The sequence below is a fragment of the Danio rerio genome, chromosome 12, assembly GCF_052040795.2.
Source record: "Danio rerio strain M-AB ecotype USA chromosome 12, GRCz13ab, whole genome shotgun sequence".
Taxonomy (NCBI): Eukaryota; Metazoa; Chordata; class Actinopteri; order Cypriniformes; family Danionidae; genus Danio; species Danio rerio.
The window spans coordinates 37,574,333-37,718,511 of NC_141032.1; the positions used below are offsets into that span (position 1 = coordinate 37,574,333).

Consider the following 144,179-nt stretch of genomic DNA (forward strand, 5'->3'; position numbering starts at 1 on the left):
ACTTTGGATAGCTGTAACAGGCTCGTTTACGAAAGGAGTGTGCATTATGGATCTGCATGCCAATCAACATGAAAAGAAAAATCAAAACCTCAAAAAACTTGTTGTACTCCTGTGACATGATTGTAAACAAGTGTGCGAATTTTTGTAGAGATCGCACAATAGGTGGTGCTATAACCGTAGAGAAGGTCTCAAAACAGTAGTTTCAGTGTGCCTTTATGCATATTTTAGTGGTTCAATTACCATTTTAGCTGCTAGATGGCAGCACAAGAACATTTATAGCTGCTGTCTGCTTTTCACAGTAAAATAAAAAAAAAACTGCAAAAAAAAAAACATGCTGATTTTTACACAACTTTTCACAAATACACTTGATCTACATAACATTTGGTAGATTTGACCTTTCTGGGCAGCTTTTTCAAAAGATATCTGCTGTCAATCAAACAGTATATTAAATAATTTATATTACACTACTAATATACATTCTTACAATCTCTTGATATAATAGTTTAATTATTACATTTTTTGTCTGTGTGTTAACCAGAGGTGTATAAAGTTCTAGAGACGCAGACATAAGTAAAAGTACAAGTGCTCTATCAAAAAGTGACTTGAGTAGAAGTTGAAATGCTCTTAAAGCACCATTCTTAAGTGGACGTACTAAGGTATTCAACATTTTTTGTACTTAAGTATTGCAAGTAGTTTATTTTAAAATTTATTACTCAAGTACTGAAAGTAAAAGTAAAAGTATTGTGTTCTATATTTATTAAAGAAAGCAGTCAAAAAACATCATATTGTTTTGTTTATTTTTAGTATCTTTTTTGGGGCACATGATAAAGCAGAATGAAAAGAAACATGGCTTACGATACTGTTTTTCTCTCGCACTTAAACCACAGATCTGACAGAGTATAACAGCTTTAACACACGCCTTCAGAGTTGTGTCACAAAAACACTCCATAATCCATTCAAAACGCTATTGGAACCCATTTTCGGATCGGAAATTACCGGTTGTTATTGCTGTAAATGGAAGTTCTAAACATTCTACCGGAAGACGCTGGTCACTATGGCGTCCTCCATGCAGTAGCCAAGAAAATGCTTGCAGCTTTAATCATTTCTATGTATTTATAAATTTTACGAAATAAATGAGGAAATTACCCATGGCAACTTTAATGTAATACAGCTTGCTATATTTACTTTATTCACCACAGCTCTCAATCAAACTTGGATTTTGGCCCTTCATAAGAAAAAGTTTGAGCACCACTGCTTTAAAACATCATTGATGAATAAAACCATTCAATTGAATTGTACTGTTATAGTGCATAACACTCAAAACTATCTAGTTGCTTGTGTACAAGTGAGTAGTCTTGCTAATCGTTCCTGTCACTCAGTGCCTCTCATAGAGACAAATGCGGATTAGAGCGTCTCTGTATTCAAATTCACAGGCGTTGCGTATGCTTCAAATAGTCATCCTTGTTGAAGTATTAATTATGGTTTGTCACTTGTGCCCAGACCATTTGTGAAATGTAAGGGATAATGCAGCGTAAGCTGGTCATTATCACAAAATAAACCTGACAAGGTCGTGAATCATCTCGGTGCATAATCAAGATGTACATTATCCTGGTTTTTAGCATTGATTAAGGTTTAAATGATATGAAAATATGGGCAGAAAGTGAATGTAGAGTGGTAGGAGAGACACGAAAAGAGCATCGCTTTTAACAAAACAGTTATTATGCAAAAACATTTGCCTGTTAAGTGTTGCAACTGACCAATCACAGTTGAGCAGTTCATAGAGATGCATAATAACTTACGATAGTAGCCTGAGTGATGACTAAAGCCAAAGTGTAATTGCAATATGCACTAAGTAGCTTTCAGAACTCACACACCGTGCTGCCACATTCTGCATCTAACTAGTTCAAACAAGCTCATGGTAACCCAACTACTATCTTTTAAAGAAACCATTGCATAACATTATCAAATGTCACAAAATGGCCTAGTTTTTCATAAACAAGTAATGGCATGGACTCACTTCTTAAGCATTTTAGATTTATACCAATACCTCACATTCAGTCACAAATATTTGACACCCCATCTAAATCTAAAAAAAAAACTTTATATAAACAAATATTTGATATAAAACTATACTGATACTCACTTCTTTCTATGGCAACATTCAACACTGCATCCAAATATGGCTTCAGCTCGTCCTCGACAAGTTCTGTGCTCACACTTATGGCCTCAATTGCAGCACTTAACGAATCTGAGAAAAAAAACAACAATGTACATTATTTTAAATTTAGTCTCTCGTCTTTCTTCATGCTTTAGTCTAGGTTAGCTGTTACTGTACTTACCTTTAGGCGCACTGGGCAATGGACGACTGGCCCCCATTTTGTCCATATGTTTGTGTAAGTTTGCAGTGACCTGTTTAGCACGGCTCGTGTCCCAGATTACCACGGCAGTCTAGACGTCGTTTTTCTTCTAATATCTCACACAACTCCATCTCTTGATTTGTACTCGTATGCGTTTCTGCAATCTTATCCGTTTTTGTGTCCTCCACTTCTTCCCACTCTTGTCTTATCTGTACATACATGTATGTTTGCAACACAAACTCCTCCCTCCCTCCCTCACTCTTTTATTTTCTTCTTCTCAATCCCTGACTCTCCACCACCTGCTCCGATTCAGACCTGCACTAATGCAGTCTAAATCCTCAGTCCAACGAAAGCCACAGTGGACAGGCCGCCTTTAGGTGACACCGTGAACTGCAGCAAGCCAACATTATACATCTCCTAGAGGGAGAGTGCAACAAACAAACAGACAAACAATATCATTGGCTCAGCTACAGATCTGACTCCATAGTGAGGATTTTCCCTGCACGCCCGCCAGGGATTCAGAAAAGCTGCTTTGTGGGGGAAATCTTTTGTGAAAATACAAAGGATTGCAAAGCAATTGAACTGAGTGTAACTAAAACCAAAACAATTAGCTATTATTTATATTTGCCATGGTGTGTAAATTAGATCCATAACAACTAAAACTACTTCTGTCTTATGTTCTGCTGAAGTCTTCAGAATACATAGCGTGTTGTTATGTGGTTACTTTTGTGATCATGTCAAAAATATCCATATTGGACATAAACTCACCGACCAACTCATTAGGTACTGCTTGTTATTACAAATTTCTAAACCAGCTATTTACATGGCAGAAACTCAATGCATTTAGGCATGTAGATATGGTCAAGACGATCTGCTGCAGTTCAAACCCAGCATCAGAATGGGCAAGAAATGTGATTTAAGTGACTTTGAACATGGCATGGTTGTTGGTGCCAGATGGGCTGGTCTGAGTATTTCAGAAACTGCTGATAGACAGGGATTTTCAAGCACAACCATCTGTAGGGTTTACAGAAAATGGTCCAAAAAAAAAGAAAATATCCAGTGAGTGGCAGGTCTGTGGGTACAAATGGTGTTGATGCTTGATGTCAGAGGAGAATGGCCAGACTCCAGCTGATAGAAAGAAACCACTCTTTACAACCGAAGTATGCAGAAGAGCATCTCTGAACACACAACATGTCCAACCTTGAGGCGGATGGGCTACAGCAGCAGAAGATCACATTAGGTGCCACTCTTGCCATCTAAGAACAAGAAACTAAATCTACAATTCACACAGGCTCACCAAAACTGAACAAAAGAAGATTGGAAAAATGTTGCCAGGTTGAGTCTCAATTTTTGCTGTGACATTCGGATGGTAGGGTCAGAATTTGGCATCAACAACATAAGCATCGATACATCCTGCCTTGTATCAATGGTTCAGGCTGGTGGTGCTGGTGTAATGGTGTGGGGGATATTTTCTTGGCACACTTTTGGCCCATTAGGACTAATTGAGCATTGTGTTTACACCACAGCCTACCTGAGTATTGTTGCTGACCATGTCCATCCACTTATGACCACAGTGTACCCATCTTCTGATGGCTACTTCCGTCAGGATAACGTGCCATGTTATAAAGTACGAATCATCTCAAACTGGTTTATTGAACATGACAATGATTTCACTGTGCTCAAATGGCTTCCACAGTCATCAGAACTCAATTCAATAAAGCACCTTTGGAATGTGGTGGAACGAGAGATTCACACCATGGCTGTGCAGCTGACAAATCTGCAGCAACTGCATGATGCTATCATGTCAATATGGACCAAAATCTCTTAGGATTATTTCCAGCATCTTGTTAAATCTATGACACGAAGCATTAAAGGTGCACCTAGTTAGATGTACCTAATAAAGTAGCAGGTGTATGTATATGAATAGATGCTCACTAAACCACTCCAGAAAAACACTAGATATGCTTCCATCCACCTATATTTATGCACGTTTCGCAATATCTGAAATGCTGTTTTGGCTTAAATCCTACAGCCAATGTTTGTCATCTAAGTGGTTCGGTACTATTACCTCACAGAATAGTCTTGAGCGACTGCGCTCCCAAAAAGTGGTCTCATGGCTCTAACAGTCATCTCATCAAGGGCGTAAAATTGTTATGGACGGAGGGGACGTGTCTCCACCAATATCCACCACTTACTGAAATGTTCCTACTGTACCAATAATTTAACAGACTTCAAAATTAAAAAATGCTCCACTAACCCTTAGTAAACTACATGTGCACAAAGTCAATTCACTACAAGTTCAGTCATACGATTAACCAAAATTGTGCAATAAATCAAAATTTGGTTTTGATTTTGGCCTCCATGATTATGAAAAACAATAGGGATATAAGTTCAATTGTGTCCCACATCTCTAAATTTCTCTACATTGATACCTCCTCAAAGCCCAACTGCATTAAAATCATGTAAACTGACTTTTTCCAGCATGGGACGTGGTTGTTATTTGTATTATTAAGTGTTTATTTTATATTATTGAGTACTTTATTCATGTTTTTAAAAAGCGCAAAAAAGAATTTGTGCTGTTCAATGCATGTGCTCCAGGGATGAAGGCCTATGTTCCCACTTAAGGCAAGAGCTAATCTACGCCCTTGCATCTCATTCATTGTATTTGGTCTTCATCTTCTGAGGTGCAAGTAATTATATAAGAAAAAGGCCCACAATAGCTTCTCCTAACAGAGCAAAATCCATTTTTCCTTTTTGTATTTGGTGCCAGTTTATCAGAAAGATGAAATTGTGTTCTCTTTGAGTCATTGAATGGAAAACTGCTTGATTTGCGCCTGCTGTCTTGCAATGGTCAATGTGACATTGCACACATTAAAAATAATAGTTTTCCAAGATGACACCGCAATGGGGGCTAGCTATTTAGTAAACATCATTCCCCTGAACCCAAGAAGCACATTAGCAAATAATGCTAGACGTTGGAGCCAGAACAACCAGACAGGTCAAACTCAGCTCTATTACCTTACTCCCATATGAGTTACAGCACCTGTAGTCAAATCTAGAGTCAGCTTGTTTCAAGTGATGATAAACCACATTTGACCATGCCAATATGGCAGACGGCTTATATATAGTGGCCCATAGTAACAACCCCTAATGAGGCATCTATCTATTGACCTTATTCTTCAATGCGGACTTGCACTCGTCATTTGTTTTTCAACTTCCGATTCAGCCGCCTATGGGAGAAATGACTATGAATAAGAAAATGCAGAAGACAGTCAAACTACTGTACTTGTTCATGGCTATAAGGACAAAGCAGAATAACATAATAAGAAAATATCAGTTTGCAACATCAAGCAGAAGAACAAGCTGTTTTAATGTCTAAAAAGAAATGAAACCGGAAGTCTCGACCCAAAAAGATTCAAATGCTGCGCCCGCTCGTACGCAAAGAATAAGGTCGATATATTTCTAATGTTTTGGATTTTGTTGCTTCTGTCATATGGAAAAATTCTACCAGTGATTGCTTCTTTAAAAAATTTAAGAAGCACTTTCTGGATTCATAGCTTTAACATTGCGAAATAAGTAACGGTACAAATTTTCATAATTACAAATATATTTGGTATGTTTACAGCAGTTTATATTAGAGTGAATAGTTTATGCAGCCAATAAAAAGGAAAAGAAATGTACAAATCTCTTTAAAAAAGTAATGCTTTTAATACAAGCATTTGACGAGCAATCTGCAAAACTTGCCGTGTACGTTACAGCTGTTTGCACAACACTACATATCAGACACAAACAGAAAAACCCAAATAAATAGTGTGAAATAATGTCCAAGAGAAGATATGTTCTTACTCAACCTAAATTACTCGGAGATTGTATGACTAAGTAAGATTAGGTAAGAATCAAAGAACATATCAGAGATAAAACTCTTAAATGAGACTAACAAAGTTCATGAGAGTACAACATAGTGCTTGAAATGAAAATAAAAATCTGCTTGCATGCTACTTTAATAGCATACATTGTATGTGTACATTTGTTCTTTACCACAAATGATAAAACAAAAAAGAAAAAACGAAAAGGACATGCGATGGAAGGTTTAAATAAAAATAAAAAAACCTCTGCCAAACACTGTCTCAAACCCACAGTAATCTGGGGTTTTAGTAGTCTCGATTACCCAGAAAATAACTAGATATATTCAGTCTTGAGAGAAGGTGAGAAGTCTAATGTTTATAAAACTAAAATCTTCTATGAAAACTCAGGATTCACAGTGTCTCATCAGGCATGCGATGTTACGCAAGACCTGTATTGGTTGTGTTAAGTCCACTGGATATAGTTTCATATCCTACGGAGACGAGTGTTAAAACGCTGCTTTCCATCTCTGTGGACTGCTGAACTTCAGGAACAACTGAATCCATCCTCATTTGTTTTCCTTTCTTCCGTCCCCGTTTGCCCTTTTCTTTAGGTTTGCCATCTTCTGTGGCGGCTTTGGGCTTACGGTTGCGTTTTCGGATCCTTCTCGCTGGAGGTTCCGGTTTGGGGTCCGTGTTCCCCGAGAGGATTCGTATTTGTCGGTCGATGACGCTATCTATGATATCAAGAGCTACATCCATCATCCCATTACCAAGGCCATGCGTAACATTGGAGAACAAGCGCGTATTCAGAGGGTCGTTAAAAATCTTGCGCATCTCCTCAAGATAGTTCCTGTTTAAAAACATTAAGAAAATAAAAATCCGTTTTAGAATCAAAGCAGAAGCATTTAGGCTGCATTTACACAGCAGGTCACGATGGTCAATTCTGATTTTGTGGCTGTATCTGATTTTTTTTGATGACCTGCTAACATCATTTTAAAAGTGACTCGTATCCGATTGTCTGTATTTACATGGCACAGGGCAAAAGGTGCAAAAAAAAAAAAAAAAAGAGCGAGCCGGATTGACAGCTGATAATAACAGAGCGCTCCTTTCTCCGTTCCTGTATTTAATCTCTTTGCAGTGTTTTATTTTTTTTATTCTTTTTGACAAGTTGTTTTACTATAGTTTATCACAGAAAAGTTCTCATTTGGCCCTCTTCTTTTAATCTAGGCCTTTTTAAACCCTTAGGCATCTTAATGTAATGTCCATGGTGTGATTTATGCTAGTTTTAGTCTAGCCTATATTGGTTGAGCATGGTGGACGGTCTCTCTCTTTCTCGGTAACATGCTTGAATACTTGTGCTATATGACAATATAAAAGCTGTTTAAGTCCTAATATTTAAGACTCAAGGTTTGGGACTCTGCTGAAGTCTGTTCTGAAATAAAAGCGTCAGAGTTTATGTCATTCGCTATCTTTTTTAATGACGCACAACTCGCATTGATGTGAAAATCCGATCTACCTGCTTACACTGCAAACATGAAGACAGATCCGATTCATATTGAATAAATTTCCACATATAAACAAGGCCTGAATCTGATTTGAGTAAATCAAAATCTGTGTGATTTTTTTCCTGCTTACATATACACGGGCCATATCCAATCTGTGCCACGTTGGAGAAGGAAAAAAAATTGGAATTGGGTCACTTGAAGTGAACCATGCAGTGTAAATGCAGCCTTAGTGGTCTTTCTGTGGGCCATCAAATACTTTACCTTGTTTCAATGATTTTTGACCAGTGCTGCACCTGATTCGTTTCAGGTAGCAACTGTTTTGCCATATTCTCGTAGTCGACATACTGCAGTGCAAAATCCTTCATGTCCTTGCAAAGAGCCGCTGTGTCACCTGAACAGAATAAAAATAGATTTTTATACAACCTTATGTCCAAAATTCATTCATGATATTAAATGGAGAGTTTGCTTAAAATGGAAAATCATAAATTACGAACCCTCATGTCTTTCCAAACCCGTATGACTTAAGGCTCTGATTTACTTCAAGCTAAATCAAAAGGAAAAAAAGGTGTGACATAGGCCCAATTCCACCCCTTGGCCCTTACCCTTAACCCTCGTTTTGCATTCATGTGAAGGGGTAGGGGTGTCCCAATTCTCTTTAGCTTGAAGGCGTAGGGCTAAGGGGAAGGGCTAGATACCCCTTCAAACGAACATTTTTCAGGACCACTCGAAACCAAGGAGTTTGAAAATTTCCCATAATACACCATCTACAACAGCAGAATGGCTGCACACGGAAGTAAGGAGATGCACAAATTAGTATTTCTTTGTCATTATTACAAATTTTTACAACAAACAAGCACATGTTTTAATAACTTCAAAACTGCTTTCCTGTTTTACTTAAAAATATGCCAAAATAAAAAATGCAAAATTTTGCGAACTATAATCCATAATAATAACTCCTGTATAGCAGTCCTAAAACATTCTGTCACTCAATGACTCTTGAATACCCTGTCAGAAAAGTCTCGTGGCTGGGAATGACCTTTTTGCAGTGTCTGCTAAAATGTTAATGTTGTTTTTGTGCGTTTACATAGATGATTATGGCCACAGTGTAAATGCACAGTACAGTTATGATCTTCTTGCCACATTATATCATCATGATAACATGATATCGTTGCCTTCAGTGATTTCCTAAAGATAAATACAAAAAATTAACGCAAATAGAATAACTACAGCAGTTGCGATCTTCTGATCTCATATAAAGCAAGAGATTGTGATGACATCTGATGATGTGGGCAGGTGTTGTAGTGGTGTCCCATTTCTTAGAGGTATATTTTGAAGCCCTTCCCCTTCACACTCTGTTTCAAGGGCCAAGGGGAAGGGGTACAAAATACTTTTTTTTTTAATAATTATTTTTTAGTGGTTTTCACCTTTATTTTTAGGACAGTGGAGATATAGAGACTGGAAAGTGTGGGGAGCAGAGATAGGGGAAGGATCAGCAAAGGACCTCAAGACGGGAATCGAACTCGAGTCGCTGCGAGCACCTCGCTGCTATGTGTCGACGCACTAACCACTAGGCTGTTGGCACCGACAGGGTACAAAAATTTAATTGGAATTGGGCCATACACAAGACCAAATGCTAAGGATTTTTTTCTAAATAGTTAAAATAACCATTAAAAACAATTATTTTTGTAAGGAAGGTAATTAACACATATTGGTAAATAGAGTTAATAAACAAACTTTTGTTAAAGCATTTACTGAGATGAAATGTTAGTGATTGGATGGGTGTCAGCCCGATTGGGTATCTTTACATGGACAGAGAAAAATTAAAACCTGTTTAAAATAATTTAATTAAAATAATTAAGACCTACAACACAATATTTCAGCGAATTTAAGCGTTTTTAAGTCCTAAAATTAATATTATTTTTTTAAATTAAGACATAGGCGGCACAGTGGCTCAGTTGTTAGCACTGTCACCTCACAGCAAGAAGGTCGCTGGTTCAAGTCCCGGCCTTGCCAGTTGCCATTTCTGTGTGGAGTTTGCATGGTCTCCATGTGTTTGCGTGGGTTTCCCCCGGGTTCTCCGGTTTCCCCTACAGTCCAAAGAAATGCTCTATACGGGAACTGAATAAACTAAACTGGCTGTAGTGTATGATTGTGTGTGAATGAGAGTGTGTTTGGGTGTTTCCCAGCACTGGGTTGCAGCTGCAATGGCATTCGCTGCGTAAAACATATGCTGGAATAGTTGGTGGTTCATTCTGCTGTAGGCTGAAGTAAAATGAATGAAAACTTAAGACTTTTTAAAACCCTGCGGATACCCTGATATCATTGTGCAAAACTAATTCAAGTTATTCTAAAGAATCCTAAGAATTCTGAAGCACCCACACTTTTACTTTTAAGTCATACGGGTTTGCAACAACATGAATTCTTAACGAGTACATTTAGTACATTTCCCAGACTTACCTTCAGTTAGTTTGGAAAAAGAACTGGACACTGCTGTATTTGTGCTTGGTGAAAGTCCAAAAACATTTAGAGACTCCAAGAGAGTTTTCTTACTAGCTGGGCCTCGACTCACTCTGGTGTAGGCAGCCAGAGATCGAAGAGACATCTTCTCAGGAGGCTCTAGTCTCCTCTTCACCTCCTCGTAATGGATCTGGTACTTGCGAGCCTTTGAGCTCTTCATGTTCGGGTCCAGCAGGGAAGCCACCTCTGCAAACGGGACCTGCAGCGAGTTCACAGCACCACCTTGAGACGGTGCAGCGCTTTGGCCTTCTGATGGACCTTGTGTTAACATGTGGCCTTGAGGTGGAATATGAGTCTGCGCTTCCACATGGACTTGCGGAGGAGTCTGCAGATGCGGAGCAGGCTGGATGTGCGACTGAGTCTGGATGTGAGTTGGCATGTGGACGTGAGACTGCATCGTGTGCGGTACAGCCTGACAGGAGACTTCTTGGGGCAGCACATGCTGTGTGATGATTTGGGCGATGTTTTGAGGTTGTGGTTGGGGCTGGTACATGGTTATAATAGGGTTTGCGACTGAGACATGGACAACTTCGGTGTTCTGGGGAACAGCAGACATGTGCATTCCTGCAGACGGATCCATCTTTTCCTTCTCACCAGCACAATTGTTTTAATGAAATCTGTATCTGTAACAAGGAAGAAAATAGATATTAAAATATAAATTATACATATATTAAATATTTTGTATGTAGTTTTATATTTTATAAGTAGTGGTTAATAAGGGGATAAAATAATTCAAGAAATGTTATTGTACTGCAATTTATTGACATGTTTTTTTAAAAATTACCCAAATAAACTCAATAATCGACCAACTGAATGTTCAAATTCATTCATTCATTCATTTTTTTTTACTTAGTCCCTTTATTAACCCCGGGTCGCCACAGCGGAATGAACCGCCAACTTATCCAGCACATGTTTTTACGCAGCAGATACCCTTCCAGCCGCAACCCAGCACTGGCAAACACCTATACACTTGCATTCACACTCATACACTATGGAAAATTTAGCTTACCCAATTTACCTAGAGCACATCTTTGGACTGTGGGGAAAACCAGAGCACTCTTACGAAACCCACGCAAACACGGGGAGAACATGCAAACTCCACACAGAAATGCCAACTGATCCAGCAGGGGCTCGAACCAGCGACCTTCTTGCTGTGAGGTGATCGTGCTGCCCACTGCACTATGGTGCATGATACTGCACCTTTAGTAAAGCTTCAGGCAAGAAAAAATAAATATATATTTATATTGTTTAGGTCTGATAATTGGTTGTTATGTGTTCTTTTAACAATCAGTATTTATGGCCAATTTAACACATTTAACTAATTTATATTTACCATAGTCTGTTTACAAAAAATAAAGGTTTTAATTTAATGATGTTTTAGTTTTAATAATTTGTAATTATTATTACATTCTACTGAATGTTGTCCCTGTGGGTTGTTGCAACCGTCCTCCGCTTTCAGTTGCAACGTTTGACTTTGTATATATTGTCATATCTATATAGCAATGTGGATGGGTGTCTGATAGATGTGGGTTTATAATATAAAAAATTGAGTTTCTTTCACATAAAAAATGTCTCTGAGAAACTAAAGGAAATTCAAAAAGTGTTGCAATTGTCCCCACTCTCCCCTATATAACACGATATTGGAGGAGGTATAGTTATTGGGGGAAATAAATAATGTTTGATTACGTATGGTTTTCTTATGTTTACACCACTTTCATGTGGTATGTATTGAATTTTAGTTGCTAAATTCATAACATATTTATAGTATTAATTCATTACATTTAAGCCACAAGAAAAGTAGGTATTGCTTTTATTGTCACTTTATAATTGACTTTCAGACAAAAAAGACATTTGTTTTTGTTATTGTATTTATTTCGCCAAAGTTCATACCAATTATCGCCAAAGTTCATACCATAAAGATGTTTTGATATTTTATTTGCACAAAAAAAATCATTAATACCGATACAAAAATAACAAAGTAAAGAGCATGCATTTCGATCTTATTGTTGCACTGATGATCAAAACTTAAACATTCATTAATATTTGGTCGACAGGAGCGCACATGACGTTTTTGACAGCGTCCCATCAGCGCGAGACGGCTGAAGTTTGGAGCGCGTGCACGTGAGCGCGCGACGGTATGTTTCTTCTACACACTGCGTTAAACAACACAGTTCATAAAAAATGGGGTGCAGAATATGCTTTTGGCAAAGTACAAGTATGTGATATAATGTTATGTTTACTTCGCATTTTGAGAATGCATATGTGCATAAAGTGCACAAGTCAGTGCTGATTTGAAGAGGACAGATAATCTACTTGTTTTGATGAATTGTAGGACAGGCCAAAGCCACCATTATGTTTGAAACGTGATATTCCACCGTATTCATGTGCTCAAAAGAGTCCAAAGCTCGGTTATATTTGGACTGTTCTGGTTACGAATGCCAACCTTCAATCGGACACAAGTTACTGACAGTATTCTTACTTACCGCTCAATGGTTAGAGTCGTATTTAAACCTTACTGATCCTAGAACAGTCCATGGCGAGCCGATCGAAGGTCCCCTTCTTCACCGATCCTATTTCGGCGGATTGCAAATCAGCAGATGAGGCACAGACGCCATAGCTGGCGGAGCTCGAACGCTCATTGGCCAAAGTCACTGTCGATCATATTCATCTTTAGTGCTTATTCGACGAGGCATGTGTCAGTCATGTTACGTCAGAGTAAAGAGGTGGAATATCCGGAGCTTAAAATGGATGGACGCGAACAAAGCTTTATGTCTCGCTGTTTGTTACACAATGTTATTGACAAATGTATACAGTGAAATTGGATGTATTTGCATATCTTACGTCGAAGTGGTGTATATAATTCCTGGATATTAATCACTTGCATTTGTGTCAAGTTTGACATGAAAGTAACGTTAAATGTTCATGTTTAAAACAATTGTTTTTGCCCCTAGAAATATATTGACGACGGCCTGTTTTTCTTAATGGTTACAGAAAATACAAAATAACAATATAATAATTATTTTTAAAGACACTATTAATTGTTAGCACTAGATGGCGGTATGTATTTTCAAATGGCTTCGTTTCACCACCTCTAATGATCTCATTAGATGCTGCCCATCACAAAGCTGGCCTGTACCCTAATGTTTATTTGCGTTTTCAGCTAGTTGGACAATTAGTCTTAAGTGCTAATTATTAAAGCCAAACCCATTATCTTGATAATTTAGCCAGTGGAAGAGAGCTAGGAGAGCTGGGAGCTATTGATGAGAGTAATTGTTTAGAGAGGTCTCTGTGCTACAAGAGGTTGTGTTTTTCCATTTTTCTGTTGTTTCTTCCTGACGCAGAGAAGTCATGTATCTTCCACATTATCTGTTGGTCACAAATGAAGTGTCAGCACAAGAGACACTAGGGGACCAGAGATGAAGAGACGGATGTAATATGTGCTGGAAAAGCAGAAATATCTCCTTCTTCAGCAACCTCTGCATCAGATGTGCCAGGTCAGATTGACAGATGAATAAAAGGTCTGCCAAAACTCATTATTTTGGTTGTATATACCCAAGATATGAATGTTACATGTTTTACATGCCTATTACCTGCATTAAATACTTGCATTTAGGTGTGCATTTTCAAAATGATTATTATTTATTGGTTTGGATAAAGCATTTGTAATTTTTGTTTGATAATTTTGAAGACTCTGGTGCTCTTGTAAGAGATTAGCTGCACTATCTATCTATCTATCTATCTATCTATCTATCTATCTATCTATCTATCTGTCTGTCTGTCTGTCTGTCTGTCTGTCTGTCTGTCTGTCTGTCTGTCTGTCTGTCTGTCTGTCTGTCTGTCTGTCTGTCTGTCTGCACATTGACAATCATCTGTAAAAGCCAATATAATTGCACAGAAGAGTAAAAAAAAAGGATCAACACAAGTAACCCCAGCAAACAATCATGACGAAAAATATCTGGTCCTTGGCAGGTCTTAAAATCTGAAAAATAAAGCCTTACATGAACAACAACACATGACATATTGCACATTGTGTCGTTCACAAAAATAAAGCCCATAGGTGTGAAGCTTAGAACACCCACATCGTAATTAAGAGCACTGCTATGTGAAATGATTTTAATTAGATGATCATCATCAAGTGTGAGCATCTCTAGAAATGCAGATGTTTTGGCAGTTTGTTGCTCTGGAGTCTTCAGTATTAAACAATGGCAAGGAGGAAAGGCAGTGATCTTGGAGAATAACTGCTCCTGCCATCAATCTTTGAGGGGTAATGTGGCCATTTCCAGGCAGTTTGAAGTCCATAATTTAACACTGAGGAAGTTTGTTTATTCAAAACAGGCACCAGTATTCCCCTGAGCAGACCACCAAGCAAATTCAACCCAAAGATCAGACTGTGTAATGCTCAGAAAAAGGGTCAACAAACCTAGAATTTCACAGCAGACCACAGACCACGGTGGAGATGTTTGATGAAAGCCATGGCGCAAGGTAACAAATACTTAAATTGCTGTAATTGAGTAGTTTTTCCTCAGGAATTGTTATTTACTGAGTAGTTTATGAACTTTTACTTATCCTTGAATAGATTTTTAGTGCTGTATCAGTACTTTTGCTCCACTATTTTCCCTCAGCCTGCAGTCAATACTTTATTTTTTCCTCTCTAAGATGATACGCTGAGTGGAAAAATCAGTCCTGTGATTCACGTCCAACGAAGAACGTAAATCGCATCATACTGAACAACCTCAAGACATGGCTGCTTTAAAAATGCAGCAAATCATCTGGAAACATTAGTAGGCATCAGTAGACATAAGTGTTCAAGAAGATGTCCAAAATACTTGCACCCAATTACCCAGAGACTGTTTAGACTGCATGCCACTGATGAAAAGAGAAAGGGTGTTTACTGTATGATCACTGAATTCACCAAATGGCCTTAAACAATAACTAACCTGAGCATGTCAGTCATTGGGTCTACCATGAACGTCCCTGTATACCAATGTGTTTTAGAGTCAAATGAGACCCTCTGTCTGATAGCTAAATCATGGGTCATGCAACAGGACCCAAACACACTAGCAAAACCAAAAACAAAATTACTGAAAATAAGGGTCCAGAGCTCATCCAGACTGAAATGCTGTGCAGAAACAAATGTCTACAAACCTCAAATTACTGGAGCAACATCATAAAGGGGAACCAAAATTCCTTCAGAATGATGTGAGATGTAATGTTGCAGAAAATGATTACTTCAAGTAACTTCTTAAAGTGGATTGAATCTAGGCTGTCACCCATGGCTTTTCAAGTCTTTATTTTTGTTAAATAAATACGGTGCAAAATGTTGTGATGTTGTTCATATGAGTTTTTATTTTCCACGTTTTAAGACCTGCCAAGAACCAGATCAATTTTATTATGCTGAACTATGGATATCTTAGTATTGAATCTTCCCTTTTCTCCCGGAAGCTTTGTGTGAATTATACAAGTAACTTTCTTTAAACTGTAAAAAAAAAAAAAAAAAAATCATTGCAGTCTTTGAAAGCACAATGAAGTGTTATCATTTACTTCACAGTTCCTTCATAAAATATGAAAAGGGAATTGTTAAAACTAATAAATTATTTTTAACAGACTTTGCAGAACTAGAAAAACATGAGACAAATTTTCTGCAGCAATAAAATGGACATATTTAATATTACTATAATGCACTGACCTTAGGGCAGCATTTTGAAGCAAATTTTCTCATTCATTTTTATTTGAATTTTTGCCAAAATAAAATAGTTTTTATGCATTGTAAAATTGCTTTGGTCAGATATGATTGTGACAATAGTTTCATGTTAAAATACTAATTGCAACATTATTTTCTTGACAATAAAAACATAAAACACGAAGCCAAACATATTTCTGGCTCAGTTTTTATTGTGTATCATTTAATTAAACTATAATCAATCAATCAATCAATCAATCAATCAATCAATCAATCAATCAATCAATCAATCAATCAATCAATCAATCAATCAATCAATCAATCAATCAATCAATCAATCAATCACAGCGATTTAACTACCTTTATTACAAACAGGCTCTGTTTTATAAACATTTTAAATTTATAGAAATCACAGAGAGTTGTAACAAATATTTTAATCCCAGTTTATTTACAAAAAAATGTTGTGTGGACATGTTCATACATGTTGTTATTGAGACATGGCACCTGTCGATCAATTCAGTAGGCATGGAAAATCGCACTTCTATGTCACGTTGCGGCCGGCCTCATAATCACTGGGATTTGAATCCTATTTTAATGTCTGGGACTTGAGACTTGTTGTGTTTATATCACTCATATATGACTGTGGACACACTACACACATTTCTTCCAAACAGCTTATAAAAGTTGACTTTCATCATAGGTGCCTTTTAATACTGTAATTAATAATAATAATAATTTCTTACATTTATATAGTGCTTTTCCCTTCTCTTTTTCGAAATATATCTTGGGATTTTTAACATCCAAAGGGAGTCAGGACCTCGGTTTAATGTTTCATCCGAAAGACGGCACTCACTAAGCAGTATAGAGTCCCGTTCACTATACTGGGGCATAAGGACCCATTCAGACCGCAGGTTAAGCACCTCCTGCTGGTCTCACTAACACCACTTCCGGCAGCAACCTAGTTTTCTCATGTGATCTCCCATCCAGGTACTGACCAGACGCTGCCCTGCTTAGCTTCAGTGGGTGACCATGTGAAAGTTGCAGAAAGCTAGCTGTAGGCCAATGTAATGTATTGTTATTGTCATTTGTTAGTAAATACATTAACTTACATTAACTAATACAATCTGATGGAAAGCAGTATAGTTTATGTATCAATTCACACTAACCACTACTGGCGTATTTCCTGCCTATTATTAAGATATTAACAGTTTTTTTTATAAAGTAAGATCTAAATCTACATCCCTAAACCTAACCAATGTCAAACCTAACTACCACCTTACTAACTACACTGCTAACAATTTCCTGTAGAATCTACAGTAACTTACTGCCAGCAGTTTGCCAGTAACTTTCTGTAAATCAATCACAGCAAAAACACTGTATTTACATTTACACCATTATTTAACATGCTGTATATGTATTTACAGAATTATATGTATATCTTTACTATAATATATACAGGAACTTTCACAATGCGACTTTAAAGTACAGTAACAAGCTGCATAACTGTCCTACAGTAAGGGTGCTTTCACACCTGGACTTTTGTTTTGGAACCGATCTTGTTTGCTCAGTTAGCACAGTTCGTTTGGCATATGTGAATCCAGCAATCGCGCTCGGATCCGCACTAAAACAAACGGGCCGAGATAGCCTGAATGAGGTGGTCTCGGCTCAATTGAAACGAACTCTGGAGCGGAACGATTGTAGTAAGAAAGCAATACGATCAGAGCCCGGCTATATCACAGTGTTTTATGGATATGTAATAGGCATACGGCTAAATGAAGAGAGAATTATAAGTTGGGCGAGAGGTCATTCCAGAAATCCAAAGTCTCCCAGAAGTTCCAGGAGTCTCCCGCAAATGCACAGAGACTCCTGGATGCCCACAAACCAGTGATAATCTCCCGGAAATCGCACGTCTCCCTCAAATACGTCGTGTACACTTGTCACCCTTCCCCACCCCATCCCTCCTCGATCTTCTCTTCAGATACGTCGCACCCATCCTGTCAAACACCACCACCCCCCCCGGTCTTCACATCGCTTATTGTCTAATTGCTTATCGTCATAACTTTAATAAGGACGCATAACAGCTGAACGGGACTTTGCAAAATAAACCGTGAAACTCCATGAGGAGAGTTTTCTCACACATGACTTGTTTTAGCTATTTTGGTCCATTTAGAAACTTTTCCGTGTGAAAGTGAACTGCACCAAGAAGAGAAAGGAGCAATGTAACAATGTTAATCCATGTTTCAGAACAAATAAATCGATTCACAGGGGTGAAAGCCCCTAAAATACAGTTTATACTACAGTTCAATACTGCGTTATTTACAAACATGGTTTACAGTGTATTAATAAAAAGTGATTTAGTAGTTTATTGAGCTATAGTCAAAGTCAATGTGTTGTTAATACAGACAATTGTACTTTTAATAAAGTGTGATCAAATGTATTGCAAAGTGTTACTTTCAAAGCTGAGATACATCACAGGTTTTTGATACATCAGTACAGTTGTTGAACTGCTCCATTAATAGAGGAAAAATCCTCGATGAAGTTGCTGGCATCTTCGACAGCATGTGCCACTTCAAACAGTATCTCCTAACAGCATCCAAAGTGCCTGCGGCAGCCAACGCTAAACGCTCTGCTGTTGTCCCGCTGCCAGACTCCGGGGAAGGGATACGGGTAGAGGAAGTCTGAGTATTTTAGAATTCATCTCTAAATATTTAACTGAATAAGGAAGTCTATATCATGTTGGAAATGTGTGTGTTTATGACACTTGAATTTATATGCTAAATGTGACAACAAACATAACAGAGTTTATTCACATAAAAAACCCAGCTTCAAAACATGATGCTTACAAATGAGTTCAGAGCTGTATGAATGTAGAAGATCGTTGTTACCAACATCTAGCACTAATATTTCACATTCATGCACTGAGGTGTGATTTGTTACACCTCTGTGTGTTTGTCTAGTTCATTGAAAATTAAAATTGTCATCATGTACTCAATCTGTAGCAGTTTACTAGAAGGGAGCAACATGTTTCTTGCAGTTATTAAGGTTGGTATATGTTTTTAAATACAAAGACAACTTTTTGTAGATTTATGTTAGCTCAGATCTATTTAATGACATTTTCCCTAAAAATTCATTATGATTTATTATTGTTCATATTGCATATTGTTCATACATGCTTAATTATTTGCTGAAAAATTAAAAGAGCATCATGGTGCAGCCACCAAAAAACGCATAATATTTTAATAATTCTTTGGCACTATGCTTCATACTCGTATAGGTTTTATCCATATGTCAAGAAAAAAAAACAATACACACAATAATAATAATAACAATAATAATAATAATTATTCTGTGGGCGACGCGGTGACACAGTATCTAGTACTGTCGCCTCACAGCAAGAAGGTCACTGGTTTGAGCCTCAGCTGGGTCAGTTGACGTTTCTGTGTGGAGTTTGCATGTTCTCCCTGCGTTCGCATGGGTTTCCTACGGGTGCTTCGCTTTCCCCCACAGTCCAAAGACATGCAGTACAGGTGAATTTGGTGGGCTAAATTGTCTGTAGTGTATGTGTGTGAATGAGTGTGTATGGATGTTTCTCAGGGATGGGTTGCGGCTGGAAGGGCATCCACTGCGAAAATCATATGCTGGATGAGTTGGCGGTTCGTTCGTTCCGCTGTGGCGACCCCAGATTGATAAAGGGCCTAACCCGAAAAGAAAGAAGAATACTGTAGAGTTATGGAATCAACATTGGTTGGATTTACACAGAAAAATTATATTGGACATTTATAGAATAAACAAAAAATATTATTTTAATTAAACTCATACCTAACAAATTCAGTAAATCCAGAGAGGTGGTCTTAAAAGGGACCTATCATGCCTTTTTTTTTTACAAGATGTAAAACAAGTCTCTGATGTCCTCTGAGTTTGTATGTAAAGTTTCAGCTCAAAATATCCCACAAAATGTTTTTGTAACTTTTGAAACTGCCCCGTTTAAACTTTGATCCAAAGTGAGCCAGTTTGGTGACTGTTGCTTTAAATTCAAATAAGATTGTGCTCCCAGCACTCTTTTCAAAAAAGGGCGAAGCTACCAACATCTTTGCTTTAGCATAGCAGCAGATTAAAACACGATTAACGTTCGCACATTAAAAAAAATAATTCAACCTTTTTTTTTTTTGTATTGCATTTGTATTGACAAACTGCCACCGAAACATTCGTCATCATAAAAAAATTCAAACCGGTTTAGTTTTTTTTTTTTTGCTTTTCGAATCCGAAAAAGTGCTTCAAGACTTGTTAAAAATAAAGACAGAATGTGAAGCAGCTGCTTCTCACTCAGCGCTGTTTATGCTAATCAGGGAGAAATCATCACTAAGGGGTGGGGCTTTCCCCCTCTGATAACATGTACAAAGTGCGAATGTCAATCTAAGTGTTTCTGCAGACTGTTTTTAAAAAGTGTCATTACAAAAAATAGAATATTCATTAAAGACTGGATATATTCACACACGCTTGCCACACAATCCCTCATAAAAATTATTTTTGCATAATAGGTTCCATTTAAATTTGACACTTGAGTCATACTTTATGGACTTCTTTTATGCAGTCAAACAAACTTTGAATATAATTTTACAAACAAACAATGACTAACATTTCCCTGGAAAAGTAATACACATTATTTTAATAAGGTCTATTATTTGACCTCTTATTATAAGGTATTTTAAAAGGATTAGTACTTTAAATCCTGTTAACCTAAAGTCTGATTTAAAAAAGACATCGCCACTTCACCAGTCAAATTGACCCCTTAAAAAAGTATTCATTCATTCAGTTTCTTTTCGGCTTAGTCCCTTTATTAATCTGGGGTCACCACAGTGGAATGAACCGCCAACTTATTCAGCATATGTTTTACGCGGTGGATGCCCTTCCAGCTGCAACCCATCTCTGTGAAACATCCATACACACTTATTCACACTTATAAACTACAGACAATTTAGCCAACCGATTCACCTGTACCACATGTCTTTGGACTGTGGGGAAACAGGAGCACCCGTAGGAAACCCATGCAAACTCCACACAGAAACGCCACCCGACCCAGCCGAGGTTCGAACCAGCGACCTTCTTGCTGTGAGGCGACAGCACTACATACTGCACCACTGCGTCGCCCTTGGAAAGTATTAAAATCTGTTAATATGTGCAGAACAGCAATGACTTAAACAAATCTTCCTTTCTTCTCTCTTCTCAGTCTCCATACCAGCAGGGTGAGGATTGGCTGCTGTTGAGAGGGTTAATGCAACTAAGAGCTGTTGCCTCCAGGTAAAAGCACTTACAAAACAGAACGCCTAAATCTGTGTGCGTTTGTGTGCGTGACTGTAAGTTATTATTTGTGGCTATATAAGACTTTGCAAAGCATCATGACTCACTGATATGTTTGTTGCCAAGAAGAAACATACTTTCAATGCTACCTCTTTTAAATCGTCCTTTAGTACAGTGCCACTTTCAGGTTATTGCTCCATATTTCTCTACCCCCCACTTCATGACCCAATTTCACAAAGAGCACAAAGACAATTGTCTCTTAAAAATCCCTAAATGTGCTGTGAGAGTTGGAGGTACTGCTGGCAGTTTAACCATTGTGTTGCCATGACAACAGTGCATCCATCAATGCGCAACACCAGTAAAAATCCTTGTTTCCCCCATTACAACCACTGATCATAATGGAGCAGGTGTCTGTGCAGCACCCAGATATAACAGGACTGTAAAACACACCAGCGCCAATGATCAGGTCATGAGTTTACTAGAAAAAAGGGAGGACTGAGAGGGTAATGTATGCATGCTTGTGTGGGTGCGAAGACTCCGTGGGTGACTTTGCATGCCACCAGTAGAAGGTCACTCATGCTGGGCTTCACAGCTGAAGCTTTATTATTATGAGCAAACATGAAGCAGCTAAATCCATTATGCTCTGCTCTATTTGTTTTTATTGAAAGTACTCATGACATCCAATAAACGTTTTGGGATTTATAGCATGTTTACCTAAAGTACTGTGCTAATGCAATTCAGAACTTTCATGATTTGTACTTGTAAATGAAACGATGGTTATTGGAAGTTTCATAAGAACTTCTTAAAAATGTTATCTTTAAATTTGAAGTGTTCGAATGCAAAAGCTTTATAGTATCACCTGAGCATTTCTTCTTAAACTGGAATTTTTCACAGGCTCCTATAGGTTCAGTAATTTCTCTTTTATGGCAAAGAATAGGTTGTTTGCATTGCCTTTAAAGTGAAATAGCTGAACAAATAACATAGGAGCTTGAGAAAAAGGCTCATTTTAAAAGAATGTTTCAGACAGCTTTTAGAGGTTTTTGCATCTGAACTTTTTATATTACTTCTTTTGAAAAGTACTATGAAGGTAATGTATTATATATTTCTGTTTTGTTTACATTAAGGTCATTCATTTATACCTAAACCCTACACTCACCGGACAGTTTATTAGGTACACCTTACTAGTACCAGGTTGGACCCCCTTTTGCCTTCAGAACTGCTTTAATCCTTCGTGGCATAGATTCCACAAGGGACTGGAAATATTCCTCAGAGATTTTGGTCCATATTGACATGACAGCATCAAGCAGTTGCTGCAGGTTTGTCGGCTGCACATCCATGATGTGAATCTTCCGTTGCACCACATACCAAATGTGCTGTAATGGATTGAGTTCTGGTGAGGCCATTTGGGTACAGTGAACTAATTCTCATGTTCAAGAAACCAGTCTGAGATGATTTGTGCTTTATGACATGGCGCGTTTTCCTGCTGGAAGTAGCCATCAGAAGATGGGTACACTGTGGTCATTAGGGCATGGACATGGTCAGCAACTATACTCAGGTTGTCTCGGGCGCTGACAAGATGCTCAATTGGTACTAATGGGCCCAAAGTGTGCCAAGAAAATATCCCCCACACCATTACACCACTACCACCAGCCTGAATCATTGATACTAGGCAAGATGGATCCATGCTTTCATGTTGTTGAGGCCAAATTCTAACCCTACCATTCAAAAGTTGCAGCTGATATCGCAACTCATCAGATCAGGCAACATATTTCCAATCTTCTGTTGTCCAATTTTGGTGAGCCTGTGCTAATTGTAGCCTCAGTTCTCTTCCTATCTGACAGGTGTGGCACCCGGTGTGGTCTTTTGCTGCTGTAGCTCATTCGCCTAAAGATTGGATGTGTTTTGCGTTCAGAGATGCTCTTCTGCATACCTCGGTTGTAACGAGTGCTTATTTGATTTACTGTTGCCTTAATCAGCTGTAACCAGTCTGTCCATTCTCCTCTGACCTCTGGCATCAACAAGCCATTTGTTCCCACGGAACTGCCACTCACTGGATATTTTCTCTTTTTCTGACCATTCTCTGTACACCCTAGAGATGGTTGTGCGTGAAAATCCCAGTAGATCAGCAGTTTCTGAAAATACTCAAACCAGCCCATCTGGCACCAAAAACCATTTTATTATTATTATTATTATTATTATTATTATTATTATTATTATTGTTATAATTTTTTTATCCATTCATTCATTTTCATTTTCGACTTATTTCCTTTATTAATCAGGGGTTCGCCACAGCAGGATGAACCGCCAACTTATCCAGCTTATGTTTGACTTTGCGGATGCCCTTCCAGCCACAACACTGGGAAACACCCATACACTCTTGTATTCACACACATACACTATGGTCAATTTAGATGACCCAATTCACCTATAGTGCATGTTTTTGTTCTGTGGGGTAAACCAGAGCGCCCAAAAAGTAAACCACACAAACATGGGGAGAACATGCCAACTCCACACAGAAATGGCAACTGACCCAGCTGGGGCTCAAACCAGCGACCTTCTTGTTGTGAGGCGATCGAGCTACCCACTGCGCCACCGTGCCACACTATTATTATTATTATTATTATTATTATTATTATTATTATTATTATTATTATTATTATTATGTCATGCTATTAATCATTATTATTTTTTTTAATTCTTTATTTTATTATTTTTAGTATTTTGTCTTGTTAAGTTTAAAATAGAAAAAGTGGGAAGTCTTTCACAATGTCTGTCTTATCAAACATTTATACTATTCACTCAATAAATAATAATAATAATAAAAAAATTGTTTACAGAATAAAATATTCCCTATATTCTAGTAACAAGTCATAAAACTGGCAGCTAGCTCTCTGCAACTCTCACATGGTCGCCCACTAAAGCTAAGCAGGGCAAGGCTGGGAGACCACATGGGAAAGCTATAGGTCACTGCCGGAAGTGGTGTTAGTGAGATCAGTAGGGGCGCTCACCTAACGCCCCAGTATAGTGAAGGTGACTCTATAATGCTCAGGGAGCGTTAAACCGAGGTCCTGATTCTCTGTGGTTGTTAAAAATCCTAGGAAAAGGAATCCTTCAAAAAAAAAAAGTAGGGCCATATTTGTCCCTCCCCATATCATAGTTGACTTCATCACTCTATCTACTCTCCACTGTCCTCTATGTGTTGTGTGGGCTAGTGCAATATGGCTGCTGTCTCATCATCCAGGCGGATGCTGCACACTGGAGGTGGATGAGGAGATTCCACCAAATGTGTAAAGTGCTTGGAGTGTCCAAAAAAACGCTATATAAATATATTGAATTATTACTTACAATAAAACACAGCTCAATTGTAATTTTTGAAAATATTTTTTCTGAAAATATACATGCATTTAAAAACAAATTCTTTTTAGGTTCATTCTGAACACTCTGTTCTTCCCATCTAACACCCACTCAAAGTATTAATTTTCCTCTTTTTCTCCCCTCTGGATCTCTGCTGCAGTTTGTGATGTTTCCTCTGCTGGATTTATTCAAAATCCCTCCGGGTCTTTTTTTCTTTTGTGATGATTCAGACCTCACTTTCACCTCTCTACTGTTGCATGTAAAGCAAACATTTGTTGAGAGAAATAACTTTTTTCTTTGTTTATGCACATTTTGAGGGTAAGAGGATTCAACAGCCGCTGCTAATAACTTTTTTAATAAAACAAACTGACTAGAGGTTATTAATTGAAGTAGAATTTTATCCAGTTTAACTTCGTTTATAGAACATTTAACAATAGAGCTAATCACTCTTGTGATTTACCTTAATCCCGAGAGGAGTTTGTCTGGTTAGCATACCTTATCTGAAGAAATAATTATTTAAATATTCTGTAAGCACTATTTAATTTCAGTTCATGTATATATATTGAATGATGTATAGCTAAATATGTATTTTAAGAAATCACACTTATTGCTGTCACTCTGAATGACAAAAGTGCTATATTGTATACTGTATACTGTCCCGGCTCTTGTTTCCCCTACAGTCCAAAGACATGCATTTTAGGTGAATTGAATAAGCTAAATTGGCCAAGTATGTGTGTGGATGGATTAGTATGGGTGTTTCCCAGTACTGGGTTGCAGCTGGAAGGGCATCCGCTGTGTAAAACATATTTTGGATATGTTGGCGGTTCATCTCGCTGTGGCGACCCCTGATGAACAAAGGGAATAAGCCGAAGAAAAATAAGTGAATGAATGTTTTGTTAATTTTCTGTTGTCACTTTTTTTGAAGAAGTAACAGAAGAGTATGCAAGCTTTGGGGTGTACGAGGGCGACACGGTGGCTCAGTGGTTAGCACTGTTAGCTCACAGCAAGAAGGTCGCTGGTTCAAGTCCCGACTGGGTCAGTTGGCGTTTCTGTGTGTGGAGTTTGCATGTTCTTCCCGTGTTTGCGGGGGTTTCCTCCGGGTGCTGCGGTTTCCCCCACAAGTCTGAAAACATGTATAGGTGAATTGGGTAAGCTAAATTATCTGTATTGCGTATGTGTGTGAATGAGTGTGTATGGATGTTTCCCAGAGATAGGTTGCAGCTATGGGAATCCGATGCTTAAAACAAATGCTTGATAAGTTGGCGTCAACATATTTGGAAACAAATGAGTTAGCCGGGCATGTTTATGCAATATTTTAAAGTGGATTTTCTTTTGCTTTATTAGGAAGAAAGTATTTATGAGGCAACAACCAAACTGTTCTCCAGTCTATATTATTACTTAATGCAACCCAATAAAACCTGCCTCGCAGAACAAAACGATTTCTTTGATAAGGAATTAGATGAATATGCGTATTATTACTTTTTTTTTATCATAAATGTCAATGCCGTCCAGCAATAATGATGATTCCTTCATATTTTTTTGGATCGTATTGTATATGACTTTTGACAAGATACATTAAACCTGTGGGGATAGCGTGTCATCTCATAATTACCACATAGCATCAATGCAAATGACGTACATTACTGGAACAAAAAAATCTACTACAGATGCGTTTGAAGCAGTTTAGAAACCCTAGAGGACAGATGTCAAACTCAGTTCCTGGAGGGCCGCAGCTCTGCACTGTTTAGCTTTAACCCTCATTAAACACAGCTGATCAAACTTGTTGAGTCCTTCAGGCTTGTTTTAAACCTGTAGGTAAGTGTGTTGAAGCAGGGTTGGAACTAAAATGTGCAGAGCTGCGGCCCTCCCGGAACTGAGTTTGACACCTGTGCCCTAGAGGGAAAAAAAACACTAGAAATACACTTTCTTTTTGCAATTTTGCAGCTCTGTAATGGTCAAACAGCAACATTAGGCTATTCACTGAGCTGAACATGCGAAAAGCATAATAACTTTCCGTATTATACATTTATTTAGGTCTTTTTTTGTGGATTATTTTGAGGATTGTTTTGTCAGACTCTGTATTGTTAGAGCTTAAATTATCCACATCATCACATAAATGACTAGTTACTTTTACTTGTTATTAGTTGAAATAAATCATTTGTATTGTGTTGCTTTCAGGACTGCACCGAGGCAGCAGTGACGCCCAGTTTGTTGGCTGCTGGTTGATCGGTGCGGCGCGCGCTTGGAGACGTAGCGCTGCGCGTGGGTCGCTACGAGGGGTGTGTGTGTGTGCGCGCGTCCATGACACTACTCCACAACACCGATTAGACATCATCACACATCAACCTACGGAGGGTCACGGAGCATCGCATCACTCATCCTGGAAGGCAGCGCTCTTAAACGGCGTCCGCGCAAATTTGTGCCATTCAACCCATTTGAACAGCGCTCGCTCGCGGATACACCCTGCTCAGGAGGTGGCTTAACACCGGACAATGACACTGAGCTATAGCCGGAGATAGGGATGGATACAAGAGTGTGGAGGATGCTCGCCCTGCTCGGTGTGTTTGCAGTTTTCCTGGAGGTAAGAATTGCGCCTTTAATAGCGTAAAGCAAAAACGCCTAAACTGGCCGTTTTGCTAACACCATGTGTGGTTTTGCGTGTTGTATCTGTAGACCATTGCTTTGTGCAGGTAATATTAATGCTGCATGATTTTAAAGTGCGCCCTTTGGTCAAATCTACTTCAGCATCTCAGTCTGTCATTGTGCAATAAAACACTCACATGCTGTTTAATGGATTCAGGCAAAGCCACCTCCCTCTAATAGAGGATCTGACATGCTGTAGGGAGGAAATGTCGCTTAAATGAAACACGTTAGACACGGGGAATTATTAGATGTTTGAGTTCAGTTTATCATTATTATAATTTGTTTGATACATTTTGTATGCATAAATGTCTAGAGCTTTCAAACCACAGGGATTGAGAGGCTAAAATACAACACATTGACCCATATTTGGCTCAAAGATTAATGAGTTTGATGAGTGTGCTAGAATAAAATGATCGACCACACACTTAATGGTATTTCAGGGGATTTGCAGAAGAATTCAGCATTAGGACTGTTTGAAAGCAATGCCTGTTTTCTTGGGTACTGGAGTATATTTACACACAAGAGTCCTTAAACTCAGACCAGCAAAGAAGACAAAGAAACATGCAGTTGTGGAAAAAAAAAAATCCAGCATATGTATGTCTATACATAGTGCTCAGCATAATTGAGTACACCCCATTTTGAAAATGAATATTTTTATCCATTTCTCAGTATTTACAGGCAATGTATTTTAATGCATTTAAACAAAACAGATTGATTAAACAGATATATTTATTAATATCATATTTTAGTCACCAAACATATTTAGAAATTGAAAGATAATACAATCAAATTCAACCATAATGTTGCAGAAAAAATTACAACCTACAAAATTTCAACTAAACTTTTCAATTTTTTGCTTCTTTGATTTTTTATAGTTTTTATTTTATTTTAATTAAATATTTTTCTGTAACAAATATGGGTGTACTAGTTTTTGGACCGTTATCATAAGTTTTTTGTTAGATAAGCTCCAAATATTGTAAAGCTTCCTATTAAGAATATGAATTTAAAAGACAGATTTGTTATGGGTGTGAATTTTTTTTATTTATTTTTTTATACAGATATTGTGATTGCGATTTGATTTACGATTAAATTCAAGCTTCAAATAGATTTTAATTCAATTCAAGCTCAATAATCTGTAAGCCATGGCCACAATTCTGTGGCAGCTCTTAAAAATTACCTCTTTTTGTTCGGTGTCTGTGACTTTAAAACCAAAATATTCCCATATTACAAATGCTGTTTTTCTTTGAGATTAATTAAAATATTAATGCTTCTGAAGCAGCAGAAGCCATTATCCCACTTGTCAGCGCTTTCCTGTTTATTTTCTTTTTTTAATGGTGGGCGTAGTTAAGTTGGGCAATTCTGAAATTGAAAGTGTGTCCACTCAAATGGCTAGTTATACAGCCTTAGTCAGATCACATGATTTTGGCATGATTTCCTTGATGTCGGCTGTCGTGGGGAGTCGTAAACGACAAATGGACGTCGTGGTACAAGCTTTAATCATTTCTTTTCATGTAATGTGGCATGGTTCACCATGACCAATACCATCCCTGTGACTGCGATGCCTCACAGAAAGCCTAGCATATTTAATTTTCTGAATCATAGCGGACTGGTTTTGAAGCTCTTCACCTCAGATGTTATTCATTATTCTTGTTTACATATATACGTATATATTTTATATTGCATCCTCTTGCAATTTAACTAATCACAACATTTCAAATTGCGACTCGATTTTGATTAATCACACAACCCTAGGGTGTACTTATATATGCTGAGTACTGTATGTATGTGTGTATATATATATATATATATATATATATATATATATATATATATATATATATATATATATATATATATATATATATATATACATACATATATATATATATATATATATATATATATATATATATATATATATATATATATATATATATATATATATATATATATATATATATATATATATATATACACATACAGTTGAAGTCAGAATTATTAAGCTCCTGTTTATTTTTCCCCCAATTTCCCCCAATTGAAAAAAATAGCTTAAAGGGGTTAATAATTTTGACATTAAAATGTTTTCTAAAAAATTTACAACTGTTTCTATTGTAGCCAAAATAAAACAAATGAAACTTTTTTTCAGGAATAAAATATTATCATACATACTGTGAAATTTTCCTTGCTTTGTTAAACATCATTTAAATGGCGGGCTAATAATTATGTGTATTATATATTTTATATACATATATATATATATATATATATATATATATATATATATATATATATATATATATATATATATATATATATATATATATATATGTGTATGTATGTGTATGTGTGTGTGTTTGTGTATATGTATGTGTGTGTGTGTATAACAAAATCTATAAATTAAATTAACAAAGAATTAAATGATTAAATCATAAATCACAATAATAAATGTATCACTTTTTAGTTCAATATTTATCTATTTATTTGGTTATTTATTTATTTTTTTTTTTTATGTATTAATATCTGCATGCTTCTAAAAATGAAGATTTTTTTTATTGTAATTTTTTACAAAAGCGTTCCTTAAATGTAATGAAAGTTCTTTAAGTGATCAAAAAAAACTAATTCCGAACTTTGTGTATGAACAATATTTTGCACCCTATACATTTAAAAGTAGTCACCCGTGTTACTCACCAGCTAGATAACAGTACCTTCATCACAGTTCACATCCACTACAGAGCTGAAGTATCTTAACATCTGTTTGGGCGGTGAAACAGCAGCACTATGGGAAGGAATTAATGAGTAATATGCCTGCCGTGCTTCATTAGAGACTTTATGCTCCTCTTGATTATGAAGATTTTACAGCACCGACAAATCTGTGCAAGGGCTTTGCTCTAGAGATGGTGTAATACAGCGGACCGATTTTAAATATCTGAATGCATTTTAAGATGTGCATCCGCAATTAGACTCCCGAGCAGCAGCATAATGCCAGTTATGTGCTATATAGGCTAGACATCAAGATAGTTGAGTGCCTTCCTTTATTTGCAGCTGTCAGACAAACACACCTGGTCATATGCTCATTCATCTGTGTTATACTCCATTACAACAATCTGTTCCTTATATAAGCGTCATTTGAAACAGAAAGCAATCAGAAGCTGCTGTTTGAATCAAGGATGTTTTGATGTGTATTTTACTATTTCAGTGGAAGGAACAAAATCAAGGACAGCGTCAGTCTGTCTTCAGTTGCTGCTTGGGAACGAGAATGACAGATGCAATTATGGCCGTAACTGACCGGAGTGTGTTGATATGAGCACAAATATCAGGGCGCTTAACTGGGGCTTGTTATCTGTAATGCAATTAGCCTTGCCGGTGGTGCTAAATCCCAGGATCAGCTTATTGGTCGTAAATTAATGAAGTAAATCGATAACATGTTTTCATCTACATATGCATGACTGTGCAGTGCAGGATAAACAGAGGATTTTGGTTTATACAGAAATGTTGTTATTTACTCATGGCGTTACAAACCTGCATTAATTTTTATCTTGCGTGCACAAAAAAAAAAAATGGCTGATCGGCTCTCTTTCATGCAATAAAGGGGCTGTCAAACTCTAAAAAGCATCATAAAAGTGATCCATTTAAATCATGCGGCGTATTCTCACAACCTTAGAATTATACGTTTTTGTTTTTTTTTGCATTCCGAGTGGTGTTGAGCTTTAAAGTTTAAAGCAAAAATGATAGGGAACAAGTCTCTTTCGTACATTAAAATGAGCCTAAATGGATTTTTAATGTACAATATTATAATCCATTTAAACTTAGAAGTCTGGAGTTATGGAATAGACAAAATGCAGATTCTGTCTTGTAAAACAATATGTGAAGCAATAATTGATCTTGCATTTGAATACATATTTGTGTTAATTACAGACGTATTTAATATTACAGGACTCATTTTTCTTTCTTTCTCAGGTTAATCATAAAAGGCCATGCTAAATACTTCATCCAGTGCAGATGTTAAATTTAGTTTGGAATATAACGGGTTGTAAAGCATAATTGCAGGATCAGAAAGCAGCTCCTGTATTACTGTAATTTTTCTCTAGAGATCAGTAAGGCTGAAATAACATGCTAATGTTTATAGTTGTAATTGAGACTCCATTAATTACATCAATTTAGTCATTTTAAGACTTTAAAAAGTGCAGAAAATAGACAATACTTCAGCAAAGTTCAGTGTAATAAATGCAGGGCTACCCACACAATTAATTTATGTTGTCCCAACACAAATCCATTAAGTTAATGTTGACCACTTAAAGTGCATCGCATATAAAATAATTAAGTTTTCCCCAAAAAATAAAAAATTGTGTTGTTTCAACTCATTTAAAATAGGTAGTTTGAACAAGCAGTAAAAAAAAAAAAATAATAAATTTGTGTTGTTTCTCCAAAACAATCTCATGGCAATTCATACATTTTGATTTAGAGGCTACATCAATTTGTACAATCTCATTCACACAATTAGTATGATTTTCTCATCACCCAATGATGGTTGAGTTTAGGGGTGGGGTTGGGTGTCGTACACTTTTGTACAACTGAACTCAAACAAATTTGTATGAGTTAGCCACTTAACTGACAAGGCATAAAATACTTACGTTTTCTTGTGAAGGTATCAGGCTGGTTTTACAGGTTCATAAACTTAGAATTTTTATTCAATGTAAAATATTTTGACTCATTTTGTTAAAAAGGGTGAGATGATTTTAAGCTCTGCATTAAAGGTTTCTATTGATTTGACTTACTCCCAGGGCCATTTATATCAAAGTTGATTTAGCCGCACCATGTTGGTGTTTCGTAACATCTAATTTTTACAAGGTGGGCTGTTAGCCCAGCGATCAACCCCCAACTTTGAGGACCAGGACATACACACACACACACATACACTACGGACAATTTAGCTTACCCAATTCATCAATAGCACATATCTTTGGACTTGTGGGGGAAACCAGAGCACCTGTAGAAAACCCATGCCAACATGCAAACTCCACACAGAACTGCCAACTGACCTAGCTGGGGCTCAAACCACCGACCTTCTTGCTGTTAAGCAACAGCGCTACCCACTGTGCCACCATGCCGTCGATTGATTTACGCTGATGCATTAAATATCATTTGATTTACCTTTTTTTATAAAAATGGCTTCTTTTAAAATTTGTAGCTTTATTATAGGCTACTTTATCACTGTATTACTGTAAAATTAAACTCGGGTTAATATTACTTATCTTGACCCCTGAGATGATTAGTCTTTTTGTATGCATTCAAAGTGCTGATTGGCTTAAAAAGTAGAATCTTACAGATTTAAATTAGAGAGTTTAAAGGTGTAAATAAATTGTCACAGAATAACAATTTACACTCGACGATGCTGATATGTCTAGTGAAGTCATGTCACTGTGTTGTGTGAGAAACATTGAGTCACTGCACACTCATGAATAAAGGTACAAAATCTGTCACTGTGGTGTTATCTTTTCAAAAGATATACTTTTGTACCATATAGGTGATCATTACACTGTAAAAAAAATTATATGATCAATTAGTCATCACAACATATGTTTTAGTTCATTGTAACTTATTAAACTAATTTGTTTATGCTGTTAACTAATCACCCACACAGCAACATTTCTCTGGCCCAAACAATCAGCTTTTGCTTGGCCCACATGCCGCAGTGAATTACGGTACAAGATTGGACCCTTTCTGGCTTCTGTACAAGGGCCAAACCTGGACCATATCTGGACTAAATTTCAGCCAAGTTATTAACCCATAACTGGGCCTGAACTGGGCCAGATATGTTTTTGTGATATGACTGCAGTGAGTTTGATAAACCCATGAAGCATTTCGCTCTATGGACATGCGTGTGACCTGATTGGTACAGTTTTTTTCCTTTACTCAAAAATAATTTAAATGTATTTTAAAAGTGCCAAATGCTACATACTACTAGTTACACAACCTCTTATACTGTTAAGTCAGTTTAATATAATATAAGTTCAAAGGACTGAAATTGTTAATTTGATTCAGCTTAAAAAATGTAAGGCACCCAGTGTTTTTTCAGTGTACTACCTTTAGGGAACACTTTTGCACCTTTTAAGGTTCACTTTTGTACCTTTATGTTACAATGAAGAACACATTTGTGCTTTTTAGGTATTAATATGCACCTGTAAGGACTTGTTAGGAACAAAAATGTACCTTTTGCAAAGTAACCCTAGTAACAGATTTTGTACCTTTGTTTCTAAGAGTGTGTCTGTAGAACACCTATACATTATACTATATATTATACCTATACATTCACTGTGATTACATAGAAAAAAAAGTGTTTATGCTATAAATGACTATAAATGTTTTTACAGAAGAGTCATAGTAGTTTTGAAAGGCACGAGGATGAGTAAATGATGACAGAATTCATTTACATGGTTTTTATACAGTATATTTCTTGAAAAACCGGTAAACATACAAGAAATGTTTAAAGATTCCTCTGGGTCAGTGATGAATGGTCAAATTTAGGATTACAAGCTGCATGCTTTCCAATGCCCAGCGAGAAATCAGTTGGGGGAACAGAGTCCAATTGGATCTGGAAGGCTCAAGCCTTTATAGCCGTTTTCCTGCCTCACTGAAATCTCTCATTGCATTTCAAGTCACAGAAGCAGCTTTAGTTCCTTCTTGTGGCCGCACTGATGCTCTATCAGCAATCCTCAGATTTCTAGGGTGTACTCAACCTTGACAGCTACCCAAATTTCAGCTGAATGCTTTGGAAGATTTGTGCCAGGTTTACTCAGTGTATTAGCTTTATTTTCAGCTAAATATTTGAATCAGAACTGAGAGCCGGGTTGTTGTTGCTGCATTGTTTGCAGAGCCATGGTGGAACTGTTGTGCAGTGATATGCAATTGAGTATTTAACATATTTGGAAGCAATAATGGGTGCTAAATGTGTGACGATACACTGTAAAAATGTTGGGTGCCACAGAATCGATTTGAGTTGGAACAACATAAAGCAATTAAAATTACCTTATTAGTTTTTACAAATTTAAGTTGATTAAACATAAAAAATTAAGTTATCCCAAAAAACTAAAGAATTGTGTCGATTCAGCTCATTTTAAATAAGTACTTTGAACAAACAACAAATGTAATTTTTAGATATTGTGGAGATTTTAAACTGCATTTCATTTGACTAAGTGATTAGAATTCATTTATGATTTATTTCTCTTAATTTTCATCTTTAATTTTAAATTCACTTTAAAAAACTAGGTTGGAATTATTTTCGTCATCAAAATTCAGCAAACCCCCCACAACAAGGAGACTTTTTGCAGTATTTCTTTGGATTCTTTAGTTTGACTGGAATAAATGTTATACGCTTTTTTTAATATGTGTTTTTAAGGTAAATTTTCTTTCTTTCTTTCTTTCTTTCTTTCTTTCTTTCTTTCTTTCTTTCTTTCTTTCTTTCTTTCTTTCTTTCTTTCTTTCTTTCTTTCTTTCTTTCTAAGAAACAAACCACTGTTGTTTGAATTGCACTTTAAGCTGAATAGTATCTTGCAAAATAACTTGTGAAATATCATACTGTCATCATGGCAAACACAAAATAAATTAATTATTAGAAATTAGTTATTTAAACAGTTTTTTTAATTGTGTTGACAAAATATTATCTATATGCATATCTATATGAAATTAAATTGGTGTGATTTTATAAACAGCATCAGAATTCACATTGATTGCAAGTGAAATGCTGATACTCTAATAAATCAAACACATTTTGTAAAAAATAAAATGAGTAATCCTCATTCAGCAACATTTATGTAAGAATTAAGCAGCGGTACATGGCCATATTAATGTTTTATTTTTTAATTTATTATATTATATTTATTTTAATATCATTTTAAGTTTGCTGAAAAATTAGGTAAAACACGGCACACTAGAATCTTTATTATTTTATCAAATGATTTTTTGGTATAAAGATTTTTTGGTATAAAATATTGTCTTACTGAATGACATTTTAATGGTGATAAATGTATGATTGTGAGTTGTTGTCAGAATTTTTAGCCCTCCTTTGAATTTCTTTTTATTTTTTAAATACTTCCCAAATTATGTTTAACAGAGCAAGGAAATTGTCACAGTATATCTGATAATATTTTTCCGTATGGAGAAAGCTTTATATGTTTTATTTCGGCTAGAATAAAAGCAGTTTTTAATATTTAAAAAAACATTTTAACATAAAAATTATTAGCCTCTTTAAGCTATATTTATTTCGATAGTCTACAGAACAAACCATCACTACACAATAACTTGCCTAATTGCCCTAACCTGACTAGTTAACCTAATTAACCTAGTTAAGCCTTTAAATGTCACTTTAAGCTGAAAAGAAGTGTCTTGAAAAAGATCTAGTAAAATATTATTTAGTCATGGTTATTTATGGCAAAGATAAAATAAATCAGTTATTAGAGATGAGTTATTAAATAATATGTTTAGAAATGTGTTGAAAAAAAAGAAACATAAATCGGAAAAAAAAAATAAACAAGGAGGCTAATAGTTCAGGGGAGCTAATAATTCTGACTTCAACTGTATATATAGTGGAAATGCATGATTACTCCGTTGTAATTATTACCCTATAACTTGCATCCTCGACGACTCTTCCAATTTAAGACAGCAGTTGCAGTTAAATATTAAGATACTAACTCATCTGCTAATTGCACTTCAGTCACTGTGTGAGAAAATGCAGAAAGAAAACCGCAGTTAAATATTAACAGATATTATCTTCGTTCTCTGTCAGAAACATCTCTCGCAGTTTCCTCTCAGCCAGACAGAAGTGTCGGCAGAAACCGAATGTACCGCTCTTCAAATGTGTGTCACATCTGAGAAGATAAAACTTCGCTTTTCCAGAAAAACAGACGCTTTAGTGTTCAGAACAAATCAATTCATATTTCTGTCAGCTTTCTGCAATTGAACTGGCTTTCCTTTTTCTCCTCCCTGCAGGTGAATGGGGATGACAGCTACCTGAATGCAGTGCAGAATACAGGTGAGTCAATATGTTTTTTTTCTTTGTTTTTACAGCAATTGAATCAAACCACTTCAGAGGTTGTTAAAAATGCAGTGTTACTGATATTTACTCATCAACCACTGTGCTGAAATAAGGCTTTAAACTTTGCTATATACAGTGGGGCAAATAAGTATTGAACACGTAACCAAACATATTTCTAAAGGTGCCATTGACTTGAAGATTTTCCTGAAAGTTGGGAACAACCAAAGAAATCCATATATGCAAAGAAAACAAAACTAATTAGTTTACAAATTAAGTGACGCATAATAAAATAAAATAACGAAGGGTAAATGTTTTGAACACATAAATAAAAGGTGGTGTAGAAAGACAGTGAAAGCCGAGACAGGAGTTGTAGTAGTTCTTCAGCAACCCTCTGCCCTTCCTCAGTGTAAATTAACATCGGCTGCTTGAGGCCAATATCTACCTTATCAGGATGATGAAGATGAAACCAGGGTAGACGTTTCAGCAAGACAATGATCCAAAACACATCCAAGGAAACTCAAATGCTTTTAGAGAAAAAAAATCAAGCTGTACAATGGCCCAACCAATCACCTGACTTGAATCCAATATAAAATACAAATTAAAATGTATTAGTAATTTACGATTAAATTAATATCATTGATCATGTTTTAAAAATGCATATATAAAAGGAAGAGTATGGGATTTTCACCACTAGTGGGCATGTATTCATAACAAACAGAAGGTGTATTTGATGATGCTGTGACTGAGTGTGGAATCATGGAAGTTGTCTTCTTTATTATATGATACGGGACTCCTGCAGAAACCATGTTTATGGATGAGCTAAAAACTCACGGTAGTATGAAGCAGATGCACTTTTAGTCCCATAGACTTCCATTCATACTCATGCTCCATTCATGAATGCAGCAGACCAGGGGCCTCATGTATCAACGCTCATGTTTCACGCTCAGAATCGCTCACGTTTGGATTTACTAACGATGAACTGAACGTGGGAATGTGCGCAGCTCCACGGCAGCTTCTTGGCTGGCGTACGCACATTTTTTGTGCGTGTCTGTTTTATTTCCATTGGTGACTCCTAGAGGCAGTTGTGTTAAATTGCACTCTACAAAGTGTCTTTAAACCTTGCAATGGCAGCTGTATAAGACGGGTTCGTCAAGCAGGTATATAAGGTTTCCATACCATACAGTTGACCAGCCAAACATTAAAGCACAATTTGCAGCGGTCGCCTGTTTTCCCAATGTAATCCGAGCGATCTACTGCACGCACATTGCTATAAAGACACTATCTGAAGATGAATTTTCATGCGTGAATCAGAAACATTTCCATTCAATAAATGTGCAAATAAAATATGATGCACAAAACTTATTAATGATTCCTACTTGTCTTTCTCGTGATAAATAGTTGGCAAAATCTGATATGTAGCGGGGGAAAAAAGAAGAAAGAGTTCATCAGACGCTGGATTCAAACAGAGTTCATGCTCGAACGTGTCAAAACATGTTGACATGCGTCTTACGAGCTGCGCCACTGAGACTGTTAAGGGTACTGCAACATTTTACACCTATAAACACACTATTTCTTTTCTAATTCACTCAGTGCGATGTTCAAACCCAATTGTGTTAACCGCATCAGCTAAACTCTCCCACTCAATTTTTTTCTTTTGTTGTTAACTCAGGAGAACAAACTTGCAAATAACACCGCTTTTATCCGGTCTACCTCCGAAAGCAGCACCTACAATTCACATTCTGTTCAAAGTTTCTATTTTTGCTTGCTTTTGCCATTGCTTTTTCGTTGGGTTTTGTCAAAGTAGAGTCATTAGCATATTCATACGGGGGAGGAGGCAGGGAGGGGTTTTGTGCTCGTGCATGTTGCGCTCAGTTTCACGTTCATTCAGATGTACAAAAGAATATGCGTGAGACTCGGCGTACGCAGTGTTTCATACATCTGAATTTTTTTCTGCGTACGCACATTTACAGCTTTGTGCGTACGCAATGTTTTAGTATGATTTCCACGCAAGTCTTCGTACACGAGGCCCCAGAAACGCAAACTCATGTGACGTTCGCATGCTGTTGCATTCCAAAGTTCAAGCTTCCTAAACTCTGACCTGCAAAATTGTGTCACTTGATTGCATTAGACCAATTAGGATTGCACGATACTGAAATTCGGTACCTATCGATGAACTTACACAAACTATTCAGTGTGTTGCTACATGTCTGTACAGTAGTTACACCAGTATTAAACAAGTAAATACTATGTACCAGTGTGTACATACACTGTAGTTACATACTACTTACACATAGTTACCATGTGTTTACATGTATAAACGACACTTAATATAAAAGTGGGATTAATATTAAAAACGCAAATTAGGTGTGTTTCCGTCAAATTGTTAGTGTCTGACTGTAGTATTGGTAACATAGTAACCAACAGTAATCAAGGCAAGCATAATGGAGTCAACTGATTAGTCACGTGGGAGTAATGTTCAAGTCATCAGAATTTATTTGGCAAATGCATTTCCATCTGCCATTATTCACATGAACCCTTTTGTGCATACAGTAACTCTACAACCACCTCAAGTGTGTGTGAAACAGTGTTGCCAGATTGAAAATGTCAAAGTATCGTACCAGAAATTTATCGTACACGAATCAAATGGAGAGTATACAGCTATTATCTAAATCAGGGGTGTCCAAACTTGGCCCTGGAGGGCCGGCATCCTGCAGATTTTAGCTCCAACTTGCTTCAACATACCTGCAAGGATGTTTCTAGAATGGCTAGTAAGAGCTTGATTAGCTAGCCCAGTTGTGTCTGATTGGGGTTGGAACTAAACTTTGCAGGACACCGGCCCTCCAGGACCAAGTCTATGCATGATCTAGATAAATAGCAACTTTACCACAATTACCACAATACGCAAATAAGAAAAATAAACTAGGCATACTTTAGTGGTAACGTTCAAACTCCACCTCTGAGTTGCTGTCATCAGATACCTGTGTGTTGCCAGATGTTTCATTTTGCAGTATAAATAGGATGTCATCATGGTTAACATAGTGCTGGTTGGCTTGAAAAGAGTGCACCCTGCTGAACTTTCAACACACTCTGAGGTGAGCACATTCAGAGTGTCTGTAATGAGCCGAATTTCTGTGTTTGCTTTGATGAGATTATCTTTGGAAAAACACTTTCACATGACTCATTTGAATGGGGAAAAATGAGAACATCAAGGGCAAACTCCCCTGTCCTTCTCACTTTACTTTTCAGCACAATTTTTAAAAACTTTATTCCTTAAACAATCAACCTCAACCTGAAAACTACTGGCTTAAGAACAGCGCGCACGACAGAAATGTTAACTCGTGAGAGAGAGAGAGCCATTCTCCACGTTGATTGGCTGAGAAAAAGTAACGTAAGATGAGAAAGAAAATGTGCCTAACTCCACGTTCTCTTCACAGACAGCAGGTATAGAAGCCCTAAGATTACAATGAAATTCATTTTAAATGCCATAGAATTCTCTAATTATAGTACATGATGGGATTTTTCTTATTATTGATTGTACAAAGGTCGAAATTATCGTACAAATATAATATTTATTGTACGGCTGGCAATGTTAGTGTAAAACATTTTTTTGGCTTATCAAGAGATTCAAAAAAAATAAATTGGCATTTCAGTGACTTGTTTCTCATGCAATACTTCAAAATGTGCAATAACACAAGGTGATGGAAACCCAGCTAGTGAATAAGAGTCAGAATATCTTCCAAGGTTTTCAGTCATTCATAGCATTCTAAAGTGTAAATGTTTGCACTTTGACAGTTGTTGTTTTTTTCAGATCAGAAAAAACTGAATGATCTGTTTAGTTTAGTAAAATGATTTTCAAAAATAGCTTCATTAACAGCTACAGTATATTTGTCCAGTATTGCGCAGGTTTTTCTTTGTCTGCAGTGGTGAAAATTTACTAAAACCACAAACCAATGACAGGGTGTCGAGGACCCAATGCTCATTAATGCACAAGGGCAATGAAGGCTGTCCCATCTGGTCCAAGCAAACAGAAGGTCTACTGTGGCACAAGTCACACAAAATTTTAATGATGGTCGTAGGAGGAATGTGTCACAACACAATGCACAGTGCATAGCCTCAGACCAATCAGAGTGCCCACGATGACCCCTGTTCTCTGTCAAAACCATCTTCAATAAGCACATACATGTTTGAACTGGACCTTGGAGCAGTGGTAAAAAGTTGCTTGCTCAGACGAGTCCCTTTATTTCAACAGTCAACAATCCCAATTGAGCTATCTATTCAATCTATGGCATATGCACAGCCAATGATGAACTTACGGTGAAAGCTTCATGTGACTGTCAAATTCATAAGATTCTTTTTATATCATTGATGTTGTAATGTCATTCAAATATAATCAGTTAAATAGACTTAAGTATCCATTTGGTTGTTAAAGAGGCGAAAGACAGTTTAAAGGCATGCATGCAGAAATTCCATTAAAAATACTGAGGTAAAATTAATTTCCATAATTTAAAGACATGGCGCGGAAAAATTTAATTTATTGCAGTGCTTCTTGTTTTGTCTGATACCAACCTTATCTCATATCTCAACCAGGCAGTGAAGATCGCTGTTTTTTTTTTTTTCTAAAGAAAACATCTTAAACGCTACGATTTTGTGTAGGATGACAATTAACCTTAATTAGCTTTGGGGCTGACTGACTGAAATTCAAAGTCAGTGTTCATATCAAGTGTGCCGCAAGCCTACGTTTGAGTGAAGGTTTCGGCCGTTAGATCGCCCCTGGGGGCTGGCTGCAGTACAAGTCATAAAGCCCGCCTCCTCCGTGTTAATGAAGGAGACTTGAGCCCAAATAAAAAAAAATATTACACTTGCAATAAAATGTCCCGAAAGATAGTTCTGGTGGATTAAGGCACTGGTTATTGTGCTGAAATAGGTGCAGATCTTCATTTTTGTAAACAGTTTGTTTTTAGCAGTAATTTAATGCTGGGCGTGTCATCGTGATTGACAGCTGTGATTGACAGTTTCTCAAAGCGCGGCGTCTGAGCTTCGGCAGGAGACTGAAGTAGACTGAAATGTTATTATTCGATTTCTGTGTTATTTTACCATGACAAAATAAGTTCAGCAGTAAACTATAGTTTCTGACATACATGATCCTGGTGAAACACTGTTTATTGGCTAAGTTCAGGGCTTTTTTCGGGCTTTATTAGTTTGCTGATACACGCCTAGCCACCCAGATACCAAAACACAGTTCTGTCTAGATTCTCGCCTGCCGGAGACTTATCTCTTAGAGCTCAGACTGACTAATGTTACCTCTGCTGGACCTACTCCGGATGCCTGGACTCACTGCCCGATTCCAGTCCGAGTCAATCGAGCCAGATGCGGCGGCCGAGCGAGCAGGCGCTGCCGCATGCGAGCCGGAATCAGCCCGCGACGCCGCGAGTAAGTTGTGCGCTGCGGCCTGGAGCTGGCGCGATTGAATATATAAAACCCTCATATTTGTTAACGTTATTACATCCATTTGTGTTGATATGACAGCAAACGCATGCTGAGAAGTTCAGGGGGCGTAGTTGATTTTACATAAAGCGTTTGATTGGAAGCTCGACTCTGCTCATTTTCGCGGCTCCTCATCTGGCTCCATCAGACAGTCCTTCTGCGCATGTCTGGCTCCAATTTCAGCAGTCTTTTGCGACAGTTTGTGCCCGTCAAGCAGGCGTTTTGCCCTCAAGGCGTTCAATGGGAAAAAGGGCTGTCGCGTCGTCCATATTTTTTACAGTCATTGGTTCATATGCCCCATTTCATATCACAAGCTAGCTATATGACTCAAAGTATCTTCCGTGAATGTATTGGTGCCAGGAACCACAAGACATCTTCAGAAGGTCACACACTAAAGTTGCGTGTAATGTCTATCGTCTGTCAACTCACGATCAGATTAACAAACATATCATCACCTTAGAATTATAAGGTTCTATCTGATATTTTAGTCAAAATTGAGTTATTCACATATTCTTATTAAATGACAACTTATTTACATTATGTGATTTTTTTTTTATAAATATATTTTAAAACTTTTTATTAAAAAACAAAAAAAAGGTTTTATCCTCAAAATTGAACTCTAGCTTGACTCTTTAAGGTTCTTTCCGTGAGCCAATCAGCATTTTGAATGCACGCACAAGTACCAGTCAGTATCAGCTTTCTTGGTCGTTTTTACCCCAATTTGCAAATTTAAGAGAGCTTTGATCGTTTATGTTTAGAGTACATTTAGGGTCTCTCTCATGTTAATGTATGAAAGAGAACTGTAACAAGCATATTGTTTACTATATGGAATGTAAAGCCTTGAAGCTCAATATCTCAAAATGATGTATAACGCAGATAAAACCATATAATTACAAGGTGACGAAATGTGAAAACTAAATGAAAACAGTGCATGAAATTGATTGACAAGCTATTTAGTAAAATAATTAATCAATAAAAATCTATTTGCTTGAAGAGCCTTAAAGAGCTGATATACAGTTGAAGTCAGAATTATTAGCCCCCCTTTGAATTTCCTTTTTTTTTTTTAAATATTTCCCATATGATGTTTAACAGAGCAAGGAAATTTTCACAGTATGTCTGATAATATTTTTTTTTCTGGAGAAATCTTGTTTGTTTTATTTTGGCTAGAATAAAAGCAGTTAAATTTTTTTTAAACCATTTTAAGTTCAAAATTATTAGCCCCTTTAAGCTATATATTTTTTCGATAGACTACAGAACAAACCATTGTTATACAATAACTTGCCTAATTACCCTCAACCTGCCTATTTAAGCCTTTAAATTTCACTTTAAGCTGTATAAAAGTGTCTTAAAAAATATTCAGTAAAATATTATGTCAATTATAATTTAGTCATTATGGCAAAGATAAAATAAAAGAGTTATTAGAAATGAGTTTTTAAAACTATTATGATTAGAAGTGTGTTGAAAAAATCTTCTCTCTGTTAAACAGAAATTGGGGAAAAAATAAACAGGGAGGCTAATAATTCAATGGGGCTAATAATTCTGGCTTCAACTGTATACTTTTAAAAAATGACAATTGATGTATTTAAAATGAGCTGAAACAACACAAGTATTGAGGTTTCGTTTTTTTTTTTGGAATAATTTAATTGTTTTATGTTCAATCCACTTAAATTTGTGTAAAAAGTATTAAGTTAGCCATATCCTTTATGTTGACCTTACACAATTTGATTGTGTAGAACCTGGCATTTTTTTATATTGTAGCTACTGCTGTAAACATGACTTGCTCTTTGTTAGTTGCTTTGGCTGAAAAGAATCTGTTTAAGAGCAATATGAATGTTTAACATCCTGTAAATGATTTTTCTAAGAAGAGAAAGGCCGTACATTTTAAATGTGCATAAATTATCTTCTAAATCCCCTTTATGCGTCCACTAGAATGAAATAAAATGGTTTGAGAGTACTAAAGGCCACCTTTCATGATTTAAAATGAAGACACTTGTTTTTATCTCTCTCGCATTTATGGAGAACGAAATTAAAAACAAATGCTTGTTTAGAGTTACATTCCCCCTTGTCTGATTCTCTCAGCTCTGCCTGTGTTGGAAATGAGCCGATAAAGATGGATTTGCGACGGTTTGCCTTGTATAAATAATTCATCAATTCCCCTAGAGCTCCAAAATATGACATTTACACCGCATCACTGTGCGCTGGGCACTGGATATCTCCAGTGTGGCTGGTTAATAAGGGCATCTGCCCTGTGATGGTGTCCCATCTTTTCTGAGCTCTGTCAGATTTTCCTCCTCATCTCGCTCTCATATACTTCGACAGCGTGAAATTTCCCAGCACCAATCCCAGAGTGCTAATGACTGTCAGCGCTTTGATGTCACTGCATCAAGACAGATAAACAAGCCGCCCCGGACCAGCCAATCAGACAGCTTTATGGTCCCGGCAACGGAAAGGGCTTAGATTGAGCGATTTGAGGTTTTTTCCTTCTCATTGAAAACATAAACTGTGCCCGAAGCATCCCTTATACATCAAAAGAAATGGGTCAGCCTGTGATTTCATTGGTCCCTTGAAAGTTGCACGGTTAGATTGCTTCCTATAGATCCAGGTTGCACAGTGGTCATTTGAGATGCTTGTAACAATGCCCAGTGATTGCATGCAAAGTCTTTGTTGTGCATAAACAGAACATCACTGAAGCTTTTCATAAAGCAGTAGCCATAGGATAGTTCATTTCTGTAATATTTTCTTATAATATCAAGTCCCTTTGCTCTCTGATACCCATTGGTGCCCCACTATGCATCTGATCGCCTAACATGCCAAAGCACGTTATGCGAAGCGTATCAAATATTCATTGTGGTGGGGAAATGGATTTTTTGGGGAGGGAAAATGAGCTCTCCTATGGCGCAGAGCTGAGAGCGTGTGTGTCCAAGTACGCCATACGGATGCTTTGCGTAAATGACTTGATTTCTGCTGCCATTCGTTCTGCCAGTGTGCTTCCATTAGCTAGAAGTGGCACAGAGGGTGTCAGTGGCTGAAGGTGAATCAATCCCAGCCAAAGAGCTCCAATACAATGCACTGCATTATTTATTTTTCATTCTTTTTATTATTATTTTGAATAGTTTGTCTGCATATTCCCACTGCTAACTGCGTATCATCTCAAAACTGAAATGATAAATAAGCCATTTGATTGAATGTTCACTTATTTACTTGATATTTGCTTTCAAAATGGTTTTTGTTGTGCCACAAAATTGAAATTCTCCATTGGTGGAAACCCGTGGCTGACTTTAATTGACTCGCTTACGTCCTCCAGTTATAATAGTTGATTCATAAGGTCGTTTTCTTAATCATTCTTTTTGGAATACCACATCAAAACATCCCAGGAAAGACTCTCAGCTTCGTCTGTGCATCTGGGCCAGTCTTTGCTTCTCGGATAGCTTTGATGCTTCATCCCCCATCTTCAGATCTGTGTGCTTTTGGTTCAGATTTGGAAAAGAATGTCAGTATTAGATGATTTCTTGTTTTAAGGCATCCTTTTAATGAACTAGAGGTGTTAGTTTATCAGATTTGTTGTAGAGCATGTATTCTACATGCATCGCTCTCTCTCTCTTTGTGTTTTCTTTATTGCATCCCCTCCCCCATGCTTTTCCATGTCATAGGAGTCATTAGCACCTGGGGATCAGCCTTTTTTTTTTCTTCTTGCATCGTAATGAAATAGGATGGAAATGTCTGAGGCTGTGCTGAGTAAGCTTGGTCGACTCCTGGTTCTGGGCCTGATGCCCTGACGCCTTTGTTTTACACTCTTTCATTGCCTGACCTTCCTTGTCATTGCTGTTAAAAATTCCCTTTGGTTCTTTTTATCAGCCAAACGTATTATTCCATCACATAGATGTCTATCACCTCTGTTCTCCTTTGGAAAGGGATTTAAATGTCAGCTGAATTTAGCAGTTCTAAAGGGATGGTGCAGCAGGCATTTTGACGTTATTTATCCGTATGTTGTTTATAATACATATGATGGGGTGTCAAAATTTATTGTTTCTTCTGTGCACCGCGATGCAGATGTGGACAAAATGGTATCGGTTTAGTAATAGATCATAACCAGTTATTATGTAGTGACGTCATTTATCTCATATGTCGCGGTAAAATACTATACCCACCTTAGCTTTTTGAACAACACTGGAGACCTGTTTTCATAGCATAAACTCTTTATTAAAATTTGGATTATAGGATAAGAAAAATCATCTTAAATAAAGAAAAATTTCCTGAAAACAAGTCATTATCTGCCTCATAGGCAAACTGATCTATTTTAAGGATTGTTTAGATATTTTATTAAAAAACAAAACACAATGCTAATTAAGACAAAAATGAACGTAAAATGCAATTATGAGCTTTTTTTTTTATTCAACGCCACTCTCTATGGATGAAATATTCTTCAGTTTGTTCCAGACACTTTATCGACAGCATTATGGCGTTTCCTGCCCACACATCTTTATGCATCCAATTAAGCAGAAACGCAGCGAACGATTTCCCTGAGGTTGGCACAACTCTTTCTGAGAGCGCTCTCCGTCATCCTGTTTTAATATGTCTAATTCAGCTCTGCCCTGATTGCAGTGAGTCTGTCTGAGCTTGCAGATGGAGACATTAATCTACTGTCGCTCGCGCGCACACACACATACACACACACACACACTGTTCCTCTGTAATATATGTTTTTCTGATATCTCTTGAATGCAGACGGCCTGGCTCAGAAAGTGCAGTGCCATGAGTATGCAGACAAAAAAGGCTGCAAGACGTGCCAGTCGTGACTGTGATTAACAGCCTGTTCTTCCCACTGTCAGAGATGTGGTTTCAAAGGCAAACGGAAAGGTGGAGGAGCCTTCATATCTACAGCGCTTTCCAGTGACAGGTCGGAAAGGACATTTTGCTGAGTCATTGAGTGCTGGATTCTGGGATTAAAGGAATTGTTGGTTGACGCAGGATTACGGGAAGTGAAAGATCACAGCCTCTCTGTCCTTTCCTGACTGTCTTTGGGTTCCTCACAAATTGCAGACAAGCGTGGAAAATCTGCTGACATCTCTCGGAGGCTTTTTTGTGCCATGTCTGCAGCATTTCACACTCCATATGGACCGCACCATCGAAACTCTCCACGAGCACTTCCCATAGTTCTGTTCTCTTCCCCACCATGTGTTCAGTCATCCGGCGAGAGATGTGTTTGTGTCTCCATCAGCACTGCGCTATAAATTCAAACTCTAAAGCCCCCTAGCGAAGAAAAGTTGCGTTTGAAACTCTTAGAAAGTTTCGCCAAGGCACCGCTAATAATCTTTCCTACACATTATCTAGCCATTCGCAGCGTGTGTGATGTTATTATGGGCGGAATGCAATTTGATCCAGATTTTCACAGCACTACAACACCAAAATCGAGTTAGCGTAATCAAGTTTTAGTTCTGGAAGAAGACCGGCTATGATTTTTCCATCCAGCTAGCTGTGATCCAGCCCTAATCATGTAAGGATTTCTGTTTACTGCAGTCATTTTTTTCACAGTTTTTTTCTTTTGGTGTCTTATATACGCCTAGTATTAAGTTAAGATTTGGTCCATCTCATCACACAGACTGGAAAGACACATTCCTGTCTACCCCACATGTTTTAATCCATCTTTTTTGAACCACCTTTAACCACTTTCATTCTTTAAAGCGATGGATTATTGGACCGTTTCCACTAAGCTATTCGGTTAAGTATAGTACCAACACAGGCTCAGTCTGAAAATGTACCCCTAAATACATTTCTGGAGATTGTGAATTATGTAGCCAGGAGTACGTATGGCTGCATTTCGTCTTTAAAATGAGCACTACGGGGCGTTATGATATGACTTACCCCCGTGTTGACGACTTTTAACACACTATCGGTTGGGTTCAGGGAAGGAGGAGGGTGGGTCAGTCGATCGGTCAGTCATTCAGTCAACAGCAGCCTGGTTGATTTACGCAAGAAGAGCCGGCACGGAAGGCACTCGCAAGAGAAATTTGAGATCTGAAAAAGACGTAGTTCCTGGGACGTATTTGGCACATTCCCTCTAGAAATATATATAGGGGTACATTTTTAGAATGAGCCTGGGTTGCATAGTACGCATTGCCCATGCTCAAACAAACCGATGGTCTTCTTATGACAAATATCCACAAGCTAAAAAGCAAGAATGGGATCTACTGTTTGTCCTCTATTTTTGTTTACAATGAGGCCATTCACATGTACATTCACATGTCCATAGACTTTATAAAAATGATTGTATCTAAGTGTGTGGAAAGTGCTGTGCATATATTCATTCATTAATTCTCCTTCAGCTTAGTCCCGTATTTATCAGAGGTCACCAGCGCGAAATTATCCACCAACAATTCCGACATATGTTTTACGTAGATGATTCCCTTTCAGCCACAATCCAGTACTGGAAAACACCTATACACTATGGCCAATAGAGTTCATCCAATTCACCTAGAGCACATGTCTTTGTGGGGGATTGTGAGGGAAACCAGAGCACTCGGAGGAAACCCACACGAAAACGAGGAGAACATACAAACTTGAACCAGCTACCTTCTTGCAGTGAGGCAACAGTGCTAACCACTGAGCCAGTGTGCCACCCTGCTGTGCATATACATTTTAAATAACCACTTAAGTTGGAGAAAGATGAGATATGTGAATGGCCTGTACAGCTTTCTTCTTCCAGAAAAAATTACTTCAGTCTTACTAATGTACATCACACTTAATAAGTAAGGGTACTATTGCCAGTGGAAACATACTCAACTCAGTTTGGTGACCTATATTGAACCGTACTGTTCTTAAACCATACCACTCGGTGGAAACAAGGCATATGGGCTGGTGTATATGCCTTTTTTGATTTTTTTATCTAATATTGCCAAATAAAAGTAGACTTGTATTTACCAATACGAGACAATTTATTTATATTTAGCTATGACTATTCCCATGGAGCACAACAAATCATCTTACACTCTCAATACTTACATATTTGGGTATCAATATGTGGATATTTTGTAATAAACTTGAAATATGTTTTTAAAATTTTTTACAAAATTTATATATACAGTTGAAGTCAGAATTATTAGCCCCCCTGTTTGTTTTTCCCCCCAATTTGTTTAACATAGAGAAGATTTTCTCAACACATTTCTAAACATAATAGTTTTAATAACTCATTTCTAATAACTGATTTATTTTATCTTTGCCATGATGACAGTAAATAATATTTTATTAGATATTTTTAAGACACTTCAATACAGCTTAAAGTGACATTTAAAGACTTAACTAGGTTAATTAGGTCAACTGGGCAGGTTAGGGTAATTAGACAAGTCATTGTATAATGACGGTTTGTTCTGTAGACCATCGAAAAAAAATATAGCTTAAGGGGCTACTAATTTTAAACTTAAAATGGTTTTTAAAAAACTAAAAACGGCTTTTATAAAAATAATAATAAAAAAAAAAAAAAAAAAAACAAATAAGACTTTCTCCAGAAGAAAAATATGATCAGACATACTGTGAAAATTTTCTTGCTCTATTAAACATTATTTGGGAAATATAAAAAAAAAATAATAATTTAAAGGGGATCTAATAATTCTGACTTCAACTGTATATACTATATTATTTATATACCCTAAAAAATTATATCATTCAATTCACTTTTTTTTTTTAAGGTAAGCGGTTAATATGGGCTAAATTTAAACAAAACAATTTTTTTTTTTTAGTAATGTTCAAAATAATCAGTTTGTTGAAATTCAGCCCATATAAACTGTTTGTAACCATGGTACCTTACAAAACGTTTGTAAATCCAATAAATAATTTTTTATCAGTGTATTTAATTTTTGTTTTATATGTGATGGCAAACACAATACTTCATTTATTGTAATTATTGTACCTTTGTCTTTATGTCTGATTTTCATTTACTTCTTTGCCTCAAATTCAGTGTTTGTGATTTTATGATCATAGCTTGTTGGTTTGGTTTTCGGCACTTTAATGTAGACTTTTATTCTATAGGAAAAATGAATGGGAAAATACATCTGAAAAAAAAAAAACACCACTGGAAAAGGGGAGGGGGGGAAGGGGCACTAATACTCTCAATTAAACATTAGATATTCTTCATTCTTCATTCTTCATGTTCCTGTAATTGTGTCACGTTTCACAGAATTTTGTGTTTGAGTTCGGACAGACAAATTACTTGTCACTGGAAGCTTGTCAATTCATACCTGCTGGGACGCATTGTAATAATAGTGACAGTATAATTGCTAGGCATGGCAGATGTCTGTCTGTGAATAAAGCTTTGTGATAATTTCAGTCTCATAGGCGTTTGCATTGCTGAGATTTAGAATTCTTTGTCAAAATGGCTCTTGTAGCACGAATTTAATCAAGATATTCTACATACAAAGTGCGTGTGATGTGAAGAGTCACTTCGCATTGCGGAGATTGTCAAAAATGCATGTGACATTTGTAGTGTAAATGCTAATCCTTATTAATGCACCCTGGGATAATAATAAAAAAAACATCTACTTGGACGAAAGATATTCACTATAGTCGAATTGAATAAGCTAGCGTATGGCCGTAGTGTATGTGTGTGAATGCGAGAGTGTATGGGTACTTGCTGGGTTGCAGCTGGAAGGGCATCCGCTGCGTAAAACATCTGCGCAATAACACTTCCAAAGCACTTGCTGGCAGCAGGTGTTTATCTTATCTTCCCTAATTCGCCTGTACCACATGTCTTTAGACTGTAGGGGAAACCGGAGCACCTGGAGGAAACCCAGGCAAATGCAGGGAGAACATGCTAACTCCACACAGAATCGCCAACTGACCCAGCCAAGGCTCGAACCAGTGACCTTCTTGCTGTGAGGCGACAGCCATACCTACTGCACCACTGCGTCACCACATTCATTATCGTATTCATTAATTTAGTTAATTTTAGTTAAAAAAAAAAAAGGTTCAATGTTAGTTCTAATTAACTCACAGTGCATTACCTCATGTAAACAAGCATCTTAGTGGATTTTAGTGATGCAAAAAATAAATAAAATAATAATAATAATAATAATTTATTTTAATATAGCACCTTTAAAACTAAAGTGCTTTACACTTAAAAGTTACAAGGATAGAAGACAAAACCTTATCCAGAGGTAATTCAAAATTCTATAATATTAAATTTGACATAAAATTTGGATTTTGAAAAAATGGGTAGAACTCTCGCCTCAAAGCAAGAAGGTTGCTGGTTTGAGCCTCGGCTGGGTCAGTTGGAATTTCCGTGTGGAGTTTGCATGTTCTCCCCGAGAACAGAGTGCTCCGGTTTCCCCCACAGTCCAAAGACATGCGGTATAGGGGAAATGGGTAGGCTAAATTGTCCGTAGTGTTTGTGTATGAATGAGAATGTATGGGTGTTTCCCAGTGATGGGTTGCAGTTAGAAGAGCATCCGCTGCCTAAAAACATATGCTGGATAAGTTGGCGGTTCATTTCACTGTGATAACCCCAGATTAATAAAGGGACTAAGCCGAAAAGAAAATGAATGAATTGATATTTAACATTGTCAATATAAAAAACAGATAAAAAATACACACACACACACACACACACACACACACACACACACACACACACACACACACACACACACACACACACACACACACACACCTCACAAATAGTCTAAAAATGAGTCTGCTAGGACCCTTTAAAAGATAAATGTTGCTTATTAACTATATTAACTTATTAATAAATGCTGTACAAAATTGCTGTACATAGTTTTACCGTTATATTCATAGAAACCCTATGGTTCGTCTTTGTAAAGGAGATTAATGCGTGCTGTTTCGATACTGGGCCTTAGAAACCACAGCCACCTGTTTTCCTCAATACAAGGTGGACGTTTACACTAACTGTGCCTTTAAATCCAGCCCGGGTGGTTTAGTGGAGCTCTTGCTGGCGAGGCTCAAGTAGGGCAGGTCAGAGAGAGTTCTGTTCCCTGCTGCTTTCTTGGCTGCTCATCTTGGCTTCTCAGCACCTGCTTTGAGCACAGCCTTGTCTAATCCTTCGTCCTTTATGCTGGAAAGGAGGCTGGATGAAGGATCCAGATGTCTCCATCTTTTTTCCGTCTCCAGGCCTGGAGCTAAGGAATCAGTTCTCATGGCTTTTAGGAGATGTAGAGGCCAAGGTGGGTGTTCTGGAGAGATAAACAAAAGGGCTGCTGTTACAGCAGATATGAGATGCTGGCAGAAGAGTTGTCTTGATAGAGCTCTACACACTGGCAGTTTGTGATAGGGATTATTATTTTGGACTCATTTTAGGATTTAACAAAGGAGTTAGGTAGATAGTAAGCACTTTTGGAAGTATATATGAAACTGACCTTTATTTAATTCTGTTTATTTATTTTTTATTTTATTTTTTATTGAGCTCTTTCAGAACATATATTTATGTTGTAAATATACAATATACAGTTATGTTATTTTATTTAGTTTAATTTGACTGTATTAAATTAAGTTGAATTAAACTAAATTGAATTAAATTACATTTTATTTATCTTATCTTTTATGGTTACTGAGCCTTTTCAGAACATATATTTATTTATTTATTTTTTTTAAACTTATTTTTTCATTTAATTTTATTTTGCTTTGTTTTGTTTTGTTTCACTTTATTTTCATTAATTTATTTACTTTTTAACATTTATTTTACTGAGTCTTTTCAGAACACATATTATTGCCTGAAAAATATATTTATTGTTTTTTATTTTATTTTTTATTTTATGTTTTATTTTATTTTATTTAGTTTTATTTCTTTATGTTTACTGAGCCTTTTCAGAACATACATTTATTGTCAGAAACAGATTATTAATTTATTTAAATTAATAAAAATTATTAATTTATTTTATTAAATTATTTAATTTATTTATTGTTTATTTATTATTTATTTTAATTAATTAATACATTTTTTCTGAGCCTTTTCAGAACATATTTTTATTTTATTATTTTATTATTTATTTATTTATTTATTTATTTATTTATTTATTGTTTGCTTGTTTTATTTTATCTGTATTTTTATTAAAGAAAAAATTTGTTATATTTTTTTATTTTATTTTTTATGGTTTCTGAGCCTTTTCAGAACTAATATTTATGGTCTGAAACAGAAAATTTATTTATTTATGTTTTATTTTATTTTATTATAAATTTAAATTTTTGCAAAAATAAATAAATATGCAGTTGCATGCTGAGTAGAAGTCCGAATAATATAATTTTTAATATAAGTTTTTTTCTTTAGTTTGGGAACAGAGTTGTTTGTGTCAACAAAACAGTAAAATACTCTTGAAATGCACAGTAAGAGGGTATGACATATCCTAAAAAACAAATCCTAAACAAATCCTAAATCCTAGGATAACAAATCCTAAAATTTTGGAATGTATTTTTAGAAAAATATCTCTTTTGAAAAATTGTCTGGATTCATGTCCAAATCCAAATATGCTCATTTAGCTTATTTGTTTCTAAAATAAGGATAAAATTAATTAATTTTTTCCATGTTTATATTATATTTAGATGCTTAATAGGGAAAGCAGTGTTTTTCAAATCTATAAGATTACATTATTAACATTTTGTACCTGCAATTATGTCATTTCACTGTATGTAAATAATGAATGTAATGCTATCCGTGTGAGTGCATCATATTGTCACTTCTGTTCTCTTGAGCACCTCATGACTTCAGCGAGTTGTCATGATAGATATAAGCAGAGGTGAAATTTCCACTTTCTGCCCTTTCTTTCCACGCTGACAGCTTCTTTCGGTTGTTAAATGAGAAGTTCTCTTGGCATCGTGCTGACGCTCATATTATGTAGATACAGCAGAAATTGACATACTGTCTGAACAAGTGGATTCCAGTGCGAACATTCAGCCTTAAAGATAAGATTTGAAACTTAAATCGGCTTTGCCTGTGGTATAAAATCCTTCTTTCTCTCTTTCCCCCCACCCCTAGTTCCTCTGTCCTGCTCCGAGGGCTTCACCGAGCTGGGCTATTACAATGGCACTGTTTCCCAGACAGACTCAGGTTCACCTTGTCTGAAGTGGACTGAATTCCCAGATTATGTGCAGCAGTATCCGGGCAGAGGTCTAGGAGAGCACAATTTTTGTCGAAATCCTGACCGCGAATCCAACCCATGGTGCTTTTTCAGACAGAGTTCAGGTGCCATTGGCTGGGCCTACTGTGACTGTCATCAAGGTGAGTGCCATAGCGCTTATTTAAAACTCTGAAATGTTCTAAAAAAAATTAGGTAAATAAAGATGTGTGGAGCATGTTTTACAAGAAAATACTACTTCAGTTTCATTTAGTTTTTATTATTTATTTATTTTTTATTATTTTATTTATTTTTTGTTTGTATTTTTTTGTTTTATTTTTATATATAAAAATTTTTTTTTATTATATTGTTTTGTTTTTATTTATTTAATTTTTAATTTAATATAATTTTGTTATTTTTTGTATCTTATTTTGTATTTTATGGTATTTTATTTTATTTACATTTTTTATTTATTTTAATTTAATTTAATTATATTATTTGTTTATTATTTTTTATTTTTATTTTCTTTTTTCTTTTTATTTATTTTTTACTACTCCATCACTCTCCTACCAGAGCTGGGTTATGTGTCGAACCACATTAAAAATAAATAAATAAATAAATTTAAAGTGGTCATTTTGTGTTTTAAGAGTAAGCCTTATGTGGGGAATCTTCCTGAATGAAACCAAGGTTTAAATATATATTGTTTTCCAATCATATTCCTGTAGGAAAAGAAATATGTAAATTACGTGTAGATTGCAGCTTGGAGAGCCAGCATCCATACAGTACACAGCATATACCAGAAATACTCTACACTTAAAAACAAACATGGCACCAACATAATGGATACATAACAATATCGCTATCTTCATATATGAAAGGCTCTTCTGCCTACACTGAGAATGCTTTATTGATCTAGTATAGTACAGTTAATGACGCCTTGAGACAAAGAACCATAAAAGTGCATAATAAGGTTTTTTCATTTGGATTGTGAAAGTTATATATTTTTATTTAACTTGAAGATAAAAAACAAAAGCTTCTCAATTCAACGAAGATAACATTTTTCAGTGTCAGCATTAAAAATCAAAAGTTTTTGGGATTTATATTTCTCAAATGTGGAAGAATGATATATGTTCAGTTAGTGTGGAATAACAGTATAACTCCAATTCATCTTATCACTTTAACCACATCTTTTAAACCAAAGATATGATTCCTTTTAGTTTTAATGCAGTAACAAAAACTTCAGGTTAATATTAAGCACTTCTTTCAAGTATATTATTATTATTTTTATTTAAAAACAGAAAATACAGTATAAACAACACTGTTAAAATTTTTTAATTTTACAGTTTATTTCATGGGTGCAGGAAAAAAGTGTAAAATAACGGCCATTAAATTACAGACATTTACCATAAAAAAATAACTTTAAATGACAGAAATTTCCATAAATTTTAATTTCTGGTAAATTTTAATAATTAACCTTTTTCCATGAGGCAGCTAGGGTGTTTTTTTTTTTTTTTTTACAGTGATGTGTACAATACATAGACCTTCTTACAATACAGGCAATAACAGGACTATAACAAGACTGATGGGCAATATGCATTCATACAGCTTTATTATATATGGCATGTGATAATAATATATTAATATTTTAATTATTTTTCATATGTAAATATATTTGCGTATTGCTCTGCATCTTGTGTGTATTAAGAAGTGTGTAAGCGAGGCGCACCCTGCGCCGGACAATAGACCGGATTTGTTCTGGTCTAAAGAACAGACTATTATAGTTTCTCAAAATAGCAACGCGCCAAAACATGCCTGCTTTTTTAGACCAGAACGCCTATATGCGCACATATGAGTGCAAATGCATTTGCTATTTAAACAGCGTGGCGCAAAATGAAAAAACAACTCTTTTTCCCCTGCTCTGCTGGCCATGCCCACTCCTCCCTCTGCTCACAGGGCTCCACGCTCATCATGAAGCATTTTTTGAAACAATTCTGAGGTTGACTTGAACCGAAAGAGGGGGGTTTCATGACCCTTTAAATGTGATTTTATTACTTTTTACTGTATTGACATCAAAGGTTCTATGAAAAACTATTGGAACCTTTTCACTCCACAACTTCTTGTTTTGATGAAACACGTTTTAAGATTTTAAAAATGTTCTTCACACAAAAAAAAAAAAAAAAAATTCTAACTGGTTCACTGTGAAAGCTCTATTTCGGAACCTGTATTGTTCAGATTTGTTGCTGCTGTTTTTGTGTTGTTTATTTTAATCCTGCATTTAAACACTGTACCTTTACCCCTGAATCCCTCAGGATTTTACTGTGGAATATTGACGCAGAGCTTCAGTGATGAACAAAAAAACGCACCTTCAATATAAAAAAGCCCTTGCTGTTTTTATTTTATTCATTGTGCTTTCTGAGAATCCAAGAAAAACACAATCAATGTTTTGCAATATGTAGTTTCGGTTCTGCCGAAAAAAAAGTTTGCAGCAGATCCATTAACTCATCAGGGAGTTTAGCCTCTGAGGCTGTTAACGCTTCCCCGCTAAGAGAAACACAGGCATTTATGACTCAAAATCAGCAAGTGGGACTTCAGCTTTAGATGTTAGAACATCCTAACATTCTTCAGATGATAAATATGTTATTTTAGTACCCATTTTTTCCTTGTTGTCCTACTTCCCCTTCTGTCTCTCTGTGAAGACTGTTGCATTTTGCATAAACTGTATATTTAGACATCAGCGGTTGACATTCTTGAGAAGAATATTCTGCATATATCTGTGGAAAATTGGATGGTTTGATGTTAGAGAAAAAGAAGAAGCTCAGGTAGAAACCCTCTTTGCATTCTGTGCACCGCTGAGACAAATGTTGAGTGACTTTGCCAATGTGGGACGTGTTCCTGGATCAGCAGTCTGTTCCTGTTATCAACCAATCATGCGTTTGTGTTTAGGGCTAGGATTAGAGACACGAATACGTTGATAAGAACAACAATTTTATCTTAATCTGCATCTGATTTTAAAATGAGGCTTCTAAATATACTATTATAAATAGAATATGTAGGAGTCTAACCCAGAGCTATATAGCAAAGTAAAGTGGTTAGTAAAAAATAAAACATTAACTAAAAATGTTATTTACAGCATAAAATGACAGTTGGACAAATTAGCAAAAAGGTGCATTTATGTTCATCTTTTCACATAAGGAGGTTTTAACTTCAGAAAAGATATGAAAACAGTATTTTAATCAAAACATATGAAAATGTTTGACCAGTATTTTCTGTCATCTTCTTTAAAAGAAAGAAATTGCTTCAGACATTGTGTGCTAAATGTCTCTCTCTCTCTCTGTCATTCAGGAGCGGTCAGGCTAGTAGGAGGTTCTTCCTTAAAGAGTGGCCGACTGGAGGTCTACCTGAATGGCCAGTGGGGCTCAGTTTGTGACACACACTGGACAGATCGTGATGCCAGCGTTGTTTGCCGACAGCTTGGATTAGGGTATGAAACTTATGGGTACTTTACTTTAAAGGGGTAATTATGTAGAATTCAGAGACTCAGTTCTCTGGCCAGTCAGTATCTGCAGGGCTTACACATCATGTTTATTCATTGGTTGCTTGGAACCAATTAATGCTTGGAACCTCAACCAAAATAAATACAAGGTACCAGTTACTAAACACAGTGGTAACTTCCCCCAAAACTATCCTTACTGAACCATACTAAATGGAAAAGTACCAGCAGATGTTACCTTACTGAATGACCCTTTTAGCAATAAATTTGAGATATTTAACCATTTGTGTCATGTTTCACAAAGTAAAATAGAGACACTGCAGACATCATTTGTATTCAATTATTTCCTTCGGCTTAGTCCCTGATATATCAGGGGTCTCCACAGCATAATGAACCATCAAATACATATGTTTAACAGAGCGGATGCCCTTTCAGCCACAATCCCAGCATCATGCTGGGAAACACACATACACTTTCTCATTCACACACACACACTTATACACTATGAATTTAGTTCATCCAATTCAGCTATACTGCATGTCTTTAGACTGTGGGGGAAACCATATTCACCATGTCCAAAAACATTTATAGTCCTTTACTCATAAAAAGTCTCACTCCTAAAATTAAAGGTTTTTTCTTGGCCTTAAAGACTTCATGAGGAATTTCTAAGATTCATGGAAACTTTTCATCCCAGAAATGTTTTTTTTTCACATTGGAGAAAGGACCTTTAAATTATAAAAAATTGTTCTTTAAACTATAAACAAACAAACACAAACTATTTTTACTTTTACTATAAGTGAAGTTTATTTATAAACTAATTTCGAGAGGATCAGATGCTCATGATTGCTTGCAGCTGGTCCCACATTAATTAATTGATGATTCCCCAATCAGACGATTCCTAAACCCCAAGAAATACCCTAATTTCCTTATAACAGCCATCTTCATTTTGAAGAATCCTCCCTTCCACCCCTACTCCTCCTCCTTTGCTAGATGGGTGGCACGGTGGCCCAGTGGTTAGCACTGTTGCCTCACAGCAAGAACATCTCTGGTTCTAGTCCTTACCAAGCTAGCTGACGTTTCTGGGAGGAAACCGGGGAACCCTGGGAAACGTTCGAGGTTACAGAAGTAACCCTTCGTTCCCCGAGGAGGGGAACGGAAGTGCCATGAATGGGAGGATTCGGATCAGAAGCCGCTTATCTGGAGAGTATTGAACGGGCCAATGAATGAAATTAATTGGCAGCGTAAGCTTGCGCAGGTGTGCGACATCTGCAATTATCTCAGCATATAAGCACACCTGAGCCAGCAGACGCCATCCTTTTAAGCTGAAGAGACTTTCAAACAGCTAAGGGACAGTCATTATGGTGACGGAATATGGCACTTCCGTTCCCCTCCTCGGGGAACGAAGGGTTACTTCTGTAACCTCGAACGTTCCCCTTCGGTTGGGGAACTTCAGTGCCATGAATGGGAGAATATGGAAAGCGCCATAATGACTGCACCTTACCAACACCCCCGATGAGGAGATAGTCAAGCAAGCGTGACGCACCCACATCATGGGGGGCGCGGTCCTCCAACGTGTCCCTGGCCCTAATTTATCCTACTTCAACAGAAGTTTTACGGATTTAGATATATTTTTTGGGAAGTCGTGAGCATCTAGATAATTCTAGGAAATACGACAGTACGTTGGGAAGCGTGCAATCCCGATAGGGAGGACGCTGCGGAGGCCATCCGTTACCCAAGGGGGGGATAGATGGCAGAATTTACCTATGGACTAGCCCTAAAAAGGGGGAGTACGCATAGCAAAGAGTGGTTAGCGGAGAGGGAAGACACGGGTCCGCCCAGGGGGGGGACTTAACCGTGGCGGAATAAGCATATGGGATCGCCTAGTGGGGATCACGCATAGCAGGCACCTATACCCAAAACGCGGGCTGACCAGCGGGCAGACCTACAACGTAGTGGGCCAGCAAGTGACTCCTCCGCTGAGTCAGTGCTGGGGGCCACGGAGGAATCTGCAGGGCTCACCTGACGGGGAACTTTACTGACAGATAAAAAAGGCGCACGTACCTCCGTGTTAGGGAGAATGGCGCAGCAAGCGTGTTTCAACACCCTACCGAGTTGTCTCCTCAATCACCAAAGGGTTACCTAATACCCTTGAGGAAACTGGCTCCACTCGCAGATTGTAAAACCTTGCAAATGTGTTGGGTGTCGCCCAGCCCGCAGCTCTACAGATGTCTGTTAGAGAGGCGCCGCGTGCACGCGCCCAAGAGGATGCAACGCTCCGAGTGGAGTGTGCACGTACTCCCGGGGGACACGGCTGACCTCGACTCGAATAAGCGAGTGAAATGGCATCCACAATCCAGTGGGATAATCTTTGTTTCGATACGGCACTTCCCTGCTGCCGACCGCCATAACAGACAAAGAGCTGCTCAGATGATCTAAAATTCTGAGTACGGTCCACATAAATGCGCAGAGCGCGAACTGGACAAAGTAAAGAAAGGGCTGGGTCTGCCTCCTCCGGGGGCAGCGCTTGCAGGTTCACTACCTGATCTCTAAAGGGGGTGGTAGGAACCTTGGGCACATAACCGGGGCGGGGTCTCAGGATAACGTGAGAGTAATCCGGCCCGAATTCCAGGCACGAGTCACTGACCGAAAATGCCTCCAGGTCCCCGACCCTCTTGATGGAGGCCAACGCAACCAGCAGAGCTGTCTTCAGGGACAGAAATCTTAGAGATACTGATTCGAGTGGCTCAAAGGGATCGGATCGCAGACTCGTGAGAACGAGGGCGAGATCCCAAGAGGGCATGAGAGGGGGGCGAGATGGATTAATTCGCCTAGCACCCCTAAGGAACTGGATGACCAGGTTATGCTTTCCCACGGTGCCGCCAGCTACCGCGCTATGATAAGCGGAGATGGCGGCCACGTAAACCTTGAGAGTGGAGGGCGACAGCCTGCTGTCCAACTTCTCTTGAAGGAAAGAGAGCACAACACTAATCTGGCAATTTCGGGGGTCTTCTCTGCGAGAGACGCACCATTCAGTGAATAGACTCCACTTCAGGGCGTAGGCGCGCCTCGTGGAGGGGGCTCTAGCCTGAGTGATGGTATTAACCACCGCAGTCGGTAGGTTACCTAAGTCTTCCTCGCGTCTAGGGACCACACGTGGAGGTTCCAAAGATCGGGGCGAGGGTGCCAGATGGTGCCCTGTCCCTGAGAGAGTAGGTCCTCTCTCAAAGGGATCCGCCAGGGGAGGGCCGTCGCGAGGAGTGAGAGCTCTGATATCCAGGTCCGGTTGGGCCAAAGGGGCGCAACTAGCAGAACCTGTTCCTCGTCCTCCCTGACCTTGCACAGAAACTGCGCGAGCAGGCTCACTGGGGGAAACGCATACTTGCGCATGCCCCGAGGCCAGCTGTGGGCCAGTGCATCCGTGCCGAGAGAGCCCTCGGTCAGGGAAAAAAACAACTGGCAGTGAGCGTTCTCGGGGGAAGCAAACAGATTGATCTGGGCCTCCCCGAATCGCGCCCATATCAGCTGAACAGACTCGGGGTGGAGTCTCCATTCTCCTAGGCGTAACAGCTGTCGTGAGAGCGCATCGGCTGCACGATTGAGCGTGCCTGGGACGTGAATGGCGCGCAGCGATTCCAGCCGCGGGTGACTCCAGAGGAGCAGACGGCGGGCGAGCTGAGACATGCGGCGAGAGCGCATACCCCCCATGCGGTTGATATACGCCGCCGCCGCCGTACTGTCCGTCCTGACCAGCACGTGTTGCCGCTCCAGCACCGGTAAAAAGCGGTGGAGAGCGAGGAACACTGCCAACAGCTCTAGGCGATTGATATGCCAATGCAGCTGGGCACCCTTCCAGAGGCCCGCAGCCGCATGCCCGCGACACACGGCCCCCCAACCCGTGTTGGAAGCGTCTGTTGAAACAACAACATAGCTGGACGCCTGTCCTAGAGGCACACCGGCCTGTAGGAACGAGGGGTCGTTCCAAGGGCTGAGGGCGCGGCGACACAGCGCAGTAACCGAGACCCGGTGTGTGCCCGCGTGCCATGCGCGTCTGGGGACCCGATCGTGAAGCCAGTGCTGAAGTGGTCTCATATGGAGCAACCCGAGCGGCGTGACGGCGGCTGCGGATGCCATATGTCCCAGGAGCCTCTGAAAGAACTTCAGTGGGACCACTAGTTTGCTGTCGAGCTCCCTCAGACAGTTCAGCAACAGGCGAGCGCATTCCTCGGAGAGGTGCGCTACCATGGTGATCGAGTCCAGCTCCATCCCGAGAAAAGAAATCCTCTGCACGGGGGCGAGTTTGCTCTTTTCTCGGTTGACCTGAAGCCCCAGTAGGCGGAGATGCCGAAGCACCTCGTCCCTGTGCATAATCAATTGCTCCCGCGAGTGGGCTAAAATCAGCCAGTCGTCGAGATAACTGAGTATGCGAATGCCCGCGAGCCGAAGGGGCGCTAGGGCACCCTCCGCGAGTTTGGTGAAGACCCGCGGAGACAGAGAGAGCCCGAAGGGGAGGACCTTGTACTGCCACGCTCGACCCTCGAACGCAAACCGCAGAAATTGGCGGTGGCGTGGAAGAATGGAGACATGGAAATACGCGTCCTTCAGGTCTATGGCTGCAAACCAATCCCGAGGACGAACGCATTGGAGAATGCGCCTCTGCGTGAGCATTCTGAACGGCAGCTTGTGCAGACAGCGGTTCAAAATGCGCAGATCTAGGATTGGCCGTGACCCACCGCTCTTTTTGGGTACGATGAAGTATGGGCTGTAAAACCCACTCTCCATCTCGGCTGGAGGAACCGGCTCGATTGCACCCTTCGCCAGGAGGGCAGCAATCTCCTCTCGCAAGACAGGGGCGGACAGGGGGTTGACCCTGGAGAAATACACGCCCGTAAACTTGGGGGGCCGTTTCGCGAACTGAATCGCGTAACCGAGTCTGATTGTGCGTATGAGCCACCGCGAGGGGCTGGCCCGCGCTAACCAGGCAGGCAGAGCCCTCGCTAATGGAGTCATCGCTACAATCGCTGACGTACCAGCGGTGGGGCAGCGCGGAGTGGGTGTGCTGATCCGGGAAGCACCAGGGTCCCGCGGAAAAGCTGGAGGAGAGCGATTCGCTCTGGCTCCGCACCCTGACTCCGGAGAGGGGGCTGGAGGGCTGAGGGAAGGGAGACCGTCCCCCCAGCGCTCGTGAGCCACTGGCGAAGCACGTAGAGTCTGCGAGCCGGAAGGCAGCGCGTCCCGGACTGGCAGAACTCGTGCAGTCACATCCGGGGAAGGGAAAAAGTGCTCTTTTACTGATGTTTTGGTGGCACTGAAAAGTACCGTTGTTATCGGGGCCCCGCCCTCCAGCGGGGAAAGAGCAAGTTTCCTCTTCTCCGGATGGCCTGTCTCAGGGACGCTTCGCGGTCCGTTTACCGGACTTAACGGCACCCTGGGCAGGAGGGGCTGCCTGCTTTCGAGGTGAACGCCGCGCCCGCTTGGCCGGAGGCGCAGGCGGGGGCGGGGCAGCACTCGTTGGCGGGCGCCCTCGGCGAGGAACAGCGGAGGTGGATGGCTCGGCGGGCGGAGCGGGCTTACGGCCACGCCGATAGATGACATTGCCCATCGCATCCGACTGCTCTTTCACCGCCTTGAATTCCTGGGTGAATTCACCGACGGTGTCGCCGAACAGGCCAGCCTGGGATATGGGCGAGTCAAGAAAGCGAACTTTGTCAACGTCGCGCATATCGGCCAGGTTTAGCCAGAGGTGGCGTTCCTGAACCACAAGTGTGGACATCGTCCTCCCCAGCGCACACGCGGCGGACTTAGTAGTCCGAAGAGCATAGTCGGTCGCGGTGCGCAGCTCATGTAATAAGCTTGGGTTGGACCCGCCCTCGTGCAGCTCGGCCAGCGCCTGCGCTTGGTAGCGCTGGTAGGTGGCCATCGCGTGCAAAGCAGAAGCAGCCTGGCCCGCAGCCTTATAAGCTCTGGCTCCGAGGGAGGCAGACAACCTACAGGCTTTGGACGGGAGGCGGGGCAAACCCCGCCACGTAGAGGCGCCGCGCGGACAAAGATTGACCGCGATAGCGCGCTCCACTGACGGGATCGCCTCATACCCCCTGGCAGCTCCGCCGTCAAGGGCGGTGAGGGCGGAGGCACTCGCAGCACGGGCAGAGAAAGGTGCCCTCCAGGACTGCGTGAGCCTACTGTGCACTTCCGGGAAGAAGGGGACGAGAGGCTTCGAAGGCTTCGCCTTCTGGTCCTCTACGTAGCACCCATCTAGTCGGTCCGGCCGCGGAGCTGGGGGATAAACCATCTCCAACCCCACGGCCGAAGCAGCCCGGGAAAGCACAGCTAACATGTCCGCTTCAGGATCCGATTTGACAGCGCTCACCTGCCCGGAGGGGGCGAGCGGGTCCGGATCTTCGTCGGACAGTGAAAGCCCACCCTCCGATGCCGCGGAGGACATCTGATCTCCGGTGTCAGCGAGTGTGAGAGCTACCATCTGGTTAGACGGATCACTCTCACCACCCGAAGCTTGGATGGAGCGCCGTGAGGAGCGAGAGGTCCGCGAGCCCGTGGGCGGCGGATTAGCTCCCGCTGAAACCCTCAGATCTGCCCGAGCGCCCGCTGCTTTTTTAGAACAGGAGGCAACTGGGGTGGCTCGCTCTCTTGCGAAAGTTAGCCGCGATCTTAGCTGTGCAACGGTCATGGCATCGCAATGACGACATGAACCGCCCGCGAGCACCGCATTAACATGCTGGACCCCCAAACATGCAATGCAGTGATCGTGTCCATCATCCGGAGACAGGAAACCCCCGCATCCAGAAACGCACAGTCGGAGCGCCATCCTGAAAAGGACGTGCTGCACGACTGTGTTGCTCTTTTAGGAAAGTTGCAACTATACGCACCGCTCTGGAGGACCGGACCCAAAGAACCGCAGGCAAGGGAGTAACCCAGCTCGACCGTCTGCCACCGCGAAGACCCACTCTGGACCGGGAGACACACTCGTTCGCTCTGAAGTGCTGATCAGCAAGAGGAACCCTCATCGACTCACTCAGAAAGGATCTGAAGCGAAAAGGATGGCGTCTGCTGGCTCAGGTGTGCTTATATGCTGAGATAATTGCAGATGTCGCACACCTGCGCAAGCTTACGCTGCCAATTAATTTCATTCATTGGCCCGTTCAATACTCTCCAGATAAGCGGCTTCTGATCCGAATCCTCCCATTCATGGCACTGAAGTTCCCCAACCGAAGGGGAACCCACGTGCTCACGTGGGTTTCCCCAGGTTCCCCGGTTTCCTCCCACCGTCCAAAAACATGCAACTTAAGTCAATTGACTAATCCAAATCAGCACCATATACGTGCTCCTAGTAAGCAATTATCTCTTAAGAGCAATCCCTATCTGTTCATTAGCTACTACAGCAGGAAAGTTATCGAGATCTACCTGAGCTCAAACTCTCTTGCAAGCGGGAGGGAGCTCTGGCTTGAAGATCCTATGAGCTCAGGGCTCTCTCCCGGGACAGCATGCCAAGCAAGCTTTATAATCAATCATCAGCTAAGTGTGAACTCTTGAAAAAGGCAATTAACAGATCAAAATGTCTACATATGCATACAAGTGTCAGGTTCTGGAAATCTAGGTTTATGTGTCATATAAAAGCTAAATAAAGAAGCTTTTCATTAGCATGTGGTTTGTTATGATATTCATGATATTTTATAGTTTTTTTAGGCCAACATTTGGCAAATATACAGCTCTGGAACCTCAAAGTTTAAAAAAACATTACATTTTGTCTAATTAAGTTCTTAGCAAAGCATATTACTAATCAAAAAAATTATCTTAATATATTTACGGTGGCAAATATACAAGATGTTCTCAAATAAGATGATCTTAATATTCTGATGATTTTTGGCATAGAGTAAAAATCTAACATTGTTACTCATACACTACATTTTTGGCTAAACCAAGAAAAGGTTTGGTGGTTCAGGGTTATGTTTAGCCTCTTATAACTGACATAAAAGTATATATATATATATATATATATATATATATATATATATATATATATATATATATATATATATATACACACATATAATTTTGAATCACTAATGTAATCAAATAAAAGAAGTCTTGTCAGTCTTTGGGTTATGGTTGATCAGCTTTTCAAGAAGGCAAGGTTGTTAATTTCCATATTTAAACAGTTATGTATGTTTATTATTTATTATTTATGTATATTGCATTTTTAAATTAGCTTTATAAAATGAGTAGCTGGAAAACAACTTTCCTCTGGGATAACTCTGTGCTTCTTTCCTCCCCTTTTCACATGTCTTTCTGTGTGTTGCAGAGAGATTGGCACGGCTCTCCAGCACTCATATTTTGGCCCTGGCTCCGGGCTCTTTCACTACGCTCGTCTTGGCTGCCGGGGAGATGAGAAATCCCTGCTGGAGTGCAGGAGCAGGAAGTTTGTTACTAGCGACTGTAACCATGGAAGCGAAGCCGGAGTGGTGTGCGAACCACCTGAAGGTCAGTGTATTTTCAGTGAGAGTGAAGCTTTAATGACCTTTAAAGTGACAGCCGATGTAAACACTCATGCATTTAGATGCCCTCGACAAACCTTCAAGCTGCAGTGCAGCAGAATAGAATATAAAAGCTCATCAGGGTTACTCAAAGTCTGGTTTCGAGAGTTCTTTTAACGCCTCCATGTCTGCACTTATGACAAACACCGCAATATGACAAACAAGATTGCTTCTATTATAATCAACAAAGCTGCCTGCAAGTGCTTATAATGCGAGCGTCCTGTTTTTTTTCTCTCCATGTTGTGTCGTGCTGCACCTCGTTGCTTGCAGATGGGGTGTAAAACTTGTTAATTAAAAGACATTCAGTTGCAGATTTATTCATGAAAGGATTTGATGTTCATTCATTTTTCTTATAATCTAAATTAAAGTCTATGTGAAATGTTCATTTTGCTGGCACACATTGTTATTGTTAGGTGAACAATTCATTCGTGCAAGTAATCCACTGATAAAGTAAGTTTATTTTAGTAATCTTCAAAGACTGACCATTTGCTTCTATGTTTGGAGTGGCGGTCCTTCTCAGTTGACGTCAGTTTGACAGCCATTATTCTTATAAAGGGCACTGCACCTTCTACACCTCCACCTGAAGGTCAACATTAGGGCTATGAGATATGGGGCAAATATCTAATTGCGATTTCTTTTTTTTTTTCTTTTTTTTTTGACAGATATTGCAATTTCGATTTGATTTGCGATTTATTTTTGTTGTCAAGCTTCAGCTCAATAATCTGTTGCTTTTTACCTTTAAGATTCTTGTCATTACATATAGAGCTTTGCATGGTCAAACACCCCTATATATTCAAGATCTTTTACGTAGTCACTCATGTAGCCGGTCTCTGAGGTCTTCTGACAAAGACATTTAACCATTCCCAGAACTTGTCTAAAGACCAAAGGTGACTGTGCCTTCTGTGTGGTGGCCCCACGGGTTTGGAACTATCTCCAGATAGCACTGAGAACTCTGGGTTCAGTTGATCTTTTTAAAAAGCATTTAAAGATGCATCTTTTTGGTAAAGCTTTTAATTAACAGTATTGGTGTTTCTTTATTTGGATTTTTTACTTGTTTTAACACACATGGAAAGAAACTATATAAACATATATGTTTTAATATAGGTGTTGATATAGGTTTCTGATATATGTGACATATATACATATATAAAATTGGCCGTTTTCTATATTATATGTACATATATGCGCATATATGGGTACATACATATTCATCTATATTTTAGTAAAATTATTAAAATACAGCTGCTAGACAACATTATCTAAAAGAAATTTTCAGTTTTATTTACTTAATCAAATAGTACAACAAACAAATGTAGTACAAGAACAAAAATAAGAGAATAAACAACAATAAAGAAAAAAAAAGGCAAACCATAGTGTTATATATCTTTCTTTTTTTGTACTATCTTAATATAAGAAAGAATTGACCTTAAAAATGTTTTAGGAAAACGTGTAGACATCATAGCTTTCCATCTCCTCTCACTTATTTGCCATAGTTAAAATCTATAACATGCCAATTACAAGTGATACCACATTTAAGTGGCACATACATACGTTTTTTGCACTTTTTAAAGTTAGTTCTTAGTTATTGCCTTGATAATAAAAAATATGAGCTAGTCAAGACATCATGTATGACAGTTGCCAAAGTGAGATATGAGCTATATAGGAGACATATTATGTATGAACATATAGGGTTTATATGTGGATATGAAGAAGCAATATTGGAGACCTATTTGGCCTGTATATGCACATATATGCACCTCAATATTGACTATATGTGGCATACATACACATATGTGCACCATATATATTATCATATATGTGACTATATACTGCATATACAGTAGGTTTCATATATGCACATATGTCCTCATATAGTTTCTATCATGTGGGAATATGTTTTAACATGTTTTCTTTTATTGATATGTGTTCTTTACTTGTTTTCTCTTATTGTAAAGCACTTTGTGACTCAATGTCTGGAGAAGGTGCTGTATAAATAAACCTTTACATACTTACCGTATCATAGCTTCTTACTTCTAAAATGCAATGAGTGTTAGTTAAAAAAAGGAGCTAAAAAGATATTAACTTACTTAAACATTTATTCAGATATTTATACCAGAGCAAGCGGTAAACACAAATAAACTGACCTTACCTTTTAGTAAACAAGTTGAACTCAAATAGGGAGATAGTGTAGCTTACTATACAAACAAAAAATAATAATGATAAAAGTATAGAACACTCAGCAAACTAATATGGCTGTTAAGAGCCTTTCTGTAGCTTATGTTGTATTAAACCAAATAATTATCCCAGATGTGTCACAAAATATTATGACGCCAAATGTACAGCTGTGGTACTCCAAAATAGCTAAAATAGGTGCGAGATGTAAGTGTGTATCTCCAATCCTGCATTTAGATGAGTTTTATTTAAATCCCTGTTTGGTCACTGCATTAAAAGGCACTGTGTCTTTAGTGAGGTACTGCGTTATGGCATTAGTTATCTCCTGGTTAGGGTTGCACCAGCTGTTCGTAAGTTCTGTCTAAAATTGAAAGGTAAAGTCCTCATTAGAGGTTTTGTAACTACTAGCTAGCTTGTAACTAAATTTGTTAACATGTTCTTTAAGCGAACCGTAGTTTTGCTTTCTTCATCTTTCTTACCCATTCTGATGCTCAGTTTAAACTGCAGCAGATGGTCTTGACCGTGTCTACATACCAACGGGCAGTTGGATATGTGTACCTAATAAAGTGGTCGGTGAGTTTATGTAACCACTGTCAGTTTTGACAACAAACAGAAATGGTGAGGAGAAGGTGCCTATTAGGTTTTAATAACTCTCCTGAAACTCTTTTCATGATCTTTTCATGAGCCACACTCACTGTTTTCTCATTTAAGAACTGCTTTTGTCGTAGCTACCGGTTCTTTAACCATGCCACTCTTACTGTTAGTTTACTGCAAGGGAATGATGCTCAAAAGAAGTACATCAGCATACTTAAAATAAAGTCTCAGACAACTACAGATTCACATGGACTTTAATGCATTATTTGCAACCCAAGCTCAATCTGGGTTGATTATTTTGCAAATATTGTGATCCATCAGTGAACATTTTTAATGCCCTTGTTAGTACTTAGTAACTCTTAGTAACTCTGGTGCCAGAAGAATTTTTTCCGTTCATTTATTTGTTTATATTGATTTTTTTAAAAGCCTTTCCATAAAGAGCTGAAGCATGAACCAAATCATCCATTTTCGAGACAAACAGGGATGAAATGATCCATGAACGGTCGATAATTGATTGAAGTAAGTGTGAGGATCCATGCATGACTGACAAACACTTCCAGGCGTTCATGTTGAAAAATACCTGGGACTATTTTCATGCGCTGCGTAATATCATTACGTCTGCTGCAGCTATGGTATAAAGTTTCTTGATTATTACACCAGAATGAGAGTATAGTTCCTAGCCATAACATTTATTTTCTGTCTGTCGTATACACAGTGTATCTACAAATGAGTCAAGGGAGGAGACTGTTTAATTTTGAGTAAGATGCTAATGATCTAATCGGATTTAATGATTTTTGCTAAGCTAAGATAAAAGTGCTCCCGCCACACCTGGAAATCAGCTTAATGGATATAAAACTCAACCGTTTAACTTTAGGGGAGTTGTAAAATGAGCTTGTTTCCAAAAAAACTACAGTGAAGTCAGACCCTTCTGGTTTTGCTTTAGATTTTGAAATGATGAAAAAGGAATCTACTGTCCATATGTTTTGTAAGTGTATATACATAGGATTACGGAGGATTTTCTGGGTGGATGTGAAAAAATTTCTTTAAAAGAATAAATATATTATATATATTGTATTCAAGTTACAAAATGTTGATGTTTGCATTTATTATGTCAATACATTATAAAAAATGTACCTTTTTAGTACAATTTATTAAAATTATACTTAACAAAATGGACCGGATCAAAGCCAAATTTTGTTCACCTCCCTCAAGAGACTAAGGACTGCTAAGTTTGAAGAACATTGTTAATAAAAAAGCAAAGAGGACTTGTAATATTCCTAAGGAATATAAGATTTTGAATTGATTTTTAAAGTGAAACTGAAATTTTTTATTTGTGTATATTACTGTATAAATGTGTATTTGTTGTTAATAAATAATTTTTAAAAAATTATGTGAACAGATGGATTCAACAAGAGCATATACAATCAGTTAACAACCACAGAGCTCATAACAGTGACAGGTAGGGTCTCTTCAAGGGCTTATCAGTTCTTGTTAAATTTCAAGACGCCTGCAGATATGGCTTTACTGCAGTTTGTCACCTGCAGTCACACGCTTTACTGTGGCTGTAACATTTCTGTATGTTTTGTTATATGCATATTTTTAATTGTTTTATTAAAAACAAGCTTAGATTTGTCCACCTGTCAGGTTTTGGACCATATGGGGCATAGCCAAAATATATTTACTAAAAACAATAAACAACAAAGGAGTTTTGAAATATTGTTATAAAGTATTTGGATAAGATGATATTAATCAAATCGTGCAAAGAGAGCATTTGTTGTAGAAAATTGGTGAAGTTTTTAAGAGCATCTTCACTTGCTATACATAAAATATTTCCTTTTCTGATATTAGTAAACTCTTCTCGATTCTGTCACATTTTACCACATTACGATCCATTTCACAGATTTTGCTCTTAAAAATAGCACTGAAGTGTGAAAAGTGTCTCTAGCCTATCTCTTGTGACACTTTGGCTTTTGTTGAATGTTGTTTAATGAATATGAGCCTTGTTTGAGACTTCAAGTTTTATTAATTGATGGTTAATGAAGAATTTAATATAAAGCCGAATGAAAACTAATAACTATCATCAATTCTCTGGTCTCCAAAAATTCACCCTCAGCCACGTAATTTGAGCATCTCTGATCCATATGAACAGGAGAACAGAAAAGCACAGGGTTTTTGATGGCACATCATCAAGATGATTGTGTTACCTTTGAATTGCCTTTATTTCTGCTTCTTTGTCTGTTCATATTGACTTATTAAATCGTCGCTTACTGAGATTAGAAATTTTAATGAAACATTTCAGTGGGGGCTTATACTTTCATTGGTCAAATCAAAAGAGCCATACTTTCTTTTGTAGAAAGGAACAAAGCAGAGAAAAAAAAACTAGAAAAGAGGTTGGAAAGCAAATCAATGGCGTCTGAAATCATGATTGCCTGCTGAGAGCTTTATTGAAGACACAGTCTGAGGACACACGGACAGATGTGCACTGCGCTGAGTTACCAGGGCAGCAAAGCATGTATTTGTCCATCGAATTAGTGTCAATTGAGAAAATGGCTGTATATAATTTGTCCCTGGTTTGAATTATTTTTAGCATATTTGCAGTATTATGGTAGATATGCATAAAACATTGCATAGAGTTGTTGTAGCTAGTTTGATTCAAGACTCAAATTGTACATTGGATTGTACAATTGTACATCGATTGTTGATCCAACAGGGCTAATTTTTTGTTGTACAGAATTATTATAATTAAATTATAAAACTGTGTTGGATTCAACAATGTAGAGATACTGTATGTAGGACAAAAATGAAAACTCATTTGTCAGCAATATACAAACAATAGTCAACATTTGAGGTGGATCAAAGCCTTTAATCAAAATTGTCCTAAACCAATGTGCATCAATGAATTTTTTTGTCCATTTTTGCATAATATATGTTACACTGAATGATGATGAAACTTTAATTAACTTCAAATTTTACATATTATTTTTCTCAAATGTGGTTTGAAATATTTGATGTAGAAAATTGTCACAATCTGATCTCTTCATTGTGTTGCATTCCATGTGCTTTCTGTTATTGTCATGTGATTCCTTTGTTCACTTTTCCCGCCATTCGTAAGTTTCAGTAGTTCCTGTATCACACCCCTGTTTGTAATCCATTTAATCATGTCTTTTGTGTTTGTACCCCTAAAGCTGTGGTCACACTAGACTTTTCTCCCCATAGACTTTCATTCATACGCACACGAATGCGTCAGACCAGAAATGCAAGCTCGAGCAAGAGGTTTCACAGTTCGCTGTGTTGCAAAGTTCAAGCTTTGTGAACTCTGACCTGAGAAATCGCATCACATGACAGTATGAGACCAATTAAAGATCAAAACATGACCTCCCTGGACAGAATTTTCAAATATGGACCAATCGCTCGCTTTTTTAAATGTCTAATTATCTTGTTTAATCCCGCCCCTTTTTGCAGTGCCGTACTACAGTATTTCGCAAGCTCAAACTCTAGAGTGACCGCAGATTTAGTTCAGTTTATTGCTTTGTTTGGTATTGTATTGTCACAACTCCTGCCTGCATTTGGATGTTTCCTGTTGTAGGTGTTTTGTGTAAATAAATAAGTGTTCTTTGATAATCCTCATTGCGCGAGCTTTATTACATAGTACAGCTAAGACAATTTTATTGAATTGTATTTAACATATATACTGAAAACAAATTTGAGTAAAGTTGCTTTGGTATTTTTCAGTAGTGATGCTGAAAAATGATTTGTTACTCAAAGCTTACAAAAATAGAGCTCAATGAGGACCTCTAGTATCTGATAATTGTAGGAAATAATTCCAAAAGGCAACTGGCTGTGTAAAGCCAAATAAAACAAAACAAAAATACAACGGAATAGGGCATGGGGGGGATAAGTGGGGATAGAACACAGCCAGGAACTACGTTTTTTACAGCCTCAGAGGTGTAGTTGCAAGTGCACAAATTTGCAATGAAGTCTGCGAATGTTCGCTGAAACAATGGTTTTAGGAAACGGCAAATCAACAAACTATGTTTGTAACGACCGAACTTGCGACCTTAGTTGGCTAACAATGGTTTTGGGAAACGCACCCCAGGTTGTGAATTATATTTTTCCACACTATCTATGCTAAGCAACAGGTAACAATTTTGCTTTTGACTTAGATATCCAGTCAAAACACCACGCATCCTGGCATTATATATTAGCTTAATATTATTATTATTTTTAGACATAATGCGCTTTTTTTGAACAAGCTAATTTTTTCTTTCTTTCTCTGCATGCGTGTGATAGAAAAATGAACAGAGAAAATGAACAGACGATGAACAATATGCGGCTCACTTTGCGTGCAGATATACCCATTTATCTAATTCATAACTGCCACTAGTTCTAAGTACATAAGAGTGTTTTACATGTAGTGGCAGTTGGTCAAATATTTGTAACATAGTCTGTAATAAATAATAAATAGCCTACTGATAAATTAAGTTACACAACAATCAGGTGATGTGCTTCACCGGCACGAATCCTAATATTAATCCTAATATTATTTTGTAGTGTGTTCTGTGCCGCGGTTTTCATATGTGCACATGTTTAAGATTTGAGGAAATAACATCGCCATGGTCAAAGAAATCGAATTCTTATATTTACATGACAGCGACCAGCGAGGCCTAGCTGTTACTCAAGTGGCCACGCCCTTAATTATGCAGACTAAATATAACTTAAAAAAAACGAAACAGATGAGTTCAGATGAAAAAATTCACCCCCTCATAGTTGTCATGAAGGGTAATATTAGCCATATGCACCAAAACCATCTTTTGTACTATTCTGTAAACATGTTTTTATCAGTTGTAAAATTGGCCAATTTAGCATTGCAATCAGAAAACATCTAAACTTCCTGGAGCCAGCCCCCAAAGGCCAGTCGAGGAATTGCAGTTTCAGTTAATTCAGTATTTGCTTCACGAGGGAGAGGGGATGTTGCCGATTGGGATCAAACCGGCAATTCCTGCATGGGAGGAAAATGCACTAAAAGGAGGCTTTTGTGCTGCGCTCGCCAGCTGGCCTCCGTTACACAGTATACTACAATTTGCAGTGGCCTTCTTTACAAATAGCTGTAAGTTATACACTAATACACTTTTGTATGGTTCAAAAGCTATCTACTATAAATTACTATTGTATTTTAGTTGGTGTGTGGGACTGGTGCAGTGCTTTGAAATAGTAGAAATGTATGTAATGAACGCCTAATTACCTGCTATAAACTTTACTAACCCATGTTTAAACCTTTTAATCAAATTCGAAGCAGTCACATGGGTATAGGCGAAAACAAAGCTTTAGACTTCACTGATCATGGCACTCATCAATGATTATGGCAAAAGGAATCATACTCTGGTACACTGCTTCACTGCAAAAGGTATATATATATTTTGATTCATGCTTTGAAACGACAATTGTTTTTTCAGAAAAAACTTTCTATATTATTTTTGAAAAAATGACAAAATGAAAAAAATTATATTGTACAATAATTATCATTAATACATATTAATGCATTATGACATTATATTATGTTATTATAAGGCTTTTAAATAGGTAATTGTAATTATAAATTTACTGTTAATAAATATAATTTATTCCTATGATGCAGAGCTCAATTTTCAGCAACTATTACTTTTCTTTTTTCCACCATTTAATAAGCATATTTTGCTATTCCAACTATGCATAATTATTATGTTTATTTTTATTTAGTTTCATTTTTTCCTTCTCATCTTTGTCCATATTAGACCTTTGACTCATTAAGAACTGCAAGGTTATTGCAGAGAGAGAGTTCTTCATGCAGAGCATTGTGGGAGTCACTCTGTTTATTGATGTGTTTGTGGCTTTGGGTCATGATTTCTGGTTTGCTCTCTCAGGTAATGGCCCGCCGCTGCGGTTGGTTGGTGGGGAGGAGGACTTTGAGGGACGTGTAGAGGTCTTCCATGATGGACGCTGGGGGACCATTTGTGATGATCAGTGGGATGACATGGACGCTGAGGTGGTCTGCAGGCAACTCGGACTGGGGTGAGTCCAGTCTACTGCTCATACATCAAATGCTGACCCCACACACCCCTGTATATGACATATAGTGGAGGATTTCACAGAGACACAGGGTTGTAAATTATAATGAGTGTGAAAATTGACCGTGGCAGGTATCGCATATCAACACACTAGCCAATTTGGCAGTTTATGATTCATAAAATTATGAATGCATGTAATCATTATCAGAGCCCTCCCTCTAAAGAGAACCCTCAAAGATGAGCAAAACAAACAGTTAAAAATGGCATGCCAGCTTTGAACCTGGATATACCCACTCAGATTAGGATCAACGGATTGCTGGACTGGAATTCAAAAGGTTTGTCTGACTTTTCAGGGATGTTTACTTCTGAAATTGTGAAATCATTTGAACAAATTAGAGCAGAGTTTGATATTTCCTTTAAAGACTTTTTTAAAAATATTCTCAAATTTGTCATTTTATAGAGTGCCTATTAAAGCAAAAACAAATTTGATTTTAAATTATCGGAACTGGAAGAACCCATGCTGTCAGTAAGTTCTTCTACATTCTATGGCTCATTTAGTTTACTCTGAATCCTCAGTTTGACATCTTGAACTATGGAACGGGATCTGGGGGTTCTGTTTATTCCTGAATATTGGTCTAAGATCTGTGATGGTATCTAAAAATATAAAATATATCTCAATTTCCATACATGAACAAAATTATACGATTTTCCACAGGATTTATTTTACACCTGTTCACCCGCCTAAAATGTTCCCAGCTTGTTCCGACCTCTGTTTAAGTACAAAACTTGTAAGTGCACATTTTTTCATGTGTTTTCAGATATATGCATGCATGTGTGTATTTATACTATTCATAAATATACACAGTAAACACACATATATACTGTCAAAACTAACTTTAATTTTGGATTACCCCGATAAATTTTTGCCCAGTGTTAGTTTTATCTATATGGTGCCTTTCAAAAACCTTTATAGATAAAACTTTACATAGCAGGAACACAGCTTGCAACAAAGAAACTGATGATGAGAAGCAGCAGCCATCATGCGCATGGCGTACTCGTGCTTGAAATGGAAAAAAGCAGCTATTAATGTAAATAAAAATCAATTTTCAAGGTCTATTTTTACTGATTTTATTTAAAAACACTGCAGAAAACAAATGTAAGGAGTCATCTAGACCTCCCTTTTTGCAAAAGCATTTGCAGATTGTGTATTGATGTATCATAGATCAATTTCTAAATGCTCCTAAGGGTCATGTTTAAGGAAAGTGAAGGAAAGTTGGAGGTTGTTATGTTGACTTTTGTGAAGAAACAGCTGATGACTTTATTAATTGACAGCCTGTGCCCTAATCTTCAACATGTTTACCAGTAAACATTTCTTTGGAGTGAGCTCACAGGAGTTTAGAAGAAAATTAATGAAATTTATTCATCTCATTGTGTCTCTTCAGAAGACTAATTAAACCACTCAGTCCATAACCCATTATGTATTAATCTTTTTAAGCGAGTTGTGAAGCGTTAGGATTCTGAGTGTCAACAATCTCTCAGAATCATTAAAAATATCCTCTTTTGTGTTCCAAAGATTAACAAAATTCTTATGCTGCAGGGTTAGTATGACAGGAATTTCAATTTTGTGGTAAACTAAACCTTTATCTCCCACTCTTTCAACCCTTTTAGAACAATGATAAATGGAAATGTATGCAAATTATAAACATGTCACATTTGGATTTTACATATGAAGAGCTCAGCTTAGATGCAAAAACCTCTAAGTGGCATCTGAAATTCTTCTAAAATGAGCATTCCTTTTGAGATCTTGTGTGTAGGTGCAGTAATTGTACTTTTATGGAAGTAGATAGGTTCTTTTCTTTGTCTTTTAAGTGAAATAACTGATCATAATCATAGAAGGCTGAGAAAAATGCTAATTATAGAAAGAATTGCAGATGACATTTAGAGGTTTTTGCATCTGAACCTTTTAATTAAAAAACATGTTATATAACAACATATTTTTTGATTTATAGCAAACATGGCCACTTACATATTTTTTTTATAAACATTGTAATTACAAATATGTACATAACTGTTATATTAGAGATGGCCATAAATTAACCTACAGATCTGGTCAGATATATTAGCCCCCCAGTTTTTTTTGCCCAATTTTTTGTTTAACGGAGAGAATATTTTTTCAACACATTTCTAAACATAATAGTTTTTATAACTAAGAACTGATTTATTTTATCTTTGCCATGATGACAGTAAATAATATTTGACTAGATCTTTTCCAATACTTCTTTAAAGCTTAAAGTGACATTCAAAAGCTTATGTAGGTTAATTAGGTTAACTAGGCAGGTTAGGGTAATTAGGCAAGTTATTATATAACAGTGGTTTGTTTAGAAAAATAAATATCTGAAAGGGGCTTATAATTTTGACTTTAAATGGTTTTTAAAAAATTAAAACTGCTTTCATTCTAGCCAAAATAAAACAAATAAGACTTTCTTCAGAAGAAAAAATATTACCAGATATACTTTGAAAATTTCCTTGCTCTGTTAAACATCATTTGGGATATTTAAAAAAAAGAAACATATATGTTATAAGAATTTGAAGGATATGTTGCAAATATGACATACAGTACAATGTATGTCATATATTATTTAATACTTTTGTTTTTTCTTAGAACACATACTTCTAAAAGTTGCTGTTGACTTGAAATGTTTACTGGATGTTGGTAATAACCAAAGAAATCCATATATGCAAAGAAAACAAATTTAATAGTTTATAAATAAAGTTATGTGTGATGAAATGAAATGACAAAAAACACATTAAGAATGAAAGGTGTAGAAAGACAACGAGAGCCCAGACAGCACTCACACCTGAGAAATTCTTGTGATCTCATTCTTTTAGTCTTTAAGCTGCCATAACTAAAAAAAAAACTTTTAATATAAAGTTTTGAATGCATTTTAATAGTTCAAGACTTTCTCCATTTCATTGTTATTACACGTAACTAATGTTTCCGATTTATTTGTTTTGTTATATTTTTATGCTTGTATTATTTGGGTTTTTACCAAAATCTGGCTCAATTCCATGTCAACAGCTCCTTTAAAAATATTATTACCAGGAAAAAACAGGATATGTTCAATAATATTTTCCTCCCACTATATGTATCCAAATAGGAACTTGTATTTCATACTGTATTTGTCATTTTCTATCTGATTTTTTAAAGATTTCTATGTAGGAGAACTTCCTTTTGCAAACAGATTTTAAGGTTTTAAGTGCACACGGCATCGCTAGTGAGTTATTTTCATCCCTCGGTGCTCATATCTCGACGAGAGGAAGATTGAATTATTTATTTTGCGCTGTTGTATTTTTTGCTCTCTTACACATCTCCATCATGTTGTTTTTGAGGATAAAAACGTTGAGATGGCTCACGCTCACAGGCTCACTCAGCTGCAGAAATGATACGCACCACTTCAGTTACTGCAGCATTAAAGCAGCTGAAGGTTTTTTGTCACAGTCAGAACACTTTGCCTTTTAGTAAAGCGCATTTTAAAGGTCTCTTTGTGCCTTTTGGTTTCATACTGTACTTAGTGCTCTACAGGGCCTGTTGATTTCCTATTGAAGCTATATAGTATAAGCTGGGTTGAGTCTGGTGGTCAGCAGCTGGACGGGAGACCGCCTGGGAGGAGTAAGATTAAGGCTGCTGGTGGACCGGTGTTATTGGGGCCAGCAGGTCTGCTCTAACCTTCAGCTCTCTGCTGCTCATGATGTCCCAGTATAGCTGTGAGGTCTGCAAAAAAGCCATTGGTCTACAGATAACATGTTAAATTAAGGTCCTGACTGTCTGCGGTCAGTAAGTCCCCGTGGTGTTTCTTGGCATCTTGGTCATCAGCTTCTGTCCGTCTTCAAATCGTCCCTCTGTGAAATGAAAAGTACTGCATAAATGTTCTTTCTTTTCTTTTCTTTTCTTTTTTGAAACACTGCCTTTATGTATTTTTAGGAAGTTTGAACATGTACTAAACAAAACAAAGCATACAAAGTTATATATAAAAATAAATAAAAATTATAATAATAATAAAAATCATAGTTGCATGTAGATACACATACAATATATAAATGTTTTTTCTTTAAAAACAAAACACTGTCTTTATTCATTTTAGGAACGTTTAACAAGTACTAAACATAAAAAAATATACAAAATTATGTAAAAATTTAAATAAACAAAATAAAATAATAATAAAAATAATAATATAAAAATTATAAAATTAAATAAAAATTATAATTACAAGTATAAAAATACATAAAAGCATGCAGATAAACATATATACAATATAATTTCTTTTTTTATTTTATTTCTTTCTTTTTTTAACATTAAAAGCTAACTAAATTAATAAGAATATAAAAATATATATAATAAAAATAATAGTACATACTATTTTTTAATCAATAGTATTTTTTATACATAATCATGCCAATTGTAGTGATAAAATGATAAATAACAAATAAAAACATCACAAATTGTAAAAATTGTTAATTTAAAACAATTATAATTAAACAATGAAAACACTACAAAAATAAAAGTAACTTTCATTTATTACAATAAGGAAACTCAATGGGAAATTACTTGAGAAAATACTCATTTAAAATTGTTCATGTTAGTGTTTAATTCCACTTAATTAGTTAAATAGTATAGATTAATGAATTACTGCCAAAAGCTGCTTGTGTTAATACTATTTATTGTACTTGAGCTTAATTAAGCTTATAATAAGTAGTTGCAATTTATATTAACTAAGAACAAATTTGCTGTAATAAATTGAATGTAACAGACATGTATATAGTATACTGTAATATGCATCCATGTGCATTTATGTCATTATTAAGTCGATTACAAATGCTCTATAAACATTATTTCAACTCAAATTTGAAATAAATATGGCCACAATTAACCATTGGGGTAAAGCTGGATTAATAATTTTATTAAAACCATTACCCAGTTTTTGGCTTTGTCCATATTTTACCAAAATTTATACTGTAATGCTGTATTTACACCAGACTCTTTGCACATATATAAGCGCATGAACATTTTGAGTTTACTCGCTTCATTCGTGCATCAAATTCACTTCACAATAGACATGGATTTGCATCATGGGTGGGGTTTCTCTCTGCCAGGTGACTTTAGCTTTATTGCTAAACAGCTAACATAAATTAGTTTGAGATAGTAGCTGTGCTGTATGTGCTTTAGGAAGGCTGAAAAACAGCACAGATTAATTTGGCGCCATGTCTGAGTCCACTAAATCATTTTAGAGGTGCACCCAACTCTGTGAGTTCATCAACTCTTCCAGACATTGTACCTGGATGATGAAAGCTTTTAGCAGTGCTTCCCACTGAACCGAGCCCAGTTTAATGAGCTGTTGTCTGGTGTCGGCAGGAGGATTTCCCCTTGGGACACCAACAACCGGCACTACATCATAATCACTCCCCTACAAGAACAAGCTCCTGTTAGTTAACGGGACGCGAATGTTCGTTAAAGTTCAAGTTTTCCAACTCGAGTGCATTTAAGAGCGTCAAATGAAGAGGCGATCAACTTACGCTTCTTCATTCGCAGGTGGTCTATTTGTGTCTTTGCATTGGCGTTAATCACTCGCACTTGATGCTTCATCCACATCTAGTGTAAACAGCATAACATCTCACCATTGTTGCAAATTTTCAAATTCCAAATGTACATTTTGTTATGACTCACTGATGATATGACATGATACGCTGGTAAAAAGTGATAAGTTGACTGTATTTAAAAAAGTGAGTAAAATTTTATAATTGTAAAAATTAAGTCAGTTTAACAGTTCCTAGTTTCAATGCATACAAAAAATAACAGGTTATTTCAACCCATTTTTAGGTGTAATAGGAACTAACCCATCTCGTGGGTTAATTTTTAAAATTCAATTAATAGGACAGAGGGCGACATAGTGGCTCAGTGGTTAGCACTGTCACCTCACAGCAAGAAGGTTGCTGGTTCGAGTTCCAGCAGGGTCAGCTGGCATTTCTGTGTGGAGCATGTTCTCCCTGTGTTCGCATGGGTTTCCTCCAGGTGCTCTGGTTTCCCCCACAGTCAGCTAAATTGGCTGTGGTGTATGTATGTAAATGTGGGTGTGTATGGGTGTTTACCAGTACTGGATTGTAGCTGGAAGGGCATCCGCTATGTAAAACATATGCTGAATAAGTTGGCGGTTCATTCCGCTGTAGCGACCCTTGATAAATAAAGGGACTAAGCCGAAGGAGAATGAATGAATGAGTAATAGGACAGAATTTAACCCAATGTTTAGGTTAGTCCATATTTCTCCCAATTTGAGCTTAAATAACCCAGCATTTTTAGAGTGTGGGTTTATTTACATTATTTTTAAATAAAGTCAACTTGTTGCTTTTAAGGCAATTGGTTTTACAGTGTAAATAAAGGCAAGAAGATGCAATTAAAGTCAAATATTATTCTTTGTTATCACTGCATGGACACATCTTGTACTGGGTGATGTGCAGTGACTTCTGGGTAAATTGTCCACTCATGCTTCTTGTGAGTGATGCATTGATATTCTCGTACTTCCCTCATAGGGATTTTTGAACTTATCTTGGACATGGCATTTGGGATTGAATCTTACTAAAGTCAGCTTTGCTGGGAACATAAACCTCCTTTGAGCATCAGTGTGTCTTTGTGTGTGTCCAGGGGCATCCCTAAAGCCTGGTCATGGGCTCATTTTGGGCAGGGAAGCGGGCCGATCCAGCTGGATGCAGTACAGTGCACAGGCAATGAGCTCTCTCTGGACGAGTGCCGGCACAGCGGATGGGAACAACACAACTGTGACCATATGGAAGACGCTGGGGTGTCATGCAACCCCTATACAGGTCTTATCCTATGCATACACACACAGACTTACAACCTGATTGAAATACCATTGTAAGCTGTTTTTCACTATTGTATAAAAAGATAACTGTGACTTTTTTTCTCTCAATTGTGTTAAAAAGTCAGAATGTTGAGATGTAAATTTGCAATTAAGACCTTTTTTCTTTGTGTTTTTCATCTTAGAATTTATATATATATATATATATATATATATATATATATATATATATATATATATATATATATATATATATATATATATATATTCATAGATCTGTGGCGAGAATTGCAAGAAAAGTTAGAATAACTGGTTAAAGTAAATGTTTGTATCATGCAGATATATACTTCAGACATTTTTTGGTTAAAACTGCATGACAAAACTCTTAAATGTGAAGAAAAACTGTCAGATTTGCAAGTTAAAAAGTCAAATTGTGAAATATAAACTCACTATTGCAAGTTTTTCCCCTTAGAATGTTTTTAAATTTTATTTTTATAATCTATATTTTTGGGTAGTTTATGTGCAACATATGCTCATTCTGAAAACATAGCCCTATATACATTTCTGGAGATCATGAATTATGTAGCCAGAAGTACATATGGCTGCATTTCGTCTTTAAAATTAATGCTACCGGGCAGTTTGACACCGTTCCTTTTCACGCTAGCAGCTGACCGCTTATCTCCATATGGAGGGCTTTTCCGCTTTTACCAGTTTGTCCAGTAGCTCGCCAGTGTAATTGAGATGTAGAGAGGAGTTGACCATGACAACGTGGTTCAAATCCAGCGAAGTACAGTTCCAGAAAGCGGGTATAAATAAAATAGCAAAAATAAAAATAAACAGGGTGAGAATGTGGTAAAATCTGAAAACGGTAAAAATCAGAATCAGTTTTTTTTCTTTCTAGCTTTTTTTAAACTGTCGGTTGGGTTTAGGGAAGTGGGTGGGCAAGTCAAACGGTAAGTCAGTCTGTCATTCACTAAGTCTGTCAGTCAGTCAACAGCCGCCTCTGGTGGATTTATGCGAGAAGAGCAGGCATCAAAAACTGCAAAAAAACCTCCTGGGATTTATTTGGCGCTCTCCAGAAATGTATATAGGGGGACGTTTTCAAAATGAGCCTGGGTTGTTTATGTAACACAAATCGTGAGGAAAGAAGTCAGAAATGCAGGTTCATATCAGCCAATTTGTAAATTTTTATGTTATACTTTTAAGTATATACTGCATATCCCGCAATCTAATATAAATAAATATCAAACACAAGCTTATTTTGCGCAATTCTGAGAAAAAGGGTAGAGTTTTATTTAGAATTTTGAGATATAAACTCTAAGTTGTGAGGAAAAAAGTCAGAAATGTCATAATTATTGTTTATTTATTTGTTATATTATTTATTAACTTACTTTCTCCCAGGGCCATTTATATCGAAGTTAATATTTAGCTGCACCATAATGGTGTTAAGTAACATCTAGTTTTTATGAGGTGAGTTGTTAGCCCAACGTTTAACCCCCAATCTGGAGGACCAGGACAAACACACATACAGTACACTATTTAGCTTACCCATTTCACCTATAGCGCATGTCTTTGGACTGTGGGGGAAACCTGAGCACCCAGAGGAAACCCATGCAAACACGGGGAGAACATGCAAACTCCCATTTATTAACTTAAACATTATTATTATTATTATTACTATTATTATTATTATTCAATGGATAAAAACGTTATTGATTGGTCAATTGCCATAATATGTGACCCTAGTAAACAGTTTTGCTATCAAACAATATTCCACACACACGCATAACTCTTGTATCTCTGCGCGGTCATCCTCACATATAAAATATTTAAACATCAAATCAATAATTTACTGTATCTTCGCTTATTTATTTATTTATTATGTAACCAGTTACAACAAAACAAACCCCTTCATCAACCCTATCACTTCTGTTGACTGTTTATTATCACTCTCCAGTGGCGATACAGCAACTATCCAGAGAGCAGATGTGTGTATCCAGTGCTTGAGTGTTTGCATGTGTGTTCAGATGGCGTGGTGAGACTGGTAGACGGTGATAACCCATGGGAAGGTCGTCTGGAAGTCTATCACTCCAGGGACTGGGGCACAGTGTGTGATGACAGCTGGACAGAGCCTCATGCGCAGGTGGTCTGCAGACAGCTGGGATTCAGGTGCGCTTCTTCAGTCCAGCCAGTGGTGTCAGTATACGCAAAACACTATTACAATGATATACTGCTGTGGGATTCATGTAAAACCTCTGGGCCTTCATTTACTTAGAGTTTATGATGAAGGACATATGTTTATAGAGTCAATTTTGATTGATTTTGTTTTCTGATGTTTGGGGTTTTGTAGAATTTGTAAAAATTATATTTATTATTTCGGTGCGGGTGTTTTTAGGCTGTAATAGCTTTTTTCGGAACACTTTATTTTACATTTAAATACATTTATATTTAGTCATTTATCAGACGCTTGTTGAAAGCAACTTACAATTGAGGAGCCATTCAGCAATTTAATAAGAAGAAGCAATACACAAAAGAAGTGCTAATTATACAAAGAAACTGAGAGAACTAAGTGCTAGAGTTAAGATGGGAAAAGTATAATTATAGAGAAAAGAGTGCTTCCACAGGTGGTTTGTCAAGCCCAATCACCCGCATGATGCACACTCAGAATTGGATAAAGTTTTGAGGTTGTTGTTGTGTTGTAGTTGTTTTAAGTCGCCACTTACGCTATTAACTACGGGCATATTACCTTCCTATTATTAAGATATTAACTGTTTATTAGCAGTTTATTAGGATGATCTTATTCTAGATCCTTAATCCAACCCAAAACCTAAATCCAAATACCTTACTAACTACAAAATTAGCAGCTAATCAGTAGTTTATGGAGCTACTAGTCTAAGTTAATGGTTTGTTAATAGCATGAATTGTGATTTAAAACAAAGTATTACTGATTATTTTTCTGGCAGCATATCTTATAATGTCATTTATTTAACTAGCAAAGCTGAATTTTTTAGGATTTGTTGCTCAAGAATGATGTATTATTATTAGTGTGATATCAAATCTAAGGTAACACTTTACAATAAACTTATATTAGTAGTTAATGTATTTCATGTCAGCTAACATTAGTTAAAGAAAAAAAGTTGTTCATTGTTAGTTCATGTTAACTCGCATGAATATAGATTTTAATAATACATTAGTAAATCCTGAACTATGATTAATAAATGGTGTGGGTATTGTTCACACTTTGAATATGTTTGAAAATACATTAAAACACATTCTAATCATACCTTATTGTAAAGTATAACCAAATCTGATAGCCCTAATGTATTAAATGTCATGTTTAAAGATGAAACTAGCTTAAAAAAGAGCGGGGAAATCAATAAAATATTGCAGACAGATATTTTATACAAGAAATATGACTTTATTTTAAATACACAGAAATATGACTTTAAAAAAACAAAATGGCACATTAAAAATAATAAAATTATGGCATACTTATTAGTTAAAATTATGGCATGCTTAAGTCATAATATTGTCATTAAAGTTCAATATTATGACTCTTAACTGGCTCATATGTTTTGGAGCTGCCCAAAATGATCATCTTATTGGAAAAATATTTGTCAGACTAGCACCGAGGTTACTATTATTATTATTAATAAATTTGTAAGTCATGTTTAACAAACAGTAAAGAAAGTTATTAAAAAATAATAATAAACATGAATTTATATATGACTCTAAAAGCTAAAGTTGTGGCATACTGATTGACTTAATGACTTGTGACTATCTTGATTTTTTAAGTTTTAAATTCATTATTTTGACTCTAAATTCATAATTTCAGCATTTCAACTCAACTTCGACTACTGAAATGATAATTTAGTGGGTTATAATGATTGTATTTTATGTCAATAATGAGTGAAAAGTATCATCAATTCAGCTTTTTTTAAATGTTGGAAATGGGCTTTCATGAAGTTCTTCTCAAACAAGTTAATAGATTTGCTTGGTCATTTTTGCACATTTATTTTTCACATGATCACAGAAACATTCAGTAAATCACTAGTTGCAACCTATTGTAAAGTTAAGAAAATGAAACTTAAGGATTTTTTTTACTTTAAGAGGTTTTTTCTGACCTTACTAAACAAATTATCTTTCCTAATCTTTCCTAACACTCAAAAAAATGACATGGAAGATCATTGGTTCCTTGGTTTGTATTTTATTTATTTTTTATAGTGGTTTTCAACTTTGATAGGACAGTGGAATTTTACAGACAGGAAGGTGTGGGGAGCAGAAAGGACCTTGAGCTGGGAATTGAACTCGGGTCACCGTGAGCACCTGGGTGATATATGTTGATGCACTAACCATTCGGCTATTGGCGCTGACTTCATAAACACTTTTAATAGTTTCTTAATAATATAGAGAGCATTTTTTCTAACCATAAAATGGAACAGAAAAGTTCTGTAGATGTTAAAGGTTCTAGATGGAACCAGTGATGCCAATAAAGAACCTTTATTTTTAAGAGTGAATTATAGTGATTACCCACTGGGGGTGTCTCTATAGGCTCTACAGTATATGCAACTGTGAAGAACAGTATGTGGGAGATTTTGAAGTGGCTTTATGTGATTGGGTGTTTATTGTGTGTGTGTGTGTTTATGCAGAGGAGGTGCAGAGGTCGCCCCCGCTGGTGCATTTGGAGAAGGAACAGGTCTGATTCTGCTGGACGATGTGGAGTGTGAGGGCACTGAGAGCTCTTTGCTGGAGTGTAAACATGGTGTGTGGGGTCGACACGATTGTTCCCACAGCGAGGATGTTGGAATTCGCTGCCACAGGGTGGAAAACAATGAGGTCCCGCTGGCTCCAGAAAGTACCGGTAAGTTCTCTTGAACATACACCAATATTGACTTAGGCTTTGTCTTAGATACGTACGTATGCATTTTTCTGATAGACTTCTTTTTTTGTACCACTTTAACCCTTTTTTAGATTCACGAGGGATCAGTTGTTAATGGTGTATAGTTGGAGGATAGTTCACCCAACATGCAAATTTACTGACTATTTACTCATTCTCGAGACATTTCTTTGTATCTATTGCAAACAAGAGAAGATATTTTGAATAATTCTGCACTGTAAAACATATCTGTTAATTAACAGTTTCCATATTTAGTGATTCACAAGTGTTTTTCGTTTATGTACGGTTGTGAATTTCATTATGGGATGCTACTTTGTGCTCTGTTGACTTTTGATGTTGAAAATTCAACCAAAGAGACTTTTATTGACATTTGAGTTGCTTAAAATAATATAACGTAAAATATAGAGAGAAATAAGTCAATATAGTAAAATAACAGAAAATGTGCCGGCAGATTATTACAAGTTTTTTGTATTGTGAAAATAAAAAATCACTTTTTCAAACTTTTCAAGGTTAGCTACTAATTTACGGTTATTTTTTACAATGTGAAAACAGGTAGTCATTGACTTCCATCGTAGAACAAACAAAAACTATGAAAGTCAGTGGTTACCCTTTTCCAACATTCTTCACAATGTCTTACTGTGTGTTTAAGAGACTCAAAGAGGGTTAGAACTAGTGGAGGAAGAGTTCATATTGACAGAATTTTCATTTTTGTGTGAACTATCCCTTTGAGTCATAATAATAGTTTAACAGCTGAAATGTTAAGCCACTGATGTCACAATTATAAGATTTTTAAACTATGAATTTAAATGAATTTAAATTAAGTCAAAATTAAGACTTGGTTGTAGTATTTTTTTGATTCATGATTTTTACTTTTTAATCTCCCAATCTTAAAGACACCAGGCTTTGTGTGATATACAGTTAAAGTCAGAATTATTAGCCCCCTATGATTTTTTTTTTTTTTTTTTTTTTTTATATTTCCCAAATTAAGTTTAACAGAGCAAGGAAATTTTCACAGCCTGTCTGATAACATTTTTTCTTCTAGAGAAAGGCTAATAATTCTGACTACAACTGTACATATCATTTTCCTAAACAATTTCTTCTCCCTATCTGGAATTCAGACGGCATCTAATTGTCACTTGTTAGTGACATTTTAATGAACTCACTGTACGTTGTCTTTACAGTTGAAAATATGAGATATAAAAGCTAAATTTATGACCTGCTTAAGTCATAATTCAGTAATGAAAAGTCAACATTGTGACCTACTAAGCCAAAATTACGACATACTAAGAGGAAATTATGTTTGACTGCCATCATTTTGAGGTTCAATGTAATAGTTTTGACTTTTTATTCTAATACTTTTTATTTAACTCCTCATTTTGATATAGTTTGTCAGCATTTAACTTTCTAAAAGTCAATATTCCAACTTTTTATGTAATAATCTTAAACACACACCAACACAGAGTAATGCTTTGTGAGAGATACGTTTTCCTGATAGACTTCTCGATCTGCACCGCTTTGACCCTTTCTGAAAATCAGAGGGGATCTAAATGTCACTTGTTGACAGAGGCCGGGAATAAAAGCGGCCATTGTAGTTTCCCGAGCCCTCGCATTTATTGATAAAAACTTCCATTTGAATTTCAATAAAGTATTGTGTAGCCCCTGGCCACTGCAGCGCTACCTCTGACATTTGACGGTGTAATATTAGACAAACATGATTTTATTTCTCCCAAACATACTCCATTTCAATCTAAACTTCATTATCATATAACACCACTGCTATTTTGGTAGCCAGACAGTGACATTTTGGGAATGTTTGAATGGGTGAGTTATGTTCTTGAAAAATGTTAGGTTCGTAAGGCAAGATTGATAAAAAAAAAGATGTGTGACTGTTAGGGTTGGGCATCTAAGCTATAATGCCGATCCGATACGCATCTCGATACAAAGAATACGATCCGATATATTAGCGATACATTTGTGACACATTGCGATGCAACACGATACGATTCACACCCATATCACGATACGATGCGATATTTCAGCACTAACTAATTAGATCAAGTTTATGAGATGATGTGAAAGAGGATGCTGTGCCATTGAATGAGTTTGATTATTTATAAACCAAGCACAACCAAGACTTTTTTTTTACAAACTGGCTCTTCTCTCAGAGCCAGAGTGTCAGTTTACAGTAGAGGGCCATTTTTGAACATATAGCACATATTATTTAAGTATTTTCAAGATAAACAGAATGTATAAGTGCAATATATATTAAAAAAGTATGTATATATTTGCACTCTTTCAACATAAATAAATTTAGCATTGCACAACAAGAATTGTGATTTAACTTTTCAACTATGAAAACAAGTTTTACAAAGATATATTTTGCCACTGATTATTCAAAACTTAAGGTTGTGAACTGGCAGTGTTATGCTGCTTTGAAACATCACTGTCACTGTAACCAACAGGCTAATAAAAATATAACAAACCAGCAATCTTCTTGCTGTGAGGTGGTCAAACTACCCACTGTGCCACCGTGACACCCAATTATTTTTATCATTATTATTATTATTATTATTATTATAATTAAATAAAAATTAACAGGAGGAGGTGTTTAAAACCTTCGTTCTCCGTGACACTAGGCTGAATATCTTTGCAGATGAACAATGCAATAGCATTCGTTATTGGCGTAGAGCGAGCAGAACTGTTGCGCACGGAAAAAAAAAACTTGCAATGCTTTTCTCACCACTTTTGGAGCTGGTTGAAGCAGTGCGAAAGCCGGGGATGCAGAAACACTGGAAGATGCTTTCACAACAACACCGTGGCGCCGCTTCAAGTGAGATTTCAGATTAGTCGTACTGCCCGCGTATTTTACAGATGCGCGGCACATTTTGCAAATTGCATCTGTCCTGTCATGTCGTCCATCCTTAAATCCATAATGTTGCTTGCCATACTTTAGATTTAAAACTCAGTGGGGAATAAAATGTTTGTTTTGCTTCTCGCGCTTTCTGAGGGCGCTCCACTAGCTTCTTCCGCACACCTGATACACTGTGTTGTAGTGTGTGCACATCCGCAAATCCATTGCTAAGGCTTACTTTATGTAGATTGATTAAATTATGCGCCAAAAACAGGTTGACAACACTTGTTAATGAATAAAAAATACATTCTATATTAAAAATATAAGCTGTATCTCGGAAAAATCTATGCATCTCGCAAAAACCGATGCATCTCGATTTGCTTCCAAAATTTCATTCATCCTCTGCTGCTCAACCGATGCACTCGCATCGTGCACGCGCATGACCGCGTATCGATACATATCGGTTAATCTTCCCATCCCTAGTGGCTGTAGAGTAGTTTTAGAAAATATACTTGAAAGAGTTGAAAGATGAAAGTCAGATTGAAAAAAAAACATCTGGATTTATTTGCATCATTATGCAAAACATCATTATTTAGTGTATATTTAAGTAAATAGGTGGCACAGTGGCTCCGTGGTTAGCACTTTCTCCTCGCAAAAAGAAGGTTACTGGTTTGAGTCCCAGCTGGGCCAGTTGGCGTTTCTGTGTGGAGTTAGCATGTTCTCCCTCTTCCTCTCGGTGCTCCGGTTTCCCCCACAGTCCAAAAACATGCGCTATAGTAGGGCTGGGCGATTAATCGAAAAGTACTTTAAAAAATCAACATTCAGAGCCTATAATCGATCTAATTTTTCCAGGTCCATATTTTTGAATTACTTTCCCTAGCGCATGTGGAGTCATGTGACCCCACTCTGTTAAGGCTGATTTATACTTTTGCATCGAACACACAGGTACTACTTTACAGGTTGCACGTTTGCATTACATTGACGATGATTGGAAGCTGAGCCAGATATACCTTGAGACGGCATATTTTCTATTTCGATAAAATTATTTACATTCAAAATTAGAATTTCTATTTTTGAAAACATTGAAAATAATTTATTTTGTTTCCAAAAGTGCAAGTTGTTTATTTTCACTTTTTTATAAGAAAAAATGACTTGGTTTTAGGCAATGTGTGATTTAATTTCAGCTGTTCAATGTTGATGAATAGATTATCATAGATAGTAGATAGTGTGTGTTTCCTTCAATTATTTTAAAGTAAAGTAATGCACCCTTCATTCAAAAATCTCTCACTTGTAGTATGTGATATACAGTTATATACTGTACAAAACTTATCAGTGAACCATGAGGCCAAAAAACAAAAAATAAACTAATAAAATAATCATCCATTAATTATGATTGAGTATTGGTTATAGGCCAAATCACCCAACCCTACGCTATAGGTGAATTGGGTAAACAAAGTTGGCTATATTGTATTTTGGGTGTTTTCCGGTACGGCTGGAAGGGCATCTGCTACGTAAAAAATATGCTGAAATAGTTGGCATTCCACTGTGGCAACCCCTAATAAATATGGGACTAAACCAAAGGAGAATGAATGAATGAATGAATGAATGAATGTTTAAGTAAATTTCTCATGGAAATTGATTTTTCTTACAGCTGGTAAATGGTGTTTTATTCTAATATTTAAAAGTCAACATTTTTAGGTAAAACAGTATATTTATAATTTCATAGAAATTATATATTAAATAAATGTTTTTCTGATTATATGTGACTAAATTTAACAATAAATGTTAGAATGATTTCTGAAGACTGGAGTATAATACACAAAATTAAAACACTGCCATCACATTTTAAAAAATGTACACAAAACTACTCATATAAATGTTGATATTAATGTCAGTTTTTGATTGTAAATTTGTTTTTTTTTTGTTTTTTTTTATAAATACCTCCTTATTTGTTCTCTATGTCTTACAATAGCGACTTTATATGTTGTGTAATTATGTGTTTATTTCTGACAATGCAACTTTTTTGTTTTCTTCTCAGAATTCAGTTCAGTTCAAGTTTATCTGTATAGCGCTTTTCACAATAAGGATTGTTTTTAAGCAGCTTCACAAAAGGTGAACATTATTGCATTAAAATCAAATTTGGAAAAGTTAAGATTATTAGTTATCATAACTATATTAGTTTCTAATAACTTTAACTAATTAACTAGTAACTTATAGCTTTTAACAGTTAAAGTTATTATATACAGTTGAAACCAGAAGTTTACTTACACTGTATAAAAAGGCACATAACCGTTTAAAAAAGGTCTAATGTTAATGTGACTATATTTTTCTCTTCAAGGTAGGTGAGGATTATCAAATTTGTTTCTGTTATGCTTAATAGCAGAATAATGAGAGATATATTTTTAAAAAAATTGTTAACTTTTCTTGAAAGTCAAAAGTTTACACACAAAAAGATTATTATGCCTCTGAAAAAGATCAGATGATGGTGTCAAGGTTTTGGATGTTTCTGATTGGCTAATTGACAACATTTAAGTTAATTGGAGGCACATTTTAAACACACTGCTTCCTTTTGTGACAATATGGGAAAATCAACCAGCCAGAATCAACAAAAAAGCCAGATTACAATTTGTAAGAATAATTTTTGCAGACATGTCCTGTGGTCTGATGGAACTAAGATCGAACTGTTTCGCCATAATGACCAGTGTTACATTTGGAGGACCAAGGGGAAATCTTACAACCCTGGGAACACCATCCCAACTGTGAAGTATGGGGGCAGCAGGATCATGTTGTGGTGCTGTTTTGCTGCAGGAGGGATTGGTGCACTTCACAGCATAGATGGAATCATGAAGAAAGAACATTATGCAGAAATACTGAAGCAACATCTCAAAACATCAGCCAGTAAATTAAAACTTGGGCACACATGGGTCTTCCAAAAAAAAAAAAAAAAACATGACCCTAACCATAATGCCAAATTAGAGTGAATGTTTTAGAGTGGCCATCACAAAGCCCTGGACTCAATCCTATAGAGAATTTGTGGGCAGATTTGAAAAAGCTTTCTTGTTACACCAATTCTGTCAGAAGGAATGGGCCAAAATTCTTTCAAACTATTGTAAGAAGCTTGTGGAAGGATACCCAAAATATTTGACCAAAGTTATACAGTTTAAAAGCAAAGCTAAAAAAATATCAAGGAAATGTATTTAAACTTTTGACTGACTAAAAAATTTATTTTAAAAAATCTCTTAAAAACATTCTCTCATTATTTTGCCATTTAGCATATGTAAGTCATTTAGGTGATCCTAACGGACCTAAAGTAGTAAACGTTTAGTATAATTTACCATCAGACATTTTTAAAAAAAATGTTTACGTTCCCGTTTTTTAGAGTGTATGTAAACTTCTGGTTTCAACTGTGTATACAGTTAACCTGCAGTTGTATAGTATATAGTTGATATCTATGTGTACATGTTCAATGAAGTGTATTTATGTATTAAGTCAGAAGACAGCGACATGTTTGCTAATTAAAGTTAATATTTATTCAAGGGAAAAAATATTTATTTAAAATATAACACAGTAAAAAATCTGATTTACAAGCTGATCTTGAATATGTTTGCTTCCTCGTCACCCTCAGATCCTTCTTTTGTTTTTTTACAGATTCAAAAAATGCTATATATGCAAAACTAACATCATATTACTTACTACAACCTGGTCTGGGTAATCTACAACCCATGCATTTCCCTAAAACATTCAGTAATGATTTCAGTGCTGCACGTAGCTCACGACAGCGCAAGGAGTACAGCAGCGGGTTGATGCCTGAATTCAGCAGACATAATACGCTGCAAAAAGCAAATGCCCTTTTCTGTGGTTTTGAAAGCTCTGTCGTAACTACATCTGTCATCATAAACGAAAGCACAGGCAGCCAGCACACCAACAGAATCAGCATAATACAGGCGAACGTCTTTGCCAGATGAACGTCCACACGAATGCGTGCTAGTCCTGGATGTTCTGCACACATGTTAGCTTCGTGTTTATGAGCCCACCATACAATTAGACCGTAAGCTAGCAGAATGAGAAACAGAACCACCAACACAAGACTGGCAAAGAATGCTAGGTAGCTACGATCCACGTATGGAAAGAGATTGGAGCATGATGGAGAATCTTCACAACTCCATCCCATCAGAGGAAGGAAGGATATGAGAGCAGCCATGATCCATAATGCCAAAATGCACACCAATGTTTTTTTAACTGTGAGCAGAACTTTATAAGTGCCAGCCTTGTATATTGCGTGATAGCGATCCACTGCCATCACAAGCAGACTTCCAACCGATCCCGTAAATGCTGTGGACACGCCACCAAGTTTAAGAAGAAACTCTGCTCTCTGAAAGTAGAAATCCTCATTAAAAAGGTGGAAATTGAGGAAGTTGATGGTGAAACAGCAGCAAGCAATGGTGTCAGCCAATGCCAAGCTTCCCATAAACAGGTACGACGGCTGTCTTCTTAAGTTTCTAGAGCAGACGATCACAAACAGGACGAGAGCATTGACCATGAGGCTGAGCGGAGCAATCAGCAGACAGATCGTACCTATGGCCACCTTCTCTGAGCTGCTGAGCACCATGTAGATGTTATCACAGGAGGAATTCATCATCCTTATTGCTAAATCTGTAGAGAAAAACAACATGGTAGATGGTATTAGGTTTCTACAGTGTGCTGTTAGCTACTTTTGTAGTTTTTACTTACTTTAATAGTTTATGATGTGTGCTGCTTCCGTGTGCTGTCTGTTGGCTGGTGTCTGTAATCTAGATTGTTGCGTGTTGCACGAAATGCAACAGTTTCCTTTATGGTTTTGAAAATGATTGGTCAAGCCCAAAAAACGTTTAAAAACCACTTGTTGCTAAGCAGGTGTTGAAAAATAATTTAAGTTTAACAAGTTTTTTTTTTAAAGGTTTTCACTTTTTTACAGTTATTGAGAGACAGACAGACAGACAGACAGACAGACAGACAGACAGACAGACAGACAGACAGACAGACAGACAGACAGACAGACAGACAGACAGACAGACAGATAGATAGATAGATAGATAGATAGATAGATAGATAGATAGATAGATAGATAGATAGATAGATAGATAGATAGATAGATAGATAGATAGATAGATAGATAGATAGATAGATAGATAGATAGATAAGAAGGCGGACGGACGGACAGACAGACAGAGAGGTAGACAGACAGATAAATATTTAGAGATAGACAGACAGAATAACAGACAGACAGACAGACAAACGGACAGATAGAGACAGACAGACAGACAGACAGACAGACAGACAGACAGACAGATAATTAGATGCAGACAGACAGACAGACAGACGGACAGATAAATAGACAGATACAGACAGACAGATATATAGATAGATACAAACAGACAGATAAATAGATACAGACAGGCAGACAGACAGACAGATAGAGACAGACAGACAGATACAGACAGACAGACAAACAGACAGACAGACAAATAGATACAGACAGATAAACAGATAGAGACAGACAGATAAATAGATACAGTAAGACAGACAGATAAACAGATAGAGACATAAATACAGACAGACAGACAGATAAATAGATACAGACAGACAGACATATAGATAGATACAGATAGACAGACAGATAAACAGGCAGACAGGCAGACAGACAGACAGAATGACAGACTTTTCTTAAACGTGTACAATTGTCAGACAAATAAAACTTTTCCTTAGTAAACATTTGAGTTGTTAAGTGCAAACTATCTGAATTACAAATATATATATATATAATTTTTTTGGTCTCATATATATATATATATTGTTTTCTTAAGCAACTGTTTTAAAAAAATACTAATGTTGTTTCGTTGAAAAATAATTCTTAATTGAATTTAAACAAATATTGCTTAAGGGGGCTAATAATATTGACCCTAAAATCAAAACAATTAAAATCTGCTTTTATCCTAGCAAATAAAACTTTCTCCAGAAGAATAAATAATATAGGAAATATTGTTAAACATCATTTGAAAAAGAAAAAACATTTCAACAGAAAGGCATATAATTTTCACTTTAACCGTACACTCTAAATGACGTGAGAGAATCTAACTCATCTCTCTGTTTTTATTGTTGTTTTGTTTGTTTCAGGGCCTCTGGTTCGTCTGGCAGGTGGTGACAGTAGGAAGGAGGGCCGGGTGGAGGTGTTTCTTAATGGCGAATGGGGCAGCGTATGTGATCACGGCTGGAATGATGTCAATGCTGCCGTCGTCTGCAGACAGCTCGGATTCAAGTAAGGAGACATTTTACCTCAAAATAGCTTAAAGTCATTCTATGATCAGTAGGAATATTTCTAGAAAACTTCAAGAGGCACAGCATAAAATTGCATCTTAAAAAAGTACATAACTTTTTCAAAAGACCACTTCAAAAAGTCATTGACTAGCTAAAATTGTGTTGCATCCCCCTGTTGTGAGCCCAAGTGAACTGTTCAGATTTACCACATTTCCTTTATATTAGTGGCTGTTTTTGACCCATTGACTTCCATTATAATGACATTTTTTATTGCAAAGCCGTGACAGCATATAATCATGCATTCTTGATTGTTGGTGGTTTTCCCTGTTGGGAAGAGGTAAAATGTGTCATTTTTACAGTTGAACGTCAGTTGCAGTTAAAAAGAAAACTATGAACATAGTAAAAGGGTAGTAAATAAGAGTGTAATGTTTTGTGTAGTGTTTTTTTTACATTTTCAAAGCATTTTCCCAAAATATGTGTCAAAATAAGATTTGTCACCAGAAATCATTGCATTTTCTAAACACACAGAGAAAGTTGTGGCCAAATTAAGACTCAAAATCACCCCAGAATGGATCAAAACATCCCCAACAGCATTTTTTTTGTACTAGCAATTGTACCTAGCCTATATAAAGCCTTTATTTGTGCACTTGTTTTAATGTTCTGTGTTGCTAGGGAACACTAATCAGTTTCAATTGATAAATGCAGGTGAGTTATGTTTGTCAACCTGCTGTTACAGGCTCTAAATGCCATCAATGATGCTGGGTTGATTACATTGGCCAGTGTTGTGTTAGTTGCATTATCTTCATATTGAATAACTAAAATAATCCTTTATGATCATAATTATAATCTAGACATTCCTTTGTGAAGACTATTAATTCAGTGTCATTATGCATTTTTTTGCCATATCAAATATCTGCTGTTGGTTTTAGCTGTACAATGGTCCCCTATAGGTTCTGTTGTTAAACCTGATGAGTTCTGAGTTGATTTTCATTCCTCTCTCTGGCAGTGGGGAATCAAAAGCACGTCCGATGGGATATTTTGGAGCAGGTAAAGGCACCATCCATCTGTCCAATGTGAGATGCACTGGGAAGGAGTCTCTCCTCGGCGAATGTCCTTCTAAAGGACAGGACAGCCATGTTTGTAAGCATGGTCAGGATGCAGGTGTGGTGTGTGATTATGAGCCGGAGCCCGAGGCTGACGTTGCAGTTGTGGGCACACACACCTGCGGGCTCAGAGCCGGAGCCGAAAGACGCAGCAAGAGGATTGTTGGAGGTTACAAATCTCTCAGGTACACCGTCAGACACAATGAAGATACAATGTACTCAAGTACAACTTATTTTATAACCTACAAGGATTAGTGCAAGTTAAATATTAATAATGTCATCAAATATAGTTATAAAAATTATAGTTGTTTACTAAGAGCTTCCTGTATCCTCTTATCTGTAAATCAAATATATACTCTTGTATAAAACAGACTATATAAAGATAAATAAAGACAGACTATAAAAGATAATATAAGAAAATAATATATACTTTTAATATTATAATATTATATATATAATTCAAATGGGCCAAACATTTTTAAAACATCAAATTTAAAAAATATAAAATATTAATATAAAAAAAAAACAATTCCATTTTTTTTTTATATTTTGAGAATTTATTTTAAAATTGAAAATATTGTCTGCGGTACTAAAAGTACTGAGGTATTAAAATAGCTAAATATATATAAAATAATGTTCTCCCCTTGTTGGCTTGGGTTTCCTCTGGGTGCTTCGGTGAATTGGGTAAGCTAAACTGTCCGTAGTGTAATGTGTGTATGAGAGTGTATGGGTGTTTCCTAGTGATCGGTTGCGGCTGGAAGGGCATCTTTTGCATAAAACATTTGCTGGATAAATTGGCGGATCATTCCGCTGTGGCGACCCCTGATTAATAAAGGGAAGCCGAAAAGAAAATGAATGAATGAATGAATAAATATATAAAATAAAAACAATTAAGTCAAAGTTACAGTAGTTAAATTAAAGCTAAACATAACAAAAAAATAAACATTACAGAAACAATATTATTACTAAGACTTAAAATTGTATTAAAATGTTACTTTTTCATTCATTCATTCAGCACGGTTTTAGATGTGATATGTTAATGTAAAGAGTTAACCAGATATCGTACAAGCCCAACACAATAAAATACATATTTTGCAAGCTAGAAAAAACAAAGAGGCAACCTATTTAATCTTACTTACAACTTGAGGTCTGAAGGAAGAAGAAACTGGTGCATATGAACTGTGTTACTGACAAAAAGTCCTGTCAAGGTCTGACAAAGTCATATACATATTTTCATCAAATAGTCTTTGCTGATCCTTCTATTAATTATCAGAAAATTCACTCATTAATGTTTACTCATCTTCAGTCATATTCCATCCCACAAGCACCCGCACTCTGCTAGTGTTTGAGGGGAAAGGCACTTTCAGGTTTTACCGGATCCGGCACTTCATATTTGGTATTGCTTCGTGTTGAGGCCGATATAAACAGGCAAAAGATCCGGACAAACTACGAATCATTTAATCGACTCTTGAGTCGACGCAGAGAAAAAAAAAATCAATATTTTTAAACAAGGAGCACATTCAGATTTAATCCTCAGATGGATATTTTCAATCACTGGAAAATATGGAAGACATGGAAGGTCATTTTAAAAAACCCATAATACCCATAATACATAATTACTGTTTAATCACAATGTTGACACTCTACTTTCCGTTCACTTACACCTGTGTGTCCTCCTCACCTCTTGTGTTTCTGCATGTGTTTTGACAGGGGTGACTGGCCCTGGCAGGCGTCTCTGTGGCTCAGATCTCAGTCTAAAGGGAACCAGCCTCTGTGTGGAGCAACTCTCATCAACTCCTGCTGGCTGCTCACTGCGGCGCACTGCTTCAAACGGTCAGAGAGACACCTGCTGGACAACAACACAATATCACACACAATGAGCCTCCAAGGCCAAACACCTCTTCAGAATCATCTTTAATTACATGTTTTTCATCAAATCAGAGAGTGCACAAAAACAAGTGGACAATTTAGAAACACATATTTTTAGTCCTAAAAATTATCCAATTAAATTTATTATGACAAGCAAAAAAAAAAAACACTATTTGTTCTGTTAGTGTTCAAATACCAAATATTTTCAGGGCAAGTAAATGGGCATTTTTCTTCATCTGATTAATGGGATTTTTTTTTTCATTTACTTTACCAAAACATATTGAAATATTTGCAGTGTCAATATTAATAAATTCATATTATTTAGGGTCACATTTTTTTGGCATATCAGACATAAAATTCATGTTTTCAGCAGAAATAATAGTACATGTTTGTGTACCGTTTGTATTTACACAATGCTCTATAATGAAACAGTTATGCACAGTTTTATAATGACTAAATGAAGTCTCTACATTGAAACAACTAAATTAACACCAAAGTCACACTGTGGTATAATCAGCAAATTCATGTCTTTTATGAATGAGTGTTTTCATCGATTGAAATGTTGTGATATGAATGAGTGTTTTATTCTGCAGGTTTGGCAGTGACGCGTCCCGGTACGTGGTGAAGCTGGGTGATTACCACACACGTGAGCAGGATGATTTTGAACGAGTTCTTTCTCCAGAGCACATCGAGGTGCACAAGAAGTACCACACTGACAGCTGGGAGCATGACGTGGCTCTGATCCGACTGAAGGGCACTGAGGGAAAGTGTGTGGCCTTTAATCCTCACACCAACGCCGCCTGCCTGCCTGCGCCTGGCAGCAAGTGGGGCAAGAGACCCGCGTCTTGTGTCATCACTGGCTGGGGAATGACAGGTAATGCTTGACATATCACAAAAATACATTTTTAATATATACATTTTTTTGTATATATTTTCAGTGTATTTTACTATTTAGTGTTTTGTTCATGAAAAGTTTTGTGAAAAAAGATTAAATGTTTACAAGTAATATTACATTTTCAAATTATTGTTCCCTATTATAATGTATTTACAAATGTTATTTATTTCTAAATTTCATTTTATTTTAACCTCAGATCATGGTTTTCACAGAAATATTAAGCAACATTTCAGCATATTAAAATTATTTCTGAAGATGATGGTGGAAATCAACTTTGCCATCAGAAGCATAAATTATATAATTAAATATAAATAAATATATGTTATATATTAGCATATATAATAATATATGTTATCAGTGTTATAATATAATATAATATAATATAATATAATATAATATAATATAATATAATATAATATAATATAATATAATATAATATAATATAATATAATATAATATGATATAATATAATATAATGTTGCTTCAATGGAAAAAGGTGGTTTGCCATGTCCAGGTTGGAGGAAAGGATGGAATGTGAGATTGACAGGCAGATCGGTGCACCGGCAGCAGTAATGCGGCCGATCTATCGGCCCATTGTGGTAAAGAAGAAGTTGAACCTAAAGGCAAAACTCTCAATTTACCGGTCAATCTACATTCCTTCTCTCACCTATTGTCATGAGCTTTGGGTCATGAGCAAAAGGACAGGATCTTGGATACAAGCGGCTAAAATGAGCTTCCTTCAGAAGGTGGCAGGGTGCATTCTTATAGATAGGGTGAGGAGCTCTGTTACCCGGGTGAGGACGAGCCGCTGCTCCTCCACATCAAGAGAAGTCAGCTGAGGTAGCTCGGGCATCTGTTGCGGATGCCTACTGGATGCCTACCTAGAATGGTGTTCCAGGCATGTCCCTCCGGGAGGAGGCCTCGGGGTAGACCCAGGACACACTGGAGGGACTATGTCTTTTGGTTAGCCTGGGAATGCCTCGGGATCCCTCTGAAGGAGCTGGAGGAAGTGTCTGGCTGGGGTTCTCTCCTAAGACTGTGACCCCTACGACCCAGCCTCAGAAAAAAGGGAACGTAAATAATAGAATAGAATAGAATAGAATAGAATAGAATAGAATAGAATAGAATAGAAAAATCATATAATATAATATATAAATGATGTGCGTAAAAGTTGCCTTTAACAGTTTTTAGGGCCTAAAATTAACACATTTGGCAAATGTGCCTGAAAATATTATTATAAACACAGATTTACCCAATTTGTTCTGTTTTATGGTTGTAAAAATTATTTGTGGCCATTAAAGTCAAAGTCACTTGGAATAATTATTCAATAATTCTTGTTTTGCTGAATACACTACCTGAAAAAAGTCTTGTCATCTCCAGTTGTAAGATCAACAAATAATAACTTGACTTCCAGTTGGTCATTTGGAATGGTAGAAGGTAGATTTTTTAATGAATCATCTATTTAACTGTATCCCAATCATCACAAATACTGCAGAAGACCTATTTGAACCCGCATGGACCCAAAATTCTCACAAAAATCTGTCAAGTTTGGTGTAGCAAAAATCATGATTTGGGGTTACATTTAGTATGGGGGTGTGCGAGAGATTTGCAGAGTGGATGGCAACATCAACAGCCTGAGGTATCAAGACATTTGCGCTGCCCATTGCATTACAAACTACAGGTGAGCGCAAATTCTTCAGCAGGATAGCGCTCCTTCCCATACTTCAGCCTCAACATCAAATTACCTGAAAGCAAAGAAGGTCAAGGTGCTCCAGGATTGGCCAGCCGAGTCACCAGAAATAAACATTGTTGAGCATCTCTGGGATAACATGAAGAAGGAGGCATTGAAGATGAATTCAAATAATCTTGATGAACTCTGGGAGTCCTGCAAGAGCGCTTTCTTTGCCATTCCAGATGATTTTACTTATAAGTTATTTGAGTCATCACAGAGATGTATGGATGCAGTCATACACAATATTAATTCTTTTTCCACTAACTTTATATTCTACACTGTACATTATTTCTGTTAAGTGACCAGACTTTTGTCTAAGCAAGTCAGACCTTACTGTCCTAATTAAATAAATAAAAAATGAAGGCATGATCATATTTTATTTGGGTAAAATAAGCGTAATCTAGAGGCCTTTGCCTTTCATACTGTATAAGCTATATTTGATACCAAGTAATCAATTAGAAGTCAATTTGTTGTTCCTAAAATCTTGGATAGGCAACAAGACTTTTGTCAGGTAGAGGTACAGTAAAAAGGATACTTTAGCCCTAAAAGAAAGCTGTCTTTTATTGTGTATACAATTTATTTTTTTGCGTTCAACAGAAGAACATGAGTGCCAGAAATGCCATATTTGAGTTGAAATTGGTATTTTATATTTTGTTTTCCCTTTGTTTCTCCAGACACTGAGCATCCCAGCACACTTCTTCAGGCCTGGGTTCCTCTCCTGCCCTCGTGGCAGTGTAAGAAACGTTACGGCGAGCGTTTCACCAGCCACGACATGTTGTGTGCGGGCAGCATGACCTCTGACCTCAGAAAGCATGCCGACAGCTGCCAGGGGGACAGTGGGGGTCCGCTGGTGTGCCAAGGCGAGGCGGGCCGCTGGGTACTGACAGGGGTCATCTCCTGGGGTCACGGCTGTGGCGACCCCTCATACCCGGGTGTGTATTCACGGGTCAGCCGCTACCTGGGCTGGATTGAACAGGTGACGCACAGCACTGCACCGCTCCAGCACTGAAGCACCTTTCGCTCCCAAAAGCACAGGACTTGCTGAAAGGAAAAATAAGAGCCTGAGAGTGTTCGACACCTGCTGTATGCTTTCAACACCCTGGATCTTAATTCCTAGCTGTACGATTCAATTTCATGTCTTTAGCATTTAGAGATTAGGGTCTTTCCTTACACACAGACTTAAAGCTGAAGTATACTTTGGTTTTTTATGTGTATGTCAAAGGTCATGAGTAGTTGAATGCACAGCTAAACAAAAAAAATTGGATAGTGTTAAAAACCATGCACTCTGGAAAAATGTATGCTTATCTAGTGTCTGTGTTTTTGGCTTTAAAATGTATATTATGTTTTCATTTATTTTTTCCATGGGATCTTAAATATCCTTAAAAAAATCTAACATTTTAAGATCAAAATGTTAGGCCTTACAGAGAGGTATTGCGTGTCTTTAAATTATTTAAACATGATTTTACTAACCCACGTAATGTTAAATGAGACCAACATCATGGTATAGTTCTTCTGTTTATTTTCCAACTCTGAAATAGTGGCCTGCATCAGCATTGATATCTTGTGGACAAACTTAAAAGTGCAAATTTTTCCAAAACAATCCTGAATATCCCAAAAAGTGAAGCGGAAATATTTTGATCACCCCCTGGTGGCTGGCAGCAGTATAGGTCAGAAATACAACTCTCTCCATTCATTCATTCATTCATTCATTCATTCATTTTCCTTCAGCTTAGTCCCTTATTTATTAGGGGTGGCCTCAGCGGAAAAAAACACCAACTATACCAGCATATGTTTTACGCAGCGGAAGTCATTCCAGCAACAACCCAGTACTGGGAAACACTCATACACTCTCGCATTCATACACACACACTATAGCCAATTTTAGTTCATCCAGTTCACCTATAGCACGTGTTTGGACTATGGGGGAAACCAGATATGTGGATGCCCTTCCAGCCGCAACCCATTTCTAAGAAACAACCATACACTCTCGCATTCACTCATTCTTTGGACTGGGGGAAATTTGGAGCACTCTGAGGAAATCCACGTGAATACGGAAAATACATGCAAACTCCACACAGAAATGCCAACTGGCCCTGCCGAAACTCGAACCAGCGACCTTCTTGCTTTTAGGCAACAGTGCTAAGCACTGAGCCAACGTGCCACCCCCAGTCCCTCTCCATGTAAATCAAATATCCCGTCAAATATTCATTTAACCTGTTTTTATCAGGATGATGTTGGTTTTCCAGATATATCTGTCAATTCTCCCCAAATATTTGCGAAACGATTACAATTCGATTTATTTCAGTGGCATATCGATGAGTTTATTCAATATATTACATGCCTATTATACACAATTTAGTTTTTTAAAATTCCCAGTAAAGAAAAATAAATAATAGAAAACTATGATTAACAACAATGATGTAATCAGACAATATTAGTTCAACTCAGCATTTACTGTTCTGAATGACAAAATTATCATGCACTATATTCTAGGGCTGCACGATATTGAAAAAATTGAACATTGCGATATTTTATTAATCTGTGATATATATTGCAATATTAAACAATTTCACCAGATGAATTGAATATCTCTATTTGGTAAAAATGGGCTATATGCACACTGACTTTTCAATTTCAGCCAGGCAGCCCGGCAGCTTCCGGTGACCTGTCTTTCCATAACAATATTGTCACGTATAAAATCTGATTTCTTTAAAATTAGCGATCTTCACTGCCTGATAGATGTATGATATTAAGTGGGTCTCAGATCGAACAAGATGCACTGCATTTAATTCCCCCAAAATTAAATTAATTTATAAAATTTATAATTGTTGGGATTGGAATGCGTGTGCATCTTCATAAAATATAATAAACAAATTCAATGTAGATAAATACAATAAAGAAACAGTTACAATTGAAATAAACAGCATTTTATCGTTTCCCGTGTCTAACAGTATTTAAGTACAGTAATTGAATAATAAAAATTAAAATAATTCAATAAAATTAATGGTTATTGATGTTAATAACAGCACAAGTTCTTAGGCCTGAACACTTTTAAAGTCAAAATGACATTAAAATAATAGGATACATGCAGAAGGACTTTTAATTTTTAGTAACCTTGGTCAAACGCTTCCGGTGAACTGTATGTGGTTACAAAATTGGCATGTTTAAGGTCTGTTTTCTTTAAAAATCAATGATCTTCACTGTCTTTAAAATATGACGATTTATTTTAAGTTTCAGCGCTAGCCTGTTGATCCAGACAGGCGCAGGGTCATTTTTACGCTTGAACAACTAAATGAATGAAGTCTATTTAACTGATTATATTTGAATTACATTACAACATTGATGCTGTCAAAGGAATGGTAAAAATTGAAAAAAAGTCACATTAACCGTTCACCAGAAGTTAATCAGTATGGAAAGAAACACTAGCTGTGCATATACCCTATACATTATAATCCATTGCATAACCTGCAATGGCATTATTACGAATGATCACATTGTGATATCAATGCTGAAACTATATATGGTGCAGCCCTACTAAATGCAGTCCTTAACGTACCAACACACACCCCAAAAACTGAGGTATACTTTAGGCTTGAGTCTATGATTTTTTACTCTACAACACTAGAATAACCAGTGTGATACTAAAGAGACATTTCACCTCAAAAGCTAATTTTTGTGCTATCTTACTTAACTATAGTATTTTCATTTTAAGGTGAACTTTCCCTTTTAAAGGAGTGTATGGCGTGTGATTCTACTGTGCATTTAAAATGAGTAGTGCCGTCCAGAGGCTGCAGTGCATGTTAATGTATGTATTGTATTTAAAAGCCATTCAATGCAGCTGCCCAGGCCTTCTGCATGGTAGAGAATGTTAGCATAAGCTCTGCAAAAGTAGGTTTATTTCTTATCCTGTGGGGCGGAAGAAAACCGAATGGATTCAGCTATCCTCGTTTAACAGAAGGCTTGAACTGCTGTGAGGAAACATTTTCAGTGTTGTGGATTAGACAAGAAAAACCAATCATGTTTAGATAGCGACAGTCGAAGTGATCTTTAAAGCCATGCGTCTATGTCAAGTTTGTGTTTTTTTAATCATGTACAGAACATCATGATATTGAGCAGCTCTTTGAATTGGCATTCAGTATCGATGCATTACAGCTCTTGAAGATAAATGACTCGGTATGTTTGTTTTGTTTCGTCTCAGTAGAAGTTTTAGGACATAAATGGCATTTTAGAATCATAATAGCGAATAACCTTGTGTGACTTTTATCTTATTTGTCATGGTGATTTACAATATAGCCTAATGTATGTCATTTTGTAAATGCAGTACGGCAGTCGTTCATAAGTCTTGTCCATCAAAAGGATCAAATCAAGAGGAGATTTTCATTTCGTGCTGAAAGGACACAGGTGGCTTGGTTGACGGTGTGTAAAGAGATTTTATTTTGTAGCAACTACTGTTCCTGTACTTTGTTGTGTGTACTATGTGTTTTCATCCAGTGGGTGGCGATATTGTGTTTTTTTTTTTTTTACTTTTGTTCTGCGCTGTATCTAGAAAAGGTCCTTCAATCTGTTACTTCAAACCCATTTGGGGTCTCTTAACCAACTCCATCCAAACTACAGAACAGAACTTTAACGATACTCATGTAAAATATTGTGTTTTTGTGTTTCATCGAAGAGTAATATGTAAGAAACAAGGGCTCTTAAATTGCTACATAGAAAGTGAAATCACAGATAAATACATGGCTCGGAATGTAAAAAGGCCAAGATTTGTAAGGTCAGTGTAGACTATTGGTGGTGATAGCACATTTAGATTTGATGCAGTCTATTTCCAGTTGTGCACACTAGCTGAGAGGGTAATATTTAAAAGAACATTTTATGGAAGTCTAAATTGTTATCCTGTTGGCTATGATATTTTTATATGGGTATGAATGCCTAGTTTTATTTACTCACTAATAAAACCAATATTGCTCTCAAAAACACTCATTATGCTGCAAAATATGATATAATACACCAAAGTTACTCTTAAAATGCCATTCTTAACATTTGAATGAATCAGACTGCTTTATAATTCATCTACAGTCCTCAGCATAGTTGAGTACATCCCATTTTGAAAATGAATATTTTGATTCATTTCTCAGTGAATATAGGTGGTATTTTGGTGCATTAAAACCAGCTGATTTATTAAACAGATATATTTATTAAAATATTATTTTAGTCACCAAACATATTTAGAAATTTAAAGAAAATACAAATAATTTCAAGCAAAATATTGCAAAACAAAATTACAACCCACAAAATTTCAGCTAAATCTTTTTATTAATTTATTTATTACTTCTTGATTTTTCCTCTTTTTTAAATTTGTATTTAATATTTTTCTATAACATAAATTTGGCTGTACTAGTTTATGGATCGTAATCATAAGTTATTTTGTTAGATAAGTTTCAGATTTGGCTTCAGTACTGATTAATGTATATGCACAAATATAATTTTGTTTTGCTTCCTATTAAACATGAATTGAAAAGACAGATTTGTGAGGGGTGTATGTATATATGCTGAGCACTGTATATTGTTGGGTAAATTCTAATATTCAGACATCGCCTGTTAAATTAGTTAAAAGGTATATATTATTCATGTATTCTTAATGTAAGTGGAGCCATGCCTTCCGATTTGCCTGCATAAAAATCAGTAGGCCTACTCATTTTCATGATGGATTTTTCAAGAAACAGGAACAGTTTTGGTTTAGATCTCAAAGTGCTTCATTAGTTGTTGTTTTTTTTCTTTTTTTTTTTTTTTGCTTAGTAGGTCTCATAGGGACATTCTGGAGATGTTTTAAATGGAAACTGGACTACTGTATGTTGAGCGCTTCTCCTCTCTGAAGACAAAATTCTTTCTGTGTTTTGGATGGTGCCTGCTTAAATCTTCAAAAGCCATTGTCAAAGTGAACTCCACTGGCCTGTCGGTGACTGCTCAAAGTGGCCAATCACTGCATCAGAGCTCTGGGACTCTTCATCAAGGGCCGTGATGAGAAGGAGCTCATCTTTCTGACACACTAGAAAGGGTTGATGTCTGTTGCATGTCACGCAAGCATCTGTTTGTACGTTGATGTTTTCAATCATTGCCAAGTTTTTGGTTTTCTGTAAAAAACAAACAAAAAAACAAAACAAAAATGCTTTAAATATTTTCATGTGTGACAAGTGCCAAAATAAAGTGACCTCTTCTTGTGGCAATGTATTGATTCACATGGTGGTTTTAATAATTGTTATAATGCATTCATTCAGCTTAGTCTCTTTGTTCATCAGGGCTCGCCACAGTGGAATGAATCGGCAACTTTTCCAGTGTATGTTTTACACAGCGGATCCCCTTCCAGCTGCAACCCAGTACTAGGAAACATCCGTACACATACACAACCATACACAACTTATTCACACACATACACCACGGCTAGTTTGGTATATTCTCTTCACCTACAGGCCTGTAGCCAGACTGGTGAAAAGGGTGGTTCTTTTTTTTTCTCAAAAAGTGGATCTTTTTGTGGTTATAGGCCTCATTTAGGCTACTATTTAATTATGAGATTTAAATACCGCATTTTAGTGACATTTTAAGCCCTATTTTAGCTAAAGCAGATTGTTGGATTGTCATCATAACCAAAAAAGTACATTTGACAGCTCGTGGATAATAACAATAGCCAAAATAGTATTTAAAGTCATTTTAATATTTGTCGCTTTTGGTGCTTCATACCTTTTCATTGGTCTTTTTTTTTTTTGTTCCAAGATATAGAATTTTCTCTATTTAAAAACAATACAGTAGCGAAAGATAACTTCTCTTACGTCAGATTGTATGTTTTCTTGCACAGCTGTTTATTAGACTCATGAAAAACATTTGTTAGCAATGGCCAAAACTGATTAGCTGATTAGTGTGACTGATAAGCCACACTGAAGCGACAACCGACAGAGAATTCCACGTGGTCTTAGAACCTTTTTTTGACGGGTTTTTTTCACTATTTATGATGGCATAGCAGTCAAAATCGGACAAACGAGCTCATGTATGGGACAAATTCTGGACATTTGTCAGTGAGGGCTGGGTCTGGGTCGGTGCTAACCACTGAGCCACCGTGATGCCCCATTATTATAATACATTTTAATTTTTTATTACATTTACATTTTTTTTAAGAAAATACAAATTTAAGTCACAAAATAAATACAATCATAAAATAAAAATTTCTAGCCACAAAGCAATAAATAACCCGGTGAATCAGCAAAAAAAAAGACCTCTAGCCTACATGGTGTTTTATGAATATCTTAACTGACCGTGTTTGGCATATGTTTTTTCTTTCCCTTATTTATTTATTTTTTGGCGCATGTAAATTACTCATGTGCGATCTGAAAACTAGTGTAATGGTGGCACACCATCTTTACCAGACTTGGGCAAACTCCACCTTTGCTTACACTCCGCCCCGAAGCCTCAGATGGCTCACTTTGGCCCAAGGTATTCGGTGGGCCAAAAAAAAGGGGCGACCGCTGGCCCTGAGGAAACCCCGCTTTAACCCAATCAGGCCCAAGAAGTGACTGAGGAAACGTGACTGGCCCTGGCTTGCACTGCTTGCTTTAGGTCTCGTGTTGGAAACGTGAATTGTCTGCTCATTGTAGACAGCATCTGATTGGACAAAAACGTATCTAGTGCATTATGAGTCATCAATATTTTTGGTCTGTTTTGTTAAAGCAACAAATGTGCTAAAATAGATTTTTTTTTTGGTCATATTTAAGCATAAATTAAAACAAAAATCATATCAACACAGCAAAGACAGTAATGATGATTATAATAATACAATTTCAACAAAACCTACCTCTCATTCTGACCTGCTTTAGAACTATCTATCTATCTATCTATCTATCTATCTATCTATCTATCTATCTATCTATCTATCTATCTATCTATCTATCTATCTATCTATCTATCTATCTATCTATCTATCTATCTATCTATCTATCTATCTATCTATCTATCTATCTATCTATCTATCTATCTATCTTGAAACAAGTATAGTAGTAAATTAAAATGGTGAGTGGACCTGTAACCAGGAACTGTTAAAGGAATATCTTCTGTTGAGCACAAAGCATATTTTGAAAAGAGCTGAAAACTATTGTTTTTCAGACTATGGTTGTGGATACAGCTATACAGCTTACTTCAAAATGTCTTTATTGTGTTCAACAGAAAAAAGAAATTCATAACCACACGAGCGAGAGTGAGTACATTTTCATTTCTGAGCAATTATTAATTATTCACTCTGTTTATTTGGTACTTCATTTTAAGGCAACAACTGGGTTTACTCACTTTTAAAATCACTTTAAAGTTAAGTCAACTAATGGCTTTTTTCGTGTAATCCTAGCTTATTTTGGATATACTTCCTAATCTGCAATTGCCTCTCTGAATATCACACTAACTGTACCCAAAAAAAAAAAAATAAAAAAATACTAATACACTAATACTTCCCTTCTTAGACTTTACAGACCTGAAACTTGCCTATAGCACTTATTCATTGTTGCTCTTAGTTGTGTAAATTGCTTCCTTGTCCTCATTTGTAAGTCGCTTTGGATAAAAGCGTCTGCTAAATGACTAAATGTAAATGTAAATATACTGTAGTCTATTTTCTATTCAGTACCACAATGCCGTCACATTTATTTTCTTATTTAGAATAGGAATTTATTTAATTTTTTATGAATTATTTATTCATCTATTTAAAATAAAATTGATGAATAAATTAATTAAAATGTGTCCGAATCTTAAGTTTAAAAAATGCCTTATGCCATTCTCATTCACAAAATAACCTGTAAAAAATACTGGATCCCACACAATTCCTTCATACCAACACAAATTACTTAAGTTAACTTAATTTTTTTTTTTTCAAAAAAAAAAGTTGATTGAATATTACAAAAAAAAAGTTGTCCCCAAAAAAATGTAATAACTGTGTTGTTTCAACTCATTTTAAATTAGTAGTTTGAACAAGCAGTCATTTGAGAAGTCCTTTTTTTTAACTGTGACAACAGAAATCGATTAAGTTAACTTAATTCTTTTTACAAATTAAAGTGGATTAAACATAAAACAATTAAGTTGTTTCCCCCCCCCCAAAAAACTCAAGAACTTTGTTGATTTGGCTCATTTTAAATAAGTAGTTCGAACAAGCAGCAAAAATAAAAAATAAAAATAAAAAAATCGTTTGTTTGGTGTGTAGTCGGTATGGTAAGATGACAGGGGTGTAGTGCATGGATGGAGGAGCTCAGGCTGAACTTCAGCTGTTTTGTGAAAAACCCTCCCCGCGCGGCCGCCAGTTCAGCAGCTCTCGAGTCTCGCTCTCTCAGTCGGCGCGGGCTGGAGATGAAGATGGCGGAGAGGCAGTGCGAGATGCGTTTACGAAGCATCAAAGTTCTTTCCGCGGCGTTCTTTTCATTCGGATTCTAGAAACCGGCACCGAAAGCAACCATTTAAAACGGTAAGGCGATGCTTCCCGAGCGCTGTGTTGCATGCGTGAAGTGTAGGGCTGTTTGCTTTCACTGGAAACACACACACACGCTGGTTTGGCGTTGACTTCACTTGCAATGTGGCAGTCCGATAGATGCAGGAACGGCTCATCTCGCCTTAAGGTTTAGCAAATATAAGAATGAGTGTTGCATGACTCGTTTCATCAGCTGGGTAGGGGCGTTTGTAGATTAAAGACAAATCAGTGCTATTTGTTTGCAAAGTTGTGATGTTCAGCTGTAGTCTACTGAGACCATCGCTTTCTATATGGCCAGTAGTACACTATGTGGGGAGAGACCTGTCAGCATGTTTAAATGTCACTGGAAAGAGGTTTGATCAGTTTGTAGGTTTTGTTGAGATTTTATAACCCAATATTTGAAGTAAATTGGTTGTTACCCAAAAAATACCAATAAACGTTCTTTTAGGTGTCTATTTAATCTCTGTAATGTGTGTGTTTATTGACTCAAAAATAGATATTATGTATTATAAATGATAAATAATACGTTTGATTAGGCTAATCACTGTTTTAGGATGCAGATGTTTGCTAATTTATTTAATAATGGGACTTTTACAATTTAAATTGATTTAAATTAAATTGAAATTGTGTGACTCTTTTCATCAGCTGGGTATGTACAATATGAAATTGAGGTAAAGTTGGTTTTATATTTGCACATTCGTTCAGTAACTTTGTGACATGTTTACCATGGTATTTTGAATATTCAGACTTAAATCACATGTAAATATGTCTTCAAAACAACATTAGCACTATTTATTTGATTGAACAATGTTGTGCACTGATAAACATAAACATTGACTGCTGATATGATTTATCTATTTAGAGTTCTGAAATTATGTTATTAAGGAGATAATCCGATTGTGTGAATATAAAACCAACTTCACCTCAATCTGCATGAAGGGGCATTTATAGATTCAAGACAAATTAGTGCTATTTGTTTGCAAAGTTGTGATGTTTAGCTGTAGTCTATAGTCTTGAGACCCTCACTTTAAATGGCCAGTAGTACACTATGTGGGGAGAGACAACATGTTTAAATGTCATTGGAAAGAGGTTTTGTTAAGATTTTATAACCTAATATTTGAAGTAAGATGGCCGTTACCATAAAAAACTGTTGTTTTTAGATGTCGATTTAATCTCTGTGATAATGTGTGTATATATCATCAGAATATATCTCAAAAATAGATATTATAAATGATAAATAATAAGTTTTAATAGGCTAATCACTGTTTTGGGATGCAGAAGTTCATACAATTTAAATTGAACTAATAACTGAAACAATAGCTTCCCCCAAAATTAAAAATCAGCCAATAATTGTTTTTTTCTGTTAAACAAAAAATAAGATACTTTGTAGAATGTTGCAAACATGCTTTCCATAGTAGGAAAAACAAAAATGTCAGTGGTTACAGGTTTCCAACATTCTTTAAAATGTCTTATTCTGTCTTTGATATAAAATATTTTAAAAATGGTTTGGAACAAGTAAAGGCTTAGTAAATGATGGCAAAATTAAAATTTTTGGGTGAACTATGCCTTTAAGATGAACATTTCATTTTTAAGAATGAGTATGTTATTTAAATCACCTTGGAATTAAAAATGATAAATAATAGGTTTTAATAGGCTAATCCCTGTTATAGGATGCAGAAGTTTGCTTATTTATTTATTAATTGGTGTTAAATTAACAATTTAAATTGAACTAATTACTGAAGGAATAGCTCACCCAAAAATTTAAAGTCAGCCATTGTTTTTTTTTCTGTTGAACAAAAAATCAAATTGCCTTTCATAGTAGGAAAAACAAATACTATGAATGTCAGTGTTTACAGGTTTCCAACATTCTTCGAAATCTCTTATTCTGTCTTCAACATAAAATATGAAAAATGGTTTGGAACAAATAAAAGGTGAGTAAATCATGGCAGAATTAAAATTTTTGGGTGAACTATCCCTTTAAGATGCACATTTCATTTTTAAGAATGAGTATGTTATTTAAATCACCTTGCAATTATCCTGAAATAATTCTACACTTTAGGGTTTCAACAAATGCTATTGGCGAGCTGTACTGATATATGAACTGATAAAATACTGTTGTAACCAGTTATTGTTCTATCCCTATTATAAAGGATCTTTTGTTGCATTTGATCCAAAGCCCCAACAAACCGGTGTACAGTGTCTTTGTGCTAAAACATGACTTGTAATAGTTTTGCTGTTGGCATTTGGGGTATTGTCAGCACGCAGTCTATGATATTCCGCCAAGGTGTGTGTGGGAAGTTTCCTCCTGACGTGTTTTGTTTTGTCTCGCCTCTGATTTGCACATCAAAAAATGTCTTTTAGAGAGCCGATCCAAAAGGGAGATGTTCTGATGAAGTTTGCTGTCATCCTAACATAAGACTATCAGCTAAACGACATATTTCAAGATTGGATTTTTGAGAAGCTCATTAAATCTCTCTGTTTTAAGGGAATAAGTAGACTGTGTGATTAGGAAAGCATCTGTTTTCTTGCTTGTGAGGCTCACGGCAAGATAGTTTCACTGAATGTGCGTTCAAGCACACCCATATGTGTGATTTTTACAACATTAATTATGAGACGAATAAAAATTAGGCCGGTTTTAATGCACTTCTGATAAGATGTTGGTGGTTCCACGTTAAAACGAATAAATCTAGAGTGAAAAGACACAAAAGAATGCAATGAAGGAAGAAATGACTATTGCTGGTGGAATCAGTTATGGCATATTTGGAACGAAATTATAAAAGTCCTGTATTTTTTTCGACATTTCAACTTCAGCTCGGTAATTACATTCAGCGGCTATTGAAGTAGGAGAAGAGAGGAATAAAAGAGCTTCCGCCTCCTTTGAAACGAACCTATTAATGCCTCTCGTTCGAATGAGGAACCCAATGAGTGCTGGTCGGAGAGCTGAAGAAGAATACCAGTCATTGAGTGCCTCATTGATGTCCTTGATGAGTCAGATATAATTAAACATTGTTGCTCGTGGGCTTCATTCTCCAGGATGTAATTTGCTTCATGAAGAGCTTAATCAGTGCTCAATAAAAGTGGAGCCAATCCAGATTACGTGCTTACTGTATAAATAGGCCTACCTTATCTACTCTTGACAAGCACCTCCAATCTGTCATACCTTTAACTCATTTTTCACATGCACAAATCAATTATCTTTTTTTAATGTAATGCACTACCGTGCACAGTTGATACTGATTGTTGACATTAGGGCTGCACGATATTGGAAAAATCTGACAATGCAATATTTTGTTTTTCAGCATTATTTATTGCGATATCAATACCATTTTACCAGATGACTTTAATAGCTTTATCTAGAAATATTTCATTTATTCAGTTTGATTATGATTTGCATACAATTTCATATACAAATTTCCATTATTGGTAGATACAGTACACATGAAATAACCAGTACTTTACCATTTTCTTGGGAGTTTTAATTGTATTCGGCTACAGAAATGATATAATCTAATAAAAAATGGCACCATGTAGTCCTCATCATATTAATAATTCCATACATTTAACCTTCATTTAGTTATAGTTTTGAATGCTTTACACAAACTCCTCACACAATCATAGGCCTTAAAAGCACTTGTAAATGATACATTTGTACTCTATAATGGTTAACCTTTGCAACCGTGGCTCCTGGTAAAAAAAAAAAAAAAAAATCAACTGTTGTTTATGCGCACATCGCGATATTGATGCTGGCACGATATATTACACAGCTCTAGTTGAGAGTTCATTTGAAGTCAGGTGGACTCTACAGGCTTTTCAACAGTTAGAATAGGTGCGTCAACAAAGCATGTCTTTTTCTTTGTTAATAAATCAAAACCTGCTTTAGTGAATGAAATGTAATCCTTACTATTCAAACCATGCCTATGGCACAGTAGTCTTGATTGTTTGATTTGGTTCCTGACTTTCAAGATACGCATTAGCTTTGTTTAAATACACACTATCCTTGTTTCACCAGCAGCTCTCTGCAATTCTCACATGATTGCCCACTGAAGCTAAGCATGGCTGTGGTTGGTCAGTATCTGGATGGGAGACCACAGGGAAAGCTTGGTTGCTGCCGGAAGTGGTGTTGGTGAGGCTCAACCTACATGTTTTGTGGGTCCTAATGTCCCAGTATATTGATTTGGACTGCTCACGTATAATCGAAGTCCGACTCTCTGTGGTAATTAAAAATCCCAAGATGTCCTTCAACAAAGAGAAAGGGTTTAACCCTGGCATCCTGGCCAAATGTGCCCACTGGCCTCTGTTCATCATGGCCTCCAAACCATCCCCATATCATAATTGGCTGCTTCACTCTGGCTGTTTCTCAATTACAATATCACAGAGAACAGACTTGCGTGGAGACCGGTCTTGCTAGGTCACCTCGGAAAAACGAACTTGAAAGACCGCGAGAACACAGTACGCATCCTCTGAGAAATGAGATGGTCACATGACCTCCACACGTTTTTAATGAAAAATTATTTAAACATTACAGCATTCATACAACGATTTATTGTTTTTCCTCTTTTCACAATATATACTATATATATATATATATATATATATATATATATATATATATATATATATATATATATATATATATATATATATATATATATATAAATATATATATATATATATATATATATATATATATATATATATATAAATATAAAGACCTTACAAATATACGTTGCACAATATAAATAAAACAGATTTTGATATGAATTTCAGCAAATGAACACTCTTAATCTGTTTTTTCCTTTATTAAGATTTTTATGGTATTGTTTATATTTACCTTTTCATTTAGGAAAACTCCTCGGGTAAATAAGTCAAATCTCTGAACTTTAATAACAAACCTATATAAAATGCTCTGCTTCCCACCTCCAGTCACAAAGACTTTTGGGACTTCTAGAGAGCGAGTTCGGTGCTCAAGTCTGCATCCATACGTCTTTTATCAAAAACACATCTGGGAAGTTTCATGCGTCCTCCGTTCTTGCAATCTTGAGTATTGGAACTGAACTTTGGCAGTTGATGATGACGTTACATGAGAACACGAGGATGCAAGAACGCTGAAGAACGCACATTGAGAAACAGCCTTTGTCTCCTCTCCACCAATCAGCTGGTGTGGTGTGCGGTCTGGTGCAATATGGCTGCCGTCACATCATCCAGATGGATGGTAAACACTGGTGGTGGATGAGGAGATCACCCCCATTGTGTAAAGTGATCTGAGTGTCTAGAAAAGTGCTATATAAATATAAGGAATTATTATTATTATTAAAAGCACATCTTTTCATTAAACCAATCTTGAATATAACTCTGTATATTTAAAAGTCAGTAAACAATATGTAGGTTGATACATATAAATTTTGATATCGTTATCTTTTAAGCTTGGTTTTAGGAACTGACAGCCTGATCTCACGAGAAAACGTAAGTATTTTACGTTTTGCCAGTTTAGTGGCTAATTCGTACGAATTCGTAAGAGTTCAGTCGTACGAAATGGTACGATTTTAAAAAGGAGGCGTGGCACCTGACCCCACCTCTAACCCCAACCGTCATTGGGGGATAAGCAAATCGTACTAAATTGTACGAATTAGATCGTACGAATTCATACGAATTAGCCACTAAATGAAAAAGTTACGAATTGCCGTGAGATTGTGTTGGAACTGAACGCAAACAATTCCAGTGAACAGCTGGTTTTATTTTAACATTTAGATCTTTCTATCCACAAAATCACTTACAAATTGGAATTTTTAACAGTGAACATCTCCCAGACTGCTGACATTTTATCTCCTCAGAAAAAAAAAATGGGATAAATAATCATATTTAATAAATCAAGCTGATACTTTTCTTATTGGGCCAATAATAATCACATAAAAAAATGTGGTAGCTGATATTTCATTGATTCCTATTCCAAACATAGTGTATTTACATTAATTCTGCCAACGTGTTTATCCAGGCTTACTCACAAATGAGGAATACAACAAGCAATTGGCCCAAAAGAGGAAAATAACACAAGAAGTGCTGGCAATACAGCATTTCAAACATTGTTTAGAAGAGGACAAGCAATTGAAGAAGTTACAAGCTTGACTCTTGAAAACGATGGTTCCTTATTGGCATTGATTTGTTCCATTTAACATCCATAAGTCCTTTTTTTGAATGAACATTTTTCAGTCTTTATATTCAAGAGTGTTCTAACAGAGTATTCCCACTGCATGATTATATGGATCTGAGTTAAAAATCACATTCTAAGCCATCCTCCTGTTTTTTTTTTTCTTTGATTTATCTATCTTGGATCCTAAATGGAATGCAATGAACACATGAAGCTTTGTTCTGTGCTGCTTATATTTATTGAGTACTAAAAATCCACCTAAAATAAGGCATCTGTGGATGAGAGTCGTAAGGACTGATATGTTCAATGTTTTCCTGCACACTTCACATGACGAGGTTAGAAATAACCTCTTACAGTCCAAATTAAATTTAAAAGAATTTAATGATGATGTGGTTAAATATGACTTACAGTATCTTATTTGGATACTACTGGGCTATAATTTTAATTACATACCAAATTATTAGGACCTACATGAATTCAGCTATTGATAAAGTGTCTTTAACATACCTTAATAGGTAGATGTTGTTTTCAGCATGGATAATTTGCTATATTTAATGGAACTAAATGAGATGTTTAGATGAATCTTGCTCAATTCATTGCAGTAGTGTAGTAGTACTCGCATGCAACCATTGTCTGTTAATGGTTATAATGATTGATTGTCTCTTGGCTGTTTCATAGTTTAGACGTTTGCAATGCTTTTTTATTGTCCTTTCAGAGTTTGTTTTATAAGCGTGTTGGTTGGCATGATGATGTTTTGTTTGTGGTTGTGGAATGATGCAGGCCTAACCAGTATGTATAAAACGTTGCTCGGTGAGTCACTGAATTCTCAGTGCAGTGATTCACTTTGAGTTTATTAAGATATTTTGGTGGATTTGGCTTGTTAGCCAGTTGAACTCAGTATTAATTTAGACAAGTCTGTATATGCATCATAGATAAATGAGCTTTTTAGAACACTGGCTATATAATTGTGTTATGTTTCAGGGTTTAATTTGTTGAAATTGTAAGAAAGCATTCTATTATATGTATCCTATGAAGCCAGTTTAGCTGGTTAGCCAGGTATGTTTTAGTTTCTTTTGCACCAACTCTGGGTTTAAGTGACCATGAAGTTGGCTCCATGACTAACCTGTTCTGGGGCAGGTTATGGTCTGATTAAAAGTTCTGATATTGACAGAGAAGATAGTTTCTTTCAATTCGAAAGAAGCCTTAAAGGGATAGTTAGACCAAAAATGAAACTGTAATTGACTCATCCTCTATTGCTTCCAAGTCTGTTTGACTTTCTTTCTTTTTCATGTAACTTGTAACTTCCATAGTATTTGTTTTTCCTACTATGGAAGTCAATGGTTACAATTTGTCAGCTTCTAAAAATTTTTGTTGTGTTCAACAGAAGAAAGAAACTCATAAAGGAGATTTGAAACCACTTGAGGGTGAGTAAACAGTGTTCATTTTTTGGGAGAACTTTCCTTTTAAATGGTTGTAGACCGCCAGGTTTGGTTTGTAATAAAGCTGCTGTCTAGATCTTAGGGCCAATTATCAGTAAGACTCTTAAAAAATGAACCAATACCCTGATAACTTGAGTCCCAGCATGATGTGTTTAGTTAAATGACAAACAATTGGGAGAATTATCCAGAAGATCTTGACTGTAAATTTAGCTGCCTGATGCTTTCTAACGGTAGTTTCCAATTAAAATTGGATCCTTTAGTAATGCTCATTAAAGGGATGGTTCACCAAAAAAAGAAAATTCTATCATCATTTACTCACCCTTTACTTGGCTCAAACCATTATGAGTTGAACCCAAAAGATACCCCTTTATTTTGATGGCCCATTTGAGTATTAGTAGAGGAGGGTGAGTAAATACTAGGGGTGTGACGAGACGCTTACTCCCCAATCTCGTGTCTCATCTCGTGTCTCATCTCGTGTCTCATCTCGTGTCTCATCTCGTGTCTCATCTCGTGTCTCATCTCGTGTCTCATCTCGTGTCTCATCTTGTGTTCACGAGAACAAGACAAGATTTTAAACTATTTTAAATAATTCTTTAAGGATGAAATATCATTGCAATTGCTGCTAAAAGTCCTACATGACGTAATTGTTTGGTTACGGTGTTTCAATGTCTGTACTGCATTTCAGTGATGCAACTGAAATTGGAATACTCCACGTCTCAATTCGATTTGTGTTTACAGCGATTGTGATTTTAGAATATCTAATAGTGCTTTTCCATCGCATAGTTACAAACTGGTTAATTTGTGTAGCAGCAGTTGTAGCAGCCTCTGCTTTTAGACGCAGCAATCTTTGAACTCCGGTGAAAAAAACAGTTATGTCACACCCGCCCAAGCAAATGAGTGACATGCAACACAAATTCAGTGCTAAATTCACCCTCACTCTCTATCACAACTCACAAGACAACTTTTCACCTCAACGAGAAATCTTGTCCGAGATCACATCACATCTTTAGTAAATACTTAGTAAATGTTCACCTTTTGGTTTAGCTATCTCTTTCTTTTTATTATAAATAGTATTACCATGTTGCACCATTGTTACAAGTGTTCAAATAATAAACTGCAAGAGATTAACACAAACATATATGAAAGACACCCTTCAAATAGTATTTTTGAGAGTAGGCACGACCAAACTGTTTATACTAGATGCTGAAATGGTCACTCTAGGTTGACTCATTTCATTTGTATTTATTGAAGAATGATGCACCACCAACATACAACCACAGTCAAGCATCCCTAATTATAAAACATGTTTTATTAGACTGAAATTTTAAAGACTGTTATTCTATATTTCTATACAGAGAAAAGTTTGATCCTGTATCGCTAGTAGGCATATTACACAACATTTGGACATTTTCTCAATAATTTTTGGTGGTGCAATAAATATCGCTCATACATAAAACCAATTATAGCCATATTTTAGCTGATTCCACAGCCATATCTCTATTGGAGGTCTCAGTGTCTGTATGGTTGAAAAAACACTATAGTACTTACTAGAAATTACTCTAGTATATTTTCATGTGGGTGCCTGACGACTGAAAATAGACCTGTTACCATTTTCTCTTGTTCTTTTTACCTTGGACTTTTCTGTTAACGTTTGTTTAGGATTGTTTTCACATTCTGATTCCAATGCCTAATTATTAAATGGTTAAAATAACTATAATTAAATTAAATATTCTTAAGAATAAAGTATTTGTGTTTTTTGAAAGTGTACTTGCATTGTGATGCTATTATAGTGTTTAAATTGTCTTAAAATGGCAATCGTAATACATTTTGGTGCTATATATCACACCACAAGAATTCAACAGGAAGAATTGAAATTTTTAAAATCATATGTCAAGCTGAAAAATCATATCTAATGTTTTTAAAGAGCCCCTATTATGCATTGAAAAGGTCAAATTTTGGTTTTAGGGGTCGACTGCATTCAGCGCAAGTTAAACACAAGCATATTGCTCTATTCTTAACCATGACACACATTCAGTATTAAGAAACACAGTGGCAAAAGCTGACCTATTTTGAAACTTGATCGCCATAGCAATGACAAACGGCAGAGGATCGCGAGCTTACAAATGCATTTAAATACATAAAGCAGCACGCGCTGCATTTCCATCATGGTTTTAGATGTGGGGTGAGAATATATAAATGGTTAACCAGATCCAAAACAAGCCGTGTGGAGCAATTACAAGCAACAAAACACAATTAAATACACATTTTGCAAGCTAGAGAAAACAAGGAGGCAACCTTTTTAATCGCAATACTTACATGTGTGAAATGAAGGAAGAAACTGATCCATGAACTGTGTACTGATATAGTTCCTGTCAAGCTCTGACAAAGTCCCATACAGCAATTGTCTTCTATGATCTTTCCTTTAAAAAAATGGTCCACAAATCCCCCGTTGCAGGGTAGATTATTGCATTAATCACCAGAAGGTTTACTCATCTTCAGTCATGATCAGTCCCACACAAATATGCACTCTGCTAGCGGTTAAAGGGAAAGGCACGTTCACGTTTTACCAGATCTGGCATAGAACATAATTGGCAATGTTTTGTGTCAACGTCGATGCGAACACGCTAAAGATTTGGACGAACGACAAATCTTTTAAACGACTCTGAGTCAAATTTTTTAAACTAAAAATCTATATTTTTAAACAAGGTGCACGTTCAGATTTATACCTCAGCTGGATGTTTTCATTCACTTAGGGCTGTTACACGCACTGCATGTAGTATATAGTAATTTTCTAAATCCCGTAATAGGGCTCTTAAATTTTAATGTTTTATTTATTATTTAAATATAAATATTTTAATATAATTTTCTTTGCAAATTATGAAGTTCTTATTATGTAATATGTTTTTATCTATATTACATTTGTCATGGAATAGCTCCAAGTTGCTCATGTGGCAATAAATAAACAAACAAATAAAGTAAATCCTGTACAGGAGTCATAAATATATGAGGGAACTCCTTTGACTAATCCATTTTGTCTTCTTATATCAGATGTAAACCCCTCATGATGGAGCCATCGTGAGCTTCAGTATGGGAACGTTCACATTTAAAGCAGCAGGTGAAAATGTCAGCTCGGTTTAAACTAGAATCAAGATGCTAACAATAGAAGGCAGAGGTAGCGTCTTGAAGTCTCCTAGACGAGTGCGTCGTCCTGTCCCCAGGCTGTAGACTCCGAGATCTCTTTCCGAGAGGGAAGTTAGGAACGGATGGTAGCAGTGTTGAAAAAGCCTGTGGGGGGGAGGGTGGCGGGCTGCTCCGCGGGGAGCCAAGAGCTGTCTGGTCAGGGATCAAATTCTTGCACTGTTGGCTTGCTCGCATCCATAATTCATGTGCTTTTTTACTTGCAGAGGAAAATGGAAAATGTGCTGTGCTTTTTCCTCCAACTCTCTCCTGTTCTCTCTCTCTCTCTCTCTCTCTCTTGTATTTGCTTTTGTCCTTTCATTTCATCAACCGTTCCAAGTAGTCTCTCCGACATGAAAGAGTCCGCTTGAAAGCAGGCATTATTTGCTGGGAAATCTATAGATTTTTGGGCTTTGTCAAATTTTCATTTTTCAGCCTGTGCTTCTTCCCGTGGCCCTATTTTTCTTTGCGTTGCATGCTAATGTGCTTTTTATACAGGTTATGGATGTGTATTTTTCTAATATGCTTACCTGTGAATTTCATCCGACCCTAATTTCATGTTTCTTTGGGGCTTTTGCATCAGATCTATGTTTAGATGTAGGCCTGTACAATATATAATTTTAGCATCAATATTGCAGTGTGCGCGTCTGCAATAGTCACATCAAAAGTTCCGCAATGTTGAGTCTGAATTAGGGCTGGTAAATGCCATTTTATTTTATTTTAACGACTTTTTTACTTCATATTGGTCTAAAAATGCCAGAAATGTTATTCTATTTGATGGATACTCTTTTAAATCTGGAAGCATTAACAACTAATATTGAAATATCTAACGTTATCATTCAATACGGAAAATAATTATCAAGATAGCATTTTTGAAATATTGCCTGCAGCCCTAGTGTGAATTATAGTTGACCAGGAGATAGAGAACACATGTGGTTTGTAGAATCACTGCTAAATTTAAGCATAACAGAGTGAAAGTTCATTAAATGAAATTAAAGTATCCTTTGCATGCGATTTTAATGCCTGTGAATGTGCATCTCATGTGAGTTTAAAACATTTGGGCACAAAATTTTTAATGTTTGGAGGTGTCACAAAGATGAATTGTATTTAATTATATTTATATTGGAAAAAATTATATTATTTGATTATTTGATCTTATTAAGAATCTTTGTCTTGTAGTCCAAATATCTACATTTCAAAGCAAAAATTAGAATATTTTACTTATAATTTACCTTGTTTTAAGGGAAAAAACTCTTCTGAAGGTGACAACAAAACAACATTTTTACTTGACATAGGAATTTGAGATATTTTGACAGGAAATGAGACCAAACAAAGAGAAGCATTGTTTCAATTCAATTCATCTTTATTTTTATAGTGCTTTTACAATGTAGATTGTGTCAAAGCAGCTTCACATAGACGATTATAGTAAATTCAGACCGTGTCAGTTTCACAGCTTCACGGGTCCCACACCATGCAAGCCAGTGGCATCAGTGGTGAGGAAAAAACTTCACCAACTGGCGAAAGTGAAGAATTAAAAAACTTCGTGAAAACTAGCCTTAATGGGGGCATATCCAAACGTCTTGTGCAGAGCACAAAGGCTGGAGATTTTACATTTTAATTATGCAATTTCTGTTCCTGAATATTGTTAGACTACACAAAAACTGTCAAAGTGCTATTCAAACCATCTTGTGAAACTATATTTATACAATAATATTTATTGGAGAAAAATAAAATATCGCACTAATTATTATCATTCAGCTCTATTTAGATGTATACTTAAAATGTTTTTGAGCTTAAAAGCACAATTGTTTGTTACAGGAGACTCAAACACAATTGCTACAGTAATTTTACCTGCAACAGCTGGGGGTTTAGTGTTTCTGTTCACACCTTGTTCTAATTACCATAACAATGAGATTACTACATGTAAACATTGAATTCTCTAAGAGTTCTGAATGAATTTACATGCTTCTATTTTTTTCAGGATCGTGTGAATGGTAGACACTTCAGCATTGATGTAGTTGAGCAGCTATTTAAATAATATTTCTTTTTAGTAACTCCTATAAATCACTCTTGTTGAACATTACATATTCAGAATTTTGTCTCAATACACTACTGATTTATTGATTGTTAATAGTTGGTTGTTTTGCAGATGGTGGCATGATGGCTCTGTGGTTAGCACTGTTGCCTCACAGCAAGAAGGTTACTGGTTTGAGTCCCGGCTGGGTCAGTTGGTGTTTCTTTGTGTTGTTTGCATGTTCAATCTGTGTTTGCGCTATAGATAGATTGGATTAACTAAATTGGCCGTAGTGAGTAAGTGTGTGTGAATGCGAGAGAGTATGGGTGTTTCCTCATGCTGTGATGTGCTCTGATTTTCTGGTTTTGGTCAGAATCCTGGCCGCAGCGTTCTGGATGATCTGCAACTGTCTGACTGTCTTTTTGGGAAGACTAGTAAGGAGTCCTTTACAGTAATCCACCCTGCTGGTGATAAAAGCATGAACATGTTTCTCCAAGTCCTCACTGGAAACAAAGCATCTAATTCTTGCAATGTTTTTGAGACGGTAGTATGCAGATTTAGCTACTGCTTTGACATGACTATTGAAACTTAGATTTGAGTCCAGAGTCACACCAAGATTCTTTACCTTATTTTTTGATGTTTAACCCTTAGAGCCAAGGTATGCATTCACCTTGAAAACCTCATCTCTGTTCCCAAACACAATGACTTCAGTTTTTCTTGGTTTAACTGAAAAATGTTTTGGCATGTCCAGCTGTTCATTTCATCAATGCATTGGGAGAGGGTGTCAATGGGGCTGTAGTGATTAGGCAGTAAGGCCAAGTAGATCTAAGTGTCATCAGCATAGCTGTGGAAGGAAATTTGGTTCTTTCTCATTATTCGGCTCAGTGGGAGCATATGAAGGTTGAACCGGAGAGGTGCCAGAATTGAAACTTGTGGGACTCCACATATTATGGTTGTCAACCTCAACCTATGGTCACCTATACCGACTTAGGCCCAATCCCAATTCTATTTTGTACCCCTACCCTTTTCCCTTCCCCTTGGCCCTTACAAATGAGTGTGAAGGGGAAGGGCTTCAAAATTTACCCCTAAGAATTGGGACAGCACTACAGCATCTGCACACGTCATCATATGTCCTCGTGATCTCTTCCTTCATGTGAGATCAGACGATTGCAACTGCTGTAGTTATTCCAGTTGTGTTATTTTTTTGGTATTTATCTTCAGGAAATCACTGAAGACATATATTATGTTATAATGATCTAATGTGGCAATAAGAACGTAACTTTACTGTGTATTTACACAGTGGCCATATTTATCAAGGTTAACACATTAAAAACAACATTAACATCATAGCAGACACTGCAAAAAGCCCATTGACAGCCACTAGACATTACTGACAGGGTATTCGAGTGTCAGAATGTTGTGGGACTGCTGTACAGGAGTTATTAATAGGGATTATAGATCGCGGAATTTAGCGTTTTCTTTTTTAGCGTTTTTTTAATTTATTTTTTTAAGCATGATGGTAAAACACTAATGCGGTTACAAATATATTAAAACGTGTTTGTTTGTTGTAAAAATTCATAATAATGACAAAAAATACAAATTTGTGGATCTCCTTACTTCCGGGTTCAGCAATACTGCCGTTGTGAAAGGTGTATTCTGAAAAATTTTCTTTCCCCTTGGTTTCAAGTGTGGTCCTGAAAAATCTTCGTTCGAAGGGCTATTCACCCCTTTCCCTTAGCCCTACGTCTTCAAGCGAAAGAGAATTGGGTCACCCCTACCCCTTGGCGTGCACGCACAAAATGAGGGGTAGGGAAAAGAGGGTGGGCTAAGGGGTAGAATTGGGATTGGGCCTTAGTAACCTCTCACTTCAAGGTAAGACAAAAGTCACATCACAGGATATGCAATGTTAAGTTTGTATTATAATTGATCATTTGCATGTTTTTTGATTGTATAAGGACCCTAAAAGCAATCAGGCATACGAACTTGTACCATTTGTGACTTTAATAACAACTAATTTTATTGAATTATTTTTATTTTTATCTTTTAGTTACTGTACTTAAATGTTGTTAGATAAGGAAAACCATAAAACACTTTGTCCTGATTGTATTTATAGATTATGCATGAAAATGCTCCTAACACATGCAAAAATGTTCCAATTCCAATTGATCTAACATTATAAATTTTATCCAAATATTGATATTAAGTTATCTAATAAAATTGTTTTCATATCGCAATATATATTGCAATACAAGAACATATTGCAATGCTATATTTTTATAAATATCGTTCATGCCTTGTAGTAATTGAAGTGTGATTTCACATTATCATGTTGTAAGCTAACATATGCTGAGCATTATAATACACTTACACACCAAAGGCTCAAGTCGACATTTATATTGAATTACATTTTACTTCAGTTGTTTTATTAGGACTCAATGTGTGCTAATTAAAAATTTAAAGCACTAGTCAACCTTTCTAATTAAGCTCTTGACCATTGTGACCCTCATGCATTTCTTATACAGTTCTACACACGGATGAAAGCCTGGACATTTTCCGCTCGGCATATCTTTTTAGAGGACTTTACGGAATAAAGATGTTTGCGTTCTCACACAATGAGATATTCGGTGTCCTAGAAACCCCCACCTTGTCAGATGCAGACCGAGTCTACATCGAGCACAGCAGGGAATGTGTTTTCCCTTCCAGAATCTGTTAACTCTGATAAATCCATTTTCATTCAGCTCAATGGTTTTAGGTTGGCAGAGAAATCGTTCGCTCCTGCTTTTTATCCAATCGATTACCCGTTCTTGTTTGACCAGCTGCAAAAGCTCACACAGCCGCCTGCTCATATCTTCATAATAAGGTCAGCACACACAGATTGTAAGACCGCCGCTTCTCTCGCTGGCAGGTAAACCCCAGCAGCGCTTCTTAATCAGAGATCAGACTGTGTTGTGATTGCTAATGGAGGCCGTATGTTATTTACTCAAAACGTTTTCCTCATAGACCCACACGCTAATGAAATCAGGATGATCGGCTCCTTATTGACCTAGTGAACTAATTGGAGAATAGATCTACTGTAGAAGTGAATTCACTTTTCCTCTGACCCAGCTGAGTGGATTGATCTGTCGCACCGCATTTCCTTGAACATTTAGCAAAATGAAATACAAGCAGGAGATTTTTTCCCCCTGTTTAAATGCACAGTTAGACATTGATTAATTTAAACAGTGTTAGGGAAGCTTAAATTATTATTTTAAGTGCAGTCCAGCTGAATATTCCAAAAGTATTTAGTTATGCAACAAACTTAAAAAAATTCTGATCTCATGACAGAAATATATACTATAGGCCTGTTCACACTGCACTGATAGATGGCAACAGACACTTCATGAGGTTTTGTTAGATCAGATGACATCTGTCTGAGCTTTTCACAGTTTTGAACATCTGAACGTTGAGAAGTGACATACTGTAATCTGGGGATGGTCTGCGTTGCTGAGTCTGTCGGTGCAGTGAGAATTTATTTAATAAAAACAGTGTTCCCTAAACCTAACTGCCAGTGAGCGTTAGCAGACTGAATTAAGTTGTTACAGTTCATACAAATTAAGTTGTAGTGTCAGTACACTTTATTTTTTTCATTGACATCTACTTGTATGTAAGGTTGCACAATTAATCGAAAAAAGATTGTGATCTCGATTCATCCCCCCCACCTGATCTTAATCCAGCATTTCTATGATTCATTCAATTATATTTTCAGGTTCAGGAGGGAAGCATAAAGGTGGTCGCACAAGTAACCTTTCAAGTTTCAAGTCTATTCAGAATTTAACATTTTAACCAACTGTAGACCTACACATACACTTGAAGTCAGAATTATTAGCCCCCCTTTGCATTTTTTTTTCTAAATATTTCCCAAATAAAGTTTAATAGAGCAAGGAAATTTTCACAGTATGTCTGATATTATTTAATCTTCTGGAGAAAGTCTTAATTTGTTTTATTTTGGCTAGAATACAATCAGTTGTTAATAAAAAAAAATTAATACATTTAAGGTAAAAAATTATTAGCCCTTTTAAGCAATTTTTTCGACAGTCTACAGAACAAACCATCATTATACAATAACTTGCCTAATTACCCTAACCTGCCTAGTTAACCTAATTAACCCAGTTAAGCCTTTAAATGTCACTTTAAGCTGTATAGAAGTGTCTTAAAAATATCTAATACAGTGGTCCTCAAACTTTTTCCATCAAGTACCACCTTAGAAAATAATTGTCTCTCCAAGTACCACCATAAAGAGCAGTATTGAAATACAGTAGCGTAGTGAGCCCAGTAAAGCAGCTACAGTTATGCACAGTTCAAAAACATGGCAGATTAATTCCTATTATTAAGAATATTTATTATTGTCGACCACTTTAAACACAAATAGTCTGAACATTAACACTGTACTGTGCTTACTTGTAAAAAACAAACAAACAAACAAACAAACTAAAAACGTCAAGATTTAAATTAAAATGTGCTTAAGATAAAAAGAAAACTGCTGTACTTAAATGTAAAGAATTAATATATAGTAGCCAATTCATCAACACCTGAAAATGTTGTCTGGACCTCAGTAATATAGGTTATATGTAATATATTGAATATTAATATCTGCCATATTCATAAATAAATCATTTTTGATAAATTTTTAAATATATGTAGCATGTACATATTACATATTTGATTCCTCCGCGTACCACTAGAAGGAAGCCTGCGTACCACTAGTGGTACACGTACCACAGTTTGAGAAACACTGATCTAGTAAAATATTATTTACTGTCATCATGGCAAAGATAAAATAAATCAGCGATTAGAAATGAGTTATTGAAACTATTATGTTTAGTAATGTGTTGAAAAAAATTTCTCTTCGTAACAGAAATTGGGGGAAAAATAAACAGGGGGGCTATGAATAATTAATTCTTACTTCAACTCTAGGTCTAATATTATTGTTTATCTAACATGTTTGAGAAATAACACTAATAATAGCGTACTCATATTAACCTTTATTTTACATCTACAGAATCAGGAGAAAATCGTGATCTTTATTTAAAAAAAAAAAAAAAAAAAAAAAAATATATATATATATATATATATATATATATATATATATATATATATATATATATATATATATATATATATATATATATATATATATATATATATATATATATATTAATTCTCATTTTAGCCAGAATCGTGCAGCCCTACTTGTATGCATACAGGACAGGGGAAATAACTAACCCGCCCAATGCCACTTTAGCCAATTATATTTCAGCACCTGAGGTTGCCTTGTTGTAAAACTGTGTATTCCATTCATTCATTCAGAAAGGCTCTCAAAGTATGCGCCCGTGACTGAAATGTGAACTCCGGTGGACAGTAGCAGATTATGAAATGAGATGCAGATTCAGAGTTCCAAATAAAGTTGTTAATTAGCATATAATGTAAATATTACAAATGTAAACATTAGGGGAGCAGGTTACATTGTGCTCTAACAACACACAAGGTGACGAGATTTGCAGTGATAAGCAATTTGGCTGTTTGCACCAGACGAAACGCGACAGAAATTTAAATCCAGCCATTCAGAAGCACAGAATATGCACTCACTTACGAAATGGTAAGGTTTATAATCTAATTAATACATATTAAACCTCTTTAACATTATTAAATGTAAATGCTGAACCACTGAGTGTTGGCTTGCACTATTTCAGAGTTCTAAAGTTCAGTTTCAATCGGTTTATTTTATTTTCAAGATCTGAGGTGAACTATCTGCTGCTGCTTTCAGTAGTATGACAATAAATGTCATGTACAATGTTATTCAAACTCACATTATTAGCATTTAACAGTTAATAAAGCACATGATGTTTACCTGAGCTGATCATTTTCTGCTGTTTGGCTGCAGATGCCATTTCTAAAATATAATTTTCAGGTATTGGTTAGGAGAAAAACTTATTTTATTATATTAAATATTCCTTCTATCGCGTGCCGTTGCTTTTATTTAGAACAACTTTTATATCAGCCTTCAATCATCATTTAGTCTCGATTGTCAGGCACACTCCTGTTGGTCCTCAATCTGGCAACTTGCGCTTGCGTGTGTTTTGATCCAGAAATGCAATACCTAGTTCAACCACTGGGTGTCAAACTTACATACTGCAATTTTATTTGTTATATGTTTAAACTTAATGTACATTTGTAAAGTTAACTTAAACCCTTCTCACGCTGTGAGATATCAGCCACAATTTTGTCATCTGAGACTAATTTAAGAAATCCTAAAAGATTACTGAAATCCTAGGCTAAAATCGATGATCTTTGAACTTTGTTTTGACATGTTCACTGTCAGCTGCTTTGTGCCCATTGTGATCAGATTAATCCTCCTATGAAGTTCTGGCAGTGTCATAAGATTTCAGACACCAAAGAATCCAAGAACCAAAAGAAGCTCCGAATTTCATGACGCAATCCATGCGACAATTCAAATGACCACAGGGCAATGTCAAAATAGTTTTTTCTTTCCGGTTTTATTATTGAGGTGTGCTGTGTGCAAATTTGTCTCTACAGTTTGTATACATTTGCTGTGAGAAATCATTTCAGAACGCGGGTTAGTGAAAGTGTCACAGGTGGATGACATCAAACTCCAAGGGCGTTTTCTTTTGTGTGAGCTGAGATCTTACCATGGGAGCCATGTTCGTGGAGTCTGACATGCTACTATTGTTAAGGAGTAAGCCGGCCTTTAATCGGTTTGTGTTGGGACAACATGAATGTATTGTGTGGAGCCCTTCATTGTTTACAGTGCATGACTCCTGAACAAAGTTACTCAAACTTAATTCTCACGAAAAACCAGTAGTTGACTCGAGTCTTTGAACTCTTTTGGTTTCTAGGTGTTCACAATTGACTGTAACTGTATAGCAAATCACCATCGGTCGCCAAACATCATCACTGCTCGTTTGCATTCATCAACACTGCTTATCTTCATTTTATGAATTGTGATCAAAAAAGGACCAACAGACTGAAAGACCGCTTCATCCATCAGGCTGTCAGGAAGCTGAACTCTCTCCCAGCGCTGCCACCACTTTGGACTCTGACACATATGAAAACATACACACTTACATCTGCACTGGTCACTTTATGCAACATTGGACTACCTCCCTATATATCATGACACTGTCACTTTATTATAATTCTCATGTTAACAAGCCTTTTTCCACTAAATACTTTTCTATATCTTCACAACTCTGGTTTGCACTCATTGCCATATGCCCATAATGTCATTGCATTGTATTGTTTACACATTTTTATACTTTCTTTTTTATTCTTTAGACTACTTTTTATGTATATATTTAGATTATATTTTATGTATAATTGTATTTATTGTAAATTCTTTCTTAAAACTTTTTGTTTTAACATTATATGTTTGGCACCTAAGGTCTGAGAGTAACTTAATTTCGATTCTCTATACGTCTCACACATGTGGTTGAATTGACAATAAAGCTGACTTTGACTTTGTCTTTTGTGATCAACTTTTCAACTCTAATTGCACCAAACCAGCTTTGTTGGTGCAATTGTGAACACTGTCTGACACAGACATACTGAAATTCTCTTTCTATTTGTTATTTCATTAACATTGGGTGTGTCGCCTTTGTTTAAAGTGCCCATTAGAACGACCCATTTAGATCTGACTTTTATTAACCGCAAGACCTATCTGGTCATCACAGCACGAAGGTCCACCATCAACAAAACCATTAGTTTATTTGTTTTCGTCTGCGTGTATCTTTATTCTCCGGGATTTAAAAAAAACGGGTGTTTTTCTTCATATTGGATTGCTTTCAGTCTTGCATCATTTCCTTGTTATGTGCTTTGGACTGAAGACGCTTCAAAGGCTGTCATCTTCATGCCGTAAATGGAAATCCCTCATTATGGCCTTTCATATTTCCCGGCCATCGTTTATCACGCTCGGGTTTCTGTCTGAAAAATCATTATAAATCAAAGCTGTATATACTGCAAGGCGTGAAGCATATGTTGTTGATTTCTCCAGTTAATCCGAATCGCTTTTATAAACCGAGATAGACGCACCCAGCCTTGTGCTGTAAGTCAGTCCTGGTCACGTTGTTCATTTGTTCTCCTTTAGCCAGCACAGGAATCGTAATTAGAACTGCAACAAGAGAGCTTGATCTTTGATGTTGTTTTCTACATCGCTGGACAGAATGATAGCTTTCAAGGTAAAAATGATAAATTGCAATAAGGTAAAATACAAATACAAGCCAGCAGCATATCCCATTTTCTCTGACGTAACCAGAAATGGATCTTTCTGAAAATGTTCTTCAAATAACACACTAAGAATTTTAGTTCTGGAGCTCCAGAAGCATATTAGGGTCAGTCGGTTCTCCCATGGCTGCAAATCCCTTTTCCCTGTACCAGCTGCACTTCGCATGTCTTCAGATGTGATGTCTTCATCTTAAAAGCACAGTTCAACCCAAAATAGATGTTCTGTCATCATTATTCATCTTTATGTCATTCCAAACCATACGTTCCTTAAAATGCAAGTTTTCAAAGGCAGGTTTTTGCAGTGATTCTTCAGAATATATTTTTTTGATTCCTTAATTAACATTTTAGTAAACAGTTCTTTAAAAGACATATATTTATTAGCATTTAGATCTAAAAATCCTTTTCCATAAATGGAATCTTTGGAATTGAATGCACAGTTTACAGTTGAAGTCAGAATTATTTGGAACTGTTTCTTTTCAGAATTTGAGTTTGCATCTTAAAGGGACAGTTGACCCAAAAAAACAAAGAAAAAAACAATTGCTGTTAATTCCCTCCCTCCAGAGGCTGTGGATTAAAGACAATAGTGTTGTAATGATGTTCTGTTTCTTGCAGAGTCATAGTTTCACTTTTGAAAGACCTAATTGCAACATTATGATCCACAGGTATTAATTAATTGCATACAGATATACATTTGAAGACAGAATTATTAGCCCTTCTGAATTATTAGCCCCTATATATTTTTCCCTAGAAAGATTTTTTTCTAACACATTTCTAAACATAATAGTGTTAATAACTAATTTCTAATAACTTATTTCTGTTTTCTTTGCCATGATTGATGTTTTTCAAGATAGTATTCAGCTTAAAGTGATATTTAGAGTCTTAACTTGGTTAATTGGGGTAATTAGACAAATCATTGTATAACAATGGTTCATTCTGTAGAGAATCAAAAAATATATAACTTAAAAGGGCTAATAATAATGACCTAAAATGTTTTTTAAAAAATTAACAAATAAAACGAAATAAGACAAATAAGACTTTCTCCAAAAGAAAAAATATATATATTATAGAACATAACATGTTAAACATCATTTGGGAATATCATCTTTTTTATTCTTTATTTTTTTGACTCTCAAAGTGCCTCTAGCTTTTGACTTATTTATCACCACAATTGGCGACCACAATTTAATCTGAAAAATAATTATTGAACTGAAGAAAAAAGCCACTTCAATCTTAGATAGCCTGAGGATGACTAAATGCACAGCATATTTTTGTATGAACTATCCCTTTAACGTGCAGAATTGTCATTTTGACTATTAGATCTTTTCTGCAAGCAGATGAATTTTCATTTTGTCTTCATCTTGAGCACATGCCTATGGGACTGACCCCAGCACAGAGAGCAAACACTGATTATCGTGCTGCACAATACTGCTTTGACTTGTTGTGAAGCAGTGCTAGCCATTAATTACAAAGATGGAGTGTATGAGGTGCATATATTTGCATATATTTGCATCGTTAATGCCATGGCTAACTATTTTTTGATGCATATAATGTGATGGATTGGTAAGCGTGCAGGCAGACCTTGGTTACAGTCAAGTTCATTGTAAAATGGGGCAGAGGATTTATATTAGTAAGGAATGGATTTGTTGATTAAGTGGTATAATGATGCGCAAAAATGGGTCTACTAATACTGTGAACTATATAGTGATCCTTACTATATAGTGATCACTGAACTATATTAAAGACCATAATAATAAAAGCTTAAAAGTTTAATTTTTGTTTGTTTTATTTAGACATTATAATCAATTCTCTTATAAAAAAAAACATTTGTTCATAAAGTGAAGTTTTTACATTAAAGTATAATTCCAAAAATCTTAAAGTGAAGTAATGAAATAATGGAGTTTTGAATAATTGATATTCTGGTTTTATGGCTGGTAACAATTGTGTCGTGTGAGATATTGTGTATACCGAATGAACATATTTCTGCAGTCAACAGAATTTTAAGTTTTTATTTTCAATATTCAGTATTGGAATATTAAGTCCAATATTCGCTGCATGTATCTAAATCAAAGACTATAAAATACTCAAGACAAGTCACTTGTATCCTTTTAAATGGGGAAAAACGTAACAGTCAGTACACTGACTAAACCCCTGCATCCTAATACAGGAGCCAATCATCGATTGATCATCAATCGATCGACTGACAATACTCTGGGGGAGAGGCTCGGACCAGACATGAGTTTCTGCACATTTTATGTGATTTGAATGTTTAGAAATGAAACTAAAGAGACAACTGTTGTTTAATCTCATTGGTGATTCCTAATGTGAAATTCAATGGCAAGCTTGGAAAGCAGTTTTGGAGAGGCGTTTCAAAGATGGCCGCTGAGTGAAATGACTTCCTTAAAGGGACTTGGATCTAAATGCAGTGTATAATCCCAACAGTATCCATTGTTGTCATCGATGTTTATGCATTCCATCACCACATTCAACAAAGCTGAAAAATAGTAAATTCATATATTAATTTGTCCTTTATGTCATTTAAAAATAATTGAATATTAATCTGAGCAGTTAACCGTTAGTATTCGGTTAATGAGCGGCAGTTGTCGGTAGGCAAAATTAAGCGAAATGAGCATCCCTAGGCCAAAGACATGTGCTCTTGGTGAATTGGGTAAGCTAAATAATGTATGTGTGTATGACCTGGTACTTCAGATTGGCAGTTGAGCATTGGGCTAGCAACTCCCCTCATAAAAACGTAAAACATAGATGTAATGACACACCAATATGGTGCGGCTCAATATTAACTTTGATAAAATGGCCCTGGGAGTAAGTAAGTAAAAATAATAAGTACCAAATATAATTTATATTTGTCGAGCTAAATAAATCTTCTTCTTGGTCACTTTTATGGCTGATGCGATTAAATGTGTTTTAAAACAACATTGTATTTGTTTGGTACACATGCATTCTCATCCGAAAGGAGATTGAAAAATGTAGAGAGATTGAAAAATGTTATGCTATTACTCTAGGCCTGTCACAACAATCTATATATCGATTTTTCGCACAACACATGGACATGACCTCAATCATTTTTGGTGATGCAGTATATAGCGCTTATACATAAAAACTAATTCTAGCAACATTTTAGCTGATCTCTCTAGCACAACATCTCTATCTCTATTGGAGGTGTCAATGTCACTATGGTAAAACAAAACCTGTAGTATTAACTATAAATTACTATATTATATTTTTATGTGGGTGTCTGACAACTGAAAGAAGATTTGGTAGCAGGGATTGCAGCTCTGTTACTTTTTACCTTCCACTTTTTTGTTAACGTTATTATTTATTTAGGGTACTCATTTTCAGATTCAGATTCCAATACCTAACTATTGAATTGTTAAAATGACTATATTTAACTCAAATATTCTTAAGAATAAATTATTATGAGCTCTTTGTAAGAGTGTGCTTGCATTGTGATGATAGTATATTGTCATTCTTGCATTATATAATGAGTGGTTATAATAAAATGGTCTTAAAATAACAATAATATAGTTTATCGCAATATCTTTTGGTGCAATATATCGCACAAAAAAAAATAGATATCATGACAGGCCTACTACACCCATATAACATGCATCATGTCATGAAAATATACAGAAAGAAAGAAACACACACACACAAAAAGACACACTCCATTTTCTCATTCAGCAGCGTTTGGCTGTGTAATAGGATACTCCACTTTTCTTTAGTCTTTCTGAATCCACAATGAGATTCCCTTTCTCTTTCTGCCTTTTGAGTACCGGCATTAGCCAAGGGCTTTCTCACTGCAGGATCTAGTGAAATGATATGCTTTGAATTTGAAGCAGGTACCTTAGATTTTAATAGAGGTCAGAGGAGGAAAATGCATTGTGGTCAACAGTTAGGTTAAAGGTTGTGGCTGTTGAGTAACAGTTGGAATGATTGCTTGTTTTAAGTTGCCCTGTCACAATGGTTCTCCCATATAGTAATGGATCAATGGGAAGGTTTGCAGCTGCGGGGCGTCCCGCAGGGCCTCTAAATCCCCCTGTCTGTACTTAGGCTGAGCCGAGCATCTCTTAGAATACCAGTAATGCTCTGCCTGTCTCCTGGGGTGCAATCAACTGAAACTGGCCCATAATCTCATAAAGAGAGAGAGAGAGAGAGAGAGAGAGAGAGAGAGAGAGAGAGAGAGAGAGAGAGAGAGAGAGAGAGAGAGAGAGAGAGAGAGAGCCTCAGACTCAGTGTCTTATTATGAGAATCTTCACCTGTGGTTTTTGGCATGAAGTCTCTCAGCCACGCTGTGCACGTGTCATAACAGGGGCTACACCTTGTCATTCAGCGCTTTCAGCACTGCAAGAACACAGAGTTCACTAGATAAATTATGTATGAGTTATGAACATCCTCAGAGAGACGGGTTGTACTTTCGTAGGAGATGTCTTGATCATGTACTCCTAAACATTAAAGATGTTGTCTAAGTCCTGTGGAGCTCCGTTCTGACTTTGTGCCGCTTTGCCGTCTTTAGCCGTGTCCTCCTGCGCCCCGCAGTAGTAATAACTCTTCCGCGAGCAGTAGTTGCTGTCAGTGACAGGATGGAAAGCTTGCCAGATTCAACCTCAGGCCTGGGTTATGGGAGGTCGTCCAACAGCCGGATTTCTATGGCGTGTTTCCATAGGGCCTCCACAAAGAAACTGATTAAAGGTGTTCTGCTGTGCTTTGAGAAACGGGCGACGGGACTTGAGCTCGGCCCCGACAGCTGTTGTCAGCTGGTTTAATGAATTTCTTCATGACCTAGTGGATAACTTTTTTGTTCTCTTTTCTTGTTTTTTTTGTGCATATTTTTGAGCATAGTTCATTTTTTATAAAACAGAAAAAGCAGCCAGGCAGTGCTGATTCTCACTTTACATGGAATATGTGTGTTGCGTATGGCCCCTGAACCACCAGGAGCCCCTTGCTATCAAAAAGTACATAATAACAGGAGCTGTGCAGGAGAATATTGCATTCCTGTTTTATTTTTGCCTCCAGCAATTATGAAAAACTATAAAAAGATTATTAAAACTGGCAAATTTCATTCGTTAATGCTACATGTAGTCATCATTCCTATGTCAACATCAGAATCAATCGATTCATGTAACGGTGCGTGACTTCATAACAATAAACAGACACACTGAGTGGCTTCTGCACATGCAATTTGATGAGTGAAAATAGACATTTTGGAATATCGATATGTGCTTTGACAAATGCACAACAAATATGATATAATGTCTGTTGGTGTATTTTATCTTAAAGGGGTGGTCTAGAGTGTTTTAAAGGCCTGACTGTGTTTATGGGGTGCAAAACTATGCATGTTCGTGCTTCATTTGTAAAAAAAAAAAAAAATCCTGTTTTTTTATTCACATATCTTACCTTAATTGTAAACTAGTGCTCGGCTAATATTTTTTAATTTTTATTGCATTATAACAAAATTTTGTTATTTTTTAAGGCGCTTGCATTTATGAATATATAATTTCTCTTAGAATTAGAATTACAATATTGCTTAATAAAATTGAATATTAAAATTTTTCCCCAATAAACCAAACAAAATATAATTTTCAGAAAATTGGGAGGAAAAGCTTGAAAGAAACCTTTAACCACTCGAATGCTGCTCACCTAACATGAAAACAACTATCATATTTCCTGGTTCCTCTGGGCCCGCCCTCAATGTACTCTGATTGGTCAGCTAACCTAATGTGTTGTCATTCGTGGATCGGCTCCATGTCACTAGGAAATGTCATCATTACGTTCTTGCTAAAACATACAGTTACTTATTTGGCCCCTTTTTCAAGATTTAAGATGTCTTTTGTGTCTCCAGAATGTGTCTATAAAGATTAATCTGAAAACACTCATCAGGTCATTTATTATACCTTTTAGAATGTTAGATTTTTTTGCTTTAAACCCAATGTAGCTGTTTTTGTCGGCTGTGCCTTTAATTCTAGTTCTCCCCACCCACCGTTCCCTATCAAAGTATTTCTCAATCTTCTCCTTGGCTGAGTCAGATAAAAAACAGACATGAAGGAAGCAGATCTCGTGTAACGTTTGTGAGAAATACTACAGTAAGAACTTTCCCAATGATTATTTGATGTGTTTGTTGTGGAGTTAATACAAGCCTCTCTGCAATGACACACAATGTTGTTACAAAGTTCACGCGTGCACACACAGCGTGCATTAAACTTTGCACAGTTTTTGCACAGTAAATCCGACAGGATACATGTTAATATCCACTGCTGTATGGATATCTGTTATGTTAATGTACAAAATAAATCTGATTTAACATCCACAAAGCTGGATTGAAGCTTCCTCTCTTATAATTGTACTGACTGTGGTGATAAAGTAAAGCTGAAGTAAATTGCTGTAATTGATTACAATCATGCACTGTTTTAAACTTGTTCACTCTTGATCACATTTGATGATGATTGATGATCACAGAGAGCTGAACAGATCTTTTTATCCCAGCTGCTTTGCGCACGTCCTGTCTTGTTGATATGATTATACACGTTACTACGGAGACCTGTTAATGCATGACTGTCAATCAATTTTATGAGCAGGGAAACCGCACTCCTATGTCACATTGCGGTGTGCCTCAAAATGGGAGGGATTTGGATCCTATTTTAACATCAGTATATTTAAAAAAAGAGACTTACTGTCTTTCTATCACCCTAGTATGATAGTGGACACAATTCTGTCCAAACAACTTACAAAAGATGATTTTCATTGTAGATGCCCTTAATGCTAGAAGCTATACGAATAAGATATCAATTTTAAGAACTAAAAATGCCCACAGGTTTTGCCTCAAAATCGACAGCATTATTTTTTATTGTAATTTTTTGAGCCAAATTCAGCAGTAAACTGGGAGAATTTCTATAGCTATATATATATATATATATATATATATATATATATATATATATATTTTTTTTTTTTTTATAATTTTTTGGAACATAATTAAATATAAATTGTAAGCACTTCTCTCTTTGTGTCATGTCTCTTGGAACTCCCAATACAGAAACAGAAGGAGCTCTGAAATATAGCAGCATTTGGACAGCATTTTACCTTTATGTGTCAAAGCCTCTTTGACCACGCCCCTTCGCTGTGCATTTTCTGGAGTTTATGACATCTTTCATCTGGATGTATTTTTTTTTTTTAGTCCCCCAAATTTTTTTCGATGTAATTAACTTTGTAAAAACCAATGTCTCCCTTTGCATTAAACTTTGAGCATCTTTTGTTCACACAGCTACATTACAAAAAAAGTTTAAAATATGATATCCTAGTGGACCACCCCTTTAAACGTGGTATTATGTCTTAAATGAGCATAAGCAGTTAGGAAAGTAATTAAATGCTTGTCATGTAGATCTTCATATTTGATCTTAACTCCCTAAATGTTTCCTAAAATCTAACATCAGCTCTGCGGCCAGGTTAGCTTGTCCAGTAATCATCCATGACATTCCTGCTAAAACTCTCTCTTGTAACTTTTATTTTTATACTTCTTATGTAATGTGTAGAGTTGCATGCATGCTGAATAATGCATTTACATACTTGATGATTTTGACATTGTGCATCATTAATGATAATGGTAATGGCTTTGTGGAATCATACACATGCACATTAAACTTTTATTTAGCATAATGCATGTTCGTTTTGGTAAGGAAATAAAATATTTAGGTAAACTTTAGATTCGCATTTGGAGTGCTGGTTGAAGTTAGGTGATCACTTTGTACAGGAATGCTATACACACGCACACACACGCTCCTGTAGCTCACTAGAGTAGTTCTGGGGTGTGTTTCCTAAAACCATCGTTAGCTAACTAAGGTTGCAGGTTCTGTCTTTACAAACATAGTTTGTTGATTTGGCGTTTTCCAAATTATGTTATTAAAAGTTATGGCTTTTCTGCTACTAACCAAAAGTATTTGAATTAAGTATTTGTCAATAGTTTCATTTCTGGTATTTTCCCAATGTATAATATAATAAATGAGTAGTCCAATCCTTCATCAGTTATCCTTTTTATTTCAGTTGCTATGGGTAAGCCCAAAAATGTGAAAATGGTTGTCCATAGAGGTTCCACATTGTCTTCAACACGAAGCCAAACTTTTAACACCTGTACGCAATGTAGTCAGTTTTAGGAGTTATAACTAACCTTATCAGATTTTACCATCCAAACTCTCTCCAAGCTTCGAGTTTGTGGTTTTTGTATGTGTGACACACTGTCCAGTCTTCCTCTGTTATTTGTTAGTTTGACTCTTTCTCCCATTTTTGCTTTAAGTAGTTTGATGAATGAATCTTACTGTTTTGTATGCATTCATATAATTTAGAGACCAGTTTTTTGTTTTCTTCTTTTATAAAAGTACATGATTCTTAAAGTCTATTTTTTTGTACAGTATGAACATCATGATAGTCTAGGTTGAAAAAGCCACACACAGGTGTACAGTGACCAAAAGTAGAATGATTGAAATAAAAGATTCTCAAATTAGCAATGACAAGAAGCATATAAATCATGCTACCAAAACACATTAAGGGTGCTTTCACGCTAGCACTTTTGGTCCACACTCAGGTTAGTTTGACGTCAAAATACAGTATGTTATTAGCAAGTGTGAATGCTGTCTTCTGAACTCTGGTGTGCACCCGTGAACCGTACCCGTGTCCGCCTGAAAGAGGTGGTCTAGAAATGAATACAATCATACCAAATAACGAAAGTGAACCACCAATTTTACAACAAACTTTTCATAACGTTCATTCATGTGTGTATCTGTTTATCACCATCTTAGCAACAAGCGGGACTGACTCAGTGCAAACAGTGATAATGCCTGCTGATCTCCACCAAAAATGAATTTTGTAGACATTGCATGGTGTTCCAAACATTTTTTATATATATATATATATATATATATATATATATATATATATATATATATTATTATTATTATTATTATTATTATTATTATTATTATTATTATTATTTTATTTTTTGGCAGCAGATAGATGCAAGTGGCTTAGTTTTGGTAACCAAGCCAAAAGATTCAGTTAAAGCAGAATGACCATGATATGCGGACATCTCCATTTTTGCGCTTTGCTTTCAAAGCAGTCACCTAGCAACAGCTGTACACAAAGCAACAGCTTGGAAGGAAAAAAAGACAACGTGAGCACAAACCAGCCGAGGGGGACAATCGAACTTGGGTTTGAACCAGGCATTCGGACCAAGTGTGAAAGCACCCATAAAACTTAAGTAACAAGCCTAGTTAAAAATATAAGTTAGAAAGTGCAGATATGTGTGTAAAATGTAACGAGTACAAGTCAAAAATTAAATCGTGATGTAAAGAATTGATACCAGAAAAGCACATTAATGAAATATTCCCATCTCGACTTTACTTACATACTGTTAAACCTAACACATGCAACCACCCCTATAGCTATTCAGCCATCTCTTGCTCAGAGCATGGATCTTTTTCCTTTGTCAATCCGAATGCTAAAGGCTTTACCCCAGAGTTCAGCAGAGGTGTCTCATAGAGGATTTCCGGCAAGCTGCTTGACCCCATTAGGTTTCATTTTTGGTGCCTAAGCTCACAAGGGAACACTAGCCACATTGATGCATGCAGCGTGCATTGACTTATTGTCTCGGAGACTCTAGAGATTAACCTCTCAGTCCAACAAGCCCTAGGAGGGGGTCTTATCTTGAAACCGTGAGAAAACTGGGAGCCATTGTTGGGTTCTATGCCTATGGTTAAATGTAATTTTTTTTTGCCGGCTTTACATTGTTATCAGTCTACTCTGAGCTCTGTGTTTCTTCTGCAGGCATATGAAAACTTTAGTGGGCAGGACAACAGTGTGTATTTAATTTAGTGAATGTAAAATTTCTCCAGACACTGCAGTAAATTATTAAATTATAGCAGGCTGTTGTCTGGAGATTGTCCGATCTGTGATGCATCTAAATGTTTATTAGATTTGATGGGAAATGCTTCATTTTTTATGGCACGGCTGAATCTAAAAATCTTGCTTTGTCCTTAAATGCTTGTTATTTAATAATACATGTTCCTTCAAATCAAATGAAAAAAGAGAAATATTAAGGCTGCATGCTTTCTGAGATTTCCGGGTTTTTTAAGTATAGTGGAAATTGTCTTAGTTGGGTAAACCTAGAGCGCAGTGAATGGAAGAGTACAACAATTTTTTTTTTTTTTTTTACAATCCTATTTGTTCAAATAATAAAAGAAAAACTCCACGATGGTGTTATCAAGACTTTCGGAAAAGGAAAGAAATGTGTGACTGAGAACAGCAGCCAGAAGCGTTACAAACCACTCGTATAATCTGTAATTTGTTTTTTGTAATTTGATGCAAATATGATGGAATACACACATAAATACAAATAAATGTAAATAAGTTTTTTTTAAATCTAAACGCATCATAACAGTTTAGCAAACGGGGTCTATTGCAGAATCCATTCAAATAGAATGAGCTGTACATCGTTAAATGTCAGAGACTTTAAATAAATAAAAAAAATCTTTTAAATAATTTTTAAATCAAATCATAATGTGGACAAGCGTCAGTAAATGTTGAATGAATAGCACAGTTTTGTTCAATGCAGACAATATTTTTAAGGAATTAATAACTGTTCTTTTATATTTTTTTAACAGGAATATACAGTTAAAGTCAGAAATATTAGCCCCCCCTTTTATTTTTTTATCTTTTTTAAATATTTCCTAAATTATGTTTAACAGAGCAAGGAAATTTTCACAGTATGTCTGATAATATTTTTTCTTCTGGAAAAAAATCTTATTTGTTTTATTTCGGCTATAATAAAAGCAGTTTTTAATTTTTTAAACACCATTTTAGGGCCAAAACCATCGTTATACAATAACTTGCCTAAATACCCTAACCTGCCTAGTTACCCTAATAAACCTAGTTAAGCCTTTAAATGCCACTTTACGCTTTATAGAAGAGTCTTGAAAAATCTCTTGTAAAACATTATTTCCTGTCATCATGGCAAAGATAAAATAAATCAGTTATTAGAAATGAGTTATTAAAAGTATTATGTTTAGAAATGTGTTGAAAAAATCTTCTCTCTGTTAAACAGATATTGGGAAAAAAATAAACAGGGGGACAAATAATTCAGGGGGGCTAATGAATCTTTTCGACTTAGTCCCTTTATTCATCAGGGGTCACCACAGCGGAATGAACCGCCAACTTATCCAGCATATGTTTTACACAGCAGATGCCCTTCCAGCTGCAACCCAACACTGGGAAACACCCATACATTCTTGCGGCCACACTCATACTCTACGGCCAATTTAGCTTACCCAATTCACCTATAGCGCATGTCTTTAAACTGTGGGGGAAACCAGAGCACCCAGAGGAAACCCACGCGAAAATGAAAATTACATGCAAATCCTGCGTCTCGAACCAGCAAATTAAAAGATTTCTTAAACCTGATGATGTTTTTAAAAATGTGAACAGCCCTTGAAATTTGAAAAAAAAATTAAATAAATTTGGTTGCTAAAATTATTATTTTCTTTTCAATTTCTTTTTTTTGTGTGTGTGTTAAACTAGACTGTTATAGACACCCATGTTGAACTTAACCAACAGTGTTTAAAAAAAGTGCAAAAGAAATGCATTTGCTGAAGCAACCCTGGCAATTTACTTTGTTTTTACATGGCTTTTGATCAAACATTTCGCTGGGAATACATTTTAAGAGCACCCTTGTGTACCAGGTAAGCTACTGAGCAAGTTTTCCATGTTGGAAAAGCTGCGGATGAGAATGTGATTTAAACCTTAAAATTTCCTTCATTCATTCTCCTTTGGCTTAGTCCCTTATTTATCAGGGGTTTCCACAGTGTAATGAACCGGCAACTATTCTAGCATATGTTTTACGCAGTGAATACCCTTCCAGCTGCAACCCATTAGTGGGAAACACCCATAGACTCACATTCACATGTGCAGTCGTACACTAAGGCCAATTTAGTTTATTCAATTCAAACCTTAAAATTATTACGTTTACAAATTGTCCACTGTGCTGAAAAGGATTTCAGATGTATTGTCCGAGAATCCTTGTGGAATTGAGTCTTCCTATAGGCATTTTTACTGCCTCTAGTATTGATTTAATCAGAAAATTCATGATTTTTCCAATGTTTCTTGGCAGGTAATTAATTTCAAAGATTCAACAGTGACTCTGTCGTTTCCGTCCTGGACTGCATTTTAACTGTCGTTTCAGTCCTGGACTGTGGTTTAACTGGATATTGCACCATTTATCAAGATGAAATGTCTCAAGTTGTCGGCGAGATGAAGGAAGTTAATATCTCCTTCCTGCTTTTAAGATATCTGTTGGCTTTCCTCAAATGTAAACCTGTCTGTATATAGGAGAGGGCGTAAAATTGCTTATAAGAGCACATTACTGTCATCCGTTTGCTCACATGGTCTGGGTTTGATGTTCTTAACACAAGGTAATGATTTTCTGTGCATTGGCCTTGGAAGTGGTTTCCAAATGACA

The 144,179-nt window shown here is 36.6% G+C and overlaps 6 protein-coding genes and 2 long non-coding RNA genes across 20 annotated transcripts in view; 4 read left to right on the forward strand and 4 right to left on the reverse strand.

The window, feature by feature from the left end:
- The window catches only part of si:dkey-21e13.3, a 12,135-nt gene extending 8,070 nt beyond the window's left edge, over positions 1-4,065 (reverse strand). For 3 of the 5 annotated variants that reach the window (XR_015503222.1, XR_015503224.1, XM_087274514.1), the window contains exons 1-2: positions 2,340-4,065; positions 2,144-2,248 (exon numbers count right to left, since the gene is read on the reverse strand). Coding sequence is in view for 2 of the 5 variants with exons in the window: in XM_087274514.1 (XP_087130640.1) it covers positions 2,144-2,248; positions 2,340-2,385 (151 nt within the window). In the remaining 3 variants the exon portion in view is untranslated. The remainder of the gene's footprint in view (positions 1-2,143; positions 2,249-2,339) is intronic. The other 2 variants (XR_015503223.1, NM_001328017.1) reach the window with 2 other exon arrangements.
- The window catches only part of syt15 (synaptotagmin XV), an 80,980-nt gene extending 64,889 nt beyond the window's left edge, over positions 1-16,091 (forward strand). The window contains exons 9-11 of one of the 3 annotated variants that reach the window (XR_015504380.1): positions 13,566-13,718; positions 14,560-14,706; positions 14,847-15,546. The gene's annotated coding sequence lies outside the window, so the exon portion shown is untranslated. Of the gene's footprint in view, positions 1-13,565; positions 13,719-14,102 lie in introns of all 3 variants that reach the window. The other 2 variants (XR_015504379.1, XR_015504378.1) reach the window with 2 other exon arrangements.
- On the reverse strand, positions 6,042-12,832 carry si:ch73-127m5.2. The gene is made up of 4 exons (NM_001278598.1): positions 12,708-12,832; positions 10,165-10,847; positions 7,969-8,098; positions 6,042-7,052 (listed from the first exon to the last, which is right to left on the reverse strand). The coding sequence occupies exons 2-4, from the start codon at positions 10,802-10,804 to the stop codon at positions 6,641-6,643; spliced, it is 1,182 nt and encodes a 393-aa protein (NP_001265527.1). The 5' UTR covers positions 10,805-10,847; positions 12,708-12,832; the 3' UTR covers positions 6,042-6,640.
- Positions 16,092-26,806: 10,715 nt separating the features above from the next.
- si:ch73-127m5.1 lies at positions 26,807-107,354 on the forward strand. 5 transcript variants are annotated; one of them, XR_015504368.1, is made up of 16 exons: positions 26,807-27,137; positions 36,185-36,227; positions 53,692-53,934; positions 57,113-57,251; positions 65,578-65,756; positions 74,476-74,623; positions 81,314-81,492; positions 83,516-83,657; positions 86,138-86,349; positions 95,390-95,531; positions 96,537-96,818; positions 98,344-98,466; positions 99,096-99,376; positions 101,804-105,302; positions 105,451-105,545; positions 106,926-107,354. XR_015504368.1 is itself a non-coding variant. In XM_087276737.1 (14 exons), exons 1-14 carry the CDS (start codon positions 27,078-27,080, stop codon positions 102,136-102,138), a joined length of 2,508 nt encoding a protein of 835 aa, XP_087132863.1. In that variant the 5' UTR covers positions 26,807-27,077; the 3' UTR covers positions 102,139-107,354. The 5 variants fall into 5 exon arrangements, 2 of the variants coding, with proteins under 2 accessions (XP_087132863.1, XP_087132864.1); XR_015504369.1 differs by having other exon boundaries at positions 101,804-102,248; XR_015504367.1 differs by having other exon boundaries at positions 101,804-105,545.
- LOC147834519 (uncharacterized) lies at positions 44,505-49,204 on the forward strand. The gene is made up of 2 exons (XR_015504462.1): positions 44,505-47,442; positions 47,789-49,204. It is a non-coding gene; the product is annotated as an uncharacterized LOC147834519 (long non-coding RNA).
- On the reverse strand, positions 92,747-94,036 carry LOC101885436 (cannabinoid receptor 2-like). The gene is made up of 2 exons (NM_001443469.1): positions 93,968-94,036; positions 92,747-93,889 (listed from the first exon to the last, which is right to left on the reverse strand). The coding sequence occupies exon 2, from the start codon at positions 93,873-93,875 to the stop codon at positions 92,922-92,924; it is 954 nt and encodes a 317-aa protein (NP_001430398.1). The 5' UTR covers positions 93,876-93,889; positions 93,968-94,036; the 3' UTR covers positions 92,747-92,921.
- Positions 107,355-110,452: 3,098 nt separating the features above from the next.
- Positions 110,453-144,179, forward strand: part of ndst2b (N-deacetylase/N-sulfotransferase (heparan glucosaminyl) 2b) — a 141,241-nt gene continuing 107,514 nt past the window's right edge. For all 3 annotated transcript variants that reach the window (XM_087276736.1, XM_087276734.1, XM_087276735.1), the window contains exon 1: positions 110,453-110,610. The gene's annotated coding sequence lies outside the window, so the exon portion shown is untranslated. The remainder of the gene's footprint in view (positions 110,611-144,179) is intronic.
- LOC147834520 (uncharacterized) lies at positions 111,712-114,320 on the reverse strand. The gene is made up of 2 exons (XR_015504456.1): positions 112,584-114,320; positions 111,712-112,342 (listed from the first exon to the last, which is right to left on the reverse strand). It is a non-coding gene; the product is annotated as an uncharacterized LOC147834520 (long non-coding RNA).

What these genes read in the sequence shown, in the direction of transcription:
- LOC101885436 (NM_001443469.1), bottom strand. Translation starts at nt 93,875, where the DNA reads ATGATGAATTCCTCCTGTGATAACATCTACATGGTGCTCAGCAGCTCA.
- si:ch73-127m5.1 (XM_087276737.1), top strand. Translation starts at nt 27,078, where the DNA reads ATGGATACAAGAGTGTGGAGGATGCTCGCCCTGCTCGGTGTGTTTGCA. An exon ending in GGTGTGCGAACCACCTGAAG is followed by an intron (nt 65,757 to 74,475) that starts GTCAGTGTATTT and finishes TTGCTCTCTCAG; the next exon opens with GTAATGGCCCGCCGCTGCGG. An exon ending in GCGGCGCACTGCTTCAAACG is followed by an intron (nt 98,467 to 99,095) that starts GTCAGAGAGACA and finishes TTTATTCTGCAG; the next exon opens with GTTTGGCAGTGACGCGTCCC.
- si:ch73-127m5.2 (NM_001278598.1), bottom strand. Translation starts at nt 10,804, where the DNA reads ATGGATCCGTCTGCAGGAATGCACATGTCTGCTGTTCCCCAGAACACC. An exon ending in TTTTTCCAAACTAACTGAAG is followed by an intron (nt 8,099 to 10,164) that starts GTAAGTCTGGGA and finishes TATTCTGTTCAG; the next exon opens with GTGACACAGCGGCTCTTTGC. An exon ending in TCAAAAATCATTGAAACAAG is followed by an intron (nt 7,053 to 7,968) that starts GTAAAGTATTTG and finishes GTTTTTAAACAG; the next exon opens with GAACTATCTTGAGGAGATGC.